At 44.2% G+C, this 144,179-nt stretch overlaps 1 protein-coding gene across 3 annotated transcripts; it reads right to left on the bottom strand.

Moving 5' to 3' along the window:
* Window positions 1-48,371: 48,371 nt before the first annotated feature.
* Window positions 48,372-90,838, bottom strand: BLK (BLK proto-oncogene, Src family tyrosine kinase). 3 transcript variants are annotated; one of them, XM_040427186.1, is made up of 13 exons: window positions 90,577-90,838; window positions 74,587-74,689; window positions 74,342-74,396; window positions 73,326-73,419; window positions 71,862-71,963; window positions 70,129-70,232; window positions 65,303-65,452; window positions 62,075-62,224; window positions 61,118-61,297; window positions 60,787-60,863; window positions 55,338-55,488; window positions 51,359-51,490; window positions 48,372-49,528 (listed from the first exon to the last, which is right to left on the bottom strand). In XM_040427186.1, the coding sequence occupies exons 2-13, from the start codon at window positions 74,686-74,688 to the stop codon at window positions 49,326-49,328; spliced, it is 1,500 nt and encodes a 499-aa protein (XP_040283120.1). In that variant the 5' UTR covers window position 74,689; window positions 90,577-90,838; the 3' UTR covers window positions 48,372-49,325. The 3 variants fall into 3 exon arrangements, with proteins under 3 accessions (XP_040283120.1, XP_040283119.1, XP_040283121.1); XM_040427185.1 differs by lacking the exon at window positions 90,577-90,838 and adding an exon at window positions 77,884-78,012; XM_040427187.1 differs by lacking the exons at window positions 61,118-61,297; window positions 90,577-90,838 and adding an exon at window positions 77,884-78,015.
* Between the last annotated feature and the right edge of the window lie 53,341 nt (window positions 90,839-144,179).

Raw genomic sequence — 144,179 nt, 5'->3', positions numbered from 1 at the left:
CTTTTTGCAGGTGCAGGAAGATTGGTACCCGCACCTGTTGGTGGAAATTCCTCTGCCAGTGCCCGCAACAGCAGAATGCAGCATCTCTCGCAGCAAGGCCTGGAAATGCTGTATTCTGACAGCCCTCTATGATGCTGCTAACATGTCCGCCATTTTGTGTTTGTACCGGGGGTCTAAGTACATTGCCACCCAGTACAGGTCATTGACCTTTACGCTTTTTATACGAGGGTCCCTCTTAAAACACTGAAGCATGAAGGCCCCATTTGCACTAAATTGGAAGCGGTGGAGCGCCATGGCTCCTGCTCATCGCCCAGGAGAATGTTGTCCTTGGTCTCCTCCCCCAGCCACGGACAACACCAGGAATCCACGAAAAGTTTAAAGCCTGCTCTTCTTGCTCCTCCTCCTCCGCCCCCCCTCCCCCCAGCCACCATCCTCCTCTGACTCCTCTTCAGACTTCTGTTGACTTGTCTCAGATTGAGTAGCCCCCCCCCGGGAATTTATTCAGGATTGCGACTTCCTCATCTTCCTGCTCCTGCTCCTCGACGGCTTGATCAATGACATGACGCAATGCACGCTCCAGAAAGAAGGCGTAAGGTCACTGATGGTGCCATGGCTGCGACTGACCAGTTTGGTAATCTCATCAAATGGCCGCAGAAGTATGTATGCGTCGCGCATGAGCAGCCACTGGCGCAGTTAAAAGAAACCAAGCTCCCCAGAACCTGTCCTGCCGCAGAGTTCGTACAGGTAGTCATTAACGCCAAGTTTCTGCTGGAGCAGCCTATCAAGCATATACAAGGTGGAGTTCCAGCGCATCGGGTTGTCACAAATAAGACGTCTGACAGGCAAGTGGTGTCGCCGATGAACGTCAGCAAGGCGAGCCATGGCCGTGTAAGATCTTCTAAAATGGCCAGAGATTTCCCTGGCCTGCCGCAAGACATCCTGGACCCCGGGGTATTTGGCAACGAATCGCTGCACGACTAACTTCAGGACGTGTGCCATGCACGGCACGTGTGTCATTTTGACCTGTTTCAGCGCGCTCAGCAGATTGGTACCGTTGTCGTACACCACTTTGGCAACTGTGAAATTGAGCGGGGTTAGCCACTGATCGGCCTGTGACCGCAGAGCTGAAAGGAGTGCAGGACCAGTGTGGCTCTTGGCTTCCAGGCACAACAGCCGCAGCACCGCATGGCAACGTCTCACCTGGCACGTCGAATAGGTTCTGGAAAGATTGGGGGGCGCAGCCGAAGAGGCGGTAGCAGTGGAAAAGGAGGAGTCAGCCGTGGAGGAGACAGAGGATGGAGTAGGAGGAGGAGAAGAAGAGGCCGGCCTGCATGCAATCCGTGGCGGTAATACCAAATCCACACGGGTGCCACGGGTTATATGCTTGATGGCCGTCAGAAGGTTCACCCAGTGGGCAGTAAAAGTTATGTACCTTCCCTGCCTGTGTTTGCTAGACCACGTGTCTGTGGTCAGATGTATAGTGGCACCGACACTGTGTGCCAGAGATATATTAACTTGCCGCTGAACGTGGCCATATAGTTCAGGGATGCCCTTCTGGGAGAGATATTTCCTTCCGGGGAGCTTCCATTGCAGTGTGCCAATGGCCACATATATTCTAAAGGCCTCCGAGTTCACCAATTTATCCGACAAGCCAGCGGTCAGCCGTCGGGCAAGAGGATTATCTAGCGTCATCATTTTTTTATGCTCGAACATTTGGGCCACGGAAGCCTGCCTTGTGCCAAATGAACGCGACGACGGCGCGGTGGAAGGTGGAGTGGAGAACAAATGGGAGTAGAGAGGAGAAGGAAAAAAAGAGGCAGGACGTGGAGCGCCGGAAAAGTGGCTTTGTGGGTTCTGATGGCGTTGCTCCCACTGGGCTCAGTGATGGTCCCTAGGTGAGTTTTGGGCTTACTGCAACTTATGCATTGACAGCACAGGCTGCAGATGGCAACACTATTGTCAGCAGCTGACACATTATAAAAAGCCTACACTGTGGAGCCATGTGCCGGCGTCCTGGGAGCGCAAAATGTGATGGTGCATGGTGGATGGCAGCTTTTTGCCTCCTGTGCCTTGCGAGTTCTGCCTGCTTCTCCTCCTTCTCCTCCCTATCTGCTGCTCCATCTTTCCCTCTGAACTCCCCTCCTCTTCCTCTCTTGTGGGCACCCACGTGACGTCCATCGACACGTCATCATCGTCACCTTCACCACCACTGACATTAGACATCTCGGAGTAGGCAGCAACAGCGGGGACCACCCTCCTTGTGCTGATCTGGGTACTGTCGTCAGACCGCTGGATGGCGGCCATTGCTACCTCCTCTTCCTCATCCGATGCCGAGAATGGCTGCGCATTGGTAAGGTCTGGGAATGGATGGGAAAATAATTCCTCTGACTCAAGTGGAGGGGCTATGGTGTTGGTGGTGGTGTCTTTGGGAGTGTGCACAGAAGAGAGTGAGGAGGGTGCAGATACAGAGGATGAGGAGGGTGAAGAAGCGGAAGGCTGAATGGGCCACTCAACCAACTCTGGTGCGTTCTTTGACGTAACCGCACAAACCTTCTCCAACTTCCCACTTAGGCTTTGGCCTGGTGTACCTGCCCGATCCCTACCACCCCTGCGGAATGGCCTGCCTCTTCCTCTGCCTGTCATTTTCAAAATGACCCTGTGCCAATGTCCCTAGAGAAGAGCAGTATTTGTGGAAGCTGATATATGGCAGACCTCAATTAGTTGTTAGTTGAAGCTGGTATATCACCCTAAAGCAGTAATTTTGTGGACGCAGGTATATGGAAAACCTCTATCACTAATTTGTGGAAGCTGATATATGGAAGGCCTCAATCAGTTGTTAGTTAAAGCTGTCATATCACCCTCAAGCAGTAATTTTGTGGACGCAGGTATATGGAAAACCTCTATCACTATTTTGTGGAAGCTGATATACGGCAGGCCTCAATCAGTTGTTAGTTGAAGCTGGTATATCACCTTCAAGCAGTAATTTTGTGGACGCAGGTATATGGAAAACCTCAATCACTATTTTGTGGAAGCTGATATATGGCAGGCCTCAATCAGTTGTTAGTTGAAGCAGGTATATCAAAACCCACAATCTATATTTTGTGGATGCAGGTTTTTGAAAAACCTCTATCACTATTTTGTGGAAGCTGATATATGGAAGGCCTCAATCAGTTGTTAGTTGAAGCTGGTATATCACGCTCAAGCAGTAATTTTGTGGACGCAGGTATATGGAAAACCTCAATCACTATTTTGTGGAAGCTGATAGATTGCAGCCCTCAGTCAGTATTTTCTGGAAGCATACAAATGCACTATAATATACTTTCTATGTTAGAAGGTATATTATAAGTATATCACACCTATCGATAGCACAACGTTACTAGTCCTTAAAAAGACTTTTGTGGCCCTATTAGCTAGTGTTTGGTGTCCCTAAGTTCCTAACAGCCTGTCCCTGCTCCAAAATGCAACCTCTCCCTACACTGGCCAAACACATAATGTAAAATGGCTGCCAGATCGGGTTCTATTATAAGGTTGGGGGGGTGTCCATGTGCTGAAACATCTCAATTGGCTGTCCCGTCCAACCTGATGGATGTGTCATGGGTCAAAGTTCGGCGCAATGCAAAAGAATATGGCGCGCACGGACATCGCCATATGTTCGCATGTCCGGCGGATCATAAACGCGCAAAGTTCACCGCGAACTGACCGCCGAGCGAAACGCAAGGCCATCACTAAGTACCAATCATAGTACATACAGCTGAATAGCTAACCTGCCCAGTTACGCAGTGATAATTTCTCCCTTCACTGATAATTGTGCAGATTTGCCTTTTCAGCAGCTTTAGAAAGCTGAGTAGTATGTGGAGGTATACTAGAGGCCAAACTACGTATGTACTATAGATATATAAGGGGTCATTTATTAAACAGAAATTTGCCTAAATTAGGCATATTTCTGGTGCAGAATTGGGCGCAAAGGACCTTTATCCCGCAATCTGCAACTTTTCCCCACTCACACCAGGTCTAAAAAAGTGGACATGGAGTGGGCGTGGAAGGGGATGGGCTGGTAAGCCCATCTCAATTATCATTTTCTATGCCTATGCCTCTTCATAACGCCGGTGGATAACCGCCAGGTATAGGGGTTATTAAGACTGGCGTCTAATATGCCAGTCATAAAAAATGTGCCCCATAGTGTTTACAAAATGTATGTACCAAGCATTTGCCACATGCCGCCCCCAAGGGCCACTCATGTCCCAGGTCTTTAGGAATGCCGAGTGGTGTGGTGTGGCCTTGTCAGTCTTCTGTGTGTGTCACAGTGCTCCTACCTGCATACAGTCGCTTCCCAGGGCTTGGCTCAGAAGCAATAAAAAGGATGAGTAAACTTGCATCCAGACAATATTCAGGCTTTCTCTTGGTTCCAGCAGGCTTTGGCATAAAATGCCAGGCAAACTTGAGTGCTCTGGTTTCTCTCTCTGCTGTGAAATTCGGCTCTATTCTGGCAGCTGGACTTTAGGTCTGTTCTCTGTGGAGTGGGGTGTCTTTGGCTGCTGACCCGCTTGCAATATTCTGTCTGTAAATCTGTAAGAAGTCATGGTGCTCTATGAGCTGCTTCCCTTTTGAGACTTCTGCTGCAGGAGGGGGACCTTTCCCCTCACTGCTACCTCTTGGCATGTCTTTCGAGCTCCACTGTCTAGACTAGACTGGAATCAACTAGAACTGCAATTCCGACCTTGGTAGGAAACAGGACTGGCCCACTTCTGCCCAAAAGGGGAGAATGGAATAATAATTTTCATTCTATCTAAGGATATGTCTCTCTGCCAGAAACACACCGCCATCTGCTGGAAAACCAGGAACATTACATGAACATAACAGTTTCAGAGCAATATTATCAATGCACAATGACAAAGGACCTGGAATAGATACACAGATGACATTATGGTTAGCCCATTAGAGACAGTAGCAGGGTGTAGGAATGGTAATACCACTCTGGGGAATTACACATGACCTCCATTACATCTATGCAGAGGTTGTTACTCAACTTCTAAATTCCAAATTTGGTAAGTTATGTAGTAATAAATCACTTGTAGCTTGGCCAGCTTGTCGTTCAGGATCCTGGAAAAGCTGGGTGACAATACCATAGAGCTGCATTATGTTGCCCTTATACCATGTGATAGATTCACAGAATATATTAGGGTTGAATTATGTGTATTTTAGAAAACCAATGTGTCCACTATGACAAATAGTCTACATAAATAAATCACATTCCCCCATTCCTAAACAGTGCCATAGCTAGGCAGATTTGCTTTCAGGTTCCTGGGAAAGCTGGGTTAGCACCAAGTGAAACTGTCATAGAGAATGCAGAATAGTACATCTACCAAGACAAACTCCGCTCTTCACTTCTTAACAGTGCCATAGCTTGGCAGATTTGCCTTTCAGTGTCCTGGGAAAGCTGGGTTACCATTAGGTGGAACTATAATAGACGGCAGAATACTAAATGTACCAAGATAAATGCTCCTCTTCACTCCTAAACAGTGCCATAGCTAGGCAGATTTGGCTTTTAGGGTCCTGGGAAAGCTGGATTTCTTGAACAATGTAAGGGTAAAATTTACTGGACAGTGTGTATTGATCCAGAAGACTTGTAATCCACCTTTCCCACACTGATGGAGGTAAGATTTTCCTAGACAGACAGCGAGGAATCCTTCCTGCTTATATAGGCAAACTTGACATTGAGGCACCTGAGAAAGCTGAGTAGCACTTTCTGTAGCGTCAGTGCCTGCCTGCACACGTATGGGGAGGTTTCGTAAGAAGTTTTACAGTTTCTAGCCCTTTCACAGTGCTCCATTTATTGACGTGTATAGGAGTCAAGCCCCGCCCCTTTCCTGTACTTCATGTTTGCCCACATAAACTGATAATGGACGATCTCTAGCCAAAGATGGGGAGGCAGGAAGTAATTAGAGATGTCTGGCTGCATAAAATCAGACCTCCCTTAGTTGTTTATGCTTTTTTGGTCTTTGTTTTTCAGGGTTTAGTGTTCCTTTAAATTAAAAGAAGAATGCTCAAAAGGATATAAAATAATAAAAGAAGCAATAATCCCCTTACTGATCCCCTACTACTGCCGTTCTGATGCTTTTTGGGTTCTCCACTGGTTACTGTATTTACTATAACCTCTTAACTTAGACATCTGATGCTGCAGCCAATCACTGGCCGCAAAAGTGACCCCCAGTGAATGGCTGCAGTGGTCACATGACCACGTCGAGAGGGAACAGGAAGTAGAGATTGATGGGGGGCCCAGGAAGCATCATAATGTGTGCTGCAGGAGATCGGTAAAGAGCGGACTATTGTGCTGCAGGACATCGAACTATTATTTCTGTTATCATTTTACATAATTTTGAATGGGTGACCGGAAAACCCCTTTAAAGTTAAATTGGGACGCTAAAGTCCCCCTTGTCTTCACTTATGGAGGTATGGAGTTTGCTCTACGGCATTCCTCAGGTTGTACCCCCCCCCCCCGAATAGTCTACCATAGAAATAGTTGACTAGACCGTGGTAAATAATATGGCAGACAGGTCAGGGCAGGCACACGAGAGGGTCAGAATCTGGTGTGGAGAACCAGGCTCTTTGTCCACTCAAAATGGAAGATATACAAGTGCATACTCCAATGTAGGTGCTGGTAAGTTGAGCCAGAATATGTTGCCAAAACTAAAGAAATCTTGGGTACTGGCCCTTAAAATTTAGGAGACTGCACAGGTGCATATTTGGACCAGCAGATGGCAGCAAAGAGATGCATGAGGCATAGAGCATGAGGAAGACGCTATGAACCACATGGAAGCAAAGCAAACAACTCATCAGCTAAAGCACAACGGTAAGATCAGTCAGGAGCCACATGTGGCACTGTGAATATTAATTCCACCAATATTGGGTAAAAATATTGAAAAGATGCATTTGCATCTCAAATGTAAGGCAACATGAGCGGCCATGATACATTTGATTGCTTGTTAACGTTCCTTCACATTTGGTCTTAGGTGACTATCTCAAACGTCAGTGAATTACGGGTGTGTGCTGTCAGTGGTCTCCATGGACTGCTCACCTATCCATTGACTATTATGTATGTATTCACACATCAGTGAATTTCCATGGACTTTATTGACTCCATGGAAGCACGCCCTATTTTTGTACATGATTGCACATCCCTCACGTCCATTATAGTCTACGGGTCATGGCATCTATGTTCTGTCAGTGGTATTAATGGACCATTTGTAGAAGATGCCCTGGACTAATTTTTAGCCTAGCTTTTTACGTGGAATATGGATGACACAAGGAGGGCAAAAAATGTACACACGGACAGAACACAACACGGATCCTTCGTGGGCATCTTCATGGATGACCCACTCTTGTCACAGATGTCATCAAGGACATGGATGTGTGAAAGAGCCCTTAGGGAATAGCACCAGGTCCAGGACAGCCAGTAAGTAAAGAAGTGGCCATACATGATCAGATCACCACATGAGTGCCCCTGTGACACGAATGTGGGGTCCTGTTGGGTTGTCATGGCAGCGAGGGGCAAAATGGAGCTATTGAGATAGTAAAAAAAAAATAATAATTAAGTAAAAATTAAAAAAAATAAGTAAAAAGGTTTAATAAAAATATTCTATTTCTCTGACAAAAATGCACTAATAGTTCAAAAATAGTGAACATAAAAAAGTATATATATGCATGTTTTATATTAGTGTATAAGTTATAAAAAAAAAAAAATTATATTTATACAGCTCAGTGAAGTATAAAGACCCCGACAAATATGGCAGAAAAGCTATTTTTTTCTATCAAACACCTCTGAAAAATTTATAAAAGATAATTAAATTGGTACTTTTCAAAATTAAAGCTCGTGTACCGAAAAAAAAAGCCTTGATGGAAAAATAAAAGTATAAAAGTATAAAAATAACTACCGGTGTGTGTATATATATATATATATATATATATATAAATAAATATATACTTCCAATGTAAACATATTGACCTATCAAAAAGAAGGCCAAAAAAAGATTAAAAAAATAAAACCAAAAACAATAAAAAATATTTAAATTATAAAAATTTTAATAAAATTTTAATAATAGGAAGCTTAAAGTACTGTAGTACCATAGAAAAAAAAGACGACCCGCAAAAAAATAACAAAAAACAAGCCATTCTGTATTGATGGAAAAATATTTTTTTGATGACTTTTATTATTAAAAAAACAAACAGAAAGAATTGCTGCCTCAAGATCGGCCTCAAGGGGTTAATATCAGATGAAATCCACTTTTATTGGATTATTATTTTTTATGTACTGCGACCTAATGGAGGAACCCATGCCAGGATCTTTCCTTTAGCCATATCTTGGTGATTTAGCCGCTGTATCCTGTTCCAGGCCCATTGATCCTGTTTGCTCACTTTCTGCTGAACTTGTCACCTAACGACCTGCCAAATGACTTTGCTGTATTAACCGGTTCCATCTATCCTGCATCCGTCTCGGCGCCATAGGAAGTTTTTGAACGAAAGTTCCCTTCTCGAAACAATAGTGTCATACGATCATCATATAAATTCTCCTCTCTCGCTTCTCGTCTCGTGAACATTACAACACATTCAGCTGGGAGAAGGAAGGAGTGATTAATGACCCAACGCTTTGACAGTCTCGTGAAGTCTCTGGTGGACGCGTTCGAAACTTTGTTTCTACATTTCCCATACAAATCGGATTTGCTAAATTGAAATGTATTCACAGAGTAATCTGCGATGGTGAGAGCATTGAGCTGAACTGGGATTTGTCACGATCTCCCAGGCAATGGGAAGTCGTCCTCGTCATGATCTTCATACGCCAGTTGTCTAAGCAAGATGATTTATTAAAAATGTAATGATCTTTAAAGTTCCCTCTGAAACACATTCATGCAACTGTTTGGGTCTCCAGCGCCAAGTCACCCGAGAATGGCAACAACTGCAGCGGAGTTCCCGCTCATTGGAAAAAGTGACTCGGCTGAATTTGACATAAGATTTAGATTCTCAGTTCTTATACATATATTGTCTCCAAAGAACAATGTGAATAAGAATAGCAGCAGCTCAGTCTGATCCATCCCAGCACATGGCTGACTGTCTGGGATACATAACAGATGTACATTGTACAGTACAGAATAGAATGTTATAGTAAAGAAATTATGACCAGAGCTGAATCATATGTACAGCTGTTTATTTAAGAAGGTCCAAGAGGTTCATGTGCAATTATGTGTCAATTAGGTATTCTTCGATTACTGTGTACAAAAATATACCTACTATAATACCACTCCTATGTACAAGAATATAACTACTATAATACTGCTCCTATGTACAAGAATATAACTACTATAATACTGCTCCTATGTACAAGAATATAACTACTATAATACTGCTCTTATGTACAAGAATATAACTACTATAATACTGCTCCTATGTACAAGAATATAACTACTATAATACTGCTCCTATGTACAAGAATATAACTACTATAATACTGCTCCTATGTACAACAATATAACTACTATAATACTGCTCCTATGTACAACAATATAACTACTATAATACTGCTCCTATGTACAAGAATACAACTACTATAATACTGCCTCCTATGTACAAGAATATAACTACTATAATACTGCTCATATGTACAAGAATATATCTACTATAATACTGCTCCTATGTACAAGAATATAACTGCTATAATATTGCCTCCTATGTACAAGAATATAACTACTATAATACTGCTCTATGTACAAGAATATAACTACTATAATACTGCTCCTATGTACAGGAATATAACTACTATAATACTGCTCCTATGTATAAGAATATAACTACTATAATACTGCCTCCTATGTACAAGAATATAACTACTATAATACTGCTTTTATGTACAAGAATATAACTACTATAATACTACCTCCTATGTACAAGAATATAACTACTATAATACTGCCCCCTATGTACAAGAATATAACTACTATAATACTGCCTCCTATGTACAAGAATATAACTACTATAATACTGCTCCTATGTACAAGAATATAACTACCATAATACTGCTCCTATGTACAACAATATAACTACTATAATACTGCTCCTATGTACAAGAATATAACTACTATAATACTGCTCCTATGTACAAGAATATAACTACTATAATACTGCCTCCTATGTACAAGAATATAACTACTATAATACTGCTCCTATGTACAAGAATATAACTGCTATAATACTGCCTCCTATGTACAAGAATATAACTACTATAATACTGCTCCTATGTACAAGAATATAACTACTATAATACTGCTCCTATGTACAAGAATATAACTACTATAATACTGCTCCTATGTACAGGAATATAACTACTATAATACTGCTCCTATGTATAAGAATATAACTACTATAATACTGCCTCCTATGTACAAGAATATAACTACTATAATACTGCTTTTATGTACAAGAATATAACTACTATAATACTGCCCCCTATGTACAAGAATATAACTACTATAATACTGCCTCCTATGTACAAGAATATAACTACTATAATACTGCTCCTATGTACAAGAATATAACTACTATAATACTGCTCCTATGTACAAGAATATAACTACTATAATACTGCCTCCTATGTACAAGAATATAACTACTATAATACTGCTCATATGTACAAGAATATATCTACTATAATACTGCTCCTATGTACAAGAATATAACTGCTATAATATTGCCTCCTATGTACAAGAATATAACTACTATAATACTGCTCTATGTACAAGAATATAACTACTATAATACTGCTCCTATGTACAGGAATATAACTACTATAATACTGCTCCTATGTATAAGAATATAACTACTATAATACTGCCTCCTATGTACAAGAATATAACTACTATAATACTGCTTTTATGTACAAGAATATAACTACTATAATACTACCTCCTATGTACAAGAATATAACTACTATAATACTGCCCCCTATGTACAAGAATATAACTACTATAATACTGCCTCCTATGTACAAGAATATAACTACTATAATACTGCTCCTATGTACAAGAATATAACTACCATAATACTGCTCCTATGTACAACAATATAACTACTATAATACTGCTCCTATGTACAAGAATATAACTACTATAATACTGCTCCTATGTACAAGAATATAACTACTATAATACTGCCTCCTATGTACAAGAATATAACTACTATAATACTGCTCCTATGTACAAGAATATAACTGCTATAATACTGCCTCCTATGTACAAGAATATAACTACTATAATACTGCTCCTATGTACAAGAATATAACTACTATAATACTGCTCCTATGTACAAGAATATAACTACTATAATACTGCTCCTATGTACAGGAATATAACTACTATAATACTGCTCCTATGTATAAGAATATAACTACTATAATACTGCCTCCTATGTACAAGAATATAACTACTATAATACTGCTTTTATGTACAAGAATATAACTACTATAATACTGCCCCCTATGTACAAGAATATAACTACTATAATACTGCCTCCTATGTACAAGAATATAACTACTATAATACTGCTCCTATGTACAAGAATATAACTACTATAATACTGCTCCTATGTACAAGAATATAACTACTATAATACTGCTCCTATGTACAACAATATAACTACTATAATACTGCTCCTATGTACAAGAATATAACTACTATAATACTGCTCCTATGTACAAGAATATAACTACTATAATACTGCCTCCTATGTACAAGAATATAACTACTATAATACTGCTCCTATGTACAAGAATATAACTGCTATAATATTGCCTCCTATGTACAAGAATATAACTACTATAGGGGGGCGGAGCCTGACCTTGGAGCTGAATGGCTGCTTGTTCCTGAGCTCCTCTCCCTGGCAGCTATTATAGCCCCTTTTATTAGCTCTTTACTCGGTGCCAATGGGGAAACCAGGCAAGGATCGACACTCTGAGACTCCAGAGCCGACTGGGGCCCGTTCCAGGCAACCGGAGATGGATAAATACCTCAAGAAACAGTCCAGGACTCCTGCTGCTGAAACAACCAGGAGGGCGCGGCAGCTCTCTGAAGCAGAGGAAGGCTCTGAGGCAGGAAGCACTTCTGATGTTTCTGATTGCAGACCACTGCAAAATAGCTCCTCACTCTCCAAAACAGATCTCAGGGACATCCTGGAATCTGCTCTTGCACCTCTTAAAAAGGACTTGGAGGAGATAAAAGGAGACCTGCGGCAGATTGGGAATCGTGTGGAGTCCCTGGAGTTAGCACAGGAAGCCATCCTGGTGCATGAGGGTAAGACCAGCGCAGCCCTGCAAACCCACAGAGACTTGCTAAACGACGCGCTGATGCGCATAGAGGATCAGGAGAACCGGAGCCTCCCTGCTGGGAGCTGAGAGAGCAGCTCCGATTGTGATCGAGCGCATCCACAGGGCCTTAAGGCCCAAGCCAAAACCTGGTGAGCCGCCGCGGGATGTTGTTTGCGGCATATTAAGCTACGTGGACACTGCTGCACTGCTCAAGGCGGGAAGGGAGGCCGACCGCATCATGTATGGTGAGACCCCAGTACTATTCTTTCAGGATCTGGCCCCCTCCACCTTAGCCAAGAGGCGCATCGTGAAGCCGCTCCTAGAGGCCCTTAAAGCCACAGCTACGCCATTCCGATGGCTCTATCCCTTCGGTCTGGCCATCTTGAAAAACGGGAGGCAGTATACGGTGCGGACCCCGGGTGACCTGAAAGCTATTTGGGGCCCTCTTGGGATTGAACCCATCACAGTTCCCTCGTGGATGCCGGCTGATCAAGGGGTTCCCCTGCCTACCCCTCCGGGTATAGATTCGTGGCAGCAAGTTTCACCTTCCAGAGCTGGGAAACAAGGAAAAGGCCGGTCGCAAGCACCTGTTACCTGACTCTGTTCTGGGAGGCGCTGAAGGCGCTTTTGTTCACTCTTCACTGAGTTCAATGTTCTGTGACTTTGCTGGGTCCCAGGACGTAGGAACTCTGTCTGGCTCTGTCTGAGCTGAATTTTCATCGTTTGTCCATAGGTTGTGGACTTATTTTAGGTCTTGGCCCACTGCCCCGTTCTCATGGGTTTTGGGCCTGACCCTATGCTTTACTACCTTGCCTGCACGAGATGCGTGTTACGAGCTGTGAATTAGAGCACTGAATGCACTGTTAGTTATGCGGGGGTTATATGTCTGCACTGTTGTCAGTTATTTTACTGATTATGTCCTCTCCCTCACCCCCGGTGGCCCCACAGGAGCCCCCCTCTGATAGATCCCGGCTGTCCGCCGCTATGAAAAAGGATCTCCATTGTGTCAGATGCTGGGTGGGGTCACGCGCTCCCTGTCCATGGGGAGACATTCTTTGTTATTTGGGTTGTGTTACTGTCTCATTTGTTTTGTCTTTTATTTTTCTTTTGACTTTCCCTTTGTCCTCCTCATTCCTCCCTTTCTTCTCCTTACTCCGTCCGTGGCTTTCCAGACTGTATGTCCTCTTGCTCTGGGCCGACAGGCCTCCTCTGTCTTCACTATGGCCTCTGTTGTAGTTGCCTCACTGAATGCCAAGGGTCTGAACGAGCCATGTAAGCGGTCTCAGGTGCTCTCCTTGTTACTGAAGGATGAAGCCTCCGTTGTATTCCTCCAAGAAACTCATTTTAAATCAGGGAAGATCCCGAAGTTGTCCCAAAACGCATTCCCACAATGGTTCCATAGCTCTTTTGCCTCGGCTAGCAGGGGTGTCAGCGTGGCCGTCCACAAGCGCCTACCCTTCAAACACTCCGCTGTCCTTGCGGACACTGATGGTCGCTTCTTATTCGTTAGGGGGCACATCGCTGACGCGCCTGTTACCCTGGCTAATTTATATGCCCCTAATAGAGGTCAGATCCCCTGGCTCGTTCGGACTCTTGAGCAATTACAGGCTTTTAGTGAGGGCATGCTTATACTAGGTGGTGACTTTAATGTGACTATGGAGCCTGGCCTTGACTCGTCCTCTCAGAGGTCTGAGTTATCCCACAAACTTCTGCGACGTCTGAAGACTGCGCTGAAGAAGTTGCGGGTTATTGATGTGTGGCGCACTATGCATCCCTCAGGTAGGGATTATACGTTTTATTCAAACGCTAAAAAATCCTTCCATAGGTTGGACTACTTGTTTTTATCCTCCCCCCATATTTCTCAGGTGGTAGACACGAGGATTGGGAACATTACGCTTTCTGATCACGCCCCAGTATTTCTCCGAGTGTCTATGACAGCTCTTCCTAAACGAGAGAGAATATGGCGTCTTAATGACACATTGATCTACGACCCTACCAATGCAGCTAGAATCTCCCGGATTATGTCTGAATTCTTCTCTCTTAATGCGGTGGGCGACCCTCCTCCCTCTCCCTCCATCTTGTGGGAGACTCATAAGGCGGTGGTTAGAGGAGAATTAATTTCCCTGGGCTCACATGTTAAAAAGTTGCGCTCCAAGGCTGTAGACGACCTGTTGTCCCGCATAGCAAGTCTAGAACTGACCCATAAGCAAACCCAGGCTCAGGCTGTGGCTGCTGAATTAGCGGAGGCCAGGACGGGACTGAAAAACTTGCTCAACACCAAATCAGCGAAACTTATATTCCGCTCCAGGTTTAAAGCTTATGCTCATGGGAACAAAGGGAATAAACTGATGTCTGCCATGGCTAAGCAACGCCACACGGATTCATTTATCCCTGCTATTCTAGATGCGAAAGGCAATAAGCACAAGTCGACTCACGATATAGCAAAAGCGTTTAGTGCTTTCTATGCGGATCTATATAACCTCCCCACTCCAGACCGTCCTGGTTCAGCCTCTATTGAGCAAGCCACAGATGAGTTCCTGTCCACTCTGAAGCTGCCCTCTGTTAGTCCCCTACAAGCTTCCCAACTAGTCGCCCCTGTATCAAGAGAGGAAATTGGCAAGGTCCTTTCCTCCATTCCTTCAGGTAAAAGTCCTGGCCCGGATGGACTCCCTATATCGTATTACAAGACCTTCAAAGACGTTTTGACTCCTCACTTTCAGGCACTCTGTAATTTCCTCCTGTCTGGAGGCTCTCTACACCCCCAAACGTTAGAGGTCCACATAACTATAATCCATAAAGAAAACAAAGACCCCCTCCACTGTGGCAGTTATCGCCCGATTTCACTGCTGAATGCGGATGTCAAGTGGTGGGCCAAGATTCTGGCGCAGCGAATACAGCTGATCCTGCCGGATCTTATTGATAGCGAGCAAGTGGGGTTTGTGCGTGGCAGACAGGGCTGTGAAAACACGATACGTTTGCTCCACCTTATGGATTGGGCTAGAAGCTCCTCTACGCCTCTGGCTTTGCTGAGCACGGACGCGGAGAAGGCCTTCGACAGGGTCGGTTGGCATTATATGTCGCAGGCCCTGTCGAGGTTTGGTTTCCCAGACTCGTTTATATCTGCGATCTTCACTCTGTACTCAGCCCCGTCTGCCAAACTCAAAATAAATGGTACGCTTTCTCCCTCCTTTTCCATATCCAATGGGACGAGGCAGGGATGTCCTCTCTCCCCATCTCTGTTTGTCATAGTGATGGAGACTTTGCTGTGTAAGATCCGGCAGGATCCTGCGGTTAGGGGCTTGACCATTGTTTCTCGGACCCACTTGACAGCCGCATTTGCAGATGACCTACTTATCATGACCTCCAATCCCGAAACATCCTTCCCTAGGCTTTTGTCTCTTTTTGAGGAGTTTGGCTATGTGTCAAACTTTAAAATCAACTATAGCAAGTCAATGGCCCTAAACGTTACTTGTCCAGAATCGGTTAAAGAGGCCCTTCAGATTACTACCCCCTTTCACTGGGCTACAAAAGACATAGTATTTTTGGGAGTGCACGTCCCGGCTCAGGCGAAGGACTTATTTGCTCTGAATTATGCCCCCTTATTGTCCTCAGTTAGGAGGCAGCTGCACTCTATTAAACTGCCGTTTATTTCCTGGTGTGGCAAGAGGAACTACCTCAAGACCTTTATAGCTCCTAAATTTTTGTACCTTCTGCAGGTGTTGCCTATCTGGCTGCCGCACTCATTTTTTGTAGACATCCGCAGAGTTTTCTCCCTCTTTTTGTGGGGAAGTAAACCCTCCAGAATTGCTTATTCGGTGCTGACCAGAGAGAGGAGGTTTGGCGGCTTTGGTCTGCCCGACATACATTCCTACTATGTGGTCTTTCAACTATTTAGAGGTCTATCCCTCCTCAATAGCACTTATAGTGCTCCATATGTGTGTCTTGAGCGCTCTCTGCTCTCCACTAGAATGAAGCGGATTCTCTGGGGGCTGTCCCCTTGTTCCCCGGGTAGTTCCTCTTTGCCACTCCTATGGAAGGGTATGTTTGTTGAGTGGGCCAAGCAGTTTAAGGATAGAACACTTGAGTTTCCCATACCGGGTACTCCGCTTTCCTCTTTACAGTTTTATGTCCATCCGGAAGCCGAGAAGCCCTCAGGTATCTGGCCTCTTTTGGCCGAGATCCCTTTAAGTGAGATTAGGTCCCCGGATGGGTCCCTGGATTGGTCCACGGTCTTGAATGACCCTAAAGTCAAAAAAGCTTCCTTCCTACAGAGTTTTGCCCTGCAGAAGGAAATTAAGATGATTAAGCTACCACCCCCCACCACCTCTGGAACCCCCTCTTGGCTGTCTAAGAGACTATCAGATGCCCGTAGGATCCCTAAACCGCTGTCTACCATATATAAGGAGTTACTCTCAGCCTCCCCTCCTGAGCTACATTTCCTTTCTTCATGGGAAAGGGAATTGTCCATCCACCTTACAGACCCGGAAAGGGCTTTTGTCCTTACACACTCTCACGGCTTTAGCCGCTGTATTAAGGTACAAGAAAACTCGTATAAGCTGCTCACGAGATGGTACAAGTCCCCGGAGTTCTTGCATAGGCTTAATGCAGATTTCCCAAGTGAGTGCTGGAGGTGTAGAAAAGACGTAGGCTCTCTGTCACACATTTGGTGGCACTGTGAAAAGATTAAAGCGTTCTGGAGCAGTATAGAAGCTCTGATAAATGAGGTGTGTGCTAAGCAGGTTAAGCTGGATCCTAAACTGATTCTGCTTTGGTGCCCTAATGACTCGCTTTCCCCCTGTAGATCTGATCTTCCTACTATGCTCATCACGGCGGCGAGACTGCTCATCCCGCTGCTTTGGAAGGATACTGAACCTCCCACTGTTTTGATGTGGAGGGATAAGGTGGATCAGATCTACAGGTTTGAAGAGCTGGCCCACTGGGAATCTTGCACGCGTTCCCGCTTTCTGAAAATCTGGTCGCCCTGGAAGACATATAGGAAGTTCCCCTGACGGTGTTGGGGAAAACTCCCCTACCCCCCCCCCCCCTTTCCTTTCCCTTCCTTTCCCTCTCTTTTCCTCTTATTTGTGTTATATTTGATTTTTATTGTCTGTCACATTTGATGTATCATTTTGTACAACATGTGTTGCACTTACATGCATTTGTGGTCACTTCCATGACCGATTTGTGACTTTGCCTTACCAGTGATGCTACGATGGTTTGTGATCGATTGATATGCCTTACTTACTTTGAATAAAAATAAATTTGGTTAAGAATATAACTACTACATATAATACTGCTTCTATGTACAAGAATATAACTACTATAATACTGCTCCTATGTACAAGAATATAACTACTATAATACTGCTACTATGTACAAGAATATAACTACTATAATACTGCTACTATGTACAAGAATATAACTACTATAATACTGCCTCCTATGTACAAGAATATAACTACTATAATACTGCTCTATGTACAAGAATATAACTACTATAATACTGCTCCTATGTATAAGAATATAACTACTATAATACTGCTCCTATGTACAAGAATATAACTGCTATAATATTGCACCCATGTATTACTGTGAGTAAGATGCATGTGATAGGGTTTTATGACTGTGATGTATGGTGTACGTTACTGTGCGGCTCCAGTGACAGCGCCTGTTTAGAAGATACATTGGTTGGGTGACATTCTATCCACTCGGGTTGTACAATGTTACTTATTGAGATCATTATTTTCTTCTTGTGGCTCATCATTAAGTGTCCCATCAATGGCACCTATTACCGTCCATACAGGCTTCAAGCATTGCTTATAAAGTGACATGAAAGCCGCAGTAAAAGCCATTTTTTAGTGATTAAGATAACCTCTCTGCAATCAATCCATTAACAAAAAATAACATCAGCTTTCCAGATAGAGAGGAGAAAAATCAATGCTGCTCATGGTGCAGAGAGCGTGCGCGGACTGGTACAAATAGGATCCTTGGACCCTGCCGAGCAAATTCCATCTCAGAACAATGTTTACAAGTGAGAAATATTAACAGTCAATATATGTCCACGGCAAACACGAGAGACAGGTCTGAAGCTGGAAATATACTCTGGGTTTCAAGGGGATCGGGCAACCATCTGATGTGTCTGGGGGGCCTCCTGACTCTCCCCCAAGATGCCCAATCCATTTGTTCTCAGGAGATAAGGTGTCTAGAGCTGCCTTTTCCGTTCTCCCATTCACAACACTTAAATGCTTGGCTGCTGAGTGTTGGGCCGCATGTGTTTGGCCGCCATACTGCACAGAGATTGGAAGTCCAGTGGACACAATCAGACTTAAAGGGCATCTGTCAGCAGTTTTGTACCTATGAAACTGGCTGACCTGTTACATGTGTGCTTGGCAGCTGAAGGCATCTCTGTTGGTCCCATGTTCATATTGCTGAAAAAAATGAAGTTTAAATATATGCAAATGAGTCTCTAGGAGCAACGGGGGCGTTGCTGTTACACCTAGATACTCTGCTCTCTGCAACTGCCGCACCCTCTACACTTCAATTGACAGGGCCAGGCAGTGAAAACATGATGACATCTGGCCCTGTCAATCAAAGTGCAGAGAGAGTGGCAGTTGCAGAAAGAGAAGAGCCTCCAGGTGTAACGGTAACGCCCCTGTTGCTCCTAGTGACTCATTTGCATATATTAAAACCTCACTTTTCGCAGCAATGCGGGCACATATGAACATGGTTCCAACACAGATGCCTTCAGCTGCCAAGTGCACATGTAACAGATCAGCCAGTGTCATAGGGACAAAACTGCTGACAGGATTGATTGGTGAAAATAACCAGATTGAAGGCCCTAGTAGACCACACAATCTTTGGGCCAATTATCAGGTACAAGTATTCATACGAATGCTCGTTCCTGATAATTGTCCCATATAATCCAGTAGCTGATGAACCAATGAACTAGCAAACCTCTCTACCTCTGGATGTATCAACATCTCTACCATCTAAAGATCCTATTAGACAGCACCATTTTTGGCCAATTATCAGATCCAAGTGTCCATATGAACGAAAAAGGTCTGCGACTAAAAAGCTTGATTATTTTCATCTAAATTTCCATGTATTTTGGTGTGCTGAAAACAAATAAAATATTGAAAAAACTCCTAGACGTCATGATTTGCCACAAAATAAAAAATTGTCTTCAAATTTATCAAAGATGCCGCTGAGTTACTCAGATCAAGGCTGAAAAGCAGGAATTTATTGTTGCCAGGAGTGTCATCTTCATGGTTCAGACATCGTGATAAGGAGTTCGTTCCTTACTTCGCCCAGGAAGACAGGTTGGTTTATTGCATCGATGTCGAAGGTCTGATGGGTCAATTTAAAATCCAATATGATTCAGAGCAATGGTGTCTTTTTATAGATTCTTCAAAAAGAAGTCTCAAAGCAGTTTTACTCCACAACGGTGGTTAACACTTCTATACCTGTAGGTCATTCCGTACACTTGAAGGAAACCTACGAGAACTTGGAATTGGTTCTTCGTAAGTAAACTTAAATATGAAGACCATGGTTGGCAAGTGTGTGGGGACTTGAAGGTCTTGCTGCTCAGGCAACAAGCTGGGTATACCAAATACCCTTGTTTTCTGTGTCTATGGGACAGTCGAGACCAACAAAATCACTGGACCAAGAAGAGTTGGCAGCCGAGGGTGCTAACAGTCGGTGAAAAAAATGTCCTCCGAGAAACTTTGGTACCTTCCCATAAAGTTCTTCTACCACCTCTCCACATAAAATTGGGATTGATGAAGCAATTTGTAAAATCACTTCCAAGAGATGGAGAATGCTTCAAATACTTGGTCACCAAGTTTTCAGGCCTGTCGGAGGCAAAATTGAAGGAAGGTGTGTTCGTCGGACCAGACATTAGAAGGCTTATAGTTGATCAAGAGTTTGTCAATACCATTACGGATCCTCAAAAAGAAGGGTGGATTGCATTTAAAGATGTCGTACAGAAATTTTTAGGCAATAACAAAGATCCTACTACAAAAAGATCGTCGGACAAATGCTGAAAGGATTTCAAGCTTTAGGTTGCCTGATGAGTTTGAAAGTGCATTTCCTCCAGTCCCACCTTGACTTACTTTCCTGAAAATTTGGGAGCTGTGAGTGAGGAACAAGGTGAACGATTCCACCAAGACATTAAAGAGATGGAAAGGAGATACCAGGGAAAATGGAGCATTACAATGATGGCAGAATACTGTTGGATGCTTCAGAGAGATATTCCAGATGCTACTCACAAGCGTAAATGCACCAAGAGGAGCCTCACAGGGAAGAAGAATTGAGTTTAGTGTGTGTAGGTGAGCTCATTTCAGTTCAAAAATGGATTTTCATGAAAAAATTGTAATAAAACTTTAAATTTTATAAGTCCATTTCCATTTATTTTGAGGTATTGCCTTATTTATCCTCTGTGCCTCTGGCTATATCCACAAATCTATCAACTTCTCTACCAGACTGCATGATTTTGGGCTAATTATCGGGAACAAGGATCCAGATGAACTCTCGTTCCCGATAAATGTCCCATATAATTCAGCAGCTGATCAGACAATGAATAAGCAAACCTCTGTACCTCTGGATGTATCAACTTTCTACCATCTAAAGCCCTATTAGACCACACAATTTTTTAATAGGCCCCTTCGATGGTACTACAATTGGTGGGTACACCCAGATTTAGACGGTACAGAGACTTGTAGACTGGTGGACACATGTAGACTTAGATGGTGCAGAACTTCATAAATCAGTTGAGACATCTAGACTAACGGTGGTATTACACTGCACGTTCTTCAGGCAATGTAAGCGCTGATGGATGTATACACCCATCGGTACTCATGTGCACCAACCAGATTACAGAGGCCAATGCAAACTGTGAAGGAAGGAGGAACGATGGCTACTAAAGTCATTCCTCCCTCATTTTCTTTTATACATTAGAAGATCCCATGTCCTCATACAGTGAATGAGATCACTTCCTTCCCGACAATTGGCTGCTCCATTGGCCTGTCTAAACCCGCTTTTAGATGGTACAAAAGTTTTAAGAAGTTACAGAGAATGGTATATTTGTGGAGACATCTAGAATTAGAGAGTACAGAAATTGGTAGATTGATGAAGACATCTAGACTTAAGGGCCTATTAAACAAATTATTGCAGCAGCCATCGAGCGATAAGCGATAAATTGTCAGTTTTACGTCGTCAGACGAATGTGCCTGACAGAAAGATTATCATTAGTGGCCACCACATCCTCTTTCCAATCAGAAATCTACCAGTGGTTAACAGTGTAAATGTTGTAGGGGCAAACACGCTACAATCCCAATAATGCCCAAACAAAGAAAAATATAAATTATTGTTTGGTGTAACTGAACGTCTTTTGAGCACAAACGACTAGTAAATTGTCAAGTTGCCGCTCATTAAAAGAATATCTGCACATCTAATAGAAACTTTAGATGGTACATAGGTTTCTAGATTGATGGACATATCTTGTTTTAGACTGTGCAAAGAGTTGTAGATTGATGGACACATCTAGACTTACATTATACATAGATTGGTGCTACCTTCTTGCCTCTAAAGGTGCAGAGATTTGTAGATAGGTGGACATACTGTATCTAGACTAGCATGGAACAGACATTAGCAGATTGGTGGACATAGCTAAACTCAGATGGTACAGAAACTGGTTAGACTGAACAAAGAATCATAGATTGGTGGACACATCTAGACCTAAGGCCCTTTTACATGGGCAGATTCTTGGGGCGATTATCGGAAGCAAAAGTTTGTCTGAACTGTCATTAACTCGAGGAAAAAGCAAGCATTGAAGGCACCCAAAATCAACATTCCTGAGCAGCAGATTGTCCAGTGTAGACATGGATCTAATGCCCACATACATGGAATCTATATGGAGATGAGCAATCACAGTAGCATTCACTCATCCACACACAGCAATGGTGACTGCAGCATGTAAATGAAGCTCTCACCTCCACTGATGAATCATGCAATTATCAGGCTCATTCCCCGATAATTGCTTGTGTAAAGGGACCTTCACACAATATAGTGACTGGTAGACTGGTGGACACTACTAAACCTAGAAGGTAAACGGCTTTGTACACTGGTGGACATCTCTAGACTTAGGACTGTGTTAGGTTTATATTGCACACGCAGATGAAGCAGGCAGTTGTTGGGAAGGAAGCATTTCTTCCCAACAATCGCCTGCTCATTAGTGGAGGAGACTAATGCCATTACATGCAGCGATCTCCTCCACAGTATAGAAAGGAGCGATCGCTATGTGATCATACAGACTCATTGTCTGCCAGCAGTAGGTCATGATTACAGTGCACAATCTGCTGCTGACAAACAATGATTTCTAAACCTGCTGAAAGATTCTAGTTGCGCAGTGATCGAGCGTAACTGGCGGCAGAATTACACTGTCAGATCATCGCTAAGGACCGCTAATATGAAGGCTTGTTAGAGATGATCTGCACGATTATCTGCGTGGGTAATATAAGCCGTACTCTGCCCAATCCTTCTACAGGACTAGCACCGATCAACACATATGAGTGCAGGACAATAGTCCCGCGGGCGGCCATATGCGCACAGTATCATATAGTAACTTATGATGCTGTGAGCTCCCGTGCGCACGATGTATGCCGCTCCGGGACATATGACCCGCTCACGGACCGTATGTCTCGGAGGGCATGAAGTCATGTGCATGAGTCCTAACTGTCATGGTAGCTTGCACCTGCAATTTACCCTGGAGGTGCTGGTTCATTCTTTGATTATATGTAGATAGATAGATAAATAGATAGATAGATAGATAGATAGATAGATAGATAGATAATAGATAGATAGATAGATAGATAGATAGATAGATAGATAGATAGATAGATAATAGATAGATAGATATATATGAGATGATAGATAGATAGATAGATAGATAGATAGATAGATAGATAGATAGATAGATAATAGATAAATAGATAGATAGATAGATAGATAGATAATAGATAGAAAATAGATAGATAGATATTGGATAGATAGATAATAGATAGATAGATAATAGATAGATAGATAATAGATAGATAGATAATAGATAGATAGATATTAGATAGATAGATAATAGATAGATAGATAATAGATAGATAGATAATAGATAATAGATAGATAGATAGATAGATAGATAATAGATAGATAGATAATAGATAGATAGATAATAGATAGATAATAGATAGATAGATATTAGATAGATAGATAATAGATAGATAGATAATAGATAGATAATAGATAATAAATAGATAATAGATAGATAATAGATAGATAGATAGATAATAGATAGATAATAGATAGATAGATAGATAGATAATAGATAGATAATAGATAGATAGATAATAGACAGATAATAGATAGATAGATAGATAGATAGATAGATAGATGATAGATAGATAGATATTAGATAATAGATAATAGATAGATAATAGATAGATAGATAATAGATAGATAATAGATAGATAGATAATAGATAGATATGCAAATTAAATTACAGCACACCACTAAAAGCACTAAGATACAAGTAAAACAGTGAATGTGTGAAAAAAGTAAAATGCAGGACTGCTATACTTACTATTAGACAAAGTACAAGCTCTTAGCGCATATTATTGATCAAAAATATGTCGGGCCCATCTACAAACGACAAGGTGACTTCTAACAGACGGGACCTACTCTAACACACTAGGTGAAAGGAGCATCCAGCTATAGTGATATTTCTGATTAAAAGCACAAGGCAGGTGGGGGGGAGTGCTAGGTTCACCTAGTGTGTTAGAGTAGGTCCCGTCTGTTAGAAGTCACCTTGTCGTTTGTAGATGGGCCCGACATATATTTGATCAATAATATGCGCTAAGAGCTTGTACTTTGTCTAATAGTAAGTTTAGCAGTCCTGCATTTTACTTTTTTCACACATTCACTGTTTACTTGTATCTTAGTGCTTTTAGTGGTGTGCTGCTACTTTCATTTGTATATCTATCTATCTATTATCTATCTATTATCTATCTATTATCTATCTATCTATTATCTATCTATCTATCTATCTATCTATCTATTATCTATTATCTATCTATTATCTATCTATTATCTATCTATTATCTATCTATCTATCTATTATCTATCTATCTATCTATCTATCTATTATCTATTATCTATTATCTATTATCTATTATCTATCTATCTATTATCTATCTATTATCTATTATCTATTATCTATCTATCTATTATCTATTATCTATCATTATCTATCTATCTCATATCTATCTATTGTATATCTATCTAATATATATCTATCTTATATCTATCATCTCATATCTATCTATCTATCTATCTATCTATCTATCTATCCAGGGCCGTCTTTAACGTGGGGCAAAAGGGGCAGCTGCCCCGGGCCCGGTTGCTCCTGGGGGGCCCAAGGCAGCTGTCTCTTGAGCTCCACTGGCCACTGGTGACGTGGGGGGTGGCAGCAAGGCACAGGGAGATGAGCGCTTCCATTGTGGAAGCGCTCATCTCCATAGTCATCTGTATCGCCGTCCTCAGGACAGAGATACAGATGGAAGTGCTGCGGCGGATCAGGGGAGGGAGAAGCGTCTCCCTTACCCGTTCCTCTGATAGGCTGCAGGCCTGCCGCATGAGCCGTACAGCGCGGGACCCAGGCCGGAAGAGGCTGCATTGCATTGCTGCCAGCCTGATGGAGGTAAGAATAAGTTTTTTTCTTTTAATATGGTACTACTACTGGCACATGATTAGGGGGTATTTATGGGGGCACTTGTTACTGGCACATGATTAGGGGGTATTTATGGGGGCACTTGTTACTGGCACATGATTGGGGGGCATCTATGGGGGCACTTGTTACTGGCACATGATTGGGGGGCATCTATGGGGCACTTGTTACTGGCACATGATTGGGGGGCATCTGTGGGGGTACTTGTTACTGGCACATGATTGGGGGGCATCTGTGGGGGTACTTGTTACTGGCACATGATTGGGGGGCATCTATGGGGCACTTGTTACTGGCACATGATTGGGGGGCATCTATGGGGCACTTGTTACTGGCACATGATTGGGGGGCATCTATGGGGGCACTTGTTACTGGCACATGATTGGGGGCATCTATTGGGGCACTTGTTACTGGCACATGATTGGGGGGCATCTATGGGGCACTTGTTACTGGCACATGATTGGGGGGCATCTGTGGGGGTACTTGTTACTGGCACATGATTGGGGGGCATCTATGGGGCACTTGTTACTGGTACATGATTGGGGGGCATCTATGGGGGCGCTTGTTACTGGCACATGATTGGTGGCATCTATTGGTGCACTTGTTACTTGGACATTACTGGGGGGCATCTATGGGGGCACATCTTAGGCTACTTTCACGCTGGCGTTTCTGTGAGATCAGTTTCAGGTCTCTCACAAGCGGCCCCAAAACGGATCAGTTCAGCCCCAATGCATTCTGAATGGATAAGGATCCGTTTAAAATGCATCAATTTCGCTGCGTTTGCCCTCCGTTGCGTTTTTTAGACGGTCACTAACACGCAGCTTGCAGCGTTTTGGTGTCCGCCTGGCGATGCGGAGCCAAACGGATCCGTTCTTACAATGTAAGTCAATGGGGACGGATCCGTTTTTCACTGACACAATATGTTGCAATTGAAAACGGATCCGTCCCCCATTGACTTTCAATGTAAGTCAGGACAGATCCGTTTTGACGTAGACTTTTTTTTTGAACGAATAATGCAGACGGATCCGTTTTGAACGGACACAAGCGTTTGCATTATAGGCGCGGATCCGTCTGTGCAGATACAAGACGGATTCGCACCAAACGCGAATGTGAAAGTAGCTGATTATTGGGGGGCACTGTGGGGGCACTTCTTACTGGCACAATATTGGTGGCACTTTTTACTGGCACATTATTGGGGGCACTATGGGAGCATCTACTGAGGCAACAAAGAAGGGGTATTTTATATGGTGGAAGGTGGAGAGAAACTCTATGGGGGCTTCTACTGTGGCCACAAAAAAGGGGTATTTTATATGGGGGGCTCTGTATAGGGGTATTTTATACTGGGACACATTATGGTGGGTACTATGGGGAAGAGGAGAGAGGAGTACTATGGGGGGCACTAAGAAGGGGTATTTTATATGGGGGGCTCTGTATAGGGGTATTTTATACTGGGACACATTATGGTGGGTACTATGGGGAAGAGGAGAGAGGAGTACTATGGGGGGCACTAAGAAGGGGTATTTTATATGGGGGGCTCTGTATAGGGGTATTTTATACTGGGACACATTATGGTGGGTACTATGGGGAAGAGGAGAGAGGAGTACTATGGGGGGCACTAAGAAGGGGTATTTTATACTTGCATATTATGGGGGACACTGAGGGCATCTACTAGGGCACGATATAGGAGGTCTTTGTTGTCCATGTGTTTTCTGAGATGATGATCAAATATGTCTTGAGCACGATGCACTTTGATAAAATGGACCCAAAAAAGATATTTTCATAAATTGCTCCAGATTTCCAGCCCCCGGCTCCTACCCGGGCCTGTCCGATACCGTCTTGCAGGCCTGACAAAAATATACAGAGGCGTATTTCGTTGAGATGCACGCCACCCAGCTGCCTATGGTGTACAACAAACCTCCCACCATAAGGAAGCGCCACATCCTGGTACCGGCGGCCTGAAATCTGCTCTACATATCTGAACGGGTTCCTACAAGCTCAATTCAGATGATTGGGACATCACAGAAGCTCCTGCAGCAGATCTGCTGCATGTGAGCATCACCTTGTAGCGTCCACCTTAGCCGCGTAGGAAACGTTCGATTCCTCTGCAAATTTAACAGACTTTCGTGTCGGTAATACTGCATTTCCGCCCCAAAATCCACACGTTACTTGCAGATTTTGTCAAAGGGTAAAATCTGAACTGAAAATCCGCAAAAACACAAATTTTTGAGACAAAAATTTCCCGCCTACATAGAAAATCCTATTTATGTAGATGGTACTGTATTCCACATTAAAATCCATGCATCATGCCCACTGTGTGCATATCCTTAGGCTTCCTTCACACAGGTTTTTTTTATGATTTTTTAAAACTTTTCCTCTAAAAAGGCATTGTTTGTAGCTCTTTCATATTTCAATATCTAACAGCAATAGAAAGAAAAAAATGCTATGAAAAGTGCAGAGTTCGTCCTGAATCTTACATTTTTCATCTCAACTCAGAGCCTTGCGTGTTTTCCACGTACTACCACCATAGATGGAGCTTTATTGCCCCCACTTGGCATAGAGTGGCATTACCATTTTGTGCCTTTTTTTAAAAAAGCTTTTCTTTTTATTTCTTTCTAACTCGTCAATGGGGGATTTTTTTTTTTTTTAGCTCCTAGAAATGCCTACAGGAAAAATTGCAGGAAATTACAGCATAGGAAGAACATCCTGATCTTTATAAAAGAACAGCAAAAACTGTAAAAAAAAAAATAGCCAAATGCATGATAGGTGGAGCTTTATTGCCCCCACCTGGCGTAGAGTGGAATTACACAGGCAGTTTTCATGACAGTTTATAATGCAGTTTTTTTACAGCCAAAGCCAGAAGCAGATACGTAAGAGAGGGGAAGTAACAGTCTATCCATTACACTTTTACTTTTTTTTTTTATATACAATTTTGGCTTTGTCTCATAAAACAGCATCGAAAACTGCCACGAAAACTGCACAAACTGCAGGGTACACAGTAGTAATAAACCACGGAAAATTAACTGTAGAATCTTCATAAAAAAAAAAATTTTCTAGGATGTTTTGTTTATCTCGCTTTAAAATTTGAATTTTTTTTGTTTTTGTGTGGATTTTAAAGTGTTTTTTTAACACCTCCCATTGATTTCAATGGGAATTTCCATGCAAAGTTCATATCAAGAAGGAACATGCTGCAATTGTGTTCTGCAACTTAAACGGTCAATCAAAGTGCAGGAAAAAAAAAACACTTTGAGCTACAGCGCTGAAGACAAGGGGAGACGGATTGAAAATCTGCCATGTGAATGTGGCCTAAAGCTGGGGAATAAAAGACCCATAGGCTAAAAAATATTCTTCTGTGGCTGGATTGACTCTAGTTTGCGACCCTTTGCTGTCATTCCAAGCTAGTCCTGAAGACGTGAACAATTTTTGGATTTTGCCTTTTTGTATATGTGTAGTGTACGGGGACTGTAATGCCCGTCACTACAAAAGTGTCACTTGGTGTGCTGTCGTCCCCCCTTATTTATGGGGAAGTTGGTATATGTCATCTTTATAAATTGTCATGTAATGTAATGCTATGTATTTCCCTATTACTATTATACTTGCATGTACAGGCCTGCTAGGGGTGTCATTCCAGCTTCTAGTCACTAGAGGGAGCTAGAGAGCCCTAGTTTATATAAGGCCCAGTCAGGGAAGTGAGGGGGAGTCTAGTCTAAGTGTCTGTCTAAAGCTGCAGCCTGTAGCCTGAAGCTGGAGCTTAGACTATGTCAGAGACAAGTCCAGGCCTGAAGCCTGCGGACCAGGAGAGGGTATTGCAGTCCCTGTAACCGGGTTCCGAATCCAAGGAGAAGGTTCCCCTCCTGAATATATATATATGCAGAAGCAGGAAGACCACCGTTCAGAAGCTTCCAGAGTCTGAGGAAAGCGGGAGAGAGACAGAGGCAAAGCGCAGAAAAGCAAGAGGTACTCAAGATAACAGAGGAGGTACTCTATAAAGCTAAAACCAAGGATATACGCCAGAGTTAAGGTATTGGGCCTTGGAGAAGATTTGCTACGTTCCAGGATCAGTCAGAGATAGAGTGCAAGCTCCTGTACTGCAAGTCCTGTGTGTTTAACACTCTGTAGTCACCTTGCTCAATCTGTATTGCCTGCATCAACCGTATTGAAAAATCGACTGTATGCAAAGGAACTGCGCTTCCGTGAATGTCTCTATATTTAAAGTTGGAGTTCTGTTTTAACATCACGGTGTTCCTCATTTATTCCTGCTATCCGCAAACGGCGTGCCACCGTTTAATTGGCACTGGCGTCACGAACATTTTCCTACCATCACCTGCCCTTGCAGAGAGTCAGCCGTCTCAGGTTAGTGTCTATTGCACTACTACACCCAGAAACTCTATTAAACACAACTTGAGTACGCTGCACCTCTCTTTTGGCGTCACGAACAGGATACGCACGCTTTCCAGTGCAAGAAGCGTGAACTTTGTGCCTTATACAGTTGCCCTGTGACCAAAGTGACAAATTGCCTGTTTATTTAAAGTGGACTTTGTGGACTGAAAATCATACCAAAAGTGTTCCTAAAACCTTCAAAAAGCACTGTGCAGTGTTGCGCTACCAAGAGGAAGAAAATCGCCACATTGGAGTGTGGTTTTGTGGACTTTTCATCATCCTGCTTGCTGTCAGTGAATAGACAGCGTTTCTTGCTAAAGATGGCCGCTGAGCTTGCTGAAATAACTGCTGCGTCATCTTCATCCCGAAAAGGCGGGAAAAATTGGCGCCTTTCTGAGGAAATAGCGGGAAGGAGTTCAAGGTCAGGCGCCACTGCTTATCTGGACATTTGCATGTCTGCCAGCATGGACACCGCCTTCCATATACTGGAATACCCGGGGGGCGGCCTCCCAGCGCAAGGGGAGGAGCTGGCTGATTTAATTGACGCGACCCTATCGCTCTCCAGAGAAGGATCGAGCATGTTGGAAAGTGAACAGAGCGCTGCTGCAACGCCCGCACCTGAGATTGCAAAGATGTCTGATATTGGTGTAGAGCCAGAGGAGGCTCCACCGGCCTACTCTCCGGGACCGGAGAAACCCGCCAGCCGCCCAAGGGAGAAAGAGTTAGAGCCCTGCTATGGCTCGTGGAGAGACTTTTTTCAGCCCTCTTTCAAATGGTCCTCACTAATGGCGGAGATCCGGGAGGCCGCTATAAAGCGGAATACCAAGACCAAGATCTACTACGAAGAGTTGACTAAGACTATCCATGAAAGACACACCAACACCCAACCCCGCCTGGAAAGGAGAAAGGGAGTGGTGGTGTCCTTTGACAAAACCCGTGGCTACGGGTTCATCCAAGACTATCTGACTGGCAGAGACCTATATGTGAATAGAAGGTCTGTCAAGAGAGACTACCTCCCTTCCTATCAACACAGCCTCCGCGAGGGAGAGGAAGTGGAGTTCACCCCTGCCGAGAGCCTGAGGGGCCCTTATGCAACTGCCGTGACCCGTCCCAAGCGAGCACCTGAGGACTGGGAGGCAGAAGAAGAAGACTACTCTGGCTGCGAGCGAGAACCGGAACGCTCTCCAGAGCCGGCCCATCACGCCTTCCAGGAGCGGAGCTCCTTCATTGGGCCTAACGTCTTCTGGCAGCCAACCGTGTTGGAAAAATGGGTGAGCCCCTATCCTTCCCCCGAGCTGCCTCGTCGGGAGAAGACCATACAAGATATGGAAAACTTGCAAGGACTTCATGCTACCTTGGAGAACATCCGGAAGGGTCGGAGACCCGATGCGCCACCAGAACCTGCAGAGGCCGAGTCCGAGCCGTCATTCCCTGTACCTGCGCCGGCGACGCCAGCAGATGACAGCGACTCTGACACGGGGAGCATCGGTGAGCAGATTGTCCGGCTGGAGGAGAAGTTGCGGGAGCTGCGCAAGATCGCGACCGCCAGGATCCAGACGCCGCCAAATAAGGACGAGGTAAGGGTGCCTGTCACCACCCGTAGACTACCTTCTGCTGCCACCACTCCGCCAGTGCCCCAAAGAAGACCTCCGGTTGCTGTGAATAGCTGCGCAGAGCCCACCGGACCGCTTGCGGCGGCGGTAACCGCTCCAATCCATCCCACCATTATCATGCCGGGACCGGTACGGTCCACCCAAGGGTTTACCCCTAGGCCCATGGGGCCAATACCTATTAGGGGCCCCTTCACCTTGCAGCTGCCCCCTAATACAGTTATGTGGGCCCATCCTCCTGTAGAGGACTACTACAGGCCGTACTTGCCAGCGGAGCCAAGTGGTTATGATATGCCACTGTGAATCAGCCTGCTAGGCCTTTGATTTATTTCACCGAAGAAGTATGGTGTTAACCCTTTCAGGACAGGAGTCCTACGTTTTCCTGGTCCTTTGTTGCGGCTGCCAGTTCATCCATGGCTCAGTGGTAGGTGTTGACCACTGAAGTATCAAAGTCAACAAAGCCACGTTTGTTTCCAGGACCTCCTGCCTGCTTTTGCTACCCCACGCCAAGTTGTGCCTGTTCCTTTAGTTGCACCTTTTACCCTTCACCACCTTTTCAGGTTGATCAGGGGTATTACAGCACTTGTCTTTGCTGTCCTTTTATTGTGCAACTTCATACTAAGGAACCGTGCCCGGAGACAGACTCAAAAGAACCTGAGCCTCTGAGATTTTTGCTCTTTTAAAAAGGAAATGTGCCCAGAGATGGACTCCACAGCATGAGAGCCTCTGTGATTTAATAGGAAAGTAACCTGGGTATGGACTCATGTTTGTTCTTTGAGCCTCCAAGAACTTTTATACTTATCTATTTTGCTGTTCTATTGTGGACTTATTCATTGTCATGGACTATCCTGGTTATAATGTTACGCTGTGCCAGGTCAGCGCCCCAGTTCCATTCACTATCCTGAGGAGAAGAGAACGACGCCCCTTGTCACCACCCTTCACCGTTGCCAATTGGACCTGATATGAACGTAAATGCAGATGAATTACATGTATGTATGTCTGCATGTCTCTTTTTTCTGTTTCATGTAGAGATTCCAGTTGGGCGACCCATGATGGAGTACGAGGTCGTACTCAGCTTAAAGCAGTGGGGTATGTAGTGTACGGGGACTGTAATGCCCGTCACTACAAAAGCGTCACTTGGTGTGCTGTCGTCCCCCCTTATTTATGGGGAAGTTGGTATATGTCATCTTTATAAATTGTCATGTAATGTAATGCTATGTATTTCCCTATTACTATTATACTTGCATGTACAGGCCTGCTATGGGGTGTCATTCCAGCTTCTAGTCACTAGAGGGAGCTAGAGAGCCCTAGTTTATATAAGGCCCAGTCAGGGAAGTGAGGGGGAGTCTAGTCTAAGTGTCTGTCTAAAGCTGCAGCCTGTAGCCTGAAGCTGGAGCTTAGACTATGTCAGAGACAAGTCCAGGCCTGAAGCCTGCGGACCAGGAGAGGGTATTGCAGTCCCTGTAACCGGGTTCCGAATCCAAGGAGAAGGTTCCCCTCCTGAATATATATATATGCAGAAGCAGGAAGACCACCGTTCAGAAGCTTCCAGAGTCTGAGGAAAGAGGGAGACAGAGGCAAAGCGCAGAAAAGCAAGAGGTACTCAAGATAACAGAGGAGGTACTCTATAAAGCTAAAACCAAGGATATACGCCAGAGTTAAGGTATTGGGCCTTGGAGAAGATTTGCTATGTTCCAGGATCAGTCAGAGATAGAGTGCAAGCTCCTGTACTGCAAGTCCTGTGTGTTTAACACTCTGTAGTCACCTTGCTCAATCTGTATTGCCTGCATCAACCGTATTGAAAAATCGACTGTATGCAAAGGAACTGCGCTTCCGTGAATGTCTCTATATTTAAAACTACTAAAGTTGGAGTTCTGTTTTAACATCATGGTGTTCCTCATTTATTCCTGCTATCAGCAAACGGCGTGCCACCGTTTAATTGGCACTGGCGTCACGAACATTTTCTTACCATCACCTGCCTATGCAGAGAGTCAGCCGTCTCAGGTTAGTGTCTATTGCACTACTACACCCAGAAACTCTATTAAACACAACTTGAGTACGCTGCATATGACGCTCACAACCTCTACATTTTACGGTTAACATATCTGTATGAGGCTTGTTTTCTGCAGGACGAGGCATACTTTGTTTAGGTGCTATTTTTTGGTACACGCATAATATAATTGTAATTTTTACTTGTGTTTATGTTTTCTTTTTGTAGGGATGTTAACATTATTTAAACAGTAATTGTTTTAATTGCAAAGGAAGGTTTCAAATTTATTTATTTTTTTTACTATATGCCAGTACATTAAAGGGGTTATGTCACACACTGGTGGCATATCGCTAGTATATGCCAGCAGTGTCAGATAGGTGCGGGCCATTGTGGAAGCGCTCATCCCCATAGTCATCTGTATCGCCGTCCTCAGGACAGCGATACAGATGACTGTGCTGAGGCAGGGGAGGGAGAGGCGTGTCCCTTTCCCTTCCTCTGATAGGCTGCAGGCACTAGGCCTGCAGCCTATCAGAGGCCGATGCAGGCGGCGCGATGAGCCATACAGCGCGGGACACAGGCCGGGGCACTTTTTACTGGCACATTATTGGGGGCATCTACTGAGGCCACAAAGAAAGGGTATTTTATATGGGGAGCTCTGTGTAGGGGCATTTTATACTGGGGCATATTATGGTGGGTACTATGGGGAAGGGGAGAGAGGAGTACTATGAGGTCATCTACGGGGGCACTAAGAAGGGGTATTTTATACTTGCAAAATATGGGGGAAACTGAGGGCATCTACTGGGGCACTATATATGGGGCATTTTATACTGGTACATTATAGGGGGCACTAGGAAGAAGGGAGAGAGGAGCACTATGGGGGCATTTACTGGGGGCACTATATATGGGGCATTTTATACTGGCACATTATGGGGGCACTATGGGGACATTAGCTCACCTGGGGGCATTACAAGAGGGTATTTTTTTCACTGGCACATTATAAGGAGAATTATTACTACTGGGGGCATTATGGTGGGCTTTATTACTACTGGGGGTCTAGGGGGAACATGATTACTAGTATGGGCACTATGAGAGCATTATTACTTCTGGGGCACAGTGGGGACATGTTGGGGGCACTGTAGGAGCACTATTACTACCATGTGTGCTCTAGCAGAGAATTATTCCTATTGGTGGGACTTTTGGGAACACTATTACTGTGGGGGAACCTTGGCACAGTTTCAGCTTACCACAAATTTTTTTAGGGGGACGTTATGTTTACACTATTAGTGTCAGGGGCACTATTCCTGGGAGCAGTTATTTTAGGGCACTGTGTGCCAATAATTATTGAAGGGCACTATCTGCATGGTACTACTATTATCAGGGGGTTTATCGGTTTCTGCAGTACAGAATTGGGGAGCACAGCGGCACAGTATTGGGGGTGGTAGGATGATTTGTCCAGAAGATGGGAGGATGATGGAAAAGTAGTAAACTAAGATTTTTTTTTTTTGTCAAACTGCAGAGACGAGAAATGGCTGAAAAATGGTGATCTGGTCTGAAGGGAGAAGATGAGGAAAGAGAACATCTACATCAAAGGAGACATCACTGGATGTAAGAGGTATGTGGGGCTGTATTACCCTGTATGTTCTGTAGTGATGGGAGGGTGGATATAGGATTTGGCCCACACTGCAGCATCCTGGCCCCAAACTTCAGGTCACACTGTGTGTGTTCTGAATTCTGGGGGCTCACACCCATCTACTACATTATCTGTACTCAGAAGTTATCACCATGTTATCTGTGGTGTTACATAGGACTGCAGTTGATATCTACTACATTATCTGTAAAAAGGGGCATTGCCACAGGTTGGGGGGGGGGGGCGCAATACTTGGCTTGCCCCGGGTGCTGGCAACCAATGCTACGCCACTGCCTCTATGGGAGCACTGTCTCAGCTATTTCTGGCCATAGAGGTGAATGGAGAGGTGGACACACTTGTGTGGTGTGCTTTTCATTCACTCACCTATAGAACCCACTCTTATCTCCAGAATGAGCCCCTGAAAGTTAATTAGAGGGCACCGCTCGCATGCGCTCCATTCATTCCATTACTGAACGCTAAGCTGGTTTCGGAACTTGCACAGAAGCGAATGGAGAGCACACCAGCCAGAAATAGCTGAGTCAGCGCTCGGCTATTTTCGGAATTCCCATAAAAGTCAAAGGAGGTTTGCCTTTGCTTTGGGGGGCCCATTCTGGAGATAGGATCAGGTCCCAGAGGTGGGACCCGCTCCGGCCAGCAATGTATGAGAGGACACAACTAGTGTTGATCGAGCATGCTCGGCCGAACAACAGCTCGCCTTGAGCATCTCGATGCTCGGCACATGGCGGTACTCGGCTGAGTACCGCATGTGCTCGAGTGCAATGCTCGAGTCTCCTCCCTGCACGTTTCTTGGATGCTACACAGCCAATAAACGTGCAGGGAGGTACTGGCACGCACTGTAATTGCCGTAGCCATGTTGGCTACTGGCATTACAGTGATTGGCTGGCCGGAACGCGTCATGGGGTTCTATAAAGCACCCGATGACACGTGTTCAGCTCAGTCTTAGGGCTCATGCACACGACCGTTGTTGTTTTGCGGTCCGTTTTTCACGGATCCGTTGTTCTCTGATTTAAGTCCTCTTCCTTTCCATTTTTTTGCAGATAGGAAACGGAAACAGTAACTTATTAATCACCAAACACATGAGCAATATGGGCTGGGCTGGGCATAGCATTTCTACAGTATGGATCCGCAAAATACGGATGAAATACGGATGACATACGGATGTGTTCCGTGTGCGTTCCGTATTTTTTGTGGACCCACTGACTTGAATGGGGCCTCGGACCGTGATTTGCGGACAATAATAGTGCATGCACCACTTTTTTGCGGAACGGAAATACGGAAACAGAATGCACACGGAGTACCTTCCGTTGTTTTTGTGGACCCATTGAAGTTAATGGTTCCGCATACGGTCCTCAAATAAAACGGAACAGAAGTGGAAAGAAAATACGTTCGTGTGCATCAGCCCTTAGTCAGGGAGAGCTGTGCTGAAGAAGGCACAGACAGTGTAGGGAGATTTACTGGAAGATTTTTTTTAAAAAAACTTTTCAGAGACCCAAAAGTCCTTTTAAGGACTATTGTGTGTGACAGCAGCAATATATATTTTTAGCGCATCCTGCGCTAAATAATGTCTAATAGGCCGCTGCGGACAGTTACATTATCCGCACCACATCTCCTGTGTAAAGTGTGCGCATCCCTAAAATATCAGTGACATCCAGTGTACTTTTTCCGTAGACGGTGTCTGCTGCGGACAGTTACATTACCTGCGCTACATCTCCTGTGTAAAATGTGCGCATCCAAAAAATATCTGACATCCAGTGTACTTTTTCCGTAGACGGTGTCCGCTTCTGACAGTGACCTTACCAGGGCCACATCTTCACTGTGCGCTTCAAAAAATGTATCTGTGACATTCAGTGTACTTTTTTGCGTAGACGCTGCGGACAGTGACATTACCGGTGGTACCTCTCCTGTATATCGTTTCCTCATCCAAAACACCTGTGACATTCCCTGTAATTTTTCATTAGTCACTGGTGACAGCATTGACATTATCTGCAGGATATCTCCTGTGTGACGTTTCCACATCCCAAATATCATTTTACATTTGTTTGCGCATACACTTAAAAATCCTATGCTACTGTATGTGTGACAGACTTTCAATCATATATAACATTTAATATGAAGAAGGCGAGCAGTAAGGGACAGGGTAGTGGCCGTGATACTGATGGTGCAGGCAGAGGCCTTGCTCCTGGGCACGGTAAAACTGTGTCTGCTGCCAGAGCACAAGAAAAACAATCATCCACGATACCTAGCTTCATGTCCCAGTTTGCAGGGCGGCGCAGGACACCACTATTGAAGTCAGACCAGTGCGACCAGGTGGTCGGTTGGATTGCAGCAGATAATGCTTCCAGTCGCTTGAGCACCACTTTGTCTTCCACCAAGCCCAGTCTCAGTAGCCAAGAGTCTGCTCAACCCAATCCTCACCCTGATCCTCCTCCTCCCACCATGGAGAGTCTGGGCAAACAAGTGATTCCACACTCGGATATTCTGAGTAGCTCTTTTCAGCACCATTCCTTGATTTGGCCCTCTCGCGTTACGCAGTCCCCAGCCGCCACTGTTTTTCAAGGTGTGCCGTGCCCGCCTTACACCAACATATGTCCCGTAACATGACACTGCTGATATGCTTAGGGGACAAACAGCACCGCCGCAGAGCTGTGGCAGGGGATAAGAGACCAGACTGAGCTGTGGCTCTCGCCACTCAACCTAGAACCAGGCATGGTTGTGTATGATAATGGCCGTAACTTGGTGGCGGCTTTGGAGCTCGGCAAGCTCACACACACCCCATGCCTAGCCCACGTCTTCAACTTAGTGGTACAGCGGTTTCTCAAAGCCTACCCCAATTTGCCTGGGCTACTGGTGAAGGTGCGGCGCGTGTGTGCACATTTCGGCAAGTCATTGACAGCTTCAGCCGGTCTGTCAGAGCTGCAGCAGCGCTTGAAATTGCCAGCTCACCGACTGTTGTGCGACGTGAGCATGCGCTGGAACTCCACGTTCCACATGTTGGCCAGGCTTTGTGAGCAGCAGAGGGCAGTAGTGGAATACCAGCTGCAACATGGTCGTCGCCTTTCCAGTCAGCTTCCGCTATTCACAAGCGAGGAGTGGGCATTGATGTCTGACCTCTGTGGGGTTTTAAGAAACTTTGAGGAATCAACACAGATGGTGAGCAGCGATAACTTTAACGTTTAATTCCATTTGTTCAGCGTGGGTGGGCAGAAGAGGAGGAAGAGGATGAGGAGATTCAGAGTGATCCTCCTGATGACGACAGCGAAGTCTTACCTGTTGGTACTCTGGCACACATGGCTGACTTCATGTTAGGCTGCTTTTCCCACGACACGCGCATTATACACATTTTAGACAACACCGATTACTGGTTGTTCACCCTTCTCGACCTCCGCTACAAAGAGAACTTCTCATCTCTCATTCCTCTGGTGGAGAGGATGAGCAAAACGGTGCAATACCTTGTTGAAAAATTGCTCCAAAAATTTCCATCTGACAACGCTGGCGGCAGAGTCCGTAGTTCCTTGGCCAACCGAGGAGGGGAGACAAGGGGAGCACACAGCAGTTCCAACAGAGGCAGGGCAGCACTCTCCAAAGCCTGGGACAGTTTCATGACATCCCACCAGCACCCTCACCCTGATGTGCGGCCTAGTGTTCCAAAGAGGGAAAAATTTGGGAATATGGTGGAGTACATAGCAGACAGTGTCAGCGTCCTCAATGATCCTTCAGTGCCTTACAACTACTGAGTGTCCAAGCTGGACACGTGGCACGAACTGGCGCTCTACGCCTTGGAGGTGCTGGCCAGCCCTGCCGCCAGCATTTTGTCTGAGCGTGTATTTAGTGCTGCTGGTGGCATTATAGCAGATAAGCGTATCCGCCTGTCAACTGAAAATGCTGACCGGTTGACTCTTATAAAAAATTAACAAGGCCTGGATTGACCATGACTTCTCAACTCCACCAGAGGAAAGCTGATTAACATAAGTGTTAAGGCAGATTCATTGGCCTGTATTTGTGGGAGGGGCATGGTTGCCTATATCATGGCACCTCTGCCCCTCCTTCAATGAACGTTGTGTCAAACGCTGGCCTCGTTCCGTGTGTGAAGTTGCGTCTGGTCCTAGAAGTTCGTTTCTACGCAAAGCAAGCTACTAGATCAGGTAAGTGACTGCCACAATTGCAGTCTCGGCTCACAAGTCCGGCCGGCAGAGCCGGCTCCCTAGGTAAGAGGGGGCCACACTGCACCGGAGCGTCTGCCAGGAGCTCCGACTCCCACGTGGCACGAATCGTAGGGTGCAGGGATCAGCGCGATCCCGATTCATACGTCTCTTCTCCCTTAATGTCTGGCACGGGCCGCTGTGCCATTAGCTAGGTAGGGCTCACGGCAGCTGTAGTTTGATTCTGCTCCCCTCATGCCCCTCATGTCCCCATGTCCGCACTGGCCCTTGTCACACTCACCTCAGCGTCCTGCTTGCGGTCTCCTCTGCTGTCTGCCCGTGCTGCAGGTGGCAGGCACTGTGTGGGCTCCCCCTGGTGGCTGCTGGAGTCAATGCAGTCCATGGAGCAGTGTTGGATGTCACAGGCTCCCTCCGGTGGCGACTGCCGGCTGTGCAGTCCATGGTTCTGTGCCCTGTGTTGGCTCCATCTAGAGGCCACCAGGGGTTATGACCACAAAAAAAAAAAAAAAAATGAAAAATGGTAAAAAATATAAATAAATTAATTAAACATATTTAAAAAATAATAAAATAAAAAAAAGGGAGAAAAGGGTATGATTATAGAATGTTACTCATGCTTGTTTGGTGGAGTTTTAGGGAAGGGGCGATATACTTGTTCAGTGCTAGTTAGAGGATATCTGTATTGTTGGTCGCACGACCTCTACGTTTGGCGCCATGACGTACGCAAGGATCTTACATGTGATTTTATTCCAGGATTTGTCTCATCCTTCTTCATACACATTCTGCACGTTGTTTCAACCATCAGGGTACAGTATGGCAGTAGCTATGTCATGATACTATTCCATTCTCTCCTTATGGTAATGGGTCAGTTGTGCCACGGTCAGACTCACCATTCACTGGGGTGTTCTAGGTCCAGCTATCGCTTCTCCTTGGCTCAGGTTCTCTCGTCCTTTTTCACTCGTTTTCTTCACAGTTGCATGGGTCTCGGTCTACTCACAGCCACGTCACATCGTCCCAGTGTCGGTTGACAGTCGAGAGTTGATTTATGCATACTGTATCCACAGGGTATGTCACATGCTTCAGACATAGTGGAGGCTTCGGTCGACGGGAACCCCGCCAGGATGTCAGAAGGGGGCAGTGTGTCGTCTCTTCGCACCTGGACCGTCCCTAGGCTGATGTCGGAGTTGTCCAGACGGAGTATTGCATATCCCGCTGCTGCTAGGAAGGCTGAGTTATACCGGTTATTGGTCATTAACTCAGGCCCTCAGCAGCAGGAAGAAGTCTCCACGGTCACGGTTCAGAACTCGCTGACACAAATCCATCTGTTGCTGAATAACTTGACTTCATCCGTCACGGATGTGCAAACCAGGTTGCAAGCGGTTGAGTCTCGTTGTTTTGCTACTACTCCGCATACCATCGATGCCGCTGTTCCATCCACTTCTACGGCGACAGGGGCAGGTGTCCCTGTGACTGCGCCCAGTATTATGCCGGCACATTTTGTTCCTGACAATCTTAAGAAGGACATCCTGGAAGGTAGAGATGTCAATCTAGCATCCTTACTGGTCGCTACCCGGGATCTGTCTGATAGTAGGGTAATTGCCTGTGGGGATGTGTCAGTTAACCATGAAAGGCCGTGACCATAGGCTGAACCGCAAGCTCACGGTACCTGAATTTGTGCTCGCATTTAGTTTATACAGAGACGTAATCTGTTCAGTTCGTCCCGAGAGAAGGGAGGAACTTGACTTGTACTTGTTCAGAATAACGGAGTTGGGGTACAAGTATGGTGGTAGTTCATTCTACGACTACCGATGTTCTTTCTCGGCCAAGGCAGCTGCCACCTTAAGTCAGTTCCAGTTTCTTACTAACTGGGCCAACATTGATACGGAGATTTTTTGTAGGCACTTCGCCGGGCTTAAGGCGCCTTCATGCTCCCTGTGCCAATCGATTGATCATTCCACGGCATGGTGTCATAAGGCCGCTCAGAGTGAGGGGTCTAGTTCTGCAGGTCCTGTTCCCGGCCCGTCCGATTCACTCAGATCCTCGGGTTTAGTTGACAAACTGGGCAGACCCATCAAATTTCTCGGCAGGTCACAGATCTGTAACAATTTCAACTATGCATCCTGTAACTTCAGTCAGTGCCGCTTGCTACACATATGTACTAACTGCTTCAGAGCCCACCCTAAAGTAGTTTGTTCATTAAAAGCAGATAATAATTACATGTGTGTTGTTAATATAGTTTGTTTGCAGCAGTTCCTATGCAGGTATCCTGACCCGGGCTTCGTGAAGTTCCTTAGTTCAGGGTTCATGTTCGGTTTCCACACTGGGGTGGTGGCCCTTCCAGATTCCACACACGAATGCAGGAACCTACAGTCCGCTGACCAATACCCTGAGGTCTCCGATAGGTTAATAGCAGCGGAGTTAGTCAAAGGTTTCCTGATAGGTCCTTTTTCATCATCACCCTTTGATAGGTGGAGAATCAGCCCGATAGGAGTCGTGTTTGGCAAATTTAGTAACAAAGAGAGGTTGATTATCGACCTGTCCGCCCCGCATGGTACCCCTACACCTAGCATCAACTCTCTAATTCCATCAGAAGAAGTTAGCATGAGATATGCCACCATAGATCAAGCCATCGCTCTTATCTTACAGTTAGGTCCCAGCACAATCCTTTCTAAAGCCGATATTTCAGACGCCTTCAAATTACTACCGATCAAACCGTCCCTCTGGCAGTGGTATGGCATCAAATGGAGGGGCCTTTATTATTTTGCTTCCAATCTCACATTCGGGTCTAAGAGTAGCCCGTGGTTATTTGACCAGTTAGCCAAGGCGCTCCACTGGATTTTAGTCCATGAATTCCACTGTAGCAATGTTATTCACTATCTGGATGATTTTTTAATTGTTGAGCGTCCTGACGCTCCCCCCAAAGACCTTCATTTGCTGCTGGAGTGTTTCAGACAACTAGGGGTTCCTGTCTCTCCCAAGAAAGTGGAAGGTCCCTCCGCAGTCATCACATTCCTTGGTATAGTCTTGGACACCCAGAACATGGTTGCCAGGTTGCCAAGGGACAAATTACAGAGAATCAGGGAAACCGTTCATAATTTCACATCTACTAGAGTGGTCAAAAAAGTTCAGCTACAGTCCCTGTTAGGTATGCTGAACTTTGCGATGCGCATAATTCCGCAAGGTAGGGCATTTGTATCTCGATTACTTTCTCTCCTTCCTACAGCCCCTTCCCAGGATTGCAGCATAGGTCTGGACGATATGGTCATGGCTGACGTAAACATGTGGGATCATTTTCTCACGCAATGGAATGGCATCTCGCTCTTTGTTCCCACAATATCCGCTAACTCCCCCGTAATTTTGTCCGACGCCGCCGCCAATACAGGTTTCGCAGCTATTTTTGGCAACCATTGGTTAGCGGACAGATGGCCAACCGAAGTTAGTTCCATTCCTGGGTTTTTCCGTACCTCAGCAGTTTTTGAACTCTACCCCTTAGTGGCAGCATCCTATACCTGGGGTCAAAGTTGGTCAGGTCAGACTGTGTCCTTCGTGTCCGATAATGCAGCCGTCATCGAGATTCTCAATAGTGGGTCTTCTAAGTCTCCATATGTCATGTCATTTCTTAGGCGCTTGGTCCTTCTGTCATTACAACACCAGTTTCGTTACATAGCTTCACATATAGCCGGTAACCACAATGCAGCAGCCGACGCGTTATCTCGTTTTAATTTTACTCTCTTTTCACAGATCTGTCCAGAAGCAGACGCCATCGGGAGCCCAGTCCCTCCGTACGCTGCTCTAATCCTTCCATAGACGCTCATCTCGCCACCGCTCGGTCACTGTTACTCAAGTCCCTCTCACCCAATACAGCCAGAGCCTACCAGACAGGTTGGAGAGCCTTCCAGAGATTTCAGGACTCTCATCCGCAAGGTGACACCGAGTTCGTTCCATATATCCTGGCATTCATAGGTTACTGTCACACCAATCTGAAACTATCCCACGCCACGGTCAAGTCCTACCTCGCAGGGGTGCAACATTTTAGAGCCATGAGTTTCACACAGCCAGGTTCATTGTTTTCTATCCATGTCATTAAAGCTACTCTGAGGGGTCTCGAGAAAAGCGACTGCGAGTCACGCACTCACCGGCTACCCGTCACTGGCCAGCTTTTCCGCGACCTTTCCGACTTGTTAGACAAGAAACCATTCGGTGCCCTGCACAGTTTGATAATAAAAGCTGCCATGTACCTGACCTTTTACGGGTTTTTGAGACCGGCCGAGTTTACTTCCCCGGCTAACAGCAGCAGGTACGTCACTCTCGGTCAGCTCTCGGCTTCCAGAGACGGTTTCATACTCTCTCTACTCACCTCCAAGACCTCTCAGGTAGGCCCTCCAACCCAGGTGTTTTTCTTCCCGACCTCTCATCATTGGTGTCCCGTGCGTGTGCTACAACAGCTTCTGTCCTCTCTACCAAACAAGCCGCCCGGCAGTCCTTTGCTACCATTCAATAATACTCACCTTACCTGTCCCCAATTCATATTTCATATTCGTGTTTTACTGACTAATCTGGCAGTAGACCCGTCCTCAATATCCGGGCATTCGTTCCGCATAGGGGCGGCATCCGCCGCGTCAAGAAATCGGGTTCCAGCACACATAATCAAAAGACTAGGTCGCTGGCGTTCGTCCTGTTTCAGCCGCTACATTCCTTGTCCGTACACTGAAATGAATCTTGCTTGTCAGAATTTGGTGTTATGAATAAATGTTTGTAGCATTCCGATATGATAGAAATTGTTGTTCTTTTTGGCCTCCTTCAGCTATCCCTTCAACGTCACGGTTTCGGCATAACTCTAACCGCTTTAGCTAGCCAGCAGGTAGGAGTCCTTCTTCGTGAGTGCCCGACCACAAGTATTAAGGCCGATTCATTGGCCTGTATTTGTGGGAGGGGCACGGTTGCCTATATCATGGCACCTCTGCCCCTCCTTCAATGAACATTGTGTCAAACTCTCCCACCCTACCCACCCTCAATCTCAGCTTCTCACCAAGGGGATGGCCTCCTTCAGCTATCCCTTCAACGTCACGGTTTCGGCATAACTCTAACCGCTTTAGCTAGCCAGGAGGTAGGAGTCCTTCTTCGTGAGTGCCCGACCACAAATGCACTTTAAATATGTTGTTTATAATGTACTGAATACACTGTATACCCATGCACCCCTTCCACCACAAGGGTTGAATCTTCCTTTTCTCATCCTCCTTCTCCTCTTCCATCATATCAACATGCTTATTTGTCGCATATAATGTTTTACAGGGTCAGCTCAGCTGCAGGCCCTCGTATATAATTTTTTAGAGGGTCAGCTCACCAGCAGGCCCTCAACTACAATCTTTTACAGGGTCAGCTCACCAGCAGGCCCTCGCATATAATTTTTTAGAGGGTCAGCTCACCAGCAGGCCATCGCATATAATGTTTTACAGGGTCAGCTCACCAGCAGGCCATCGCATATAATGTTTTACAGGGTCAGCTCACCAGCAGGCCCGCACCAAAAATCTTTTACAGGGTCAGCTCACCTTCAGAGCCGCACCTAAAATCTTTTAGAGGGTCAGATCACCAGCAGGCCCTCACCTAATTATAACTAATAGGTAATTTGCGTGCATGATGCCTTGCTTGGATGTGGTAGCCTTAGCCGTTTCTTAGGCTCCCTCTCTGGAATCGAACCCTGATTCCCCGTTACCCGTAGTCACCATGGTTTGCGCAGGCAATAATATCGAAAGTTGATAGGCCAGACATCCGAATGGATCGTCGCCGTCACGGGGACGTGCGATCGGCCCGAGGTTATCTAGAGTCACCAAAGCGGCAACAGGCCCTCACCCATAATGTTTTAGATGGTCAGATGAGCAGGCCCTTGCTCGAAATGTTTTTGAGGGTCACCAGCAGGCCATCAATAATTTTTCAAGGCTGTGTATGATGCCCTCCTTTATGTGTAATAAAGGTTGTATTGGAGTGCCGGTTCCTTGTAATTTTTGGCAGCCCTTTCCCTTAGTGCATAGGCTTTATGAGTGTAGGAGTCCCACTACCTGAACAATTGTACCACAATGTGAATGAGGCCCTCCTTTATGTGATATACAGGTTGTATCGGAGTGCCTCTTCCTTGTTATTTTTGGCAGCACTTGCACTTTATATCCAAGTAAATATACAGGAAAGAATGTTTCCTAACAATTTTTCCTCTAAAATCGATTTTATCTTCGGTTTTGTGCATATTATTGTCAGTCTGTAAAATTGGTGTACTACTCGGACAACATGGCTCCCAGCAGCGACCTGGGAGTCCAAGATGCATCCAGACATCCTCCCCATGCTGTTCCCGAACCATTTCAGTGGTGTTTCCATCAATTTCTGACCTTTTACTATGAACCAGGCACCCTCCCCTCTTCAGAGCAGGGGGTGCCTGGTTTGATGCTCGGGTTCTCCCATTGACTTCCATTATACTCGGGTGCTCGGTAGCATCCCGATGTGTTCGGTGAGAGCACCTGAGCACTTTGGTGCTTAATCAACACTAGACACAACACCCTTAAACCTGTGTACTTACAGTACATAGGCAGTTGTTAGGACTTACCCATCTAACAATCGCCAAACAACAGGGAATAACGTTCAACGGACCTGGGTATTTGTCCATACAAGGATCCTCTATGATCTGATAACAGGGATGTCAGGATTTTGTAATAGGGGGGTGGATTTGTGACCAAACTTACATAATAAGTGCATACGGAAAAAACAAAAAAATAGTACATATTCACGCATACAGTAAATATATACAGTATATACGAGTCCCAGAGGTCAGACCACGCTGATCCAACAGGTTTTGGCCATCAATGTTAAAGACCTAGAAAACCAGTTAATACTCATGAATATGGATCCCACCGTGGAGAATCATTTTCTTCCATCATTTATTAAATCTACTGGAATATTAAAGAATAAAAAGTAAAAAAAAAAGTCCAACAAAATATCCACACTTGAATTCCTACATCGGCCACTAGAGGGAGCTCTCTGCATATTGCGTATACACTGAACTCAATGATAAAACACTATGATATAAGCTCCCTCTAGTGGTGGCTGCAGGCGGATTTTTATTATAATTACTCTGTCAGTGCCGTGGATTTTGAGCCCCTTGTCAGAAAAACAGAGCTCTGATCTCTATAAAATATATAAAGATGTTATTCAGTACAGAATTATGGACCTAAATAACAACATGATTATAAAAGACGGAGTGTCTCTAAAAAGAAAAAAATCTCTAAACCTCTAAAAAAAATTAAAAAAAGGGACAGCTTCCCGCATTATAGTACCTGTCGTTATGCCTCATCCTTCCTCTAGTTAATTTCACATCTCCTTTAGTTTCACACATCCTGGTTTTTGACAGTATTATATCACGCGTCACACAACGTACCTGCTATAATTATTACACTACTGCAATTTTATACTTTATTTCTGAGCTTAAATCATGACATAGAAAAGTACAGCATCAGACACATACTTTGTACTTAGCTTGACTTACATTACTTGTTATGCTCTAGTCTACCCCAGAGCTGTATTCAGAATTCTGCCAGACACTGCTCTGGCGTCATGAGCTCATATTTCACTCCTGTTTCATTGCCTGTACAATAGACAGGACTGAGCCCATGGGCATTAAAGGGGTTGTCCAGCAGGGAAACATTTTGTACATTTGCCAAGCTAAAGGTGGGTTACACAGAGGCCCGAGGACCTACACACACCTGGAGCTGCCCTGGTGAAGACCTCACAGCAGTTGTTGAGGGCTCTATGGAGGTAGTTATATCTCAGGGTCATGATATAGAGATACAGAAGAAAAAGCATCATGTAAATGTGTGAATAATACATGTTCAGCTACACATTGTGTGGAAGTAACACAAGAATGCAAGTGGATTGAACTACAGTTTTATGCATTTTTTTCTAATTACAATAAATTAAACAATCATTATTTTCACTGTCACGCATCATTTGACCCCATTCACATAATTTCAGTCTCTGTCCATCTGTGAAGCCAATTTTATGTATAGAAATAATGTACATACAAATCTGAGTCATGTTATAAATACATCACATTACATCTTGTACTGATCCTGAATGACAGTATATCAAGTACATACATTACATTACTTATCCTGTACTGATCCTGAGTTACGTCCTGTATTATACTCCAGAGCTGCACTCACTATTCTGCTGGTGCAGTCACTGTGTACATACATTACATTACTTATCCTGCACTGATCCTGAGTTACATCCTGTATTGTACTCCAGAGCTGCACTCACTATTCTGCTGGTGCACTCACTGTGTACATACAGTACAGACCAAAAGTTTGGACACACCTTCTCATTCAAAGAGTTTTCTTTATTTTCATGACTATGAAAATTGTAGATTCACACTGAAGGCATCAAAACTATGAATTAGCACATGTGGAATTATATACATAACAAACAAGTGTGAAACAAATGAAAATATGTCATATTCTAGGTTCTTCAAAGTAGCCACCTTTTGCTTTGATTACTGCTTTGCACACTCTTGGCATTCTCTTGATGAGCTTCAAGAGGTAGTCCCCTGAAATGGTTTTCACTTCACAGGTGTGCCCTGTCAGGTTTAATAAGTGGGATTTCTTGCCTTATAAATGGGGTTGGGACCATCAGTGGCGTTGAGGAGAAGTCAGGTGGATACACAGCTGATAGTCCTACTGAATAGACTGTTAGAATTTGTATTATGGCAAGAAAAAAGCAGCTAAGTAAAGAAAAACGAGTGGCCATCATTACTTTAAGAAATGAAGGTCAGTCAGTCAGCCGAAAAATTGGGAAAACTTTGAAAGTAAGGGCTATTTGACCATGAAGGAGAGTGATGGGGTGCTGCGCCAGATGACCTGGCCTCCACAGTCACCGGACCTGAACCCAATCGAGATGGTTTGGGGTGAGCTGGACCGCAGAGTGAAGGCAAAAGGGCCAACAAGTGCTAAGCATCTCTGGGAACTCCTTCAAGACTGTTGGAAGACCATTTCAGGGGACTACCTCTTGAAGCTCATCAAGAGAATGCCAAGAGTGTGCAAAGCAGTAATCAAAGCAAAAGGTGGCTACTTTGAAGAAACTAGAATATGACATATTTTCAGTTGTTTCACACTTGTTTGTTATGTATATAATTCCACATGTGTTAATTCATAGTTTTGATGCCTTCATAGTCATGAAAATAAAGAAAACTCTTTGAATGAGAAGGTCTGTCCAAACTTTTGGTCTGTACTGTACATTACATTACTTATCCTGTACTGATCCTGAGTTACATCCTGTATTATACTGCAGAGCTGCACTCACTATTCTGCTGGTGGAGTCACTGTGTACATACATTACATTACTTATCCTGTACTCATCCTGAGTTACATCCTGTATTATACTCCAGAGCTGCACTCACTATTCTGCTGGTGCAGTCACTGTGTACGTACATTACATTACTTATCCTGTATTGATCCTGACTTACATCCTGTATTATACTCCAGAGCTGCACTCACTATTCTGCTGGTGGAGTCACTGTGTACATACATTACATTACTTATCCTGTAGTAACCTTGAGTTGTTATAGGACCTCAATGTCCTATAAACATTTGTCATCCATCTACAGGATCATTGGGACCCCACCGTTCATAAGAATGGGGGTCTATGAGTCCTGTGTGTGAATAGAGCGGTGCTGCACATGCTTGACCACTACTCTATTCCATGGGACAGCCAGTTAAAATGCAGCTGAAGGAGAGAAACCAGCACAAAGCCCGTAGAGGCAGAACACACCAAGAATGACTAAAAAGCAACAGGGACTCAGTGACACGTAGTGCACAATTGGAAAAACATAGGTTGACCCAGTGGTCTATATGTCACATATATCCCAGGTGTAAACCCACAGTGTGTCCAATGAATAAACCCTTATATGCCAAAAGTGAATTGACAGTGCTAATTGTTACAAATGGACCTCAACAAGTCTCTTGTCCTCTGGTTGTAGAATAGTGACATCACTACCCCACTGACAACTTCCAAAATGGAAAGCACCATGCTGGATGAACATCTTCAGGTGGAGGTCCCACATTTGATGTTCTTCTCGAGAGGCCCACAGGTTTTGACCCCTTGGCACTGCCTGATTTCCCCTAGGTACTCTTCATTCATTACAACTTCTCTATGTATAATCTGGCGTTGGCCATAATTCCAAATACATTGTACAAATAACTGAAAATTTAAAACTGAAAAGTAAAACTATTATATTGGTTGCCATTAGGTAGAGCAGAGGAAGACTTATCCAATCATCTAGTGACCAATCCTAAAATATGTCCTATAAACAGGGATTGAGGGGAGTCATTATTTTTAAGCCTGGATCACATGACTTGGACTCCAGCGAAAGTAACATGCAATAGGTCAGTGTCAGGGTTCATCCTCGTACTGCTTCTCAGTTGCTGTCCCGAAATCCTCTAGAACCGACTGCAGATAGTCGAAGGTTGGTCTTTCCTCTGACGTTTCTCTCCAGCATTTCAGCATGATATCATACAGTTCTGATGTACAGTTTTCAGGGCAGGGCATGCGATAGCCTTCTTCTAGTAGCCGTATAACCTCAGGGTTCGTCATACCTGAAGGAAAAAATTGTCATCATCAATCCAAATTTCTAATAGGAGTTATTTAGTGTAGGGATCTGCGTGTTTGAACAGGTCCGGTGGTGACAGACTTCACTTGACTCAGCAGTTTTAAAGGTCCACCTCAATTTATTTAGCATCCATCAGACTCCAGCAAAACTCCAGCAAGTTCTGCTATCACTTGGGTAAAGCCACAGCACCAAAAAGAAACAAAAATCTCTAATACTATGGGCACTTACTAAACAGTGTATCTACCTCAGCTATGTACAAGTCACAAGAAGATCAGGCTTTCAGAGGAGACAGGTCTACCAGCTTCAAGTCTCTAGCCCAGACTGACAGTCTGATGCCTCTATTTATTCCCCAGTAGCGATCCCAGTGACTACACCTGAGAATGCCTCAGGCAAAGGGGAATAGCTTTACTGGAGTGGGGTGGAATGGTAGGTCCCTCTACTAATCCTGCCCACCATTTCAAAAAAATCCAGCCTATACATAAAGTCTGAATAAACCAGTTCCAGCAAACAATACTTTGTTAAAACCATACAGCCTTCTGGATTCCTTTTATCTCAGCCATCTGAGCAATCTAGGAGAGATATAAAATCCCTCCAGTACTTTACCAAAGACACCGTTACATTAGCCATGGTTTCTTCACTTGATGTATGGAGCTTTTATTTGGTGATTGTATATCAGTAGTATTTGAGCACAGGACAGTGGAATTTACTTGGACATTGTGTGGCACTAGTGCTTATGCACAATATAGTATAGTATTTATCTTTGTGGTGGCTTTGTGATATTTTATAATTAGACACTATATGGTATATTTATTTGAATACTGTTTCACAATACGTCATATAGGAGAGGAGCGTCTACAGAAGGTACCGCATAGGGCACCAACCAGTGTAAGGCTGGCTTTGACCATAATACTTTTAAATGCCTCTGATTTTATACAGTGGCCAACGGAGATCCATGACATAAAACTTGGCCTAGGTACCTGAAAGTGTAATCCTCCCCCCCTCCCCCCTTCCATCCATACTCTACCCACAAGGCAAAAAGTCAAAGATTTTTGCACAAAAGGGTACTTGCACAAAAACTTCTATTCAGAAGTCTTGATAATATCAACCCTGTGGATTTATATACTCTTTTATATATTCTTGTTTTATTACAAAGAGGCAGAAGAGACACTATGAGTGTCTCTTCTGCTACCCAAAAAAGGTTCCTTTTAGAGGAATTAAAATTTCAGTCCCCTTGACTAGTGTCAGAGATGGGCACCTTTGGCCCATCAGAGAAAACTATTTGGAGGGTCTGCTATCAATTTATATCTTATTCTATGTTATCATCATTTTTCCAGATCCTAATACTTTATTTATCAGCTCTGAATTTGCCCTTGCAGCAAGTGATTGGCTCAGATCAGTTTCAAACTGGCCCATTATGTCAGAACTTGGGCCCACTGGAGTTACCTCTGGAAAGCCAGGCCAACCCCTGCTTTAATTTTGCCTGTCCACGAGGTATCCATTATGGTAAAAGGAGCTAATACAGGGAGTCATCAGATAAGGACCTCCTTTGAGAAACAGAGCGATTACAAAAATCAAATCTACTTTGGTGGACTAATGCCATCCACGAATGGCAGCTTTTATCGTATGTAAGGAATGGGTTTCAAAATGAGGAGTCTTTAAAAATTTTCATGGCCTCTGCTTAGAGACCCTAATCCCCTTAGGGGCTTAACTTTTATGAGTAGGTTATGCATCTACTTGAAGACACAGTAGTGGTGAGGTCTAAAAAAATAACACAACAATGTTTTATCAGGTCAAAAAAGAAGACCAGACAGATTACCTGGGTATGGAATTCGACCATATGTCACAATTTCAGTGAGAAGTATTCCGAAGGACCACACATCAGACTTTATAGTGAAGACTCCAAAGTTGACGGCTTCAGGGGCTGTCCATTTGATGGGAAATTTTGTACCTGTGATTGGAAAGGAAATTTATTTTACAAAAACATCTTCCTAATGTCGGTAATTCAGCACACCAAACCGCAGGAGCACATTGCTAAGGCAAGGATCAACATGAAAAGACGAAAACATGCAATGCGACAATTCACTGCAATATAGAGTACAAAATTGCATAAAAATTACAAGTGCTACACTATAAGTGAGAGATACTTGGCAAACCGTTTTGAACAAAATAATCTGAGCCCGTCTGCCGAACGTCAAGGCAATCTCTATTAGACGGGTTCCTACGCTAAATTCTACCTGTTAGGCGCCATGACGGCTACCATACACTTCAGGGAGTGTAGGTTACACAGCAGGCCCACTCCACAGCATCACCGCCGCCAATGGATACCAAGGGTTGCAGTGAGAGTCCACAAACTATCTCACTCCTGGTGCAATGGCTTCAGTGAGTGAAGTGGAGCAGGCCTGACTATGTACTGACACTAATTAAAATCGGCCTGTAAGGCAGACAGGGTGGTCAGGAGTGCATGACTGGGGAGGCAGCCACACCTCCAGTACAGACTGCAAAGAAAAAACAAAAAAGGGGGTCACCTGTACTGGAGGTGTGGCTGCCTCCCCAGTCATGCACTCCTGACCACCCTGTCTGCCTTACAGGCCGATTTTAATTAGTGTCAGTACATAGTCAGGCCTGCTCCACTTCACTCACTGAAGCCATTGCACCAGGAGTGAGATAGTTTGTGGACTCTCACTGTAACCCTTGGTATTCATTGACGGCGGTGATGCTGTGGAGTGGGCCTGCTGTGTAACCTACATTCCCTGAAGTGTATGGTAGCCGTCATGGCGCCTAACAGGTAGAATTTAGCGTAGGAACCAGTCTAATAGAGATTGCCTTGACGTTCGGCAGACGGGCTCAGATTATTTTGTACAAAACGATTTGCCAAGTATCTCTCACTTATAGTGTAGCACTTGTAATTTTTATGCAATTTTGTACTTTATATTGCAGTGAATTGTCGCATTGCATGTTTTCGTCTTTTCATAATGCCGGTAATTGTCATGGAAGTTATTTCAAAAGACACAAAGGGAATCAAATACTTGGTCATACTAATAATGCAAAGGTTTTTGTAATGAAGATAATAGATGAAAGCTGTTGGGGGAAAAAAAAACGTCTTAAACAGGGACATCATTTTCTATTTTCTTTCAATCTTGCTGTCTCATATAATAAAAACTAAGAATGTGTTCCAAGAGCTCAGCCATGAATACTCTCCTCCTCCTCATTGTCCTTTGTGTGGCTGTAAGGCAACTAGCTGCAGCAGTAGCCTCCTCCCTCCTCTCTATCTGCTGTAGGATCAAATGATTGTTAAGCCACACCCCTTGACTCCCACCCATGCAGGCAATCCCCAGCCAAAGAAAGGATCAGCAAGAGATTTACCCGTGCCATCTTTGCAGGTTTTCTACAAGACTGTTTCAGTAAGATGCAGAAAATCCCACTGACTGACAAATGGTGGGGGCAAAATCATCTCCTGGTTACTTTAATCATCTCTAGGTTTTGTGTTCTTTTAAATGTCTGGAAACACAATTTCAAGGAAAGGGTATATTCACACAAACTATTGTATACAATGCAAAATTGTGAATTAAGCTATAAACAGGGTGGTAATTATGCTAATTTGCTCCAGAAGGTTTTTTTTCTGGTTCTTTTTGGGGCTTCCTGTGTAGTATGGGCCAGGCTTGAAATGTCCTGAGCTTTCAAATGTAGGCAAAAATGCAAATTCTGGAAAAACCCATGAGAAATATTCTACAGCTTTCAAACCAGCACCTGGATCTAAATACTTTTCTAATTGCATATAATTAAAAATTAGCATAGCCACTGAGCTATTCAATAAAATGTATCTGTATGGCGCCACCTGCTGTTTGTTTTTTTCTTATTTTTTTGACCTGCTCACTGAGATGGCCGCACATGCTCAGTTTTAACCTTCAACTGCCTCCTGAGCTGTGATAGGGAGATCATGGACACGCCCCCTTAGCTCCAGCAGAAAAGACCCTCCCCTTGAGCTGTCAGCTTGATATAAATCCAGCAGAGCAATGAATATGGAGATCTCTGGATCCATGTGAGGTACAGGGCTGGTTCTAGCTTGGTTAGAAAGAGATTGTCATGTACTGTATGATGTCTGATTTTCAGTATTTACATTATTCATGGGAAAACCCCTTTAAGTCCTTCCAACTTGAATGCTCTCTGTCTACTAGACGGCTCAGTAGAGCACACTCTCCATTGAATACTGGAGTAGAGTCTGACCACACGGGTATCAAATATGACAGCTGTCATGGGACCCAGCAGTTGAAAGTAGCATCAGGAGCAAAGGGCCAATCACTGTGAGTAGAGATTGCAGAAAATAATATCTTGTTTATTGAAGAACAATAAAGGTGTATTTAGACAGGCCGACTGAGCGGCCGATTGTCGGGAAGGAACCATTCCTTCCCAACAGTTGGCTGCCCACTCAGTGAAGGAGACCACTGCATTTACATACAATGATCTCCTTCACAGTGTGAGGACGAGGGATAGCTATAGCAATCCTTCGCCCCATACAGAATCATGGTTTTTGAGCAGCAGATAGATGTTTAGACCACATGATCTGCTGCCCAGGAGCCATGATCGTTGGTGCCTGCAAGAGCGTTTTGCTCATTCATCGGGTGATCGGCGGCACATTTAGATGGGCAGATTATTGGGAACGAGCGGCCGCAGGAACAGTCGTTCCTTATAATATGGAAAATTATTGGTTTGTCTGAATTCACCTTAAAGGTATCAAAAAGATTTCCAAAAATTAGACAAAAATTTCTCTCATTGGGATAAATCTCTCTCAAATGGAATCACTTGCGAGTTTATGTTCCTTTTTCGTATAATCTTTACATATTCGTGAGTTGCAAATGCAGTGCTCTGCTTCATGATTCTAGCACTCTGCACACGAGAAAGTAGAACTGATCGCCAAACTGCCAGTATCAATATGACAAGGTGAATCACCTACTTCTGCTTTTACAGACGTAAACACAAACCAAAGAAACACCATGAAGTCTCCTCACATGTTTCTTACCAGAGGATGAAAGAAGCTCTGTCACTCGTTAGGCTAAGAGATTGCCTAAGTCTCAAGAGCTTACAATTGAAAGGAAATTAAAGTTGTGCAATAGGTAGGGAGTGTTAATTTATTTCTCTGGAACCAACTTTTAAGTACTTAAAGGGATTATCCGAGAGTTATTTTTTAAATTTCATCTTGCCTCTCGCTGATGATTAAAATTTCCTTATCGGGCCAGCGCTGAGCTCCACAATCTACTTAGTTTGCGGGCACTTCCAGGATCACGTGCCCCACAGTGTGCATGTGATCCTAGCACAGTTACAACTCACGATGCATGCAGGTTGCGCCTGTGCAGTCAGGAAGCCTCAGGCGTTGTTAGCTCGTGGTGCCACATCCTAACTAGACTGGAGAGCACAGCACTGGCCAGGTAAGGAAATTTTGATCTTCACTTCAAGAGGGGCAAGATGAAATTAAACAAAAACATCTCGGATGACCCCTTTAAATATGTGAGCATAACAAGATGATGGTCTGGGGCGAAGCATTCCAGAGTATAGGTGAAGCACGAGAAAAGTAGGAGATGGACATGACAGAGATAAGGAGCGGGAGATAAAATTGATACCCTGAAAAGTATAGACAACTTCTCTGGTGACTATTACCAGGACTTACATATTTTTTTTATAAACTTTAGAGTTTCTCCAAGAAGCTTTTTAAGTTTAACAGGTATTTACAGATAAACCATGTGTTATGTGATGGCGGTACTACTTTATGATACCATGGGTCAGTAAAATTAGTCACTCACCCTCTTTTGCGATGTATTCGGTATCGATGATTCGTGCCAGTCCAAAATCTCCTATCTTACAGCACATAATATCAGACACCAGGACGTTGGCGGCTCTCAGATCTCGGTGGATGTAATTCTTCTTCTCAATGTACGCCATACCCTCAGCCACCTGAAATCAGAGCAGGAGGATAACTGTAGTTCGCCAGGGTAGTCATCTGTTGGTGACACTGGACAGACAGTTTTCTTCTTTCTGGAGAAGAACTTTCAGGAGAAGAATTTCTGGAGGGAAGGGGGGGGGGGTCAATGTTTGCTATGTTTATTTGTAGTCTGTAATGATAGAGACATACAGGACCAACAAAGTGCAGGTTACCGCCTAGGGCACCACCTTGTGACAAATTTTGGTGGGAGCATATTTATTAGAAAAAACAATTATAGGGAATTGATGCACATTTTTGGAAATAAAATCAAGACAACACTGCTACGGGCAGTGATGTTGAAAATGACTGACTCCAATACTCGGCCATGCAGATTCTGGACTTTCTAGTGCTTTTTTTCTCTGTCTCTTTCTGGAGCACTGTATAGGAGGGATCTCTGTAGATTTCTCAGAGATAGTGGTTCTCTGGGATGTAGGCCTAGTTTCTCTGAGGGGAGAGCATATGTAGGTTCCTCTCACTTCTCCAGTTACTATAGACTGAACTAGGGGTAGGGCTAAGTCCACCAACTGGCCTCCTGCAGGGGAGGATTATTAACACCGACTAATCCATAAGGGTGCAATACAATGCTGTGACGTATGAAATAACATTACATTACATTTTATTAACAAGAAACGATTTTGCAAGTACACCATTCTGGGGTACATCCTGTATACTGGGATCTGGTCTTTTTTGTTCTGGGGTCTGCTCTGAGATCTGTATTTCATTTTCTAGGGTCTGTACTTATTTTGGGACCCATATTAATTTGGGGCCTGGTTTGGGGGTCTGTATACTAGCATGTAGTCTTTGTTTCTTCTGGGGTCTGTTCTTAGGTCTGTATTTTATGGTCTTATGTCTGTATACTGGGATCTGGAGCCTTGTCTGGTGTCTGTCTACTGGGATCTGACCTTTGTTTCTTCTGGTGTCTGCTCTGAGGTCTTATTTCTAGTGTCTGGTCTGTGTTTATTTGGTGTTCTGGCCTAAGGTCTGTTTTTATTGTATGATCCGCTCTGAGGTGTGTAATTCAGGGTCTGGAGTCTGTATTTACTCACAGGTGTCTGTTTATTATGGGATTTGGTGTGGGGTCTGAATTTATATAAGTCTGTCCCTCGTTGTACATATACAGTACAGACCAAAAGTTTGGACACACCTTCTCATTCAAAGAGTTTTCTTTATTTTCATGACTATGAAGGCATCAAAACTATGAATTAACACATGTGGAATTATATACATAACAAACAAGTGTGAAACAACTGAAAAAATGTCATATTCTAGGTTCTTCAAAGTAGCCACCTTTTGCTTTGATTACTGCTTTGCACACTCTTGGCATTCTCTTGATGAGCTTCAAGAGGTAGTCCCCAGAAATGGTCTTCCAGCAGTCTTGAAGGAGTTTCCAGAGATGCTTAGCACTTGTTGGCCCTTTTGCCTTCACTCTGCGGTCCAGCTCACCCCAAACCATCTCGATTGGGTTCAGGTCCGTTGACTGTGGAGGCCAGGTCATCTGGCGCAGCACCCCATCACTCTCCTTCATGGTCATATAGCCCTTACTTTCAAAGTTTTCCCAATTTTTCAGCTGACTGACTGACCTTCATTTCTTAAAGTAATGATGGCCACTCATTTTTCTTTACTTAGCTGCTTTTTTATTGCCATAATACAAATTCGAACAGTCTATTCAGTAGGACTATCAGCTGTGTATCCACCTGACTTCTCCTCAACGCAACTAATGGTCCCAACCCCACTTATAAGGCAAGAAATCCCACTTATTAAACCTGACAGGGCACACCTGTGAAGTGAAAACCATTTCAGGGGACTACCTCTTGAAGCTCATCAAGAGAATGCCAAGAGTGTGCAAAGCAGTAATCAAAGCAAAAGGTGGCTACTTTGAAGAACCTAGAATATGACATATTTTCTGTTGTTTCACACTTGTTTGTTATGTATATAATTCCACATGTGTTAATTCATAGTTTTGATGCCTTCATAGTCATGAAAATAAAGAAAACTCTTTGAATGAGAACGTGTGTCCAAACTTTTGGTCTGTACATATAGATGACCATATACCATTCCCTTTCTCTCCACATGCCAGGATCCCCGCACTCTCAGCTCCAGTACTTATGGACCAGTGATTAGGGTACGGACAGCACTGGAGCCTAAGGAGGTAAGTAACCACTGGACAACAGTTAGTTGACTAAAGCACCAATTAAAGGCTATGTACACTTTCAGTGGCACATTTTTTTATGATTGCATTTTGGGCTAAAAATCTTTTTTTCAGTTGGTCTTTATTAAAAATATTGAGCCGTTTTATCACAAAGGGTTTACTGTTTGTCTAGCTGTGTAAAGCGTACTTTTTACTTTCACTTTGTCATCTAATAAACCTTACTCTCTAAACTACTAAGAGGTCATAAACACTTATTTAAGCCACATTCTTATCAGTAAGTTAAGAACTGAGCTATAATGGGTGTTTATAATGTCAGAGAGCAGAGATAAGGAGCCATCAGATTAACTGGCTGACAGAGCAGAGAGAGAATTCAGATCCTGCTACTAGAGCATCTCAGCCCTGTACAGAGAAAAGGGTTCCATATTTGTAATTAAGACCAATTTAGCTGAAAATTAGTTTAATGCAATAATTTTAAAAAATTGCCCCCAAAGGTGTACATAGCCTTTAAAACTGTGTTCACACTTTCATTTGTGGACCCAGCAGGTTTCAAGGGAAGAATAGTGCTGCGTACCCGCAGGCCTATTCTTCTCATAAAAATGACAGAAACCACAGTGGAACCCAAGAGACCCATTTGGGTCCAGTGGGTGGTGTGGTCCATTGTGCAAGGACATCAGCAACTACAGTATATTACAATAGTACACACAGTAGGACTATCACAAAATGTTTCAAAAATTACTGTAAAGTGCCCAAATAATCACCATTCAGTGCCCAAAAAACAGCGCTACATACGGTTCTCTAATAATACCGCCATACACCGCCTAAATAGCAATGCTATCTAATGCTCTAATAATAGTGCTCTAATAATACCGCCATACACCGCCTAAATAGCAATGCTATCTAATGCTCTAATAATACCGCCATACACCGCCTAAATACCAGGCCCTTAGTCTCCACTTATCGGTCCCAAATCGACGCACAGGAAATAGCAGGAAATGCTTGACCCCCGCCAATCAGATATTGATGACCGATCAGGAGGGTAGGTCATCATTATAAAACTCAGTGAAAAACCCTTTAATCCCACCAGACCTCTTTAAGATCATACAGAGACAATTACACTAATTACACTAGCTGGTCAACCCCTTAATGTTTAATGTTAATGCCTATTTTCATTTTTGCATTTTGGATTTTTCCTCCCCACATTCCAATAACCATAACTTTTTTTATTTTTCCATTCACATAGCCATATCAAGGCTTATTTTTTGCAGAACATGATGCATTTTTAAGGCCACCATTTAATTTACCATATCTTGTATTGGAAAACGGGAAAACATTCTTTGTGTGTCAAAATTGAAAAAAAAACAAAAAACTGAATTCTGCCAGAATTCTGGTTTTGACATTACAGCATTCACTGTGCACAAAAATATAACCTAATGTCCTTATTCTGCGGCTCAATACGAATGCGGTGATACCAAACTTGTATATATTTTTTTGTTTTACTACTTTAAAAAAATTTAAAACCTCAAAAAAAAATTTTTTTCTTTGCATTGCCATATTCTGACAGCAATAACATTTTCAGATTTCGGTCTACAGAGCTTGTTTTTTGCGTAATGAACTGTATTTTTTATTGGTATCATCAGCTGGAGGGCCACAGGTTGAGCATCCCTGCTATAGAAGATCTACCAACAACAAGTCTGCTTGTTGACAGTTTCCCAGTAACAATCCGATTTTTTTATACCTTGGCACAGAGCAAAACCATATGAAAAAAGTTCAAAATTAAGGTTAATTCTATATTATGTGATTTCCAAAAGCATGCCATACAGGGGTCCCTGAATCTCATGGGGTCTAGACCCTCGGGTTATAACGGTCACCACTAACATGGTATGGCAGTTAGTCACAGTTAGCAGGGAGGATGTTTTCCTGCACAACTACACGGCCACAAAAACAGTTTTAGCTGTGACTTGTTTGTGACTTTTGTGGTCGTCTGCTCAGTAGACCATGATGGACACAACGTCTCATAACAAAGAGCTATCAGGGTATACGAGGGTCTCAGCAGTGATCGCCCCCCACCTCCTTATATTACAGATGCACATCTGCTGATTATCATCATCAGAAGGTTCTGGAGATCTGTATCTGCACTGAGGCCAAGTTGTGGCTTTCCGTATCTTTGAGAAGTTTCTGTAAAAAAACTTAGACTCAAATTTCACAGTGTGCAATGGAAAATATAATGAATGTCATCTTCCTGCCGCTGATCGAGATGTGACCACAAGCTAAATTTATACCCGGACCGTCTAAATTTAACCACATGAAATAGTATTGCTTTTTATTTTCACATTATCTTAGTTCTTTGCGCCTTAAATTTGGGGTTAAAGGGGTTAAATAATGATATTTGAAACTGTTTTTTTTTTTTTTTCTAGGAAACGGCACCACTCTCTTTCATGGGCCGTGTCTGGTATTGCAGTAGTCATTTAAATGAGGCCGAGCTGTAATACCAGTCAGAACCTGTCAGTAAGGGTGGCGCTTTTTTCTAAGCTTGGGCAACCTCATTAAGCATGTCAAGTAGAGTATGAAAGGGTATTTGCAGATGAGACATGTGATCGCTGGTGATCTAAGACCCCGCCCCCAACCTGCTAATCTCCGGAATAATGGAGCTGAGATGGGGAAGCAGTTTGCCAGCTGTTGCTGTCACATAGAGATTTCCATATGATATGTGAAGCGGATGGCGCACCGAGTGAAATCAGCGGGGCTGGACTCTAGCATCATCTTCCCTCACAGAAATTCAAAGCTGAAGGGAAGATGATGCTCGTCGTCTCCTTTTGGTCTAACAATTGTAAGGTCTAAACTCTGCCTTCTGCTGAGGGATCAGGTTCCTGGTGTGATATTAGAGCCATGCACAACGCTCAGAGTCAATAAAAAGTCTCTTCACGTCTGCTCTTCCTCCCCTCTCACAGCATGCTGTCTCAGAGAAACTACAGCTCAGTCTCCCTCCTATCCCCTCCTATTATATGCTGTAGTTTTCAGGGACTGAGAAGGTTTCGGAACATTTCCATATAGTCTGTGGCCAAGTAAAGGGAAGGTGAGGACACACATGTATAATACAGTCGGGTACTGTCCTGTGACGTACCTGTGCCGCCATGTCTACCAGTTTTGGAAAGCGCAGCTTTGCTCCTTCATCTGTCTGCAAAAAATCCACTAAACTCCCTAAAACGATAATAAATTATTATATATTATTTGATTTTCACAAAAGCTTTATATTATATTTTTTTATGTTGTAGCAAAAAATATGCTATAAAAAACTCAAAATGGAACTCATGGATCCCATACTAACATGCCATAACAATAAATGATGTCAATATACCTTTAAGGTGATAAGCGAGTGACAGCAATGTCACTTGCTCCCTATCTCTGTAGCATCCTGTAGAACTAGATACTACGTATCACTGTGCTATACTTACCGTTACTCATATATTCTGTTACTATGTATATGGGCTCTTTGGTGACCACAGCAAATAACTGCACAAGCTTGTCATGTCGGAGCATTTTCATCAAGTTCGCCTCATCCAGGAAAGCCAGTGGGGACATGCTGCCTTCTTTTAAAGTCTTAATGGCCACTTTTAAGTTGTTATTATAATAACCTAAGAGAACATGAAGAAAAGACGATCTATTAATCAATCAATCATTTTGATCCTTTGTGACCTTGTTTTCTTACCAGCGGTCTGCAGTCTGTGGTTCTCAGCTGTTACAAAACTACAACTCCCAGCTTGACCTGACAACCGAGCTGTAGTTTTGCAACTGCTGAGAAGCCTGAGGTCGGAGACCACTGCTCTATAGGGTAACTGTATTGACCAATTTCTCCATGACAACAAGATAGGTGAGGTCTACATACTAGCCAGGGTCAGGAGAAGCCATCTTGGTGCCCAAGGCAGGGGTTTCAGGATGTACCCCACCTCCGCCATTTTCATTGGTTGGATGGACAATCCTAAATGGAGTTGAGAGCCACGTCTCCTGACAGAATTCTAAAACAGTTAGTGGAATACCTAGAGTTGGTGGAGAGCAAGTGGTTGCCCCTAAATCCTCACCTGTAGAGCTGCTTTGAATGAGACGCTCCTGGTGTCCTACAAGTGCCAGGAACTCTGCATGCATGTTTAGGTATTTTTTATTTTTTTTCAAATTGGGCCACTCCTCACTTACGCTTTAGGCAGATGCCTACTTAGTCTACCCCTTGGAATGCCATCTGCAATAAAAGGCACTAAGCTCCACCTCCTCAGCTAAACACCTCCACAACCAACCGAAAATGGAAATGACCACGAGGAAGTTAACACTCTAGTCCACATTTGTTTTATAGACCATATCATTGGAGTAAACTGCCCCACATTTAGGACCAGGTAGTGTATATCCAAACACATACTCACCCATCCACACTTCTCCAAACTGTCCTGCTCCAAGCTTCTTCAAGAGCCTAAGAGAGTCCCGGGGGATTTCCCACACGTCTGTCTCCCACGTGCTCCTGATCAGCGCCGGACACGGCTTCGTCAGTTTGCGGCATAAGCCATCTGCCTTGGCTGCAAAAGTCATAGATAGAAAAACAGTATAAGGCTTCAGTCACACATCATTTTCTATTTGCTTTTTATTCGGTGGTAAAAAAAAGAGGGGGGTTTTTTACCTCAATTTTAGCTTTTTAAAGTTTTTTTTAACTGCATACTTAACAGATCAGTTGTTTTTTTTTCAGCCATTTCTCACCTCCCATAGAGATTCCTATAGGAAAAATGACTAAAAAAAGCAAACCTAGAGCATGCTGCATCTTGAAAAAAAAGTAGCAAAAATAATAAAAATGCTCAAGTGCAACACAAAAAATTGCCATAAAAAACTAAAAATGTTTAGTCAGTAGCTCACTATTGGCGTTAAAGTATTATCTGGTCACATAAAAGAAAAAACACATAAAACATTGCAAAAAGCACACTTAAAATGTTTGTGGAAAAACAGCTAAAACCTAAAGTTCCTTACACACATTTGGTCTGGTGTTTTTCCACCACTAAACATCATAGAAACCACTCACTTTTTTCTGACGTGTGTTCTGCATGTCCTTTTTCCCCTAGACTTTCAGATAACATCTGGATCTGGCGTTTTTACCTCCAAAAATGTGTCAAAAACCACATGTGAAAAAACTTTACTAAAAATGCAAAAGTGCATAAAATTGTCACTAAAAACTTTTGTGTTGAACCCAGTTTCACACAAATCAGTTTGGTCCAGAAAATACAGTCCATGTGACAGTATCTCCCAGACCAACCCAAAGCTCGGATGACCCAAACTCATTGCACATTACGGATCTATGATGTTGTGAGCTCCTGGCCGACCAGGGGTCTATTGTACTGTGCTCGCAGCATCATGTCAGCTGGGCCATATTGTCTGGACTGAACACACCTGTGTAAACTGACCCAATGTATAAATGTAGAGGTCAGTGGAGGCGTCTATGAGGGCACAAAGCAACCTCTGAGATCATGTGTCTTACTATGTCTTCTCCATCCTACCCTAAGAGGCCATTTAGAGAACCATTAGGGCAATAACCCAATAATAGATGGGAGAACTGCACAAGGAGTAATTCCTAATATAATGTTTTTATTGGTTTAATTTCCATTTTAGATCATGTAGTACGGTAGCTGAAGGCAACTTCCCACATTTCCCATGAGTCCCTTATCATATATGGACGTTAGGTTGTCCTGTGTCTACTCCACCACACATAAAGCCATCCATGTGCATGAAACGACAGTCGACCGAACATTCATTCAGCCAACTATGACCTAACCCAATACACATGCTCTCTGCTCAGCCGAGCATGCATGTGTATTCAATGGGAGAGGGGAGAAAGCTGCTGTCAGAAACCTGTGGCCAGTGGTTTATCTCTCCAAAAACAAGTTGTTGGATTTCAATGTGCCCGATCCTGGCTCCTACATCAGCCGTCAGGCTCCATACACATTAGGTGGTCGGCAATATACATATCATGTGTACAGCCCGGCCTAGGATCCTTGAGTGTTTCCAAAGCTACTACTTGTCCTCCTCTCCAACCAAGAATAAGAATTTGAGGCCCCACGTTCTTTGCAGAGGTGGGTTTTTTGAAGTCGGAGCCCCACGTAACTTATTTTTATGACCTGTCGTATTAATAGTTTATAAAAGTAGAATCACTGTCAAATAAAATGTTCTGCAGCTTTCTAATATATTTGGTGTCTGAATCTGTCCCCATCTTCAAGATCTTTGCTTGCTGTCAGCACCTGAACACAATCTCGTTCACCTCCATACAATAAAAGGTCCTGCAGACCCAATCTTTCTCACAGCTCAGGGTTTCCTTTAGTTGCATTCAGTCTAGACCTTCCTTTCCAATCAATACATCAGCCACACAAATCTCTTCCCGGTCCTCATAGTTTGTTACAATGTATTGGTGCAGGTAAAATGTATCAGCCCGGGGTACAGTCTAGTTTAGTAACTGGAGGATTTTCAATACTCGACACAATTTTGGCAAGCGTTTAACTGCGAGAAATATTAGCTCAAGTGTCGTCTGGTGCCTCTAGATATAAATAAGAATGTTCCCGTTCACTGACAGCATGCAGAGATTTTGAAAATAGTCCGAAAAATGAAAATAGAAGTATATTAAAAAGTTGTAAAACGCGGTTGTCCAATTTCTAGGTGGTTTTTAAAAACCCACTGTTTCAAAACGTGAATTCAAAAGATTTGAGAATGGGACTCCACCTAGAACTTCATCTTAGGTAGGATGTAAGTATTGATTTGCCCTATCTCTTGTACACCCTGGGGTGACGGTCTTGTGTTATAACGTGGTAGACAGCCATGAGTTATAGCGTGACCGACGGAGTCTCACCCCATAGGCTAGTGATGTATTTACTTTTTATTATTCTGTATGTGATTTGTCTGTGTTGTCTTATATTTAATCACACATAGTTTATATATTTATTCACTTAGCCCATGTAAGCTTATTCATTCTCAAATCTTTTGAATTCACTTTTGAAACACCCACCTGGTGGGAACTGTCAAAGAAAGCATACTTACCTACTCCCCTGACACTTAGTTCTGGTACCATGGAACCACGGCTGTCTTCACTGTGCTTCCTGCGCAGACTGCATAAAGACACGTCACCACTGCAGCCACGGGACCGCCATCCATGCCAGAAGATTACATGAAGGGACCAAAGTGCAGTAAAAGACCGTGGAGGACCCACAGCGCCTGAACAGAATGTCAAGGGGCAGGTAAGTATGCTTCCCTTGATGGATCCTGCTAGGTGAGGAGGATATAATAATAATAAAATAAAAAAACTTGGAAGTTGGACAACCCCTTTAAGCTTGATTTACATAAGAATGATACATGCAATATTTTAGCGGCCTTGTGCAATTTTGTTGCAAATTTGCTGCAGATTGTTACCTTGACTCCATAAGGAGATAAACTGCAGCAAATAAAACCACATGAATTAGAAACAAATACCGCTTCCCCCGAAGATGCCCCATCACTACTAGCGCATGCACGTGTTGTAGGCTTTGTCCCCCTCTCAAATTTTTTCTTACGTTATAATCAGTCCCCAGAGTGTCTGTTATAATCCCCTGACCTTCACGTGTAATATCCCTATGATACACACTTACCGGAATAATGTCCGACAAGTTCCTGTAGTGAGGAGAAGGTGAGGGAGGGGGAGATATAATATCCGCCGTTGTCCAGCATCCTGATCTTATAGTGTTTGATTATGTCTCCTTTTGTTGCATCTTTGTCGCGAACAGAAAGCGAATAGGTGCCTGGAGGGGAAAAAAATGGCATATTATCTCATTACATACTGTACATTTGTGGGCAAAAGTTTTGAGAAATTTTGGTTTTCACAAAGTTTGGCGCTTCAGTGTTTTTGGATCTGTTTAGATGTTTCTATGGTATACTCAAGTACAATTCTATACCATAACTTTTATTGACGAATCTATCAATTTTATTCAGACTCAGTATTTCCAATGTTGACCCTTCATTTTAAGACTTCTTCAGTTCGCTGTGCTATGCTGGATATCAGCTTCTGGGCCAAAACCTGACTGATGACAGCCCATTGTTATCTAATCAGTGCTTGGAATTTATCACAATTTCTTTTTTGTTTGTCCACCCGCTTTTTGAGGATTGACCACAGGTTCTCAATGGGATTGAGATCTGGGGAGTTTCCAGGCCGTGGACCCAAAATTTCAATGTTTTGTTCACCGAGCTACTTAGTTTTCACTTTTGCCTTGTGACTTGTTCTCCATCATGCTAAACAAAGCATTGTTCATCACTAGTATTGAGCAAACTTGTGGTTTCAAGTTCGGTGTACAAGGTTCGGGTTATCTAAGAACTCTGTTATGGATTCCACTACCACGGACCATAAGGTTATGGTCTGTGGTAGCGGAATCCATAATGAAATTCTTAGATAACCAAACCCAAACCTTGTATGCTGAACTTGAAACCAAGTTGCTCTTGGAGAAGGATTTGATCTCATTCTTTATTCATGACAGTGTTCTTAGGCAAAATTGTCTCTCCCTTGGGTGAGAAACAACTCCACACATGAATGGTCTCAGGAAGCTTTATTGTTGTCATGACACAGGACTCATGAAGGCACTCTGGACAATCGTTTTCCCAGATGTCCTAAACAATCTGAAGGTGGCTTTATCAGAGAAAATAACTTTACCCCAGTCCTCTGCAGTTAAATCTCTGTACTTCCTGCAGAAGTCTTTCTGTCCTTGATGTTTTTCTTGGAGATAAGTGGCTTTTTTATTGTCCTTCTTGACTTCAGGCCATTCTCCAAAAGCCTTCGCATCACTGCGTGTACAGATCTTTCTCCTTGAAGTTCTTCATGATCCGATAAATGGTTGACTTACAATCTTATAAGCAACAGTGTCCTCGTCTACGAAGCCCTTTTTGATGCAAAGAATTGATGACTGCAAGTGTTTCCTTGGAGGTAACCATGGTTAATAGAAGAAGACTATGATTTCAAGAACCCCACTTTTTAAAGCAACCAGTCTGCTCTTTTAATTTCATCAGCACGACAGTGATATCAGCTGCCTTGACCTCATTAACACTTTCTCCTGAGCTTACGAGAAGATCTCTGAAAAGATGTTAGCAGGTAATTTTGTGGCAGGGCAGCATAGCAGCAGTGGAAATGCTTTTTTTGTGAAGCAGTTAATTTTCATAGCAAGAAATGTCTTTGCAATTAACTGCCATTCATATGATCACTCTTCATAAAAATCAAGAGTTAATGCAAATTACCACCAGAAAATCTGAAGCAGAAAACCAAAATTTGTGTCCATCTCAAAACCTTTGGCCAGGACTATCTTGTTTTTGAAAAAATATAGTTTGGGTAGAAAACAGCCAAGGATGTTAATTGTACCCAAATAGAGGGGATTAGAATTGAAAATTTAGTGGTTAGGAAGAGGAAAAAGTATTCGCTCGACTCTCAAAAAATACCCATTTATATGCATAAATAATCACACCCTTCAAGTCATTCAATGCGTATTTTAAAAGTGACTGTGAACATTGGTGGGCTTAGCGATCAGCTGTAATCTACAAGGAAACGTGGCAGCAGGTGTTGCAATTTCCCTGCAGTGCCTCCACAGGGGAAATGGAGGATTACACATTTATGAATTAAAAGTGTAAGACATAGATGTACAGATCCTCCAGAGCGAGAGATGATTTTTGTAGCCTCCCTCTGTCCAGAATTAACTCAGCATGTCGTAATAGGGTGTTTGAAAAAAAAGGGGGGTTCCTAGCTACTTTTGCTGAAAACATCTCTAGACAGAAATGAACAGCAGCGTAATACAGGGGTGGAGGACCTAACCAGACTCCGTACTGTAGCTCTGCACCTCGCATGGTGTCAACCACAGATTGCTAATAATGATAAGAGGCCGGCACATGTCTTTCATCAGGAAACACTGTAACTCTGTAAATACTGTAATTACAGTACAACAGAAATATGGGTAATGGGGGGAGGAGCTGCACCATCCAAACACGGCCATTGCCTCACATTTATATATCTCTCTACGCAGGCACAGATCCCCATACAGCAGACTCCACCACGTAGAAATGGCAGCTGAGCTTCCCTGGTATTTGTCGCCTGCACAGCTCTGAGGATGTGGGATCATTCTGCGCTTCAGCAGCGCAGGATGAATTAATAAATTCACATTGGTAAAATATTTATTTACAAAATATTGTATTTGGAAAGTTGTCGTGTGAGTTGTGTAATATCTACAGATATGAGCAGAAGAGAGCGGGCCTGAAGAGAACATAATACAAGCAAAAGGGATATTTTATTAATATTGATAAAAACAATATCATCAGCAATTTATTATTATTATTATAATAACTAATGGAAATAATAAATAATGTTATCACCTGTAGATATTAGTATTTTATATTATTATTATTTCTATCATGAAGTCATTATTTGGGCTCATTCAGACGGCCGTATGCTGTCCGCAAAAATGCGGATCAGCATGTCCGCAAAAAAACTGATTCCATTCCGTTTTTTTTGCTGATCCATAGACTTCAATAGGGCCATGTCCTGATTTTCACTGACAAGTATAGGACATGTTTAATTTTTTTGCTGAGCCGTGCAATGGAAGAAAAGGACCCCATAGAAGTGAATGGGACAGTATCTAATCCGCAAAAAAACGGATCCGCATTTTTGCAGACAGCATACGGCCGTCTGAATGAGCCCTTTAAAGGGGTATTCCCATCACATACAGTGGGGGCATATCGCCAGAGGTGGGACCCGCACCTACAACGAGAACAGAGCGGGTAGAGTTGTGGCTGGAGGACCCTGGGTTTCCCAGGGTCTGGCCACCACCAAGAGCTGCTCCCATACAAGTGAATGGGAGCGCACGGCGTATGCGCGGCCCCCGCTCCCATTCATTTCTATGGGGCTGATAGAAATAGCCGAACCAGCGCTCGGTTATTTTCGACGGCCCCACAGAAATGAATGGAGGGCGGCGACACATACGCAGTACAACCTCCTATTATTCCCCCACTCCGCTCTACGTGTAGGTGCGGGTCCCAGAGGTGGGACCCGCACCTATCAGACAATGGGGGCATATCCTAGCGATATGCTCCCATTGTCTGTGATGGCAAAACCCCTTTAATGATTGTATTATTTTCTTAAACTATGATCTATATTATTATTGTTAACATCAATAATAAAACTAAAACGTTTACTATACTATTTACTATCTACAATATTATCATAATTATAATTTATTTTTTTATTGTTGGTATTATTTAATATATTTGTCATTTATTTCTTCTTGTTATTTTTATATTTTTGTCTTATTTCATTTTCTTATTATTATTATAATTTTTTAATTGCTGGTAATTTTTAATATGATACTTATTATTATTTCCTAATAATGTTATAATAATGTTTTATTGCTGATATTATTTAATATGACATAATTTATTATTTCCCATTATTATTATTATTGCTGGCATTTAATGTACTTATTATGTATGTTATTACATTATATTATTATTTCATATTATTTCTTATTATCATTATTCTTTTTATTGGTGTCATTATTTAAATACATTATTATTATATTCATTTTATTACAAAATTATTATTGTTAATATCTAGCATTGTAAAGAGGGGGGGATATGGGAGGTTCCCACCAATTTTCCAGGGGTTTTCCAATCCACAGGAGAGGTTCCCACCTCTGGGACCAGCACCTATCTCCTAAATGTGGGTTCCCATTCTGGCTGTTTCTTTAACTCCCATAGAAGTGAATACAGAGAGGTGTGGACATCTATGAATCGGTCACCAGCGACCTCCCTATCCAACCGCTGTGGTTCACCTGATTAAAACACTGTTGTTCTTTTGTTGATCCGAGGCTTCGTTCCTAAGTTCTGATACATTTTCCTAATATGCAAATTGGTCCTTTGGTGCAATGAGGGTGTCGCCTTTGCTCTTGTTGCACCCAATCTCCACTCATTTCTGTGGCCAGCCCCTCCATAGCTGCTTTTGTTGACAGGGGCAGGCAGCGCAAAGCAGAGAGGAGAAAAGAGTGGAGCTTGGGTGCAACAAAAGTAATGGTGATGCCCTCATTGCACCAAATAGCATAATTTGCATATTAGTAAAATGTATCATATTCAGGAACAGATCCGCGTCTCAAGAAAAGAAAACGGCGTGGTAATCAGGTGAACCACAGCTATGTGTCTATTCAAACAGCTGGATAGGGAGGTCGCTGGTGACTGACTCCCTTTAAGAACTCATTGGACATTTAACATTTAATAGATGAATCATCTACAGTCTCAGGACGCCATATTTTATTGTATTGCTATCAGAGGACCAGACGAGGATGAATGAGAATGAGTCGCTAAAATGCCGCAATGATAAAACCTTTGCCAAGAACATAGAATTCAATTGGAAAATGGATTACAATTTTCCAGAATTGTGGAAGCCACATGATCATACCTAGGCTGGTTTCACTCTCACGGATGAGAAATGTTCCAGGGTTGTTATCCGGAGCCAGGAGTTGTCTTTCAGCATCTTTCCGAGTGATGTGATTGAAAAAGAACCTGGGCACAAAATACATGACATGTTACCTCTGGATTCCTATGACACGGACCTGACAAGGTTCCCCGATTTGGAGACTTCCAACTAGTTAGAAGGCTCTCGGCTATCTCCAGTGGGGGGCAGTAGGCATGCTCAACCTGTCACTTCATTCAAATGGGTGGTCCCAGCAGTTAGACACCAATCAGATAGTTATTCCCTACTTTGAAATTGGCACAAACCCTGAAAGGAGATCTTTGGTGTCAAATAATTTTTTTATCTGCCAAGAGTGCCCCAAACACTACATATTTTTGCTGCATATGCCTGTTTTTCATGTCAGCACTTTCCCTCCCCCGTTCTGAAGTATAATGCAGCAAAGCCAGTGGATGATCAATCACAGGGCACAGTCACAAAGAAATGTAAAAAATTGGAAAGTTCTTACCAATCTTGAGGTGCCTCAACAGGTGCGGTTCAACTGCATATTCTGGTGGCTATTAGCCTCTTGTATAGATAAGGCAACGGGGACCACTGACCCTAGTAAACCCTAGATTGAGGAAAGGAACTAGGAATACCCTGCCTATCTATTCTGAGCACTCGCTCCGAAAGGGGCGACCCCGTTCGGATTCCTGACCCTAAACCCGGGCGGTGTCCCTAACAGACCCTATAAACAATTCCCGACGTGCCACGTTTCGTCTGGGGAAGCATTCAAAAAATAGAGTATCCTCCAAAAGTTAGATGCAGAGTGTACAAAAAGTATGTACAAGATCAAACCAGTCAGGGTAAGATCCAAAGGTATGCATACTGTAGGTTGATAGGGAGGCCTCCCTGAAAGTCAGTGGACCAAAAAGTATAGGGAGAAAAATATATATCTGCGCCCCTCATCTAAAGTGCGTGCGCCCACCAGTAGGTACGGGCTGCCATATATCTATCCGCCATATATATATATAACTTTTGGAGGGTACCCTATTTTTTGAATGTTTCCCCTGACAAATTATCAGACGAAATACTTTACAGAATACTTTTTGTACACTCTGCATCGAAACGTGGCACGTCGGGAATTGTTTATAGGGTCTGTTAGGGACACCGCCTGGGTTTAGGGTCAGGTATCCGAACAAGGTCGCCCCTTTCGGAGCGAGTGCTCAGTATAGATAGGCAGGGTATTCCTAGTCCCTTTCCTCAATCTAGGGTTTACTAGGGTCAGTTATTCCTGCTGCCATATCTATACAAGAGGCTAATAGCCACCAGAATATGCAGTTGAACCGCACCTGTTGAGGCACCTCAAGATTGGTAAGAACTTTCCAATTTTCTACATTTCTTTGTGACTGTGCCCTGTGATTGATCATCCACTGGGTTCGCTGCATTATACTTCAGGGGCGTGTATAGTATGTCATTTTGGTTTGCTTATTTAATGATTTTCTTTTTAGTGCAGTGCATCAATTTTATTGATTACTAGTAAAGATTTAGTTTTATCTCCCTTTTTTTGCCCTCTCGGGGTGCGAGTGTCATTATTAGTCTTTATTGGGAGCTCTATGTGAGAACTTACACATTTATTATCAGCGTTTATCATCTCTAAGTAAAAATTGGAAAATAAATATGTGTGTTGTCTATTTCCTTGAATATAAATTACACATTTTTTTGCTGACATTTTTACTCACATTTCCAATTCCAAGCTGTTGACAAGAGTCACAAAGTTACTGGGAATGTAGCCTTCTTTGCCAGTACGTTCAGACTTTGCAAACCACCAATCTCCACTGGAACTGAGCAGAAAATATTATATTCAAGAAAATGCATTCCTTTCACATATAACTTATCTCTAATTAGGCAATAAATATAAAAGTTAAATAAAATATCTGAAACCAAAAATGTAAAAAAAAAACAAAAACAATCTAACATTCTAAAAGGAAGTGATTGACCCAAAATCAGGAACAATTATGAATGACATGAAATACCTGAAGGTAATAAGAACGGACTTATCCAAGTTAACAAGTCTAATCATCCCCAGTACAATATGGACCAATATCTGGCAGAGTGTAACATGACCGGATCTTATGGCAAGATGTTTAAAACTGGTCATACAGATTAGATTAATGTCAGGTGAACTCCCTCATTGTGGCCACAGTGGCCGACTATCTAATCTGTATTGGAGCCCCCAATGACAGATGTTAGGGGGGGAAAAGGATCGGGCTATTAGATTTCAAAATGCCTATCCTTTTATTCTTAAGGGAGATAAACCGCCACCAGAGGAGTCTGGCAACAGACCGCCGCCAGGCATATAGGTGTGTGGAGAGGCCGGGAAACGTAGCTATTAGCCAATAGGTGTTCATCCAACAGCTATCTAAAGTACAAGGTCTGCTTAAAGGGCACCTATCAGCAGGAACAACCCCATTAAACCAGCTATAATGTCTGATAGGGTGGATGCTGCTGATTAAAATCATACCTGTCTTGTAAAAATCGGTTGCAGCGTTCCCAAGAAAAAAAATAAAAAAGGCTTTCTATTCTTTATACAAATGAGAGCCTCAGGGTAACTGAGGGGTGTGGCCAGACCTGAAAAGCTGAGGAGCATTGAGGGTCTAGGCCACACCCCTTGGTGCACTGGGGCACTTACTTGTATAAAGAATAAAAGTATTTTTTCTCAGGAAAGCCACAACCGATTTTCACAAGACAGGTATCATTTTCATTGGCAGGATCAATCCTACCAAGCAGTGCCTGGTTTAATAGGGTTGATTCAGTTATTAAATCCAGCATATTGCCTGGTAGGGTTGATTCTGCTTTTTAAGTCATTTCAAAGCTAATCACCCAATCACTTGGCAGGTAAACAGGTTTGTTAGAGGGAGGGGAAAGCTGAGATTGTTAATTCTTTGGAAACAGGAGAGTAATCCTGCCATAATATGGCTCCAACAAGACTACCAAATATCAAAATACCTCAGACTGCGCTTAATAACAGTACCATAAAAGGCACACATTATACTGTCATATGGTGCTTATATAATAGTGCCATACAGACAGTGCCAAATAACATAGAAAAGTGTGGCACTAAAATGGGTAATATGGCGAGACAGTCCAGAGGTCCAGAATGTTCATAAAGAAACCCCCTGTGATAGCACCATGTCACCACTTACTCTGACAGGAGCTCCAGTTTCTCTCCTTTTTGTAATTCCAGGTCCCCATTATTTAGAGGAGTATAGTCATGCAATGCAGCAACAAATTTCTTTTCTGTGCCCAAAAGAAAGATGTGCAAGGATTAGAAATCCAATAGCGCAATTCAGAATTCTGTGTGTAGTGAGAAGCATTCAAAGAGAACCTGTCACCTGGTTTGGGGCCACTAAAACCACCAGTGTGCCATTATGCAGCTGGGGTATGGGGTCCTCAACCTGCCCATAACAAGCCCATCCGTCTTGGCAAAGAATAGTAAATGGAAATCAAACATACTTGCACACGACATGTGCTTTGAAGCAAGGCGTTCGGTCAATTGCTTAACTTGGGTTTCCATCATGGTGCATTATTTTTTCTGCAACTTTAAAAAAATCTGCTAAAGAGTTGTAGGACCTTCAAGATAATATGTAGAAACCAGCACCGATGGATAAAATCTTAAGTGCGTTATAGCTTACGCGTTTCAAGTCAAATGCCTCTTAGTCACAGAAATTGGTGGTGGATTTTACATATTACTTTAGATGACCTTCCTGGCATGCTGGTTCTCAAGCAGTCTGGGCACCTTTGTTCTTACGCCTAGACATCGACATGGTGGTTGATCATCTTCGCATGGTTGGGCCTTTTTCTATATGTACAGACTTGTAGTAGTAGAATGTCTAAATTTATGAGTTTGTGAATTTTTGGAAACTGTAGAAAATTTTTAAAAATGGTGCACATGGCATGATGTATTCGGTGCAACTCGCTAGGCATGTGAGACATGTTAGTCTGTCTTATGGCTGTTCATATACAGTAATATGTTCTATAATAATTTGGCTAATTTTACGACTCGTCTTAGACATTTCTATCAACACTTTTCAAAACTGTTGTAGGTGTAAAAAGTGTCACATTGAGCACACAAAGCACTATATAACCTGGGTTAGTAGATATGTTCCTGAAGATAAAAATTTGGGAAAAACCATTGTTGAGTATAAAAAGCATCTCTCACCTTTTTGTGAAATTTTGCCTTTTACGGCCAAATGCTGAGGTCGTGGAGCTGGAACCTAGAGTCAGAATGGAGTACACGATTATTTGGACTTCAGGTAAAAAAACTAGAGAAGGCCACACCTGTACCATTTCTAATGGAAGCAATGAAGATGGGTGGACAATGGACACTAGTATGGAAATTATTGCTATGCCAGAACATCATGATACAGAAATACTAAGACCATCTACAGTATATACATGACTTACTATTGGAGGATGAGAAGGTTTGTAAAACTGGCCAGCTGGAGAACTCTGATTATGATGGTCATTTTTCTTCCAGGAGAGCATTTTACTGCTGACCACCCCCATCCTTGAAACAAAAGAAAACATATAATGGTAAAGCACAACTCCAGTCAGATGGAAAAAGTATTATGTTTGCTTGCAATCTCTTGACCTATACCTATCATTATGGTTGTGGCCATCTAACCTAAGCTTTACAGCAACGCCATGGATACAAGAAACCTCATAACATCAGGACATGATCTACTACCTTCTGTCGAAGAATGTAAAGGACATGCTCTGTGGTCAGAAAATGGTCTATTGACTTCTAATGGAGAGTGTTGTGGGCATGCTTAGTGACATATGCATAGGCTACTCAGCAGGAGAAGAAGTTGAGCTGTGACTATCTCCTATTGTCAGTGGCGGATAATGCGTTATTGGCTTCCAGCTTTATAATAGAAGTGCTACCTCTCCTTGTAATCCTGCCTGTGGTAATGAGATGACTGAGGAGAAGTGATCTCTACAGAAAATGAAGTTTCAGTCTATTCTGAGACTTAGTGGCCAGTGTGTACAGGCTAGGGGACTGTGAAGTTTGACAAACCCTTGTGAACTATGAGCTTCACCAGCACTTTTGGAATTCTCTAAAGTATGTAACCACCCTAAACAATGTCTACAGGGCAATGTCGTTTTGCTGTCAGTAGAGCCTTGCCAGCTTGATAAGAGATTGAACAACTGGGCCCATCAAACGTTTGTGGACTGTTTCACAGATCAAGTGACCCTTTGGTCATATAATTGTAATAATTGTCAGCCAAATAGCTTCTGTATGACTTCTGATCTTCCCATATGCATACACACTCAGCTTGGCCAAGTGGAGAGAGTAGAGCAAGCAACTGCTAGACTCCTCTGGCGGCTTATCTACAGTGGAGAACGATGGATTGGACATGATGAAATGAATAGTTTGTCAAGGGATAGTCGGCACACCCCCATACACATAAGCTAGTCAGCTGACCCCACAAAAACCAGCAGGCTCAACTTTACTGACATTTATGGCCACCTTAAGACCAAATGATGCACGCACATGCATCCAAAGTGTGCTAATCAACATAAAGGGGTTGTCTTATCAAGACAACATGGCACCTAGATGTCATAGAAAGGGGTTCCCTACTCATAATTCTTCTTATTGAGTCAGAACAGAGAGTGTCTAAGTAGGAGCTGATCCTACTGTGGTGGACCTGCGCCATCCAAGTATCACATGGTCAGCCATTCATTTAATGGTAGCATACTGTATATGGTAAAACATATCTTGCCTGGTGACAACGGTTGACTGTGGGGGATATCTATGATCCAAACCCAGGGGTGCCTATGTTTGGAGAAGACTGTCTTTATGACACAACCCCTTATTCTTTATAGGGAGATAAGCCATGCAAGGATTTTCAACAGGTTATTCACCTCTTCCTTACGTGTAGGGTACCTCTTCAAGTATTTAGGGCTGCTGCTCAAGGGATCTCCATCAAGAACCTCAACTACCCCTCCATACCACCTCTGAGGGGTAACACTAACCTCCTCCCTGGCCAATTATCCTATGGCTGATGAATCCAGTCCATTGCCAGTTGGGAAGGCTTTTTCTGGTATGGTCAATTGCATTTCTCCATGAAACTTTTGGCCTAACCCTCCACACTTCTCTGCAGTATTACATTGTGGTTGCATTTTCTATGGTTCTGAATTCTAGCCATCAATCTATATTATCAGTCACTTAAGGCTGAAAACACTCTGATCACTATGTTCTTCGCCAAGTTCAGGATCAGAGATTTACTGTTATCACCTTATCTTCTATATCTACATTTCTGGTAAACTTCCAAAAACTTTTCATGCATAGTTCTCAACATGAACAACATTACTGATTTACCTCTACATATATTTATTCTCTATAGATGAACAGTACATGTAAATATAATAATATCTTAGAAGGAGACAGTGGCATCTTCTCCACCTCTCAGCAGCCTGGACATTCCCTTTTCTGATTGCAGATTCCTAGTAAATTTTAAGAGACCTCCTTATTTCCCTGTATGGAGGAATACAGTAAATAGAAGGTGGAGAGTAGACAAAACGAGGGGAGAAGAGGAGAGAGGAAGGGATGGGAGAAGAGGATGGAGTAAAGAGGAGCGGAAGAGAGAGTGGGGAGATGGCAGGAGGGGAGAGGAGAGGAAGGGAGAGGCGACAAGGAGAGAAGAGAGGAAATGAGAGAAGAGGATGGGAGAAGATGAGAGAGGTGAGAGTAGGGGAGACGAGGAGGGAATGGGAGAAGAGAGTGAAGCAAAGAGGAGAGGAGAAGAGAGTAGGGGGAGGGCAGGAGGAGAGAGGAGAGGAAGAGAGAGGCGACAAGGGGGAAGAGATGAAAGGAGAGGAGAGGATTAGATAGGTAAGAATAGGGGAGAAGAGAGGAGAGGAAGAGATGGGAGAAGAGGGTGGAGAAAAGAGGAGAGGAGAAGAGAGTGGGGAGAGGGCAGGAGGGAGAGGAGAGGAAGGGAGAGGAGAAAAGGGAAGAAGAGAGGATGGGAGAAGATCAGAGAGTAGGGGAGAAGAGGAGAGAGGAGGGAAGGGGAGAGGAGGGAAGAGGAGAAGAGGGGGAAGAAGAGCGAAAAGGAGAAGAGAGGGAGGAGAGGACAAGAGGGGAGAAGAAGGGAGAGAAGAGCAGAGAGGAGGGAAGAGAAGAGGGTTGGATAAGATGGGTGGGAAGAGTAGAGGAGAGAGGGAGAGGAGGGAAGAGTAGGGGAGGGGAGAGGAGGAGAGCAAGGGAGAGTAGGGAGAGGACAGGAGGCATAAGGAGAGGAAGGGAGATGAGAAGAGCTGAGAGGAGGGGTTGGGAGAGGAGGGTAGAAGCGGGTGCAGTTGCAGAATATTTCTCAATGTGTCTGTGAGACTACATTCTGTGAGAGGTGAGGGGGTAACAAGAAGCTACTACCTGTACAGTGCTTGTATATCTGCTCAAGGACATGCAGAGGGCGCTATAGATGCATTGGTCATGTGATAATTCAGGAGACGTACAACCAGTAAAGACTATTCGCATGCACCAGGTATATTTAGAAATGGGAAAGAAGGATATTGGGAAGGTTTACAGCAGGGTGACCCCAGTGGGCATTATGATAGCTCCTTCTAGTGGTTGCCACCCGAAAAACTTTGCCCTCTCAAGTGGCCAGGATGACTCTGACAGCTGAATATGACAGAGGACAAGCAGTTATATCTGTAGGAATGTGTTAGTAATATTATTATTATTATTATTACTACCTTGGTAACATTATATTCTTTATAACTAAGGATAATATGTGAAGATTTTACTTCTTCTTATATAGTCACATACTCAGGCTGCTCTGCACTATTTACAGGCAGTTAATGTCAGTATTTCCTGGTGATCGGCGTGGAAGCGCTGCAATGTCTAATGGATCCGGCCACATCTTCTACTCTTGCTCTACTTAGGAAAATAATGAATAAAAACAAGAGACAAATCATATATTGAATATTCAATAGAGGTCAAGTAACCATAATGGTTGTAGCTGCTGCATCATGCACTTGGAGCCTGTGGGGAGAAACAAAGAGTCTCCACATACAGTACTGCCATATGATCGAAAGAGCACCCCACATACTGCCATATGATGCACAATGCACTCTGCATATCGCCATATAGTGCATGGAGCATGCTGCATACAGCCATAGGGTTCATTGCACATTACTTTCTGCAAAATTCCTGTGGCGTCAAAATGCTCACTCCATTCATCAATATTTATTGAGGGGTGTAGTTTACAAAATGGGGTAACTAGGTCTCAAATATACATGGTGCTCTTTTTCTTCTGAACTCTACAGTGTTCTTAAACAGCAGTTTATGACCACATAGAGGGTATTATTATACTCAGGAAAATTATGTAACAAATTTGGGGCGCTTCTTCTCCTATTACCACTTGTGAAATTGAAACATTTGAGGTTAAACCTACATATAATTAAAATACAATGTCATTTTTCATTTCATGTCACAATTTTAAAAAATTATATGAAACACCTGTGGGGTCAAGCCAATATAACCAATAGGCGAATTCCTTGAAGGGCTTAGTTTCCACAATTGAGTCAATTTTTGTGGGCTTCCACCATAGAGGTACTTCAGGGGCTCTGCAAATGTGACATGGCACTCAAGAACAGTTTCAAAGGAATCTGCTCTCCAGAAGCCAAATGGCTCTCCTTCCTTTCTGAGCCCTGAAGTGTGCCCATACAGTGTGCAGTTTACAGCCACATATGGAGTGTTGCTGTATTCAGTAAAAATGCATAGCAAATTGTGGGGTACTTTTTATCCTGTTACCTCTTGTGAGAACAAAAAATCTGGAGCTTAGGCTACTTTCACATTACTGTTTTTCTTTTCCGGCATAGAGTTCCGTCACAGGGGCTCTATACCGGAAAAGAACTGTCTTCAGTTCAGTCATTTTGACTGATCAGGCAAAAGATAAAACCGTAGCATGCTACGGTTTTATCTCCCGCGAAAAAAACTGAAGACTTGCCTGAATGCCGGATCCGGCATTTTTTTCCATAGGAATGTATTAGTGCCGGATCTGGCATTCAAAATACCGGAAGGCTGCGCAGACCTTTAAAAATGAGAAATAAATAAATACCGGATCCGTTTTGCCTGATAACACCGGAAAAACTGATCCGGTATTGCGATGTATTTTTCTGACTGATCAGGCATTTTTTAGACTGATCAGGATCCTGATCAGTCTGAAAAATGCCTGATCAGTCAGAAAAAATGACATGCGTTTGCATACAGTTTGCCTGATCAGGCAGGCAGTTCAGGCAACGGAACTGCCTGCCGGAATCAAACAACGCAAGTGTGAAAGTAGCCTAAGCAACATTTTATTAGAAAAAATACAGCAGTTTTAGACCACATGGTAAACTACAGGATCAGGGTCATAAATTGCTGTTAACTCTTGCTGTGTGTTTTTACAGTGAATTCTGAGATCTGGGAATAAGATAAGCTTAACACAGTCTAAATGAATAAAAAAAAGTTTACTAACAGTGATAAAGACATATACAGACAGACAAATCACATACATACACAGTAAAAACACTCTGACTTGTATTCACTGGGCAGGCTCCTGTCGGCTGATCGGGCAGGCACAGGCACATAAACCTTGTAACACACTTTGTTATAGGAAAAACTGATTACAATGGAAATTCGGCAAAAATTCATTTTGCTTTAATTCCAGTGGAACATATAAAGGGTTAACCGATTTTGAAACACTTGGGTGTAGTTTCTAAAATGAGGTCATTTATAGGTGGTTTCAATTATGTGAGACTTTCAAAGTCACTTCAGAACTAAATTGGTTCTTTAAAAAAAGTCGCTTTTGGAAATTTTCTTGAAAATTTGAAAAACTGATACTAACCTTATAAGCCTTCTAACATTCTAAAAAAATAAAATTACAGTTAGAAAATAATACCAACATAAAATAGACCTATGGTGAATGTTAATTAGTAACTATTTTACCGGGTATCACTATGAGAAATTTAAATTTAGAAAATTGCAAATTTTTCCACATTTTCAGCAAATTTTGGATTTTTTTTATAAATAAAGGTAAACACGTATCGGCTAAATTTTACCAGTAACATGAAGTATAATATTTCATGAAAAAACTATTTCATAATCGCTCGGAAAGACCATTCCAAAGTTATTACCGCATAAAATTATACGTGGGATGTGCAAAATTAGGCTGGGTCCTGCAGGTGAAAACTGGTTGTGTCTGGAAGGGGTTAACATACTACAAAGAGCCACCATCACTACATTTCTTTGTACAAAAAGCATACAGTTTAGAAATAACAGTAATAATAATATGATGCCCAAATTGAGCCCTTATATAGTCCCCAAACAAAGCTATCGTTCAGTGTCCAAACAATATAATACAGTGCCCAAATAATGCTGTCATACAGTGTCCAAGTAACAGTGCTCTCCAGTGTCTCCACAATACTGCCACAAAGCAGCTATATAACAGAGGCATACAGTGCGCAAATAATACTTGTATATGGAGTTTCATTAACAGTGACATACAGTGCAAAAACTATTCCAACTATGCACTTCTGAATTAATCGAGCTGCGGATAATGGATGCTGTGGTGCTGTGCTGGCGGGTTGGTGGGATCCAGTTGCCAGGGTGGCTTTGTCTAGCAGCAGGGATGCTGCTTGACTGCTGGGTCCCGCAGCATGCTAGTGCAGTGTAGTGGGGCATCAAATTAGAGTAGGTCCACCCAGCCCCTGCAGGAGGTTGGGTGAGGATCCAGGATATTCAGTTTGAGAGTTAGAGTTTGTGGAGAAAGAAAGCTGTGACTTGAGCTCCTTCTTCTTAGGCCCATAAAGCTACACAGACTCAATGATCTCTGCATCCTTTACAGAAGAAAAGAAAGAGTAAGACAAATGAGATAACCAGAGAACTTAGAATCTGCATGGCCAAACACTAGAGTCAGTAAGGCAACCTGCTACTAAAGCTGTTAAGACTTTACTGCTGTGAGGGACACCGTTAAGACACCCTTCATACTTGGATATGACTTGGCCAGTCATATCACTAAAACCCTGCATCCCTCAGAGGACATTGCTGCCACCACTGCAAGGGTACGATTACCTGCCATAGATTCTGCAGGAAGAGACTTGACACAGATAGAGAGTGAAGAGGACCATTACTCCCATCCTGATTCCTTGTTTAACCCTCCTCTTATGTTAGCTTTCTGTTACTATCCATGATGTTAACGGGTCGGTTTTGACCCGTGTCTTAAATCAGCCATAAAATACCCTCTGAACAATTATTTATCATACAATTTGTTTCTTACCTCTTGGATACCTTGTTAGGCTTCATTATCCTTGAAAAGATTGGTTTTAATATTTTTGGTGTGACCCCTTAGACCTTTCTTTTGATAGCATACCTCTCATTTTCAAATTTTAAAAATGTTAAAATAAACCTCAATAGAATATTATAAGTAAATAAAAGGTTGTTATGTCACCAGAATGGAGTATTTGAACACATCTCTTAATTTTTTTTTAAAGATTTTTATTTTTATTTTAATAGAATTAACTATATAGTAACATTGATGGTGTTAGGGTCAATTTTGACCCATATGTATTTACTTCAAGAAAATAGCCAAAAGTCTTTTTTTTTTTTAACATAAAATGTTCATAAACAATGAAAAGCAAGTAATAATACAAAATGTAGACTTGCAAGGTCAAACAAACAACACACAATCAAGCAAGGCAAACCAATAGAAATCAAGTACTAGTTTCAAAGCATCTTTGTGCAAGAACTTGCATGTGTTTGTGTGGGTGTTTTTAGATGCATGTGTTGCAAAAGCTGACACTTTTAGCATGTTCTTTGCAGATATATTTTTTACAGTGGAGGCATAATGTGTGTGTCTTTCTGTCCTTATTGCTGGGGCAGACCTGACACCTCTTTCTTTTAGAATCAGATGGCATCACTGGAGTTGTGGCTGTGCTGGTTGATGTTGAGGCAAGGCTAGATGATGAGGAGGAGGCTGGCACTGATTCTCTTTGTGTTGTTGATGGTGTGGATGGAGTGCTTGATGAACTCTGCATCTGTCTGATCACGGCTGCAGCGATTGGATCTCGAGACACCCGTTTCCTTTGCTCAATGTGTGCCTTGACAAGGGAACTTCCTAGCTCCTCGAGAAATATTCTCCACTTGTTATTTTTTATTTTGTGTTCCAACCTGGGTGGATGAGGGTCCATAACACAAATGCATTGTATGCAGACACATCTAGGATGTTAGAAAACACAGCCATCGGCCATCTTGACATATCTGCCTCTTGACTTGTCCCAGAGACTATCAGTGGCCTCATTATAGGATCTGTACACTCCAGCAAGAAGAAGAACACCAATATAAGCATCTAGGCATTCCTCATTTATGTCATTCCACATGTTGCCATGGACTTTTTTTCCTTCAAGGTTTGTCATTGCAATGATCACTTTTTTTAGTGACAATGGCATGAACCAGTTCAAAACATGTTTTGATGTCACTTACTCTCGTCACAGCAAACCTTGTGATCCCAGGGGTCATTTTGATTACATCTGCAGCAGCTGCCCTGCCATGTAAGTCAGGAGGTTCTGAACTCCAACAGATCTTACCTACTTTTGGATTTGAATGTTTCAGCAGGAACAGCAGCAGGTTCAGCACTGGTGGCCTCCTCATCAGACTCATCAGATGTGTCTGTGTATTCTGGTTGATACTCTACTTCATCTTCTGCCTCAGAAACCTGCTCATCCATATCGCTATGCTGCTCTGTGTCCTCTGCCTCATTTTCATCCAAGATATAATCCTCCAGTATTTGGCTTCCTGCAAATCTTCTCACTCTTGCATGCTGCATATTGGAGTCAGCAACTCTGAAATGTATTGGTCCTATGTTTCTTTACTTTATTTAGAGAAGCAGACAAGCAGGCAAAGAGATAGGCTTCTCCCTAACTACAGCTCACAGGGCTGAGAGGTGATTGGCTGTCAGTGTTACTAAGCAGAGAGAGAGTTTAGGATTTCAGTTTTGGCACTTATTAGTGTCCTATAATCCTATATTATAACTGGGTCAGATTTGACCCTAACACCATAAACGTCTTAATTTTCACCACAGTATTTTATAATTTAGTGAAAAGGATTCTTTTTCTATTACATTGTTTAAATAGAGGTTCCTGACAAAGTAAAAAAAAATCTTGATGCAATAAACAAATTTATGTGATACTTATAGACATTCAAAACCTGAAAACGGGTCGGTTCTGACCCTAACATAAGAGGAGGGTTAAATCCATACATTGTTATCTGGGAAGTGTAACGGACCGTTTCAGCAGACAAGGGGTTAAAATCCGTTTATGCGATATGCCCCTTTTCTGAGAGACAGGCCCAGCTACTGCAGAAAACCAACGTCCCGAACTGGATACAAAGTAGCACTCCAAACTGGAACCTCACGAATAGCTGCTAGCAGACGAACAGGAATCAGCTTACACTCCTGGCAATCAGTCTCTAACAGCATACAGCGGATCCCCCCAATAACGAGACAAGGCTCCGTGTTGAGGGTCAAGCAGTGGTCTGAGGTGCTGGCACACCCAGCCTGGTTTTTATTACAGTTGTTGCAAATACAGGTCCGCCCACAGGGAGGTATAAAACAACCAAGCCCATCTGGTGTACACGCCCCTAGGGGACCAGAATGAAGACTTGTGACATAGGACAGATATGCAGCACTGTAGGATACACAGAGACAATACATCCCCACAATGCATCATGGTTTCCTCCTCTCTGCCCTGGAGACACCCGAGGCGTAATCCAATTATCTCTCAAGACAAAGAGAAGTCACCAATACACATGTGCAGACAACAGGACAGACATCACCCTTTAAACACACAATGGGAGAATGGCACAATAGAAACACACCCAGCATATTCCTCCCAAGCTGACAAGTTACACTTATTATAAATTGTTACAACTTTGTGAGTTTACATTGGCCATACATATAACTTACATTAATTTAAACAGTATAACTTGGGGACAAACCTATCCAAAATTCACTTGAATAGGTTCAGGGGTTTAAAAGTTAGTATATGGCCCATAATCCTGGGGCAAGAGGCCAGCAGCCAGGCCTCTCCAAAACCCAGTGGCGAGGTTGGTTTCGCCACAGGAAGAATTGCACTGTGTATGGTTGGAACTGTGTTTTGCTATCCCTGGATGTATTACTACTCCTATTTTGCTCTACAGTAAAGATAAATATTTATTCTGTTAAATCTAGCCTGGTTACTGACTCCTGTACCATACACCGACCATTGCACTCTACACTCCCTGCCTTGCACCTATACAAATGCCTAACATCAAAGGCACCCATCAGGCAAAAGCCCCAGAATCAGGATGTGCACTGAGGGAAGAAAAGGGTGGACCCTCCTTTCCCTGCACCCGGTCTGAGAGAAGCCACCGTAACCGATTGTGATAACCAGAGCCACTACCACTCCCATCCTCTGCTCCAGCTCCTCAGGGGCTTGCTGCACCTCCACCATGCCATCCTATGCAGCCAGACAATGCCCAGATCGCAACGCTAAGTTTAGAATTTCCAAGTCTGCATTTGAAGCATTTGAACCCCCATAAGTCACTATCTCCACTGAACAGTTTCATTATATCAGAAATCAGGGCGACAAGCTCAGGGAAATCTGAAAACCAGGATGTAGGTTTTCTGCTAAAAATACAAACTGCCAACTCCAGTCTGATTAGGTCTCAGAATCCAACCACAACATGGCTATGACAAACAGGCTCCATCAAATCAAAAAATCTCCAGAAAACAGAAATGTATACATAAAATAATGGACAGGAGAAAGGGAGAAAAGAGAAAAACATCTGATTAAGGGCTCATGCACATGGTCGTTGTGCGGCCGTTCCGTGCATTGGGGACCGCAATTTGCGGCCCCCAATGCACGGGCAACATCCGTGCGGCGGCCAGGACGGATCGAGACCCATTCAACTTGAATGAATCCGTGATCCGTCCGCACTGTAAAAAAATAGAACATGTGAATGGGTCCTCATCCGTGATGCTGGGAGCACACGGCCGGTGCCCGCATATTGCGGACCCGCTGTTTGCAACGGCAAGGGCTGTGTGCATGAGCCCTAACTGAAATAATGAATATGTCATGTACTGCAACTAATGTACCATTTGCAATCTTGCTTATGTTGGGTGCACTACACAGTAGTTAACTCGAGTCCCAGTGCCATACGTGTAGGAGGGATTTAAAGATGGATCTGACGTCTAAGCGTAGTGGGCGCCATAGTTGCTGACACCCAAAGCTAATGTCTGTATTTGGATATATATCCATTAAAAGTTGCAATCTAAAGCTCGCATGTTATAGTCACCTAGGGTGACTTTAAAAAAGTTTTAAAAAAAAGTTTTAAAAAATATATATAAAAAAATATATATAAAAATTCAAATCATCCCTTTTCCCCAGAATAAAGAAGAATTACCAGTATTGCTGTGTCCAAAAAACGCCTATGCATTGAACGATGTAATGGAAAAAAACTCAAAATGGCCGGATCGCTGTTTTTTTGTTGCTTCACCTCATCAAAAAGTCATACACACCTTAAAATGGTATCCTTAAGAAGTACAGATCGCATCACAAAAACTAGCCCTCACATAGCTCTGCTTTTATTTGTTTTTAGGTATTAAAACACCAGAAAAACAATATGAATGTGATATCACTGTAATTGTACTGACTTGGAGAATGAAGGTTATGGGACCGCTTTACCACACAGGGAATGCCAAAACCCATAAAACTGTGGTGTACTTGTATTTTTTTTTCCCCAATCTCACTCCGTTTGGAATTATTTTCTATGCAAAAGTAAATTACAAAGTACACCTTCTCCTGCAGAAAAATAAAAAAGTTATGGCTCATCTAAGAATAAATTAGCAATTCTGCCATTTTTTTTATTTTATTTTTTACAGCGTTCACCATACAGGATAATTTACATGATATTTGTGTAGTGCGCGTCATTATGGATGCGGCGATACCAAACATGTGGGGGAAATTTTAGTTTTGCAATTAATTTAATCGAAAAGCGTATTTTCAATGTGAAAAAAAAATTGCTAGAATTTTTATTTATTTAAAAAAAAGCGTCGGTCCAGCCTAAGGCCCCTTAGTGACCTCTGTAGAAAGGTGTATGGGTGGTCACCACCTGAGACAGGGGGTGTATGTATTGTGTATATACAGTATGTTCTTAATTACACTTCCACATGTGCCTAGGAGCTGCATACTCAATACAGTAGGAGGTTTCTAATCAACACTATTTCTAGAATCACTTCATTTTTTGTTTTAGATGAATCAGAGCAGTAAAAAAATTGGTTGCCAAACTCTTTATGTCAACGATTAATCAAACAAAACTACCTCCAAAGATAGTCCTCTACTGCCAACCAGAGTGATATGGTGGAGAGTTTTAAGCAGCCAAGCGGTGTGTTCACTGGCTTACTCAGAGGGTGAGTTCGGAAACAAAGGGATACAATAAAAGAGGGAGACAGATGCTGGGTCTCTTCCCCTAAAACATCCCTCAATCTTCACTTATGAACACAAATACCCCTCTCTGTCTGTCCCTTGGTGTCCCTTGTAGGCAATATGGTAACTGCCCAGCTTCGTCAGAGTTTAAAGACCAATCACACCCTGTGGCAGACAGACAAACATATATCATATAAACTACCCCGACGCGTTTCACTGGCAATGGGCCTGGTCATCAGGGGACCAATGAATACCAGGAATTCAGTAAAAACACATAGTGGGCGCTCATCCAGCATCAGACACTACCAAGTATGCCGGCGCCAGCAGGTAAAGAACAATGCTATTAGTAAATAGTTGGTACTTAGCTCGCCGTGTGTATAGGATTCCTGCGTATGGCAGTGGGGAGCGAATGCTCGTGCTGGCGTTCTTTTTGAGACAGCGCGGGTTTAATTGAGTCCGCCCCTCGGACCACATGATCGGTCACGCGGGTCGTGACGTATTTAGTCACAAGGTACCCGCGTCACAGCACAGAGTTACTCAGGCATTGGAGGTAAATACCTCTATTTGGGCCCTGTCCACATGCTATGGGATCCATTTACGCGTGATCCCTGTGGTATGGCCCATATGTGTGTTATGTACCCACTTCTGCTTTTTACCATAGGGCTCTATCCTATTCCATTTGCCCCATTACCATAGATTTTGTTGTTGGATCTGTCGGATGACAGACATCTGACCCTAACAGTGCTAATTTATTTTTGAGACACTTATACTCACCTGTGCACATAATCTGTGTATCTGTGGGTTTGACAATAAGACACACAAAAAGTATCATGTTCATTGATTATTGTCCCTAACCGATCTGTTACCTGTTGAATCTGCTATGTAAATACCCTGGTAGCGCCTCCCGTGACTGTATGGAAGTGACGCACCTCATATGGCGATTTTCGCCTGCCCAGATGGTTTGTGTGAACTGGAGTTAGCCCATCTCTATGCTTTCACATCTCCATCTTAGATCCGTCCCCTCACAGCGCTGGACCTACCTCTTACTGTAGAGGGCTGGCCTGAGCGAATGGGCGGCACGGACATATTGTTGGTGTCGATCCCGATCATGTGACTCTGTGCTGTGACGCGGGTACCTTGTGACTAGTTACATCACGACCCGCGTGACCGATCAAGTGATCCGAGGGGCGGACTCAATTAAACCCACGCTGTCTCAAAAAGAACGCCAGCACGAGCAATCGTTCCCCACTGCCATACGCAGGAGAGGAGCGGACCCAGGAATCCTATACACACGGCGAGCTAAGTACCAACTATTTACTAATAGCATTGTTCTTTACTTGCTGGCGCCGGCATACTTGGTAGTGTCTGATGCTGGATGAGCGCCCACTATGTGTTTTTACTGAATTCCTGGTATTCATTGGTCCCCTGATGACCAGGCCCATTGCCAGTGAAACGCGTCGGGGCAGTTTATATGATATATGTTTGTCTGTCTGCCACAGGGTGTGATTGGTCTTTAAACTCTGACGAAGCTGGGCAGCATATTGCCTACAAGGGACACCAAGGGACAGACAGAGAGGGGTATTTGTGTTCATAAGTGAAGATTGAGGGATGTTTTAGGGGAAGAGACCCAGCATCGGTCTCCCTCTTTTATTGTATCCCTTTGTTTCCGAACTCACCCTCTGAGTAAGCCAGTGAACACACCTCTTGGCTGCTTAAAACTCTCCACCATATCACTCTGGTTGGCAGTAGAGGACTATCTTTGGAGGTAGTTTTGTTTGATTAATTTTTTGGGCCTATCATTTTAATATATGATGAATTAAAGATTTTTTTTAAGGTTTTCCAATTACTCAATTATTGTTTTTCATAACTTGGGTGCCATATTTATACAATTGGTGTGACCGGCCACGTTTCTGGTCAGGTCATTTACTTACAAACTCTTTATGTCATCAAAGCCTACATACCCTCTATGTCATAGAAGTCTGAATACCCTTTATGTCATTGAAGTCTGCATACCCTCTATGTCATAGAAGTCTGAATACCCTTTATGTCATTGAAGTCTGCATACCCTCTATGTCATAGAAGTCTGAATACCCTTTATGTCATTGAAGTCTGCATACCCTTTATGTCATAGAAGTCTGAATACCCTTTATGTCATCAAAGTCTGCATTCCCTTTATGTCATCTAAACTACTACGCCCACTGGAAGAAGATATAGTGCGTCTATACACATAGAAATACATTATGATTAAGGCTAATTTAAATTTACTAAATATTTTTTCCTGGATCTATAATGAAGTCTTGGAAAATTAAAAAATATGATAGAGATGATTTACGACGCACTTTTATAAAATTCGGAAAAAAATATGAAAATTACTAAATATTCAAATGAAATAATAACAATAATTAACTAATTCATATATGAACTTAATTTTCTAAAATAACAAAAACCCAATATTTTCTGCTTCTCAAAAAAAAAAGTGAAGACTAAAATATTTGTAGGCATCTCCATAATAAAAGTAAATCGCTATTCCTTTTAGTACCAATTTGGAACCATGGAAAGAACGGGGCACAGTTCCTAATTCGTAGATATTATCCAAATATTACCAAAATTCAAAGATGCCATATTCTTCAAGATGGCTCACATTAACTGAGAAATGCGACATCATTCATGATTAGTTAGGCCAAAAAACCTTTACAATGTAATTTGCATGGTGTGTGGCTAGAAAGTCAGATTGCAGATTGTACATTTACAATGGCTTTACTTTAAAGTCCAAGACCACGTGCCATACGTTTATGGTGTGTGGTCCTTTGAAGGTTAAAACATGTACTACACAAACCCTGAAAACATAAACTCATAGAGGGACTAGAGTTGAGAACAAGATCAAACTGGCCAAAGAGAGGAACCTCCAATGACCGTATCATACAGCAGCGCTCCAAAGGTCCAGCAGAAGACAACCCCATTTTGAGGTGACCTTGATGCCCACCACTAAGGACTACATCTTATTCAGCATACGTCCTGTGCGTGCAATGCTACCAACAAAGACTGCAGTGAAATTCTAAGAGGATCTATACATGTCCTGTATGGATGGAGGGTGGACCCTCAGGATCATCTCTTCTGGAGGTTCCAAGGAACCTCAGTCCCACACTGTTTGAGAAATACTCTTTAATGTGCTCTCTGTGCTTTTTGTTATGTAAATAGATGGTGCCCCAAGTCATGGACACAAATCACAGGATGTAACAGAATTTTTTTTTTTTTATAATATTTGTATATTTCCAATCTTTATACAACAAAAAAAAGTAAAAATCCAAAAGAACAACCAAATGCGTAAGGTTTTAAATTCTATTATCTTTTCAAAACATGATATCAGGAACCATCAAGAGTAGAGGAACACTCAAAAAATAGTGCTTGGGTTCCAGTGTCCGACTCCTTGTCAACACATTAATAATAATAATAATAATAATAATAATAATAATAACAATGCTAAAAGTAGCAATAATAGTAATAAAAATCAATAACCTATAAGAGAAACACTGATGATATTTTAAAAGTAACAATCTAATAATAATAATATAATACAACTATAGTAATCATAATATAATAGTAATATGAGGATAAAAAAAATTTTGTTAAACTAATAATAAGAAAAATAAGAAAAAAATAAATACAAAAAGATAGAAATCTTATAAATCTTAATCTGTCTCATTAATAACACTACTGTACTTGCCCCATCCGCCCATATACTATGCCCTATAGGGATGATTGGGGCCATACCAGAGCTTTTATTTCCTATAAACATGTGTCACAAACTGGTGAAACCATATTAGCATTTTTTTGGTTGCAGAAAATATTTTCCTGTAAATTTCAATACAAAAAATTGGGTACAAATTTTGGGTAAGAATTTTGTGCCCTGTAAATATCCCCATAAAGAAAACCTGAGTGGCTTACCTCACTGGTCAGTGTAATAAGTTGGTAGAACTCATAGAGTCCAGAGAAATCTCCCTTCATCCAGTAGAGGCTGCAGCGAGCTCCATACACTGGCATGCAGCTTGTGAACTGTCAGTTACAATAAGACAAGACCCCTGTTTCCTGTCAGCCCTGCTCTGATAAATTTCTTTGGTCGCTGACATTCAAATATACCAAAAATAGCACCCAAGGGTGTCGCTGGTTATCTGCGTTCCCACTTTATTATCCTGTAATCAGTTGCAGAACGTATATTATTTTTATCCCCCTCGAAACTTTACGGAATAAAGGAGGAAACATCTGACGACAGCAGACAGCGTGTCAGTCCACCAGACGGGGAAATGTCTACAGGTTTCATATCTAGAATTTTATTTTTAAACTTTCATTGTGAACTGGTCCACAAGTTCTGCTCAACATGTGTCCACTCATTTCTCTTTTAAAGGGGAAGTATCTCCATCACATGGTATACATATTACATTATTTATCCTGTATTATACTCCAGAGCTGCACTCACTATTCTGCTGGTCCAGTCACTGTGTACATACATTACTTATCCTATACTGATCCTGAGTTACATCCTGTATTATACTCCAGAGCTGCACTCACTATTCTGCTGGTGGAGTCACTGTGTACATGCATTACATTACTTATCCTGTACTGATCCAGAGTTACATCCTGTATTATACTTCAGAGCTGCACTCACTATTCTGCTGGTGGAGTCACTGTGTATATACATTACATTACTTATCCTGTACTGACCCTGAGTTACATCCTGTATTATACTCCAGAGCTGCACTCACTATTCTGCTGGTGCAGTCACTGTGTACATACATTACATTTCTTATCCTGTACTGATTCTGAGTTACATCCTGTATTATACTCCAGAGCTGCATTCACTATTCTGCTGGTGGAGTAACTGTGTACATACATTACTTATCCTGTACTGATCCTGAGTTACATCCTGTATTATACTCCAGAGCTGCACTCACTATTCTGCTGGTGGAGTCACTGTGTACATGCATTACATTACTTATCCTGTACTGATTCTGAGTTACATCCTGTATTATACTCCAGAGCTGCATTCACTATTCTGCTGGTGGAGTAACTGTGTACATACATTACTTATCCTGTACTGATCCTGAGTTACATCCTGTATTATACTCCAGAGCTGCACTCACTATTCTGCTGGTGGAGTCACTGTGTACATGCATTACATTACTTATCCTATACTGATCCTGAGTTACATCCTGTATTATACTGCAGAGCTGCACTCACTTTTCTGCTGGTGGAGTCACTGTGTACATACATTACATTACTTATCCTGTACTGATCCTGAGTTACATCCTGTATTAAACTCCAGAGCTGCACTCACTATTCTGCTGCTGGAGTCACTGTGTACATGCATTACATTACTTATCCTGTACTGATCCAGAGTTACATCCTGTATTATACTTCAGAGCTGCACTCACTATTCTGCTGGTGGAGTCACTGTGTACAAACATTACATTACTTATCCTGTACTGATTCTGAGTTACATCCTGTATTATACTCCAGAGCTGCATTCACTATTCTGCTGGTGGAGTAACTGTGTACATACATTACTTATCCTGTACTGATCCTGAGTTACATCCTGTATTATACTCCAGAGCTGCACTCACTATTCTGCTGGTGGAGTCACTGTGTACATGCATTACATTACTTATCCTATACTGATCCTGAGTTACATCCTGTATTATACTGCAGAGCTGCACTCACTTTTCTGCTGTTGGAGTCACTGTGTACATACATTACATTACTTATCCTGTACTGATCCTGAGTTACATCCTGTATTATACTCCAGAGCTGCACTCACTATTCTGCTGGTGGAGTCACTGTGTACATACATTACATTACTTATCCTGTACTGATTCTGAGTTTCATCCTGTATTATACTCCAGAGCTGCATTCACTATTCTGCTGGTGGAGACACTGGGCCAGATTTATCATTAGCTCAGGTCAGAATAATGGAGTGAAAAAGTCCCAAAAAAAGTCCCAAACGCTAAAACTGCGCACAAATTTGCGACTTTTTTCTGCTCTGCACTATGCTCGCCAGTTTTCTGAAAGTGGGCGTGTTTTCTTATGTAAATGAATCTCTAGACAGATTTACTATTGGGACTATTTAAAAAGTCGCAAAAAAGTCGCAATTTCACTCCAGTGAGGACCCAGCTTATCTTATGAGACTTTTTAATAGAACATGCGACTTTTTCATAAAAACGTGTGACTTTTTCGTAAAGATGTGTGACTTTTGTAAAGCTGCTTACTGACGGATAAACTGCTACCGTCAAACCACATTTATTACAGTCTAAAAGGGCCGATCATAAATCTGACTTGGCTATAACTGACTTTAGCCATATGTGAAAGTGGAGTGAGCTGTCAGAGTAATGATAAATCTGGCCCACTGTGTACATACATTACTTATCCTGTACTGATCCTGAGTTACATCCTGTATTATACTCCAGAGCTGTACTCACTATTCTGCTGGTGGAGTCACTGTGTACATACATTACATTACTTATCCTGTACTGATCCTGAGTTATATCATGTATCATACTCCAGAGCTGCACTCACTATTCTGCTGGTGCAGTCACTGTGTACATACAGTACTTATCCTGTACTGATCCTGAGTTACATCCTGTATTATACTCCAGAGCTGCACTCACTATTCTGCTGGTGCAGTCACAGTGTACATACATTACATTACTTATCCTGTACTGATCCTGAGTTACATCCTGTATTAGACTCCAGAGCTTCACTCACTATTCTGCTGGTGGAGTCACTGTGTACATACATTACATTACTTATCCTGTACTGATCCTAAGTTACATCCTGTAATATACTCCAGAGCTGCACTCACTATTCTGCTGGTGCAGTCACTGTGTACATACATTACATTACTTATCCTGTACTGATCCTGAGTTACATCCTGTATTATACTCCAGAGCTGCACTCACTATTCTGCTGGTGCAGTCACTGTGTACATACATTACTTATCCTGTGCTGATCCTGAGTTACATCCTGTATTATACTCCAGAGCTGCACTCACTATTCTGCTGGTGGAGTCACTGTGTACATACATTACATTACTTATCCTGTACTGATCCTGAGTTGCATCCTGTATTATACTCCAGAGCTGTACTCACTATTCTGCTGGTGCAATCACTGTGTACATACATTACATTACTTATCCTGTACTGATCCTGAGTTACATCCTATATTATACTCCAGAGCTTCACTCACTATTCTGCTGGTGGAGTCACTGTGTACATACATTACATTACTTATCCTGTACTGATCCTAAGTTACATCCTGTAATATACTCCAGAGCTGCACTCACTATTCTGCTGGTGGAGTCACTGTGTACATACATTACTTATCCTATACTGATCCTGAGTTACATCCTGTATTATACTCCAGAGCTGTACTCACTATTCTGCTGGTGCAGTCACTGTGTACATACATTACATTACTTATCCTGTACTGATCCTGAGTTGCATCCTGTATTATACTCCAGAGCTGCACTCACTATTCTGCTGGTGCAGTCACTGTGTACATACATTACATTACTTATCCTATACTGATCCTGAGTTACATCCTGTATTATACTCCAGAGCTGCACTCACTATTCTGCTGGTGGAGTCACTGTGTACATACATTACATTACTTATCCTGTACTGATCCTGAGTTGCATCCTGTATTATACTCCAGAGCTGCACTCACTATGCTGGTGGAATCACTGTGTACATACATTACATTACTTATCCTGTGCTGATACAGAAATACAGCCTGCGTTATACTCCAGAGCTGAAATCATGGTTCTCCAAATCCAGAGCTAAAATGTCTCAGTATGCTTGCTCGGTGTCTGCACAGACCTTGCTCTGACGAACTGCATTCCAAAAACGGTCCCAGGTGCTGTACATCAATCTACTGTAGGAAAACACAGCTGTCCTCTGTATTATTAAGAAAGTTAATTAAAGGTTCCTGTCTATAAGCTTGCTGACTGTTTCCAAAAGTGAATATTTTAAACTGAAGGAGATCATAATCAAATTATTTTCTTTACTGACATGAAAATTAAGGTGCCCATTCACCTTTAATAGCTGTCAGTCAAATGCTCATTAAAAGGGTTATCCCATGACTAATGTGAAAAATAAAAATCAGACATCATGTAGTACATGACTCTTTCTAACAAAGCTAGAACCATCCCTGTACCTCACATGGATCCATATATCAAGCGGACAGCTCAAGGGGCGTGTCTCTTCTGCTGCAGCTAAAGGGGGCGTGTCCATGCTCTCCCTATCACAGCTCAGGAGGCAGCTGAAAGATGAAACTGAGCATGTGCGGCCATCTCCGTGAGCAGGACAAAGAAATAAGAAAAGGAACATCCAGCAGGTGGCGCTATGCAGATACATTTTATTGAATAGCTCAGTGGCTAAGCTAAATTTTTAATTACATGCAATTAGAAAAGTATGCAGATCCAGGTGCTGGTTTGAAAACTGTAGAATATTTTTCATGGGACCAATCCCTTTAGGTCGTCAGTTATCTCTCCTGACTGTTAGGATACAGGAGCAACAACCCCTGACCTCTACAAATTTAAGATTCATCCCTGGTTTCACCTCATTTTAAGAGGGCTTAAAACTGAAATGATCCTCTGCCTGTGAAAAACCTGACACGAAACCCCAAAACACAGGTAAACGGATGCATGTCATGCGTAAATCGGATGTTCAGGTCGAGTGTCCTATTTTTGAGGCTCTTTGGTCACTTTGACTGAAACATGCAAAAAAAGTCAGAAAAGTGGATGGGGAATTGCCTTTAACCCCTTCAAACACTTGGCTGTAACAGTACATTGTACCCTATGCCATTTATAGTACTGGTGTCTCTTTTATGTGGCCTAAGGGTAATTGTGGCTCCTTAGGAGGTCACAGCCTTGATGTGAGTGCTACTTGTGCTCTCCCTATGGCCGCCCCAGATGATAACAGGGACTAAAAATATTTCTTGAGCACTAAAATTTATCATTTTACGTCAGTGGACTGTTGAACACTATATTGTAATACTATCCGCAGAATCAACCCTATTAGGGTAGGGTAAGGTTGATCCTTCTGATTAAAATGACACCTGTCTTGTAAAAATCGGTTGAGGTGTTCTCAAGAAAAACTCAAGCCAATCTCATATTGATGACTAGAGAAGAGCCAATCGAAGTTGACGAAGTGGAATTTGATCCGAATTTCAGGAAAATCTAGATTCACACCGAATCCGAATTTCCTCACACTTTGTGGTAACGAATCACATCTTTTTCTAAAATGGCTGCTGCACGTGTTAGGATATGGAGCAAGGAACTCTGGGAACGAGGAATCACCCACAATGCCATGCATGCAGCCAATCAGCAGCCAGCCAGCCCTGTACCAGACCCCCCCAATCATGTGCCAGTAATACCAGACGGTCCAGACCCCCCCCCAATCATGTGCCAGTAATACCAGACCCACCCAATCATGTGGCAGTATTGTAATACCAGACCAGACCCCCCAATCATGTGCCACTATACCAGACCCCCCCCCCAATCATGTGCCAGTAATACCAGACCCCCCAATCATGTGGCAGTATACCAGACACCCCCCCCCCCAATCTGTGCCAGTAATTCCAGGGCCCTTCCCCCAAATTCCCCAATCATGTGCCAGCCCAGTATAATACCAGGGCCCCCCCCCAAAATTCCCCAATCATGTGCCAGTATAATATAGTAAAAAAAAAAAGTGAACACTTATACTTACCTCTTTGGAGCGATGCGATGCAGGCCTCTTCCAGCCTGTGTCCTGACTCCAGCGTTGTACGTCTCAGGACAGCGATATAAACAGAAACAGATCACCATGGAGATGAGCGCTTCGCTTCCACAATGGAAGCGCTCATCTCAGTGCCTGCCCCGCCGCACACTGCCTGCCGCCGCCACCGCACACTGCCTGCCCCACCGCACACAGACCATGCTGAAAGGGAACGGCGTTCCTGCCATGAAAAAAGTGCAGGAACACCGTTCCCACGAGTTCCCCCTCGACTCGACCCCTGGTGTCGGTGCTGCGTCAAGGAGTGCTGAGCCATGCGCCCTGCATGGCACACGTGTTCAATCTGGTTGTCAAGCGGTTCCTGAAGTCTTCCACCCATCTGCAAGACATCCTAAAAATGGCCAGAAAAGTTTGCATGCACTTCAGCCACTTATGCACCGCAAAGCACACCCTCCTTGAGCTGCAGCTGCAGAATGGCATCCCCCAACATAGGCTGATATGCGACGTTTCCACACGTTGGAATTCCACCCTCCATATGTTGGACCGACTATACGAACAGAGAAAGGTCATAAATGATTTCTTGATTATCCAAGCGGACAGGAGTACTCCCCTTTGTAACTGCTATGTCAGCCAGTGGCAGCTCATGCGTGACACCTGCCGTTTGCTCAGGCCCTTTGAGGAGGCCACGTTATTTGTCAGTCGCCAGGACAACGGGATGAAGAACCTCATTCTGGCTAGTCAGGGCAATGAAGACGTGGCGCCTAGATCTCACGGCCACATGAGCCCTGTGGGGGCTGAACTGGAGGAGGAGGAGGACATTGAAGCACAAGCAATGTGTAGCGAAATGGGTGTTTTTTCTACACAGGTGACAGGAGAGGAGGAGCAGGAGCAGCCAGAGGAGCTACAGGGCGATGAGGAGGACAAGGTAGAGGACCCAGACACACCAAGGCAGTATGCAGTGGAGATGGAGGCAGGAAGTCCTTCCGAGTCACTTGCACAAATGGCCCGATGCATGCTCACTTGCTTGCGTAGTGACAGCCGAATTGTCACCATTCAGCAGAGGGATGACTTCTGACTCTCCCCCTTGTTTGACCCTCGCTACCGGTCCAAAATGGGGGCTTTTTTTTCACCCGCTGAGAGGGAGGACAAACTGAACTACTATAGATGCATCCTATGTAGTGAGTTGGCCGCTGCCTATCTGCGCAATCGTCCATCCTCTCGCAGGTCTGACCGGGGTGGGCCCCCTGCTCTCACATTCCTCTGCCATGGCTGATGTGGCAGGTTGGGGAGGTAGGAGAAGTTCCAGCTCCATCAGCAGCAACTTGAGTTTAGAGTCGCTGATGAGCAGCTTTCTTTACCCGCCTAGTGAAGAAACTACTCACCAGCAGCAGAAGCTAGACCTGAAGCAGAACCTGAACCAGCAGGTGGTGATATAGTTGGACAGCACCCTGCCACTCCCCATTAAAGATCCGCTGGACTACTGGGCAACCAAACTGGATTTGTGGCCGCAAATGGTAGAGTTTGCCCTGGAAAAGCTGTCCTGCCCGGCCAGTAGTGTGGCATCAGAGCGGGTGTTTAGTGCGGCGGGTGTCATAGTTACCCCAAGAAGAACTCACCTGTCCACCCAAAATGTGGAGCGACTGACCTTTGTCAAGATGAATTAGGCGTGGATCAGCCAGGATTTCCACCCACCAATGCCTGATGCATCAGACTAGATCATCCATGGTGCAACACCAACACTCACAAAAGAGACCAGTTTCTTCTGGCTAACTGCCTCAGCTACTATTCTGATGCTGCCACCCACCTGATGCCACACATCTGATGCCAAGTGCTCCTTCTTTCACCCACCATCTTCAGCTGGTACTGGTATTGCCACCCACCTCCCCACTCTGTCATCAGGTCACTCTGTGGTCTACTGATACTGTTGCCACCGCCACACTATGTCACCTTGCCACTCTGTGGGCTCCTGATGCTGCTGCTACCACCTCTACATTGTCATTGTGCCACCCTGTGGCCTCCCCCTGATGCAACTGCCACCTCCACACTGTCATTGTGCCACTCTGTGGTCTCCTCCTGATGCTGCTGCTGCCACCACCTTCACACTCTGTCATTGTGCCACTCTGTGGCCTCCTGATGCTGCTGCCATCTCTGCACTGTCATTGTGCCACCCTGTGGCCTCCTCCTGAGGCTGCTGCTGCCGCCACCTCCGCATTCTGTCATTGTGCCACTCTTTGGCCTCCTGATGATGCTGCTGCCACCTCCACATTGTCATTGTGCCACTCTGTGGCCTCCTCCTGATGCTGTTGCCACCTCCAGACTCTGTCATTGGGCCACTATGTCATAGGACTTCTCATGCTGTTCCCACCCTCCCCACTTCATGACTGGGCCACTATTTTGCCTTTCGGCCTGGCTGACATCATCATTTATTTGACCCTTCTGATCCGTCAGAAGGAAGGAAAAAAGAGATGCACAACGGATCCTGTCTATGTAACAGCTGTAAGGCCTGCATGACATGGTCCCTATTTTGAATCAAAATTGGCTTATGATTTGGTAGCCAAGAGCAGGAGTGGGTACAAAACACAGAAGACATGCAAATATTCCATTCACGTGTCATCTCTGTTTTGGATCCACTCCTGTTTTTTTAGGCTTTAGCAATACTGATGGATTACTGACCAAATGCTGACCGAGTGAAGGCGGATGCTCCACAGACAGGATCCATTTTTTGGGGGTTATTGTTCTGACGGATCAAAGAAAGGGCAAAATAATCAGTGACGTCAACACAAACTTATTGCTGACACCCTCTCCACTCTGTAAAGAAGAGGACCGACACTCGCAAATGGAATTTTCACTGCTGTGGTTTATTCAGTCACTCATAAAGACATAGTGACGCGTTTCAGCACATGGAAAGTGCTTTCATCAGACCATACAACACACTACTATCATTGTGTCTTATATACATTCAAAAGGTAAAGGGACTGACGTCATGAGATGTAAGGCTCCTCCCACATGGAGGCCGATACAGGTTCAGTTGTGTGCATACCATAGACCATAGGAATCAATGTAAAGAGGTGGAAAAATTCAAGTCCACTGAAAATCAAACATAAATCAAAGTATAAGCATTATGCATATTATGCAAACGTGATCAAGCATTAGATAAAGCCAGAAATATTGTAATCCCTGTTGAGGCCTCTTGGTTCCACCGTTTGTAGTCGGTGGATCCAGTACGCCTCTCTCTTTAGGAGCATTTTATTCCTATCGCCACCGCAGCGGGGTAATGGCACATTTTCGATCACTTGAAATCGCAGTTGGGATATTGCATGTCTTTTCTCATGAAAATGGTGCGGTAAAGGAAGCAGTAAATTCTCAGTACGAATAGTGGACTTATGTTTGCTTAATCTATCTTTGATGCGCCTAGAGGTTTCACCCACATAGAGCAAACCACAGGGACATTAGAGAATGTATACGACGTGTTTGCTGTCACATGTGAACATGCCCTTAATTGGGATCTGTTCACCGGAATGAGGATGGGTGAGGTAGGCGCCTTTAATGACACTGGAGCAGTTGTTACAGTTCAGGCATGGGAATGTGCCCTGACGTGGAGTGGTCAGTGTGGTCTGTCGCAGACTGGGTTTAATGGTGCCTATGTCGGCTCGAATAATTTTATCCCGGATATTGTCTGATCTTTTAAAGCACATCATGGGCGGAGTCTGGAATGCCTCTATCTGGGGGTATGATCTCGAGACTACGTGCCAGTGTTTATTAATAATGCCTCTGATTTTCTGTGTCCATGGGTGATATTTCACTACTAATGGGATGCGGGGTGGTTTATTTGTTTTCTCTTCATGAGGTTGATCGAGTTTTTTCTTTTGAGTTTCTAGTAGATGTCTGGGGTAGCCTCTATTAAGAAATTTATTGGTCATCTCTTTCATCCTTGTTTGACAGGTGTCGGGATCCGTGACGATCCTTTTTACACGTTGGTACTGTGAAAAGGGGATACCTTTTTTAATTGCTGGGGGATGACTACTTGCAAAGGTAAGCAAACTATTGCGATCCGTTTCTTTAGTGAATAGATCGGTACACACCGGTTCTGGCAGCGATACCTCGGGTGGAGCATCAACTCATTTTTTAACCAAGCGACGCGGCAAAAGAAGAGCAACACCAGGAGAGCCGGCCGCCATCATAGGAGAAGCAGAGGCACCGAGGATGACACGATCGCAGGTACAGCAGAGAACTTAGTTGTTAATTTATCAAGTAAAACCGTGAGCCCTGCACAACTGAACTTACTAAAGAAGGGATTGTCCTTCAGCCCCACTGGGACGCTGGACACCTTTGCTTTAGATATAGACCTTCAGCGTTTTTTTCGCAATCTGCGCCTTAAAGCCCATTTTTGCAAAGATGACAATGATACTAATGATGACCGCATCGGTACTGAGGAACACTCTGATCAACTAACCCTGAAACAATTTGCATTGAGAGTAAAAAGTCATTTCTCACCACCAAAAATATATCACCCTGTGGAAACCTTTGCCAGTTTAGTTCAACGTGATGTTAATACTTTGTTGCAACATTGTAGACAGGGTCATTTACACATAAGACACAATTTAACTTCAGAAGAGAAACATGCATTGAACCATCTACTTGATGATAAATCTCTTGTATTCAAACCAGCAGACAAGGGGGGGGGGGGGGGGGGGGGCCCTGGTCATTCTTGATAAAGAGTATTATAGATCCGAGATCCTAGGTCAATTAAATGACATTGACACATATAAAACCTTACAGTCGGACCCAGTATACTCTATCAAAGACACACTGCAGAAAATAGTGACAGGGGCTAGAGAAGAAGGTCTTATTGATAATAAATTATGTGAATTTTTAATAAATCAGCACCCAATCACGCCGGTATTTTACACCCTTCCTAAAATTCACAAATCCATGACAAGACCACCTGGACGCCCCATAGTGGCTTCATCCAATTCAATTCTCTCCCCCCCCCCTGCTATTTTTCTTGAGAAAATCCTCACACCTTTGACTGTAAAATCACCCTCCTATATACGCGACACAGGACATTTTCTGAGTGAGGTCCGCCTTCTTAAAATGGACGGAGACTGCATACTCGTCACGTTTGACGTGTGCAGCCTCTACACCTCCATCACTCATGACAAAGGTCTGGAAGCAGCGTCTAGATTGCTCAACACCAGCCATCACACAGCACCCCAAAAATAATTTTTTCTGACCCTTCTAAAATTCATACTAGAAAGAAATTATTTTTTATTTCAAGATACGTTTTTCCAACAGTGCCGCGGGACCGCGATGGGATCGAACGTCGCGCCGCCTTATGCAAATAGCTACATGTCATCATTTGAAAGTGAATTTGTCTATTCTAATCCTTTATTCTTGAAACATTGTACATTTTGGCGTCGATTTATTGATGACGTGTTTTGCGTGTGGCGGGGCGACGTTCGATCCCTCACGGAGTTCAATCTCTACCTTAACTCCATTTGGAGTGAACTACAGTTCACCATGCACTATGATCATCAGAAAATATATTTTCTGGATACGTGGGTAATACGCAGTGATGATGGCACGGTGTGTACCGATCTATTCACTAAAGAAACGGATCGCAATAGTTTGCTTACCTTTGCAAGTAGTCATCCCCCAGCAATTAAAAAAGGTATCCCCTTTTCACAGTACCAACGTGTAAAAAGGATCGTCACGGATCCCGACACCTGTCAAACAAGGATGAAAGAGATGACCAATAAATTTCTTAATAGAGGCTACCCCAGACATCTACTAGAAACTCAAAAGAAAAAACTCGATCAACCCCAGGAAGAGAAAACAAATAAATCACCCCGCATCCCATTAGTAGTGAAATATCACCCATGGACACAGAAAATCAGAGGCATTATTAATAAACACTGGCACGTAGTCTCGAGATCATACCCCCAGATAGAGGCATTCCAGACTCCGCCCATGATGTGCTTCAAAAGATCAGACAATATCCGGGATAAAATTATTCGAGCCGACATAGGCACCATTAAACCCAGTCTGCGACAGACCACACTGACCACTCCACGTCAGGGCACATTCCCATGCCTGAACTGTAACAACTGCTCCAGTGTCATTAAAGGCGCCTACCTCACACATCCTCATTCCGGTGAACAGATCCCAATTAAGGGCATGTTCACGTTTGACAGCAAACACGTCATATACATTCTCTAATGTCCTTGTGGTTTGCTCTATGTGGGTGAAACCTCTATGCGCATCAAAGATAGATTAAGCAAACATAAGTCCACTATTCGTACTGAGAATTTACTGCTTCCTTTACCGCACCATTTTCATGAGAAAAGACATGCAATATCCCAACTGCGATTTCAAGTGATCGAAAATGTGCCATTACCCCGCCGCGGTGGCGATAGGAATAAAATGCTCCTAAAGAGAGAGGCGTACTGGATCCACCGACTACAAACGGTGGAACCAAGAGGCCTCAACAGGGATTACAATATTTCTGGCTTTATCTAATGCTTGATCACGTTTGCATAATATGCATAATGCTTATACTTTGATTTATGTTTGATTTTCAGCGGACTCGAATTTTTCCATCGCTTTACATTGATTCCTATGGTCTATGGTATGCACACAACTGAACCTGTATCGGCCTCCATGTGGGAGGAGCCTTACATCTCATGACGTCAGTCCCTTTACCTTTTGAATGTATATAAGACACAATGATAGTAGTGTGTTGTATGGTCTGATGAAAGCACTTTCCATGTGCTGAAACACGTCACTATGTCTTTATGAGTGACTGAATAAACCACAGCAGTGAAAATTCCATTTGCGAGTGCCGGTCCTCTTCTTTACATTGTTTGCTGGGACGCCGACCTTTTGACACGTGCACCGCAGCCATCACAAGGCAGTGCCGACCCTTATCTTCAATACCCTCTCCACTCTGTCGGGGGGCTCTACTTGTATAAGCATTTAATAGAACAGGTTCTGTAGATGTATAGTAACTGTTTGGGTGTGTGGTGCGGGCTAGCGTGCGGTGCAGCACAGCGGCTTACAATCTTACAAAGCTCTACAGAATTCCCCCTCCCATAACTGGTTCTGTAGCACAACGTGACTGAGTATTCCTCCTGAGCAAACCGCCAGCCTGGCTTGAGTTTGTGGGAAGTTTATCAGCTCTCCAGTGTGAAATGTCACTTTAAGTTATGGAGTCCTTGCAATGGGCATAGCAACACTTGTGGCCTGACACAGAGACCCTAACTAACTAACTACAGGCCTGGTCTCAGTCTCTAGCGCCAACACTGTAATGAGGTACGTGCACGATCTTACAGACCTGGGTTTGCTCTGCATCCGCTTGTGACTCTGAACAGAACAAATGCCTCTCCAACAAGCATGCGGTCCAGCAGTGTATGTAGCTTTGCTCCTCAGCTCTCATCAGCGTTCCTGGAAGCAATCCTCCTTCCTCTGGACAGGATCAGGGTCTTGGTCTTCACTTAGCTGCAGCTCTGGTCACTGATGTACGCTCCTACACCTGGATGCCGTCGGATCCTCTGCTGACACAGTTCCTCAGTCTCAGCTCCCTCTAAGATGGCTGCTCCCTTTCTCTTCCTCACCAGGCTCTCTGTGTAACTCCACCTCTCATGAATATGGAAATATGCAGTCTGTAGCTGTGTTTAGGAAACAGCGGCATCTTGTGGCCAAACAGCAGAATGTCAGTCCAGATAATTTAATTTAATCTACACAAACAGTGTTAAGACAAGGATAGCTGGTTCCCAACTCACATAATGTGGAATCAGCTGCCGACTGTGTAAAAGGAGTGCGCTTCTTCTTGATGCTAACATTGATCTGTAAGGCTGAGTTCACACTTGAGTTATTTGGTTAGTTTTGGCCCCGTAACTGCCCAAATAAGGAAGTGTGCAGTGATTCTAAGAGCGACACCTGTCACCTGCATGTCATACTGACTCATAGTATTGTTTCACTACCACAGCAGACTCCCTATGTGTGCTACTGCAAGGCACAGTGTTTAACACCACTATAAAAGTTCTCTGCAGCCAGGAAATAGCTGTTTTTTAAACGCAATTCACCACAAATGAATTTGGATTGAAGCGAATTGTCTTCGAAAAATTCGGCGAACTGGCCGAATCGAATTTTTGAGAAATTCGCTTATCTCTATTGATCACCTTTTCTAAAGATAGGCCATCAATAGTAAATTATTGAAAAATTCGATTCGCCTGCTTCACCGAATTTTACCAAAAAATGCACTTTGTGACTAATTACTTTGTCACGAAGCGCATTTCTTTGTAAGTAGTGGGTGCAATAACAGAGAGCGGCGATTGCACTGCACCCCGTCATTGTACCCCTCAGATGCCGCGTTCATACATGATTGCGGCATCTGATATAAATAACAGAGTGTAAAATAAAAAAATCATACCTGATCCATTTGCTCTCGATGGGCCGTTCGCCACCACCTTGCTTGAAGATCTGGCGCGAAATCTCACGCGGCCCGTTATAATGACCGCCAGTGTAGTGAAGTCTTACGTCACCAAGCATGGGATTTTGGCCAAGAGAGTAAAGCAAGATGGTGGCAGCCAGCCTGTTGCGATTTTTATTTTTTTTTGCATTATTTCAGGTTAAATCGATTCGCTACCATGAAGCATGAGGAAATTGGGCTTTGCGGCGAATTAAATTTATCCTGAAATTCGTTCAACACTAGCCATCAATATGACAATCCAGGAAAAATACCTTTAAGTCAGGGGCTCTTCTGTCTTCAGGGGCCACCCATGGTCTGTCACCTTTGCAAGTTATAGGGTCATTAGAGCTGACATCTGGGAAGCTATATGTGGTCCTCTCATGTCTGTTAGATGTTCCACCTACAGCTGACATTTCAGTTTGTAGATGAATGCAATTACAAACATGAAATGAGGTCAGCAAGAAGGAAATGCTCGAACTAGCTTGACCATGTGAGGTCTATCGGTGAAAGACTGAGAAATGAGACCGGTCACCAGAGTCACTATAACCACATTAACGTCAAGCAGTTGGTTTGCTACTGAAGACATGACCGCTGCACGCACTCTTCCAGCCCATGCACATGATAACTAGCATGAAGAGCCATAAGTGTTAGGTCCTGTCACGGGTGAAGTTGCAGATAGCTGGAACTTATAAATAAATGACTGACTGGCTTGATCCCAAACTAAGGAGCATATAGGTGAGCCCTTTAAAACCCTAAGAGCTCTCCCTTACTGCTATGCACATGCAAGGGTCTCAATGGTAGACAATTGCATGCCCACGTACCTAAGACTGTGTGACACCTGAAAACCCTATAATAATGAGGGGACACGACCACCGGCTCCCTGCACTTAATACGGATGGAATCAGGGTCACCTAGAATCAAGCCAGCAAGGAAACACAATAAAGGAAAAGACTTATCTGAGCAAACAGCAGCAGCAGCCTCCAGCAGTGAACACTTCACCCAGGAACTAGTATAAACCGCAAAGTGAGGCAGCATGGGAGGGAATATAAAGGAAGACGATTAGTCTAAATAAGTGACACCTGGTAGAAGGAAAGGAGATGACAAAGTGAAACCAAAACAAAGAACGTCATACAAGAGGTAGAGAAGAACGTCTGTCAGACCTTCTCACAGAACTGGCGGTGACAGGTCCCTAATGTCCTACCAAAGTGGCAGAGGGTTCTTCGGTCCCTCTGAGACATCAGGGCTGGGTCTGCATCTTCTATAGCCAAGCCTATTCCTACTGGATCATAGGCCTACACTGCAGTCAATTTACAGGTGAAACCTTAGAAGATAAAAACTGTGGCGTGATTTCTCATCGGTTCCTCATTTGGACCTTGGGAGAATTACATTCCAATGTTTGAACGTTGATTTGGACATTTGAGTCTACTGGTGGAGTATTTTTTTTCTCCAAAGTTTACTGGGGGAGATTTCCTGGTCATCTGCACAACCAACAAGCTTCTTGCGGTTTTCTTAAAGGGGTTCTGCAGCTTTTTCTTACTGATTTCAACTGTATCCACATGCTGAGGATGGGGACCAGGAGGGGCAATGACATCATTGCATTGAAATGTCCAGGTCGGGCTATTGACAGCAGGAAGGAGGAAGTGGATCGAGCTAAGGTGTTAATTAGTGCAAAGGGGGTGTAAAGGGAGACAGAAAAGGCATGTACTGGTATATTACTATTGTAGGTGGACATAAAAGGGTACTTTATTATTGTATGAGGGTACAAAGGGGGCACATTACTATTGTATGGGGGGTACAAATGGGTACACTATTATTGAGGATGCACAAAGGGGGAGATTTCTTATGTGAGGGGGCATTGTTACCATTTGGGGCACTATGGAAGGTGAGAGAAGAGGATAAAAAGATGGGGAGGGTGCTGGAAAGTAATGAACCAAATATGTCTCAGTAGTAACCTCTACTCTGTATGCACTAGTTGTGGCTGGAAAAAGTTTTCATTGTGGTCTGGGACAGATGGAGAAGAAAAGGGATAGATAGCAACTCCAAGGAGAGACATTACCTGCAATTCACAGAAAAAAAATGTAATGTAATTAATTATACCAGAGCAGGACCCCTTACATATGTAGTGTCCCACTAGGTGAAGGTGGGCACAATACAAGGGTCAATATGGCCACGTTATTCTCCACCTCCTGTGGAATATGGCCATTGTATTTTATATGATGTTTTATGTGATTTTCCTGTTTATTCCCTGTATCAGGCCTGTTAGGGGTAGTTCCTCCTCCTAGACAGTAGAGGGAGCTAGGGAACGCCTAGTATATATATATAGGCCCAGACAGGAAGAGAGGGCAGAGTAGTCCAGGAGGCTAGTGAGTGCAGTCTAGCCTGCCTGAGGTTCCTGAGCAAAGCAAGCTCAGAAGTTTGCCACCAGGAGAGGGTTTTGCCTCCTGAGAAACCAAGTTCCCATAACAGAGCAGAGCAGAGCCAGTATTCCAGCCAGACAAGAGAGCTGAAGGGCAGAAGGATTTACTTGGAAAGCAAGGACATATACCTGAGGAAGTTTCCCTAACCAAGGATAAAGCCAATAATAGGGCGTACGGGCCTTGGGATAAAGACAGACAGGATTTCTGAGGAAAAGTGCAGCCTGATCTGTAAGTGTGTTAACCCTCTGAGTATCTTGCAAGAACATTGTGCCTGCCATTTGTAGAAGCCTGCTTGTGACTGCTGCTGACCTATGGAACTGAACAAAAGACTGTAAATAGTTAATTGTTTCTAGTAAAAGGAAGTTTTGGTTCACCACAACATCGTATTCCTCAATTATTCCTATTACAAATCGGTGTGCCACCGTTACCGGCACTGGCGTCACGAACTTAAAGGGATCTTGCCACCCGGCACATTAAACCTGCAACACCCAGGGCACCTCATCTACCATCGGCCTGGTCCCTATACATTGAGAGTGCCCCAGAGGACTCCTGTGCCAGCCTCTCCATCACTGCTGTACGCCTGCCCAGGGTCTTTCATAAACTGTGAGTAACCAAGAGCAACCCTCATTTGCCTATTAACCGTGACCTCACCATCGCAATACCCTGCAGGGCTGCGTACTGCATATTTTGGCGTCACAAACAGGATGCGATCATTTCTACGCCATTGTGGAATTTTAACTGTGTGCCGTTATTGCCGTAAAGTGATAAAGCCCTATATGTTTATTCGCAAAATTGCTGGGCCAAGAACTGTAAAAATCGCAGTGTGAAAATTGTATTGCTGTGGACTGTTTGCCGCTTCTAAGTCACCGCTTGCTGTCAGTGAATGGACAGCGTTATACTTGAATATGGCCGCCTAAGCTGACTGAACTATCGGTGCGCCTCGTTGTGTCTGTTTGGCGCGAAAAAGAGAAGAGAAGGTACCGCCCAGCCTGTGAAAGAAAAGTACCACCCTGTCTGTAAAGAAGATACTGCCTACCTTGGATCCCGGAGCTCAGAGAGGCCGCGCCTATCTCCTGACGCTGCGCGTGGGACCTCCGCACGACGTAATCCTGTACCTCGCGAGACCTGGACTGCGCATCACCGGAGTAAGTAAACTTTCTGTAAAAACCGATCCCTTATTATTTAAGCACCGGGTGAATTCCGATCCTGCTGGAAAGCTGGGGGGAGGTCCCTCGTTAGCCATAAGAGACTTAATCCAGGTGAGAACACATCCGATTCGGATCTTGGCCTGCTCCGCTGCTCCTTAAAGGGCCATACTCGCTTCATAGTCCCCCTTAGCAACGCTTGAGCCAGCGAAACCCAGCGTGTGTCTGCCTAAAGAAGCTATCTCCAGAGACCACTCCATGTCCGCACCTGAAAAAGCGGGGCAGGTGGCCCCCGATATGCCTTCTGAAGTGCACGCAGCTGATAACAGGGCGCCTGCCGCTGCGGCAGCATCAAGTATGATGCCACTGACCATGCTATATTATTTTGGGGCCCCCTGGTTCCCGCGATATTCCGGGGAAGCCCATAAATTGAAGGACTTTAGAGACCAGATCCTGGCCTTATTCCGGCTCTACCCTATCTCCGCTGAGCAACAAATGGAGATCTTCTTAGCACAGTTAGAAGGGGCTGCCCGCAAAGAGGTCATGTCATGGCCCCGTTCCGAAAAGAATAGCATGGAACAGATCTTTGATCGCCTCGGCACCACGTTTGAGGCCAGAACGGTGTCCGAAGTTAAGATGCGATTTTTCAGCAGGAAGCAACAGCCTGGTGAGTCACTCCGTGATTTTGCTTTGTCCCTGCAAGAGACCCTGAGGGCTGTGGTCCAGGTGGACACCCGGGAGGTTGAGGACCAGGACCGGACTCTGAGAGAGAAGTTCATAGCGGGTGTAAACACTGAGCACTTAAAGGGCCAGATGAGGATGCTGTCGGCCCAACACCCCAATTGTGCGTTTTTGGACTTTAAAGAGCTGGCCATCAGTATCCTAGGCCAAAACCCGCCTACGGGGCCAGTGACCTCCCTTGAACCTCAGGCCTGCCAGTCAAAAATTAATATGCGGCCGTCCGGAGCCAGTCAAGCCACACAGGCTCCAGTAACAGATGTGGTGGCGGCATTAATGGAGCAAGTTAACCATCTCACTAAGAGCTTAGTAAAAAAGTGTGCAGCAAAAATAGAGGAATGGGAAAGACCATTGTTATTGGAGGACGAGAGCCCCCTACCTCAAAGGCTCCTCCCACCTGCATATAAAGAGGTCTACCCCAAAGAACCAGATGGACGACCGAGTTACCGGTCTAAGAATCGCATGCAGCCTGACTGCCACTATTGTAAAAAATATGGACACACTGAATCAACGTGTTGGCAGTTAAACGGGCCACCCCCGAGGCCAAGGACCGCCCCTCGGGAGGTAGAACAGTAGGTCCATAGGATCCAAGTTGGATGCCTAGATACGTAGGATCTCGTCCAAAAATTAACATAAGCATCAACGGGATACCTTTTGAAGCCCTGCTGGATACTGGGTCTCAGGTCACCACCATCCAACGACCTGCCTTTGACAAATTCTGGGATTCAAGTCTCCTCACCCAGCCACCAGAATCCTGGCTGGATATCATTGCTAGCAACGGCAAGCCGTTGAAAGTCCATGGGTACTGGGAACCTACTCTTCAGGTGGGAGAAGCCACCTTACCACAGCAAGGGTGTGATTGTGGTGCAAGCCGGAGATAAAGGGGGACACCCCGTGATTCTGGGGACTAATGTCTTTAAAAATTGTTACTCCGAAGTGCTTGAGGCATTGAACCAATCCATACCTTCAGCTTCACCTGCTTCTAAAAGAGTCATTCAAAAGACTATCAGTGTGCTGTGTGCTCAGCAAAGATTCGCAAATGGAAAAAGAGAAATCTGTACTGCCCGGATCCAGGATAACCGGCCGGTAATCCTGCCACCGAATTCCCAGATCATCCTGTGGTGCCGTGCCGTGCTAGGTATCCAGGGCCAAGACTATCAAGCCCTAGTGGAGCCCATCCAAATTGAGAATCATCCCTTCATACGAGCAGCCAAGAGCCTGGTGACTGTATCTCAAGGTAAAGTGCCTGTCTGTTTGATTAATTTCGGTGATCACCCTGTTACTCTCTCTAAGCATTGCCCTATTGCTCAGCTTTTCCAGGTATCCTTCCAGGATGTTATCTGCCTGCCACGGAGACGTTTCAAACAGCACAGAGCAGCAAAGCCCCTGCCAGCGCCTCTTCAGTATCCTGGTGGGAAGAACTTTATGTGGGGAACGAATCCACCCCGAAGGATCAAATAGAGGGAGTCCTGAATCTGGTGAAAGAACACCACAAGGCCTTTAGTAAGCACTCCACGGACTATAAAGAGGTCAGTGTAATCAAACACACCATACCCACTGGCTCTCATCCTCCTATTAAGGAGAGATACAGACCCATACCGCCTACTACCTATCAGTCCGTGAAAGAGATGATACAGGAAATGAAGGACTGAAGGGATAGTCATAGTCCCTGGGCTGCGCCCCTTGTTCTTGTTTTCGAAAAAAAAGATGGCAGCATTAGGTTCTGCGTGGACTATAGAAAAATCAATCAAATCACCCATAAAGACGCTTATCCGTTGCCACGTATTGAAGAGTCCTTGACTGCCCTGGGGTCATCAGCCTACTTCTCCACTCTGGACTTAACCAGTGGGTACTGGCAGGTATCTATGGCCCCAGAAGATCGGGAGAAGACCGCTTTCACTACGCCTATGGGCCTGTTTGAATTTAATTACATGAATTTCAGATTGTGTAACGCTCCAGGAACGTTCCAGCGGTTGATGGAGCGTTGTTTAGGCCATAAGAACTTTGAGACTGTACTACTATACTTGGATGACGTCATTATCTACTCCAAGATGTATGAGAACCATTTAAAACACCTGGCTGAAGTGTTCCAAGTCCTTGTTAAATATGGCCTTAAAATCAAGCCGTCCAAGTGCCATCTGCTGAAACCAGCAGTAAAGTACCTAGGGCACGTTGTTAGTGCTGAAGGAGTCCAGCCTGATCCTGATAAACTTGCTGCTGTCCGTAATTGGCCTACTCCCACCACCGTGAAAGAGGTGAGAAGTTTCCTCAGCTTTGCAGGATATTATAGACGCTTCATCCCGCATTTTGCACAAATTGCGGATCCGATCCAGGAACTCCTAAGGGGGCATCCCAAGAACTCCTATCCCTGTTGAATGGAATGAAGAACGGGAGATTGCCTTCCAGCTCCTAAAGAAGAAGCTGACTGAACCCCCTGTCCTGGGTTACCCGGATTATCAGAAGCCGTTTCACCTCTACACGGATGCCAGTAAAAGAGGCCTGGGAGCCGTGTTGGCTCAGGTGCAAGACAACAAAGAGAGGGTGATTGCCTACGCCAGCCGATCCCTGAGGGGAACTGAGAAAAACGATCAGAATTATAGTTCCTTCAAGCTGGAGTTCCTTGCCTTAGTGTGGGCTGTGACTGAAAAGTTCAAGGACTACCTTGCTGCCACTCCGTTTGTCGCCTTCACGGACAACAATCCCCTGGCACATCTGAATACAGCCAAGTTGGGAGCTCTGGAGCAAAGATGGGCCTCCTGCCTTGCCAACTATGACTGTTATGCCCTGTTCAGACGGTGTGCGGAGGTCTGTCAGATTGGCAGCACGTGCCTAACCATTTGTTTGTTTTGGAATCATGCTGGATCCGCCTTCCTTCAGGTGCTCTGGGTGGGGTCATTGGCTTAAATTGCCTTCAATCTCAGAGGACCGTGCGGGTTATAGCTTTCAGTCTGGCCTTGGATTCAAGGAAGGAAGGATTGTCTGTTCCAGCTCAGATAAGTTTGATTTCTGTTTGTGTTGTTTGCGGTCTAGGCTATTTGTGTGTCTTCTGCCCCTTCTCCCCTTTCACCATCTCAGGGATTCTAGGGTGTTTGCAGTCCAGACACGAGGACACTTCATTCCTACCATTAAGGTCTGAATGTGGGCTTAGCAGCATAGGGAGAGAAGTCAGGGATGTGTTAGGAGGTGACCTGTCCCCAGCATCTAGCCTAGACACTTGTGAATTTGGTTGTCTGTGTATCTGAGTTCCTGTCCGCCGTGACAATGACTTCACGGTGAAATACCGGGCAGTGCCTATTACAAATCGGTGTGCCACCGTTACCGGCACTGGAGTCACGAACTTAAAGGGATCTTGCCACCGGCACATTGAACCTGCAACACCCAGGGCACCTCATCTACCATCGGCCTGGTCCCTATACATTGAGAGTGCCCCAGAGGACTCCTGTGCCAGCCTCTCCATCACTGCTGTACGCCTGCCCAGGGTCTTTCATAAACTGTGAGTAACCAAGAGCAACCCTCGTTTGCCTATTAACCGTGACCTCACCATCGCAATACCCTGCAGGGCTGCGTACTGCACATGTGATCTAATAGATAGTAGACGGTTATTTTGATTAAGCTCTTAAGGACCAGGCCCTTATATGACCTTAAGGTCAACGCATAATTTCAGATTTTTCATCTTGCCTTTCCAGAACTAAAAACTTTCTATCATGTATTTCTGCACATACCATTTTGGAGTATATACTGCATACGTATGTTAAAATTATAAGAACAATTATAAACTGTTCTTTCTGTGCTGTGAAAGATGCAGCTCTATCTTACCCTCTCCCAGAATGAAGTCCCAGCACCCACTGAATTATTCGGATGAGTTATTTCTATCATATCAGCTGCGTTTCATAGAGCTCTCCTTTTAATTTCAATACAGAAGGATTGTACATATGTGGCTACATCACCAATGGGATCACAACAAGTTGTTTTTAAAATGATTAACGTGTTGTAAAGTGTCCAATTTGTATGATAATTGCATCCCAGCCCTGTGGTCTTCTTAGATATCTCTTCCTTTCCTTTGAAACTCTGCCTTAGTAGTAAATCTTCAGTAAGATGGATATACCTGCCAAAGAGAGAGATTAATGGAAATGAATGATGTTGTAAGAACAGGGCTGGGACAAGGCCATTTGGTGCCCAGGGCGAAGATGGCAAACTGCGCCCCCCCCCCCCGTTTTTAAGAAAGAATCAATGTTGTTTCAAAACAAGAATATACTTAAAGCAATAGAACAAAGGACTGTGGGACTTTGAAAGTATTCATTTTAAAACACGTGTGTAAACACGAATATGAACTTTGCCCCACGATAGCTCTTTTGTAGAACCCCCATAAAAACTTACAGTTACTTGACTTGGCCCTTGGGGATCTCGGACACCACTTCAACACTTGGCCGGGGGCTCGGCAGAGCTGATGTTGTGCTTTATCCTAATGAGAAAGATTTCATAATAAGGATTTGGAGAAGGGGCAGAGGAATAGCAGAGCAGGGAGAGGCTGGTGCTGCTACTAGGGGGTCATACCATGGGGGAGTAATAAAGCCCACCATAATGCCCCCCCCAGTAGTAATAATTCTCCTTATAATATGCAAAACATACCCCTTTGTAATGCCCCCAGTTGAGCTAATGTTCCCATAATGTGCCAACATAAAATACCCCTTCTCAGTGCCCCCGTAGATGACCCCCATAGTGCTCCCCCCTTCCCCATAGTACCCACCATAATGTGTCCCAGTATAAAATGCCCCTATACAGAGCCCCCCATATAAAATATCTTCTTTTTAGCCTCAGTAGATGCCCCTAAATAATCTGCAGTAAGATGTGCCCCCATAGATGCCCCCATATCATGTGCCAGTAGCCAGAGCCCCCCCCCATATCATGTGCCAGTAGCCAGAGTGCCCCCATATCATGTGCCAGTAGCCAGAGTGCCCCCATATCATGTGCCAGTAGCCAGAGCCCCCCCCCCCATATCATGTGCCAGTAGCCAGAGTGCCCCCATATCATGTGCCAGTAGCCCCCCATATCATGTGCCAGTAGCCCCCCTTATTGCCAATAGCCCCCTTATGGGCCAGTAGCCCCCCTTATGTGCCAATAGCCCCCCTTATGTGCCAGTAGCCCCCTTATGGGCCAGTAGCCCCCCTTATCATGTGCCAGTAGCCCCCCTTATCATGTGCCAGTAGCCCCCCTTATCATGTGCCAGTAGCCCCCCTTATCATGTGCCAGTAGCCCCCCTTATCATGTGCCAGCCCAGTAGTCCCCCCTTATGTGCCAGCCCAGTAGCCCCCCTTATGTGCCAGCCCAGCCCAGTAGTCCCCCCTAATCATGTGCCAGCCCAGTAGCCCCCCCTTATGTGCCAGCCCAGCCCAGTATTGTACCTATATAAATAAAAAAAATAATAAAAAAAACTTATACTTACCTCCAGCAATGTGATGCGATGCAGGCCGCCTCTTCCGTCTGTGTCCCTCGCTATACGGCAGTCAGGCGACGCGATGACGTCATCGCGCCGCCTGCACCGGCCTCTGATAGGCTGCCAGCACTAGGCCGGCAGCCTATCAGAGGAACAGGAGGGGACACACCTCTCCCTCCTCTGCCGCAGCGCAGGCATCTGTATTGCCGTCCTGAGGACGGCAATACAGATGACTATGGAGATGAGCGCTTCCGCAATGGAAGCGCTCATCTCCTGCTCTGCCCTGCCGCCGGCCGCGGCCGCCCCCACTTGTCACCAGGGCCGCGGCCTTGCGGCACTCAGGCTTGCCGGCCCACCGGGAAATTTCCCGGTATCCCGGCAGGCCAGTCCGGCCCTGCTGCGCCCCCCTCCTTGTAGCGCCCAGGGCACCAGCTCCTTCGGCCCCTGCCTTGTACCGGCCCTGTGTAAGAACCGTGAGACAAGTGTTTTGTCTTCATTAAGGTGTACAGCTCTATATGGAACGTTACTTTTCACCCTGCAGCTGTTGCCGGTCCTGTACATATATACTGAGGAAACTTAAACATCCATACATCTTAAGAGAAGTCCTTGAGTCGTCCTCTTCTCATCCATATCTTTTAGGCTGGTGCAGAGTAGACTTGGAGGTAGGTATGTAGCTGTAGAGGGTGCAGGGGTAAAACAAAGGACTCTCTTCCTGGTCTTCCTCACCCAACTACTGTAGTGTTTGTGTTATCTTGCATTCCTGGATTTTAACCTCTGGTTTGAGTTTGACTTTGCCTCTGACTGCAGATTATATTACTGACGATCTCTCCTGGATTTGATACTACCTGTGCTTGTCTCCTGTTTTTGCTTCTGACATATGCTTTGTGGTTTGTCTTTGTTAGTCTGCCTGTCTACCCCACTTGGTTTAGGTACTGTGCACTTAGTCAGGGAGGGACCATCGTCCAGTTGGGGGCCATTGTTTAAAGGGTTTCTGTCACCATATTTAACCCTATTAAGCTAAATATTAAAATGATAAACCTAACTAGCCTATTCCTACTTTTATCTATGCCTCCGTTACGTCAGAAATCTAACTTGTATAATATGCTAATTAGCCTCTAGGAGCAGGGGAGGCGTTGTTCCTGCTCCTAGAGGCTCCGTTCTCCCACCTTTGTCGCCTCCCTCCAAGTCCTGATTGACAGAGCCAGGCAGTGCTCGCATCTGTCTGCCAGCCCTGTGCTCTGGGAAAGACGCTCGCTGGCTGCCAGCTTTCTCACCGCGCCTGCGCCGAATACTGAACAGCGTGAGATTTCACCAGAGCACAGGGCTGGCAGACAGATGCGAGCGCTGCCTGGCTCTGTCAATCAGGACTTGGAGGGAGGCGACAAAGGTGGGAGAATGGAGCCTCAAGGAGCAGGAACAACGTGCCGCCGCCCTGCTCCTAGAGGCTAATTAGCATATTATAAAAGTTAGATTTCTAGCGTAACGGGGGCATAGATAAAAGTAGGAATAGGCTAGTTAGGTTTAGCTGACATTAGCACATCGCTAATGTCAGGTAGTTTAATAGGATTAAATCTGGTGACAGAAACCCTTTAAGGAAGATTGTCCAAGTTGGACAGTGGTTTGGGTGGAGACTAGTTGGTGCACTGTCCCTACTTACATGACATAAGGTTTAAGTTAGTTGTCCTCTTGGAGTCAGACATGACATTCAGGAGTTCGGGAAAGCTGAGTGACCACCTTGTAATGGCTCTATGTGTGTAAATACACTGATAACATTGCGTGGTACTTTTTCACTGTTTTCACTTGTTCTTCTTAGTTATAAGGAACAGAAAATGTGTGGTCTCCTCTTCTGCTTTCCAAAAAAGATTCTCATGTAAGATTTTAATTTTCCTTCTCTGGCAAGAGCTCTGTATTTCCCTGGTTTATGCCGCCTGCCTCATTGGCTGGTGATTATGATTATTTGTGTCCATACAGGGCTTTTATGAGTTTAATAGTAGAGGATATGGGGCTCTTGCCCAGGATAGTGCCACGTGCATTAAGGGCTGGCCTTTGGTTCGTGCCCATTACGGTTCCATCTGTCAGTGCCCCACCCCATTTGTTGTACATATAACCATAGAGTGTCTAATTATCAGATATCACAGTGCTATCACCAGATTAGACCCAAAAATAATGTCTTGTAGTATGCATAAGTGCAAAGCAATGCCAAAATTCCATCATATAATGGTCAAATACTGACACACAATGACCAAATAATAGTTCCATTTCAATTAACAATGCTGTGCAATGTAAAAATAATTATGCTATATGATTACGAGCCTTGGGCACCATTCAGCAGAGTAGGGTCATATGCAAACCCCTATAGCCTGTGTGGAGACTATACAGTGCCAAAAGAAGTGCCTAGTGGTCTGTAATACACGTGTCTCCATATGGTGCTTCTGTTGCAGCATCCACTGCAGATCAGAGGTACACTGAAAAGGGGTTAAAATGTATTTTTGCATGGTACATGCATTTCTGTATTTTTATGTACAAGGTGTTAACAGGCCATATTCACGGCCACCACTAGAAGGGGCTGGTGTCACCCACTCTATATAGAGAGGAGGAGCGAGAACATTCTAGTCAGTCAAATCAGTCAGGCAGGACAGTCTAGTCTGAGCCAGTGAAGAGAATAGAAGCAAAAATGTGGTAACTGTTAGAGAAGTCAGCCCTGGATTAGACGTTCGCCAGGGCCAGGCCCGATGAGAACTTTACTGTACAAGCAGGCTAGAAAAAAAGAGAGAGAGAGAGATGTGCAGAGTAAAATTTCTGTAGAGGTGAATTGTATTACCAGAAGCTAAAGCTATATTGTTCAGTACAGTAGTATAAAGGCTTAGGTCCCAAGACAAGTTTACAAAAGTCAGAAATCCGGATATGCCCACTGTTCCACATCCCACCAAGGACATTGTGAGAAACTTAAATTGTTAGTATGACAACAACTTGTTCAAAAAAGGTCCAGAGCATAGTCTGACGTGAGAGTCCGCCCTGTGGTTGCATCATACAAGAGAAAGTGTGCACCCTCATATCTGGATGCTAGAGAAATGCAGTGTGTGAATTGCTCTGAAAAGACACTTTGGCCTATTAACTACCTGTACAGCCATATCACCTGTAAGAAATGTGCCGGACCATTGCCCCATTGCATGCTGAGAACTGTAAAACTGTAACTGACGTGTCTGAACTTAATTCTGCTGTTACCTTGACCTCTTTATTCCCTGCATTGTTACACTGCACCGACATCTACAGCTGCACCAACCCCTGCCTTGCACCTCACCGCAGTGTTGGACTGGGGTACTTAGGGCCCACCAGTGTAACTGATTCTGGGGGCCCACCTTATTTTTTTTCCATGTCTGTGCAGTGTACTCAAGTTGTGCGTAGTAGGTGTTTCTGAGTGTAGTAGTGCAATATACACTAACCTGGTACAGCTGACTCTCTGCAAGGGCAGGTATAGGTAGGAATAGTTCGTGACGCCAGTGCCAAGTAAACGGTGGCACGCCGTTTGCGGATGCAGGAAATAATTTGAGGAAACGCGGTGTTAAACAGAACTTCAACTTTAGTAGGTTGCAGGCAGAGACAATATTGGAAACGCAGTTCCTCAGCATACAGTCGATTTTGCAATTCGGTCGATGCAGGCAATACAGTACAGCAGGGTAATCACAGAGTGTAAGACACAGGATTCGCAGCACAGGAGCTTGCACTCTAACTCTGTCTGATCCTGGAATGTAGCAATTCTTCACCAAGGCCCATTAACCTAATACTGGCTTTATATCCTTGATTATGGCTTTCATAAGTACCTCCTCTGTTTCCTCAATACCTCTGGCTCCTCTGATATTTGCCTCAGTCTCTCCTAGCTTCTGAATGGTTCCTCAGGCGAAGGTATTCCTGCTTCAGCATGTAGGAATTCAGGAGGGAATCTTCTCCTGAACAGCAGGCTTCAGGCCTGGACTTGTCTCAGACATTATCTAATCTCCATCTGTAGATTACAGACACTAGACTCCGTCTGCCTTGCACTTCCCTGTCTGGCCTTATATAAACTAGGGCTCTCTAGCTCCCTCTATGGACTAGAACCTGTAATAACACCCCTAGCAGGCCTGTGCATGCAAGCTTCAGTGACAGGGAAATACACACATTACATTGCATTTTACAAAACTGACATACAACAACTTTCCATAATTAAGAAGGGACAACAGCACACCAAGTGACCTTTGGTAGTAACGGGTATTACAACTCCCGTATACTACATCTGTACCGTTCATTTCACTTCAATGGGGCCACAAAAAAAAAAAAAAATGACTCTGTGTACATTCCGTGTCTGTATGTCCGCATGGCCGTTCTGCAAAATGATAGAACATGTCTTATTATTGTCGGCATTACAGACAAGGATAGTACTGCTCTATTAGAGCCCTGCTGTTCTGTTCCGCATAATGTGGAATGCACACACCCGGTATCCCTGTTTTGCGGATCCGCAATTTGCAGACTGCGAAACATCCAACGGTCGTGTTCATGAGCCCTTACAGTGATAACAGAAATATTAAAGATGAAGTATGATGGCGGACAGTCACAGCAACATGCACAAACATACATGTGGCAGAAGTTACACATATATGGATATCCTGCACTTAAGTCAGTCAGAAGCAAGACACATGCAGCGCACACCAATCACTCATTGGACACATGTGGCACACAAGACACTTATACGTGGCTCACATGCCACTGATGTATATGTCACATGCTGCACATACACCACTGATACATAGAACATACACTCACCTAAAGAATTATTAGGAACACCTGTTCTATTTCTCATGAATGCAATTATCTAGTCAACCAATCACATGGCAGTTGCTTCAATGCATTTAGGGGTGGTCCTGGTCAAGACAATCTCCTGAACTCCAAACTGAATGTCAGAATGGGAAAGAAAGGTGATTTAAGCAATTTTGAGCGTGGCATGGTTGTTGGTGCCAGACGGGCCGGTCTGAGTATTTCACAATCTGCTCAGTTACTGGGATTTTCACGCACAACCATTTCTAGGGTTTACAAAGAATGGCGTGAAAAGGGAAAAACATCCAGTATGTGGCAGTCCTGTGGGCAAAAATGCCTTGTGGATGCTAGAGGTCAGAGGAGAATGGGCCGACTGATTCAAGCTGATAGAAGAGCAACGTTGACTGAAATAACCACTCGTTACAACCGAGGTATGCAGCAAAGCATTTGTGAAGCCACAACACGCACAACCTTGAGGCGGATGGGCTACAACAGCAGAAGACCCCACTGGGTACCACTCATCTCCACTACAAATAGGAAAAAGAGGCTACAATTTGCACGAGCTCACCAAAATTGGACTGTTGAAGACTGGAAAAATGTTGCCTGGTCTGATGAGTCTCGATTTCTGTTGAGACATTCAAATGGTAGAGTCCGAATTTGGCGTAAACAGAATGAGAACATGTATCCATCATGCCTTGTTACCACTGTGCAGGCTGGTGGTGGTGGTGTAATGGTGTGGGGGATGTTTTCTGGGCACACTTTAGGCCCCTTAGTGCCAATTGGGCATCGTTAAATGCCACGGGCTACCTGAGCATTGTTTCTGACCATGTCCATCCCTTCATGACCACCATGTACCCATCCTCTGATGACTACTTCCAGCAGGATAATGCACCATGTCACAAAGCTAGAATAAACTCAAATTGGTTTCTTGAACATGACAATGAGTTCACTGTACTAAAATGGCCCCCACAGTCACCAGATCTCAACCCAATAGAGCATCTTTGGGATGTGGTGGAACGGGAGCTTCGTGCCCTGGATGTGCATCCCTCAAATCTCCATCAACTGCAAGATGCTATCCTATCAATATGGGCCAACATTTCTAAAGAATGCTATCAGCACCTTGTGGAATCAATGCCACGTAGAATTAAGGCAGTTCTGAAGGCAAAAGGGGGTCCAACACCGTATTAGTATAGTGTTCCTAATAATTCTTTAGGTGAGTGTATATAGCACACACCAAGACATTTATACCTGAGTGTAGCAGACTTATAAGGGCTCTCACTTCAGCAATTGGCATTTATCATGTAGAGAAAGTTAATACAAGGCACTTACTAATGGATTGTGATTGTCCATATTGCCTCTTTTCCATTACATTATACACAGCACGTATCTGTGATTACCACCGTGTAATCCAGCAGCGGTGGCCGTGCTTGCACACTATAGGTAAAGGTGTTGGCCTATGAGCACTTCCAGCCTTTCCCTATACTGTGTAAGCACGGCCACTGCTGCTGGATTACACGGTGGTAATAACCACGGATACGTGCTGTGTATAATGTGATGGAAAGGAGGCAATATGGACAATCACAATAGATTAGTAAGTGCCTTGTATTAACTGCATGATAAATGCCATTTACGGAAGTAAGACAAACTCTTTAACCCCTTTAAGCATGAAATTTACCAAATCTTAACCTCCTCATATTGCACATGATCTACATTATAATTAGAAGGGTTGTCCTACCATAATGACCTGATGCCTATCTACAGGATAGATGATAAATATCGGATTGCTGGGGTCTGACTGCTGGAACACCCACTGGTCATGAAAACAGGGGTCCTGAGACATTCAATTACATTACCGCCAATCTATGTACACAAGGGTCTTAAGACCACGTTCCCTTGATCATGGGGGTCCCAGCAGTCAGACCCCCATCAATCGTGTCATAGCTGTTGGACCTTTTCACATTCCCTATCCTTAAAGGTTTTCTTTGGGTGTAATAAAAAATAAATTAAATTAAATTAAAATGAAAAATCTGGCCCAAAATATGTATTAAACTAAAATAGAGATGCTCGCCTGTTAAAGAGCCTGTGTCCACTTTTCTAGTTATCCTGTATCCACAGGATCGGGGATAACTAAGTGATCCGTAGGGGTCTGAACGCTGGAGCCCCCACTGATCCCCCTTCTTGATTGTGTGGCAGGTCGAGCATATGCCCTGCCTCTCCATCCATTCTCTATGGGGTCCCTGGAGATGGCAGAGTACAGCGTTGGCTCTTTCCAGTGGTCCCAAAGAGAATAAATGGAGCAGCAGGGCGTATGTGTGGCCTGCCACACCATCAAAAAGGGGGAACAGGACCCGTTCCTGGGATCAGTGGGGGTCGCAGAATCGGACCCCACTAATCATATAGTTATGCCCTATGGTGTGGAGAGGATAACTTGAAAACCTGGACAACCCCTTTAAATCCTCCACCACTCCACTACCAGTATCTCTTTACATGGCAGCAGTGATGCCTGTAAATACGGAATATCATCACTACCGCCATGTAAACCATACGTGTCAATACTGGAGAATGTGACGCACTGTGCAGAATTTTTTGGGCATAAGTCCAACCCCCTTTGCAGGTCACAACCTTTAACAAAGCCCAAGAAAAGGCGCTAGAGGAGCAACATGAGCAAAGGGCACAAACGGAGGGTCATAACTGAAACAAAGGCATTAGTGTCACCTGAGGCAGGGTAATAGTGGGGATCCTGGAGCAGGGGTAACTGGAGAAGAGGCAATATCAGCAGTGCATTTAGAGTCGGGGCATCTGGAGCTGGGGCATTTATGGGGGTGCACCTAAAGCAGAGGCATTAGGGTCGCCTGAGGCAGGGTAACAGTGGTGATCCTGGAGCAGAGGTATTAGGGGGCAACTGGAGAAGAGGCAATATTAGGGGTGTATTTAGAGTGGGGGCATTGGGGGGCATCTGGAGCTGTGGCACTAATGGCGGTGCACCTAAAGGGCAGAGTCCCCCCAATGGTGCTCTGAACTCTGCAGAGAGCAGCACACATACATAGATCTGTGTCAGCTATAAACAAATCCCCTATTTCCCCCTTACAGTCTCCTACAGCTCACTACTGAGAAATCAGCCCAGCACCGCAGAGGAGTCCTTCTCTCCAGTAACCACAGTTTTCTGACAGCAGGGTGGGCAGGAGGATGGCCAGACATGTTCTCTCCTCCTTCACTGCCAGCAGCCCGTAAAAGTTTAGAAATACTGCGGGGCCTCCTGTACAATTTACACCAGTAGGAGGCTGCATCACTGTGCGATACTGCCACCTAGTGGCTACAATAATTATCTCTCCTGAGAAACAAGAGAAATAATTACTCCTCCATCTTCTCTCCAGGCACAGGAGACTGGGGGCCTACCGAGGAATCGCCCGCCTCCCCGGTGGGCCAGTCCGAGCCTGCCTCACCGTAACCCTCAATATCAAGGACACCTCAACCGACACCAGGTAGGAGGACCCCAAAACAAGAGAGTCCCCCAAAGGGAACAACAGGTGTGCCCATCCTAGCACTGTACAGTGTAAGGGAGCGACAGAGTGAGTACTAATACTACCATTTTAGCTACTATCACTCCTATCCTCTCCTTCTCTTGGGTCACTATGAGTATTGTATTGTTTCCCAGATGCAATGCTTTTCAGAGAAAATATGTCCATTGACATGTGCATGTGGACGCCATACTGTACATTGGAGCCTTATGGATGTAAAGGTACGGACCCATAGTAGGCTATGGATCCGGACATTAATTAACCCATTAACATTCTGGGCTTCTGTAGGAATCCAATAGAACAAGAACTACAGTCAGGTCCATAAATATTGGGACATCGACACAATTCTAAAATTTTTGGCTCTATACACCACCACAATGGATTTGAAATGAAACGAACAAGATGTGCTTTAACTGCAGACTGTCAGCTTTAATTTGAGGGTATTTACATCCAAATCAGGTGAATGGTGCAGGAATTATAACAGTTTGTATATGTGCCTCCCACTTGTTAAGGGACCAAAAGTAATGGAACAATTGGCTTCTCAGCTGTTCCATGGCCAGGTGTGTGTTATTCCCTTATTATGCCAATTACAATGAGCAGATAAAAGGTGCAGAGTTCATTTCCAGTCTGCTATTTGCATTTGGAATCTGTTGCTGTCAACTCTCAAGATGAGATCCTAAGAGCTGTCACTATCAGTGAAGCAAGCCATCATTAGGCTGAAAAAACACAACAAACCCATCAGAGAAATAGCAAAACAACTGTGCGTAACATTCTTAAAAAGAAGGAACGCACCGGTGAGCTCAGCAACACCAAAAGACCTGGAAGACCACGGAAAACAATTGTGGTGGATGACCGAAGAATTCTTCCAGGAGGTAGGTGTATGTGTGTAAAAGTCACCAATCAAGAGAAGACTTCACCAGAGTGAATACAGAGGGTTCACCACAAGATGTAAACCATTGGTGAGCCTCAAAAACGGGAAGGCCAGATTAGAGTTTGCCAAATGACATCTAAAAAAGCCTTCACAGTTCTGGAACAACATCCTATAGACAGATGAGACCAAGATCAACGTGTACCAGAGTGATGGGAAGAGAAGAGTATGGAGAACATAGGCGTGCACACGGGGTGTGCCGGGTGTGCCTGGGCACACCCTAATCACAACCCTGTGCTCCGCCTCCTGCACTGCCGCCTGCCGCTTGAGCCCCGGCTGCCAGCCCCGCACAGCTTCAATGACATAGATCTGCTCGACTGACGACTCAATACTATATAAGACTGCTCACTGCTCCTGTGCTCCGGCTCCCGGCGGTCGGCCGCGTAATGTCACTCACTCTGACGTCACGCGCCTGCTCCGCCTGCTTCATTAATAAAGTGGGAGGAGCAGGTGCGTGCGGCGTGACAGGGTGAGTGACGTCACGTTACGCTGCCCCCGGCCGGCCGGCTAGTTTGAATGTTTGAAGAGCCTGCCTGCCCGCCCAGTGCCCATGCCCAGGCAGCCCAGTGAATGGTGATTGTGCCCTGTGAAAAAGAAAAACTGTGAATCCTAGCTGGAGTCCTGTCCCAGTAAGTTAGTAATAGATTAGATAGTAGTACAACTTGGCACAAGTTTAATTACAACATTTTACATAAGGAACGCGGCGGGGTCTTACAATAGTTGCCGGCCTCCACCCCCTGTTGGGGGTCAGTCGCTGTCAGGGACACTGTTATGGGGGGCGGGGGGGGGAATCTGTGGATGATCACACATATATAGCACAAGACTGCTATATATGTGTCATCCACAGATCCCCCCCTGGCCCCCCATAACATTGTCATCCACAGATCCCCCCCGCATCTGTGTCAGATTCCACACAGATGCCCCCATAACAGTGCCATCCACAGATATCCCCTTAATAGACTATTAAGGGGATATCTGTGGATGACACACTGTTATGGGGGCATCTGTGGAATATGACACTGTTATGGCGGGAGGATCTGTGGATGATAATGTTATGGGGCATCTGTGTGGAATATGTCACCTTTTATGGGGGATCTGTGGATGACACTGTTATGGGGGGGGGATCTGTGGATGACGCACTGTTAATAACAGTGTGTCATCCACAGATGCCCCCATAACAGTGTCATCCACAGATGCCTCATAACAGTGTCATCCACAGATGCCTCATAACAGTGTATCATCCACAGATGCCCATAACAGTGTCATCCACAGATGCCTCATAACAGTGTATCATCCACAGATGCCTCATAACAGTGTATCATCCACAGATGCCCATAACAGTGTGTCATCCACAGATGCCCATAACAGTGTGTCATCCACAGATGCCCCCATAATAGCGTCATCCACAGATGCCCCCATAACAGTGTGTCATCCACAGATGCCCATAACAGTGTGTCATCCAGAGGTCCCCCATAACAGTGTGTCATCCACAGGTCCCCCATAACAGTGTGTCATCCACAGGTCCCCCATAACAGTGTGTCATCCACAGATCCACCATAACAGTACGCCTGCGCACTGAGGAGAAACAGAAAGGAGGGCAAAGAATCCGCGGAAGCAAGCAGAGGACGGCACAGCAGACGACTGAATAGCTTCTTTTGTAAGTAAATTGTTTTATTATAAATGTAATTCAGTTAAAAAAATTTTTTTTGTTATGTATGATGCTTTTTGATTATAAATAAATGTAAATGTGGTGGTGCTGTAATGTGGACCCCAGGCCTCTCTCATGTCCTGCAGGCTGGCGCTGTGGAAGGATACGGTTGGTCAGGCAGCAGAAAGGCTCTGGAACTTTTCCCTTCACAGCCACTGCTATCTCTCTCGTACAGTGCAGACTCTGCAGGAGGCTTTCTGTTTGCTCTCCGTCCTCATAGAAGTCTATAGGAATCAAAACGGATCAATCTGGTTCCCGTTATGCAAGACGGAAAAGAAAGTCCTGTCGACAGGACCCAGACGGATCGGTTCTGCTTTCTCATAAACTTCTATTAGGACAGAGCAAAAAGGAATGCCTCTTAAAGGTTTCCGTTTTGCATTCCATCTGGCCATTCCGTTATATTCCATTTAAAACAGAATATAACGGAATGGGATAACACAGATGTGAACCCACCCTTAGGACTAGATTGTTTCTGAATACTCAAACGTACCGAGGAAGAAAGGAAAACTCTTGAAAGCTTGTCTTTTAAGTATTAGGTTAGTACAATAAAAATTTACACACTGGGGTCCATTTACACGTCCGTAATTTGGGTCCGCATTCGTTCCGCAATTTGCAGACCCATTCACTTTCAATGGGGCTGGAACAGATGCAAATCCACATTTCCTGGATCCGCATCTGCATTTTCGGGATCCGTTTTTTTGGGATCCGCAATTTCGTTCCTGGAAAAAATAGAACATGTCCTATTCTTGTCCGCAATTGCGGGCCAGAAAAGGCATTTTCTATTATAGTGTCTGTGATGTGCGGATCCGCAAATTGCGGATCGCACATTGCAGGTGTCCGTGTTTTGCGGATCCGCAAAACACTTACGGACGTGTGAATGGACCTTTATGGAGGATCTGTGGATATAATATATATATATACATACATACATACACACGCGCGGTCGGCGTGTGTGTTTGTGCTTTAGGGTGCACACCCTAATGCAATAGGCTGCGCACGCCTATGATGGAGAAGAAAAGGAACTGCTCATGATCCTAAGCTTACCACCTCATCAGTGAAGCATGGTGGTGGTAGTGTCATGGCGTGGGCATGTATGGCTGCCAATGGAACTGGTTCTCTTGTATTTATTGATGATGTGACTGCTGACAAAGGCAGCAGGATGAATTCTGAAGTGTTTCGGGCAATATTATCTGCTCATATTCAGCCAAATGCTTCAGAACTCCTTGGACGGCGCTTCACAGTGCAGATGGACAATGACCCAAAGCATACTGCAAAAGCAACCAAAGAGTTTTTTAAGGGAAAGAAGTGGAATATTATGCAATGGCTAAGTCAATCACCGGACCTGAATCCGATTGAGCATGCATTTCACTTGCTGAAGACAAAACTGAAGGGAAAATGCCCCAAGAACAAGCAGGAACTGAAGACAGTTGCAGTAGAGGCCTGGCAGAGCATCACCAGGGATGAAACCCAGCGTCTGGTGATGTCTATGCGTTCTAGACTTCAGGCTGTAATTGACTGAAAAGGATTTGCAACCAAGTATTAAAAAGTGAAAGTTTGATTTATGATTATTATTCTGTCCCATTACTTTTGGTCCCTTAACAAGTGGGAGGCACATATGCAAACTGTTGTAATTCCTACACCGTTCACCTGATTCGGATGTAAATACCGTCAAATTAAAGCTGACAGTCTGCAGTTAAAGCACATCTTGTTCGTTTCATTTCAAATCCATTGTGGTGGTGTATAGAGCCAAAAATGTTAGAATTGTGTCGATGTCCCAATATTTATGGACCTGACTGTATGACACAAGTTAAATGTGCTTTGATTTTGCATGCTACATATTCATATTTGTGAATAGTGTTGATCGCGAATATTCTAATTGAGAATTTATCGCGAATATCGTCACTTAACAACATCCCTAGCAACCAATAGGAAAGTTGCCTACCCCTTAGTGTTGATCGTGAATATTCTAATCGCAAATTTTTATCGCGAATATATTACATTGCTGATTTTTGCAATCAAGTAAATAATGACTGGAGATCACAAATTTGAGAATTTATGGCGAATATTCTGCCAAAAATTCACGAAATATTGGGAATTACAATATTGCCTCTGCCGCACATCACTACTCTATACCAGGCAGCCGTATAGCAACTGTGCACTGTGCCTTGCTGTACAGGGTACTCACACAGCTCTAAGTCCCTATGTCACTCTATTAGTACCATATCCACAGTGAACAGCAGAGGGCGCAGTTGTCATTTCAGTGATATGATTATGTCTTCAGAAGATTGTTTCTTGTGTGGAATTATAAGAACGTTCAATGGAAGACAATGAATCATTTCTATATACTTGTTTGTAATTACCTGTATTATAGGAAGGTTCAGATCACAGAGGTCGCAGACAACACAGCATGACCGCCATAGCCCCTATTCCAGTCGCCCTGCCCGCCATAGCCCATACTCCAGTCCCCCTGCCCGCCATAGCCCATACTCCAGTCCCCCTGCCCACCATAGCCCATACTCCAGTCCCCATGCCTGCCATAGCCCATACTCCAGTCCCCCTGCCCGCCATAGCCCATACTCCTGTCCCCCTGCCCGCCATAGCACATACTCCAGTCCCCCTGCCCGCCATAGCCCATACTCCAGTCCCCCTGCCCGCCATAGCTCATACACCAGTCCCCCTGCCTGCCATAGCCCATACTCTAGTCCCCCTGCCCGCCATAGCCCATACTCCAGTCCCCCTGCCCGCCATAGCCCATACTCCAGTCCCCATGCCCGCCATAGCCCATACTCCAGTCCCCCTGCCCGCCATAGCCCATACTCCTGTCCCCCTGCCCGCCATAGCACATACTCCAGTCCCCCTGCCCGCCATAGCCCATACTCCAGTCCCCCTGCCCGCCATAGCACATACACCAGTCCCCCTACCCCACATTTATTCACCCCTCCACTTCCTCCTTGGCTTTTCTTTGATTTCTGTTAGTGATAGTGATTGACATGAGTGCTTTCTGCAAGTGAGGATCTGCTATAAAACACCTGAGCTGATGCAAAACCTCTTTTAAAAAAAACATCGGATTTATTGAAATAGAGCCCCCTTCATGCTCAAAAAGGGGCATCCAGGACTTTACATTCATGCCCTGTCCTTAAAAATAAAAAATAAAAAAATTTATGCTGTTCTTGTCTAAAGGTGTGCTTTATCACGAGGGGCATGATCTAAAACGTCTACACTGATGAATTAATACTTAAGCCAGAAAATGGCACGTGTATTTCATTTTCTGCAGTCCAAAATGCATCAGATTTTGTAAGAGGTGAATGCCTTTTAATAAATTTGGTGCAATTCACTCCAATAACTGCCCGTAGCAAGAACCAATCATATTCCACCTTTCAATTTTTATTAACCCCTTCACTACAGAGCCACTTTTCACCTTAAATCCCAGGCCGATTTTTGCAAATCTGACATGTGTCACTTTATGTGGTAATAACTTTAAAACGCTTTTACTTATCCAGGCCATTCTGAGATTGTTGGGGGGCAGTGTGGGGGACACTACTGTATGGGGGGCAGTGTGGGGGACACTACTGTATGGGGGACACTACTGTATGGGGGACACTACTGTGTGGGGGGCAGCATGGGGGCCTTTCTATTGGGGAGGCACTGTAGGGGCCATTCTATTATTTCTGGGGACACTATACAGGGATTATTACCTGGAGCACAATATAGGGTGTTATTGTTACTCGGGGCACTCTAGGGGACATTATAGCTGCTCTGGACACTATAGGGACATTTGGGGTAATTTTTCAAACTGGTGTAAAGTAGCAACCAATCAGATTTCACCTTTCATATTTGACAGCTCTTTTGGAAATCCAGTATCTACTTTACACCAGTTTGATAAATGACCCCAATCATGTCTATTAGGGACACAATTATTTCAGCAGTATAGTACCTGGGGCATTGGGGGGCACAACGGGCACAGTATTGGGAGGGGCAGCAGGATGACACTGTGGGGACACCAGGATGGGGAGGAAGGTTTGATGGAAAAATTGAGAAATCTAACATGTCTGTGTTATAAACTCTGTAGAGACGAGATGCGGCTGAAAGAATTTCTCATGGCGGTCTAACGTTGGAGAAGAGTAAAGAGAAGGTCTACATGACAGGAGATGTCCCTGGATGTAAGAGGTATGTGGTCAAGTATTGGGGGGGCCAGAGAAATGACCCGCCCCGGGTGCCAAACATCCTGGGCACGCCGCTGTCTGGGGGTTCAATCCGGGTGTCCCTCCCTTCATAAACCCGGAACTTGTGAGTGTACCCAGAGCTACTGTCACAGACTTTATACAGTCTATGCCATACCTTGCCCGCTTGCTGGGCAGGTACTGGTGAAATCTTACCCTCCCTTTGAAAAGTAATAGGGATTCGTCTACGCAGACATTTTGTTCTGGGGTGTACACTTCTGAAAACTTTGCCTAGAAGTGGTCAAGGACGGGCCTAATTTTGAACAGACTGTCAAATGCGGGGTCATTCTGGGGTGGGCACTGTGCATTATCGTTGTAATGCAAAAACTTCAGTATTGATTGGAATCGATTACAGGCCATGGTATTACTGTAAACTGGAGTGTGGTGCAGCGTACTCAAGTTGTGTTTAGAAATGTTCCTGGGTGTTGTAGTGCAATAGACACTAACCTGAGACGGCTGACTCTCTGCAAGGGCAGGTGATGATAGGAAATGTTCGTGACGCCAGTGCCAATTAAATGGTGGCACGCCGTTTGCTGATAGCAGGAATAACTGAGGAACCACGTGATGTTAAAGCAGAACTCAAACTTTAGTAGTCATCATATAGGGACATTAACGGAAACGCAGTTCCTTTGCAGACAGTTGATTTTCAATACAGTTGATGCAGGCAATATATGTATAGCAAGGTGACTTCAGAGTGTTAAACACAGGACTTGCAGTACAGGCGGCTTGCACTCTATTCCTGACTGATCCTGGAACATAGAAACTCTTCTCCAAGGTCCAATACCCTAGCTCTGGCGTATATCCTTGGTTTTATCTTTATAAAGTACCTCCTCTGTTGTCTTGAGTACCTCTTGCTTTCCTGGATTTGCCTCTGTCTCTTTCCCAGCTTCCTCAGGCTCTAGAAACTTCTGAACTCCCTTCCTAGGCTAGGCCCTGCCTATTTATACTGAACTGGGGGCTCCCTCTGCTGGCTGTAACAAGGATTGCCTGCAACAGGCCTAACTGGCTTAAAGGAAAACACACATTACATTCTAGCAGTGTCGGGTAACCTACCCGTATGCTGCACACCCCCAGACTTTAACGTGAGTAAGGCCTCGTACTCACACACACCTTCCTGAACCGGCATAACATAGTACATAACATTGGTATTACATTATAATATGATAAATAATTATTTCACACATAAAAAACATAACAGTGGTAACTTCATAAATAGGTGAAGCAAGGGAAAGGGGCGTCTTCTTGCTTCTTAGGCACGGCCGCTGACCTGGCACAGCGGACTTAGGGTGAACCAGGTTAGTCCATTGTCTTTGGTGACAGTATAATAACGGAACTACCCAGGAGTTTCCTGTGGGTGTATCACAGGCAAGGGCTCACGTGGAGGAGTCCATTCTTGCGCACAAATGTCAAGTAAAGTATTACCAGTAGCAACTGTTTGGGAGGAGACACCACCAGAATAGTCAAAGTCTCCTAAACGGACTGGCGGACGTCCCCTGGTCATCCGGGTAGACCTTCTCAATATAGAGGTCTCCTCTTCCCTTAGCAACGAGGTAGAAGAGAGAGGAGCAACAGGAGGGTCTCCATCAGTGAGACCTTGGTCAGGAACAACAGGAACAACAGGAACAACAATATCCGCTAGAGGGGGAACTGGATCCGGAGCATCTTGAACCGGCTCTTCTGGAGGTGAAGATACAGTAGGTGCCGGAGCAGGCACCAGCAAGTTCAACCATGGTGTCAGAAGCCAATGCATGGGATCAGCGTCATACCTTAGATTACTGACAGCCTGCATAGGATCCTCGGGCTGTATTGCTGACTCTGACACAGGATATTCAGATCCAGAACTCTCGGGACTGGGTTCTGGTGTCAGGCAGAGCTTTAACCGGTTTCTGTGTACAATTTGGGATCCCTTGCCTTCCCGGGTGATCCCATAAGTGTGAGTTCCAACATTTGGGATTGCAGTGACAACATAGGGACTTTGCTCCCATTTACTGTCCAGTTTACTTGTACGGCGGTTATTTTTTAACCATACCACAGCCCCTATTGTCAAGGGTTCTGCATGGGCTGCTTGATCATAGTCTCTCTGCTGTCGGTCTCTAGCAAAGTCCATACGTTCCTGAACAATGGCTTTGGCTGTATTCAATCGCCTTTGGTGCTCAGCAACCCAGTCAGTATTAGGTAATGGGTTGATGCAATCAGGTACATGTATGTCCAAGGAGTGATCAGCAGGCAATGTACCTTGGCGCCCAAACATCAAGTAAAAAGGGGTATACCCAGTGGAACAATGTATGGTATGATTGTATGTGAACATGAGCTGTGGCAACAGATTAGGCCAATCTCCTCTGGTTTCAGGAGGCACGGCCCTCAGCATCTCTATCAAGGTCTGATTCATTTTTTCACATAATCCATTACCTTGAGGATGGTAGGCCGTTGTCCGGATCTTCTTACAGTTGTGTAAGCGGCACAGTTCATGGAACAGATGGGACTCAAAAGCAGGTCCTTGATCGGTGAGGATCTTTTCTGGACATCCATAGGGCAGGAGGAAGTGATTCCAGAACAGTTCGGCTGTAGTCTTGGCTGTCTGGTCTCTCACAGGCACCGCTACAACAAACTTAGTGAAATGGTCAATAATAGTCATGGCATAAGCATACCCTGAGCGACTAGGCTCCAGTTTCACATGGTCGATGGCGACAAGTTCAAGAGGACGGGTACTTACAATGGGTCTCAGTGGTGCCCTCTGATCATGGTGCTCACTTCGTTTCAAGACACAGGCTACACACTCCCGACACCACTTTTCCATGTCTTCTCTCATGCCCACCCAGTAAAACCGCTGGCGGATAGTAGCCTCAGTCTTTTGGACCCCAAAGTGACCGGATTAATTGTGGTACATCTCCAACACCATACCTGCATCTCGTCGGGGTATGATAATCTGGTGTACTCTTTCGTTGGACACTGGGTCTAGGCTTCTCCGTAGCAATAGGCCCTTTTGTATGAAGAGTTGATGGCGCTGTCTCCACAGTTTGATGAGCTCAGGATCTGCACTCTTACGCCGAATCCTCTCAGGGGCTCTGCCACTAGTAATGAAGTCCAACAACTCACCCAGCACTCTACTTTCAGACTGTAGTTTCACCCACCTTTCTTCTTTAGGTTCAGGCCTACTGGAGGGTGAAGGAACTGCAGCTCTGTCACTGGTAGCTCGAGCCTGGTCCTGTTGAGAAAATTTGTTATAGAAAGCCGGCATCTCTACATCTTCCCAAGCATCTCGCACATCATCAGGAGCTGTCTCTGTGGGAAGCCTGGATAAAGCATCAGCATTATCATTAGTACGTCCAGCACGATATTTTACAGAGAAATCATAGTTGGCAAGGCGAGAGGCCCATCTCTGCTCCAAGGCCCCTAATTTAGCTGTATTTAGATGTGCCAGAGGGTTATTGTCAGTGAAGGCAATGAACGGGGTGGCGGCTAGATAATCCTTGAATTTTTCTGTCACCGCCCACACTAATGCCAGGAACTCTAGTTTGAAGGAACTATAATTCTGGTCATTTTTCTCAGCTCCTTTCAGGGAGCGGCTTGCATATGCTATCACTCTCTCTTTTCCCTCTTGGATTTGGGCTAACACAGCTCCCAGGCCTCGCTTGCTAGCATCGGTATAAAGATGGAAAGGCTTGCACTAATCTGGATAACCTAACACAGGAGGCTCGGTCAGTTTTTTTTTTTAGCAGTTGGAACGCTATCTCTCTTTCCTCATTCCACTCAATGGGCACAGGAGTTCTAGGACTCTTCTTGGGTTGCCCCCTCAAGAGCTCCTGGATAGGATCAGCTATTTGAGCAAAATGGGGGATAAAACGTCTATAGTAGCCGGCAAAACCAAGGAAACCCCTCACTTCCTTGACAGTAGTAGGAACCGGCCAATTACGGACAGCTGCTAACTTATCAGGGTCAGGTTGCACTCCCTCTCCGCTTACCACATGCCCCAGGTATCTTACTGCAGGTTTGAGCAAGTGACATTTGGATGGCTTTACCTTCAAGCCATATTTGATAAGGATTTCAAATACTTCTGCCAAATGTTTCAGATGGTCTTCATATGTTTTGGAGTACACAATGACATCATCTAGATACAGCAGCACTGTTTCGAAGTTTTTGTGACCCAAACACCGCTCCATTAGTCTCTGGAAAGTTCCTGGGGCATTACATAGCCCGAACGGCATACAATTGAATTCAAACAGGCCCATGGGAGTAGTGAAAGCAGTCTTTTCCCTATCTGCAGGGGCCATGGGTATTTGCCAGTAGCCACTGGTCAAGTCCAATGTGGAGAAATAGGCAAAGGAGCCCAGAGCAGTTAGGGACTCCTCAATGCGGGGCAGGGGGTATGCATCTTTGTGGGTTATTTGATTAATTTTCCTATAATCCACACAAAAACGGATACCACCGTCCTTCTTCTTTACAAGGACCAGGGGTGCCGCCCACGGACTACGGCTGTCCCGGATTACATTAGAGTCTTTCATCTCTTGGATCATTTCCTTTACAGTCTGATATGAAGTAGGCGGTAAAGGTCTGTATCTCTCCTTGATAGGAGGATGAGAGCCAGTAGGTATGGTGTGTTGTACGGCACTAACCTCTCCATAGTCAGTAGCATGCTTACTGAAGGCCTGGTGGTGCTCTTTGACAAGCTGTAGGATCCCTTCTTGTTGATGTTGGGGGGTAGTCTCGTCCCCGACATGGAGCTCTTCCCACCAGGGCACTTGTGGCTGGGTCACCGGCGAACATCCGCTGTCTGCAGCTGGCGGCTTTTCTGTCACTGGAAGATGAATGATGTCTTGGAAGGACACCTGGGACAGCTGGGCAACACGGCAATGCTTAGTAAGCGCAACAGGATGATCACTCAGGTTAATCAGACGGACAGGTACTTTACCTTGGGAGACGTTCACCAGGCACTTGGCAGCTCTCACATAAGGGTAATCCTCCATCTGGATTGGTTCCACCAGGGCTGGATAATCTCGGCCTTGGACTCCCAGGACAGCACAACACCATAAAAGAGTTTGAGAATTAGGAGGCAAAGTCACAGGCTTAATATCACTAATCCTGGCAGTACAAATTTCTCCTTTCCCATTAGCAAACCTCTGCTGGGCACTTAACACAGTAATAGTCTTTTGAATCACCCTCCTGGATGCAGAGGAAGCGGTGGGCAAAGTCTGATGTAATACGGCAAGTATTTCTGAATAACAGTTTTTGAAGACATTGGTGCCTAGAATGACAGGATGTCCTCCTCTGTCGCCGGCCTGTACTACTATCACCCCCCTGTTGAGGCAGGGTTACTTCTCCCACCTGCAGGGTGGGTTCCCAGTATCCATGAATCTTTACTGGTTTGCCATTGCTGGCGATAATCTCCACCCAGGATTCAGGCGGCTGGGTCAACTGGTTGGTGTCCCAGAACTTTTCAAATGCAGGCAGCTGAATAGTAGTGACTTGAGACCCAGTATCTAATAGGGCTTCAAAGGGGACCCCGTTGATCTCTATATTGATTTTAGGATGGGATCCTACATACCGTGGCATCCAATTTGGATCCTCTGGACCTAGTGTTCTACCTCCCGAGGGGTGGTCCTCAGCCTCAGGGGTTGCCCGTTTAACTGCCAGCACGTGGATTCTGTGTGTCCCAGCTTTTTGCAGTATGTACACACGGGCCGCTTACGGCCTTTATTGCGCCTCCCAGGATCCCTGGGGTGAGTCTCTTGGTAAGGAGGTGGGAACGGCCTAGGAGGTGACAGGAATTCTTCTTCTGTCATTATGGGTTTTTCCCATTCCTCTATTTTTCTGCACACCTTCTCTAGACTTTTAGTGAGGTGATTTACTTGCTCTGTCAGCATGGCAATAGTATCAGTAGCTGACACTTGAACAGCTTGGCCGGCCTCAGCTCGGTTAGTGATAAGCGGTTTTGGCCTGCAGGCTGATGACTCAGATAGGGCGCTCAACTCCGGAGATACTGCGGACCCCAGAATTTTTATACCAGTTCTTTAAAGTCCAGAAAGGCACTGTTAGGGTGCTGGGCGGACAGCATCTTTAATTGGGTCCTTATTTGTTCACTAGACACCCCGTTGATAAATTGTTCCCTCAGGGTCTGGTCCTGGTTATCAGCCTCTTTGGGATCTATCTGAATTACAGCCCCTAAAGCCTCCTGAAGTGATAGGGCATAGTCACGGAGGGACTCACCGGACTTCTGTTTCTTGCCAAAGAAGTGCATCTTTATCTCTGAGGCAGTCCTAGTTTCAAAAGTGGCTCTGAGGCGGGTGAATATCTGCTCTAGAGTGCTCCGCTCAGCAGCAGGCCAGGATAATACCTCCCTGCGGGCAGCTCCCTCCAGTTGCGCCAGCAGGATTTCCATTTGCTGGTCGGCATTTATAGGGTACAGTCTGAATAATGCCAGCAACTTTTCTTTAAAGTCTCTTAGGGTATGGGTCTCTCCTCTGTAGCGGGGGAACCATGGGGCCCCGAAATAGTAAGGCATGGTAAAGGGCATCATGCTGGGGGCAATGGGATGATTAGGAGCTGCAAGCTCTCCCGGGGCCGGCTGCTCGGGAACTCCCGGTTCTGACATGGTAGTCTATTGAGATATGGCCGCTGGCGACTAAAGGGGCCGGAACAATCCCCTTCCCTCCGGTTACAAGTCCTTACCGGTATCGCCGGGTTCGCGCAGTCCAAGTCTCGAGAGATTCCGGACGTCCTGAGTACGCGGTGACGTAGAAGAAGCAGGGCCGCGGCGGTGCGATGATGACGAGGGGCGGGATTCTCTGTGTCTTTGCAGGGATCCGCCCACGAAGGTCCTCAGCAGCGCGGGAAACTTTACTCCAGGCGGCCGGTGGCCATCTTGGTCACCATTCCCTGACAGCAAGCAGGGTTGTTGAAAAGTCCATAAAACCACACTCCGGTGTGGCGATTTCCTTCCTCTTGATAGCGCAACACTGCACAGTGCGTTTTAGAGGTTTTAGGAACACTTTTGGTATGTTTTTCGGTCCACAAAGTCCACTTTAATAAAACAGGCAATTTGTCACTTTGGTCACAGGGCAACTGTATAAGGCACAAAGTTCACGCTTCTTGCACTATAAAGCGTGCGTATCCTGTTCGTGACGCCAAAAGAGAGGTGCAGCGTACTCAAGTTGTGTTTAGAAATGTTCCTGGGTGTTGTAGTGCAATAGACACTAACCTGAGACGGCTGACTCTCTGCAAGGGCAGGTGATGATAGGAAATGTTCGTGACGCCAGTGCCAATTAAACGGTGGCACGCCGTTTGCTGATAGCAGGAATAACTGAGGAACCACGTGATGTTAAAGCAGAACTCAAACTTTAGTAGTCATCATATAGGGACATTAACGGAAACGCAGTTCCTTTGCAGACAGTTGATTTTCAATACAGTTGATGCAGGCAATATATGTATAGCAAGGTGACTTCAGAGTGTTAAACACAGGACTTGCAGTACAGGCGGCTTGCACTCTATTCCTGACTGATCCTGGAACATAGAAACTCTTCTCCAAGGTCCAATACCCTAGCTCTGGCGTATATCCTTGGTTTTATCTTTATAAAGTACCTCCTCTGTTGTCTTGAGTACCTCTTGCTTTCCTGGATTTGCCTCTGTCTCTTTCCCAGCTTCCTCAGGCTCTAGAAACTTCTGAACTCCCTTCCTAGGCTAGGCCCTGCCTATTTATACTGAACTGGGGGCTCCCTCTGCTGGCTGTAACAAGGATTGCCTGCAACAGGCCTAACTGGCTTAAAGGAAAACACACATTACATTCTAGCAGTGTCGGGTAACCTACCCGTATGCTGCAGTGGTACAAGACACCGCACTCCAATACTGAGTAATCTTTGTTTCTTTTACTAGGCCCATATGCAGCAAGAGCCCCTAAAGGTCATCATCTCTGCTGCATTTTCTGGGGTCCAACCTTGGGGTCTAGCGTATGGCGATGTAGGGTGCTGGGAAATAATTTGCTTGGTGCATAAATTTGTTTAGGTTACCATCAAATTTATAAAATCTTCAGAGAAAAAGATTTAAAAAAAAAACATTTCAGTGAAACCCGCACAGTTTATCGGAATTCCTGAGCTGCCCACAAACTCCGGAATTTGGGGCTGATAATTCTCAGGGGGTGGGGTCTCTCTGGGGGGCTGCCTCCTCTGCTACCCTTGGGCGCCTTCTAGGGGGTCCCTCATCAGCAGATGATGATGATGAGGATGAGGAGGTAGAGGAGTAGAGGAAAGTGGCATCCTCTTCTCCCTCGCTAGCAGTCTCAGTATCTGAGGCAAGAATGGCATATGCCTCTTCAGCGGAGTAAACTCGTTGGGATGGACGGGCCATTCTTATTTTATTGGGGTGTGAAATGTGTAAACTTTTATTTAGTGCGAGGGGTGTGAATGTTGTGTTTTCACACGTGTAGGGGCTTGTAATAAATTAGAAATGAAATTTAGAAGAAAAAATGTAAAAAAAATAAAAGTATTTTCTGCAATTAAAAAAAAATTGCAGTGCAAACTGAGCAGACGCGATCAGTAATGGACTCAGTGGTTGCAAAATGCACGCACGCAGATGGTGCGCTTTTGTGCAAAAACCAAAACTGACACTAACTTAGATGTATATATATATATATATATCTAACTAACTACCACTAACTGCAGGTATTTTTCACACCAAAAAAAATTAAAATGTAAAAAAAAAAAAATGTGCAGATATAAAGGAGCACACTACTGATTGGTGCTCTGCAGCACACACGCACACAGATCACAGAAACTGTCGTATAAAACTTCACTACAGTGCTCTGCAAAATGCACGCACACAGATGGTGCGTTCGTGCAAAAAATCTAAACTGACACTAACTGAAATTTATATAATTTATATATCTAACTGACTACCACTAACTGCAGTTCTTTTTTCCCACACAAAAAAAATTTAAAAAAACAAAACAAAAAAACTCAAATGTGCAGATGCTACTGAGCACACTACTGATCGGTGCTCTGTAGCATGCACGCAGATCGCGTATAAAAATTCACTACAGTGAAGACTGGCTAAAAATTTTACTTATATCTATATATATAGAAATATAAAACTCTATATACAGTATATTTATATAAAGCCCTAACTACCAGTTCTTTTTTTTTAACCCAAAAAAATGAAAAATTGGCAAAAAAGTCAGCACAAATAATCCCCAGGTGGTGATCAGGCAGGTATGCACTGAACAGCACTTGGCGGTCACAGCTCGCAAAAAGTGGTGCAGAGCTAGAAAATTGTAAAAAAAATTAAAATAAAAAGACCAAAAAAGTGCACGGAAATGGTGTCCGCAAAAAAAGGAAGTGGGGGACGGGGGGGGGGCGTTAAGGGACAGGGACGGAGGTTGGTTTAGGGATCTGGAACAGCTGCAAATGGAAAAAAATTATTCTTTCTTCTTTTCTTCTTCTTTCAGCAGGAAAGGGTAAATCGCAGTGGTGGTGCACCACAAGTCCCAGCAAGCCAACAGCAGCACAGAAAGACACAGAACCCCTCTGCATGCAGTCACTGGCTAGAATGGCTGCATGCAGGGAAGTTCTGCCTCTTCCTGTGCAGCTATAGCGCTGCCATTGGCTGGAGGGTTGTTCCAGCCAATAGCAGCGCTGGTAGGGGACCCAAAACACTGGTGTCCCCTGCCTGACCTAGGAGGAGACAGGTGCTGACTTGTTCAGCACCGGTCACCTCCACAGGTGGCGCTATACAGATAGATTTTATTTAACAGCTCAGTGGCTATGCTAAATTTTGAATTACCGTACATGCAATTACAAAAGTATTCAGATCCAGGTGCTGGTTTGAAAACTGAAGAATATTTTTCATTGGACAACCCATTTAATTAAGAGTTACTGTCCAATTATGTCCATGGGGCCTAAGGCTCTTAGCATCATGGCAGCGTTGTATAAAAATAATTTCTCAGGAAATTGTATTTCAGTAACTCATAACTCGTCATACTTGAAAAACAACCTCTGTCTGAGATTAGGAACAAGGTATTGCTGTAATACGCCAGACACCACGTAAAGAAGGGATGACTGATCCCACGATAACTAATCCCACGATGACTGATCCCACGATGACTGATCCCAAGATGACTGATCCCAAGATGACTGATCCCAAGATGACTGCTGAAGGACCTCAACTTTCCATCCCTTTGCTGTAAAATGTGAGAGATTGGGGAGCTTCTGAGATATTTCTAGGGGAGCAATAGAAGGGCCTTAATATAGAAGGGGAAATGGGGGAAGTGCAACATGACCTCCACCATCTTTGGGCCCCCACCACCATGTCTTCACTATGCAGTGGACAGATGGACATCCAGAGATAGGTTGTGGCCCCAAAACTGAGTGACAGTCAGTGCTGATAGCCAAGCACCAGGCAGTGAAGTGCCATCAGAGCCAGGCCAAGCAGGTGGCAGTCAGGGTGCTGGTGAAGGATGACCAGAGAGACAGTACTGCCCAGAGGATGCCATCTGCCCATCTCTGCTGTCCATATACCAGGCCAGGCCTACCAGCAATACCTCTTGATATACCGCCTGCCCGCCTGGTCACCCCACCTAACACTCAGGGAGACAAGTGACTCAGACTGTTAGGTGGGGTGACCAGGCGGGCAGGCGGTATATGAAGGGTTAATACTGGTAGGCCTGGTATATGGACAGCAGAGATGGGCAGATGGTATATACTCTGGGGGTTGTATCTTACATGGGACTATATGCTGGAGGAGCTAAAGGGAGAGTGATGTATTTTACATGGGACTGTATGCTGGAGGGGCTGAAGGCAGAGGAGTGATTTTCTCTTACACGGGACTGTATGCTGAGGGGCTAAAGGCAGACGGAGTGATGTATTTTACATGGGACTGTATGCTGGAGGAGCTGAAGGCGGGGGAGTGATGTATTTTACATGGGACTGTATGCTGGAGGGGCTGAAGGCAGGGGGAAGGCTGTATTTTACATGGGACTGTATGCTGGAGGGGCTGAAGGCAGGGGAAAGGCTGTATTTTACATGGGACTGTATGCTGGAGGGGCTAAAGGCAGGCAGAGTGATGCATTTTACATGGGACTGTATGCTGGAGGGGCTGAAGGCAGGGGGAAGGTTGTATTTTACATGGGACTGTATGCTAGAGGGGCTGAAGGGGGCCATATTTATTACTATAATACAGAGGGGGCCATAATTATTACAATAATACTACAGAGTGGGGCATTATAATATTAATAATAATACAGAGGGGCCAGTATATATTATAATTATACAGAGGGCATTATACTTATGGGCCCTACGGGGGGAGGGGAGGTCTGTTATCTGAGGATGATAGTAAAGGGAGGAATCTAAAAAATAAATTCTGTGAAACTTTGCAGAGACGAGACGCAGCTGAAAGCAGTAATCATGACGGTCCTATCTCCGAATGAAGACGCTGAGGAAAGTCTACATCACAGGAGAGGTCACTGGATGTAACTGGTGTGGTGCTGTATTCTCCTGTATATTTCATAGCAATGTATGTGTTATGTCCATCCAAATATCTGTTTTGGGGGGAGGTGGATATAGAATTTGGCCACCCTGCCGCACCCTGGCCCCAAACTTCAGGTCACACTGCGTGTTCTGAATTCTAGGGCCTCACACCCCTCTACTACATTATCTGTTATCACTGTGTTATCTGTGGTGTTACGTAGGACTGCAGGTGACATCTACTGCATTATTTGTAAAAAGGAACTTGGTCACAGGTTGGGGGGGGGGGGGGGGCGCAAGACTTGGCTTGCCCCGGGTGCTGGCAACCCACGCTATGCCACTGAGCCATTGCATGTGGGGTGGTGGACGTCTCTCTTCATATCTACCGTCTCCCTTCCTGTTGGCATCTTCCTGTCTCTCTAATGATTGCATTTAGTAGAATTAAGGCAGAATCCAAAGAAGGACTTCATGGTGGTAAATGTCCTGTGCTGAGTGACATCTCATCAGAGTAAAGCTACAGATGCAGAAAAGCCCTTCATTATCTGGATGCTTTCTGTTGTCTTAAAAATAACAATTTAAAAGGGGAATTTCCACATTGTAAATATAGCGTCTTTCATTTCTAAGTCATCTCCAGGGATTATACCGCTTAGTCGGTATATCTAATCCTATCACTTGTGATACTGCCCCAGTGTCTAAGCTTATCATGTGTGATACTGTCTGCTAAAACCTTGTATCTAAAACTACCATGTGCAATATGTCTGCTGAGCTGCTCTACCTAAGCCCATCAAGTGTTATACTATCTGCTGTGTCCCTGTGTCTAAGCCTATCATGTGTTATAATGCCTGCTGAGCCCATTCATCATGGTGGACTATGTCACCAGATGTAATTGCTATGTAAGTGTTCAGGAGAAGCCATCATGGCAGACCGAGTTTCTGGATTTAATTGTTATGTAAGTGTTCAGGAGAAGCCATCATGGTGGACCGAGTTTCTGGATTTAATTGTTATGTAAGTGTTCAGGAGAAGCCATCATGGCGGACCGAGTTTCTGGATTTAATTGTTATGTAAGTGTTCAGGAGAAGCCATCATGGTGGACTGAGTTGCTGGATTTAATTGTTATGTACCGTAAGTGTTCAGGAGAAGCCATCATGGCGGACCGAGTTTCTGGAATTAATTGTTATGTAAGTGTTCAGGAGAAGCCATCATGGTGGACCGAGTTTCTGTATTTAATTGTTATGCAAGTGTTCAGGAGAAGCCATAATGGCGGACCGAGTTGCTGGATTTAATTGTTATGTAGGTGTTCAGGAGAAGCCATCATGGCGGACCGAGTTTCTGGATTTAATTGTTATGTAAGTGTTCAGGAGAAGCCATCATGGTGGACCAAGTTTCTGGATTTAATTGTTATGTAGGTGTCATGAGAAGCCATCATGGCGGACCGAGTTTCTGGATTTAATTGTTACGTAAGTGTTCAGGAGAAGCCATCATGGCGGACCGAGTTTCTGGATTTAATTGTTATGTAAGTGTCAGGAGAAGCCATCATGGTGGACCGAGTTGCTGGATTTAATTGTTATGTAAGTGTTCAGGAGAAGCCATCATGGCGGACCGAGTTTCTGGATTTAGTTGTTATGTAAGTGTTCAGGAGAAGCCATCATGGTGGACCGAGTTGCTGGATTTAATTGTTATGTACCGTAAGTGTTCAGGAGAAGCCATCATGGCGGACCGAGTTGCTGGATTAAATTTTTATGTAAGTGTTCCGGAGAAGCCATCATGGCGGACCGAGTTTCTGGATTTAATTGTTATGTAAGTGTTCAGGAGAAGCCATCATGGTGGACCGAGTTGCTGGATTTAATTGTTATGTAAGTGTTCAGGAGAAGCCATCATGGCGGACCGAGTTGCTAGATTTAAGTGTTACTGTATGTAAGTGCTCAGGAGAAGTCATCATGGTGGACCAAGTCACTGAATGTAATTGTTATGCAAGTGTTCAGGAGAAGTTGTCATGGCGGACCGAGTCGCTGGATGTAATTGTTTTGTAAGTGTTCAGGAGAAGCCATCATGGCAGACTGACTCGCTGGATGTAATTGTTATATAAGTGTTCAGGAGAGGTCATAATGGCAGACCATTATGACATTATGATTAGGATTGTTTTGGTCTTCGCTTACTTTTGTCCCCGACTTTCTAAGTTCCACTTTTATTTTTATTTTTAGATAACACTTTATAGATGACAAACTCTTCACATTCCAGCATCCCTTGCTGCTCGGAATTTTCAAAAATGTTCTTAGTCCCCAAAAATCCCTCTCGATTAATATAGTAAATAATAGTGAGGGAGGCAGGGATAGGAGGGGGATGCATCTGCAGTATCTATCCAACAATGTCTGTGTGAGAGGAGAGGGAGCAGCAGAATAGAAATACGATTGGCTCAGAGCTCTAACATCACATGAAGAAGAGCCCGCCCACTAAGCAATGTTCTAGATAATCAATAAGCACGGGTAGAAGCAGGAAGACCTAAAAATGCTGCAAGTTACAAGCAAGATCTCCAGCTGCACCTTTTCTAAAACATCTACAGCTGCCTCAAGAGGGACTCGGAAAAATTCGGTAACTTTCCTCTAAATGTTTTGTTTCAGTTCCTCATAAATTTCAAGATCTCCGCTGCCGACAGTGAACGGCAACATTCTTGTTTGCATCCAAAGGCAGTAAACCCTCTATAGAGCAAAATCTTTGTTACATTTGTATCCAGTCTATGCAATCTGTAAGCCAAGCAGTCTGGACTCCAGGCTGATACAATGTGTCAGTGCAGGTAAAAATGTAACAAGAAGATTTTTTTGCTGATGAATTTATTTAGTTGATTACCCGTTGTGTCAGAAAAGGCAGACGACGCCCTTTTTAATGGTACCTGTTGACACCTAAACAAGGGTGTTAGAGAAACACGCCCCCATGCGTGCAAGTAGTACCTGTGCCCGCGGAGACGACGTAAAGT

The sequence above is a fragment of the Bufo bufo genome, chromosome 4 (genome assembly GCF_905171765.1).
Source record: "Bufo bufo chromosome 4, aBufBuf1.1, whole genome shotgun sequence".
NCBI lineage: Eukaryota > Metazoa > Chordata > Amphibia > Anura > Bufonidae > Bufo > Bufo bufo.
This window is presented reverse-complemented; position numbering and strand designations above follow the sequence as displayed.

Coding starts and splice junctions, on each gene's coding strand:
- BLK (XM_040427185.1), bottom strand. Junction 73,420..74,341: donor AGGCAAAATTTCACAAAAAG/GTGAGAGATGCT, acceptor TTTTGGGCACAG/AAAAGAAATTTGTTGCTGCA. Junction 61,298..62,074: donor GTTTGGAGAAGTGTGGATGG/GTGAGTATGTGT, acceptor ATGTTCTCTTAG/GTTATTATAATAACAACTTA.